We start from the raw sequence: 144,179 nt of genomic DNA, 5'->3' as shown, positions 1-144,179 counted from the left end.
ATATTTTTTGAAGACAATTATATGTTCTGCAAAGTGGTAGTACATTGTTTTGTTCTATAATCAATAGGTTTCGCAGTGCACGCCGTGTAATGATTTTTTCGGGTATTTTTTACACTTTGGGTTACCTTATTGGACTTTTAGTAAGGATCCCTAATGTTATTGACAATATAATATACCCTATAGCCTTCCTCGATAAATGTACTATCCAACACTGAAAGAATTTTTCACCAGTGGTTCCTGAGATTAGCGCGTTCAAACAAACAAACAAACAAACAAACTCTTCAGCTTTATAATATTAGTATATATACTAGCTGCCCGACCCGGCTTCGGACGGCTATACTAATGGAAAAAAAAATTAAGCCACATCTCCCATTTAGAGTAATGGTATATAAAAAAAATTCAGTGAAAATTTATTATAATGCTGTATAATGTACCGGAGAGAAAATGAATAGCACCGATGGTTTCCCAACTCGTGCACGCAACGTACAACTAATGTACCCGTACTTCGCTACGGCAGTCTACAGGCAGATCACTCTTGCGCCACTCATTATACATGCCCCTCCTTGTGGGTACGCCACTGCCGCGCGATGCCCGTTGCCATGGAGACGCAGAAGGCATGAACAATGCAAAATCCTGTTCTCATGCAGACAAAGTACCCACTGTTGCCTGGTTTTAACCACCCATGGGATCTAATTTTCGGAAAATGTCATCCTGCGTAACATAAGGAACATTACTGTGAAGTTTCAAGTCTGTAAAATATATATACTTGAAAAAAAGGGCAATAAAAATCAAACTAAACACAGAGAGAGGGAAAAAAACAATAGTTTAGGTTTGCGATTTAAAGTGATAAAAAGTTTTTAAATACTAATTGAACTCTTATGAGGGTACTGATTGCTTCGTTGTTAATATCACACGGGTGTTTTTTACTTGTATGGGAAAATTAAGAATGATAAGGCATCTAGTGCGTGGCAACAATGTTAATAGGCAATAGGAAATAAACTTCTATAGCCCGTCCCACTCTTAGATTGCAGTACACGGCTTATGGCGCGCGCTGTTGCCAAATCTCTAACACATTACGAATTTCAGGAGATGCGTGTATTTGTAATTTGGATCGAACAAGAAGCATTTTAAAAAATCATATCGTAATTTATAATATTTTATACTATTACACATATAAAATTGTAATAATACCACTTTTATGTAAATTTCAAATAAAAACTACCTATTGTAGACGAAAGCTCTTATAGTTTGCTTTTCTGTTCTAAAAATCCCATATATATATATATCACATTTTCATGGGCCCGATAAATGCCGTATTTTTGGACAAGTCATGTCCAAAATGATAAATAAAATACAGTAATGGAAATTCTCGGTCGAGTAAGTTATGGGAAAAATCCGAACAATTGGTTCGAAATGGGGAAGATTTTTTGAAAAACAGGAAAATCGCAACAACTCCCATAATATGAATAATATCGAATCCGTTTTAACGTATGTTAACTCGGATTACCTAATGCCGAAAAATGTTTTCTAAATACATTTTTGATACGACCAGCCATAACTGCATGGGTTCGAAAAAAATTTTCACCGGACAAAAATACGTAACTGCCTTAGTAGACACCTTATCAAATCTGTTTAAATTGTTTGTAATAATATCATAGTTATTTTCCAAAACTTTGTCTAAAACAATGTTTGATAAGATGCTTGGTGTTAAGAAGGATAGAAAAGTAATTCAAAATTTTGTACCATGATCGCTATTGAATTCCTTCGTATTTATTACATACATTTTACATATTATGTTCAAGAATCGATTATAATATTTTTTGTTGACTAAGGAAGCCATGTATTTGAAATTGCTTGTAGGACAGAACCCCACTTATCTAAACACACGACCCTGTTTCCTCTTACGATGGTAGCGCGCGCTCTTGTACTGATAAGACACATCTTTAACAGCTATTTCCACGGAAAATGTAGAAGCAATTGAGATGGGGCTGCATTTAAAAACTAATTCAATTCATTGTGAACATTTTTCTCGCTTTCGTCCCCCATCTATCTTTAATAGAAAAAATATTTTCCGCGGGTCAACTTTTTGATGTTTCAGTTTGTGAGAAAATGCATTTCAATATATTAAAACAATTATTTAAGTGAAACCTGTACAGTTTTTGTCTTAACATTTGTTCGGTGGCGTCCTAAGGCATTAATTTACTAATAAAAAAAATCTGAATGAAATACACATGTAGGTTTTCTTTTTTTGATGTGAAACATATCGGAATACTTCAAAACAGTTCGCAGCGAATAAGTTATGTTTTTTAATTTTTTCGGACACTTAAAATATTGTTAAGTATTCAAAATAAGCATTGCCTGATGCGTATTTTGATTCTATACAATATAAAAAAAAGCTTGGTCCAAAAATTAAAATTTTAAATTTCGGTTGATATTTGGCAACAACGCACGAAGAAACAAGGACAGTGCTAACGGCAATCGGCGTGTGTTAGAGAGAGAGAGAATGCGCCCATTTACTTCCACACTGCAATCTAAGAGTGGGATGCTCTATAGCGCCTGCGGCATTGTCAACACACTTCGTACGTGTACTGCATGTTGTATATAACCCCCTCCAAAGCATTTAATTCTAAATTGGACTTTTATTAAGGATCCCTAATGTTATTGTTAATATAATATAGCCTCTAGCCTTCCTCGATAAATGTACTATCCAACACTGAAAGAATTTTTCAAATCGGACCAGTGGTTCCTGAGATTAGCGCGTTCAAACAAACAAACAATCAAACTCTTCAGCTTTATAATATTAGTATAGATTAATACGGCCTTGTATAACAATGTAGAAATATAATTCTTAAATGGTTTCGTTGTGAATGAAATATTTGATTTTAATTGAGAGTTTATTGTGCATCTTTCCTTTTGTAAATACATTTGGACAAACATACTTTTCTTTCAATGGTAAGATATCAGCTTTACCCTGAAATTGCGTAACCGGATGCTAGTTGTTATTATACATTTTCCACATTCGGTAACAATTCAATTTTGAAGATTCGTGTTTTCATTAAAATATTTACTTCATAACTATTTTAATCACATTAATGTATCACTTGTATTTATTTTTGAAAATAATTTTTCTAATAATATAACTTGTGCCATTAGTCAATTTACATATAGTAATAAAACATTTATTCTCATTATTTATTTGTTTTAAATTTAATTTCAATTTAATTTCAAAACTATTCACAAAAAAAACATAAATGGCATCCAGAATTTATTCATCTGGTTATCAGGAAGGTCAGTGAATCGAACCCGGGTTCCATTTAATGCGTCTTTAACTTTAAACGTTACCCAACCACAACATGTAGTCGATGAAAACGCATTCAACTTCTTGGTACAGCAGCAATTTTCATTATTAAAAAAAGGCAAGGTCTTGTCATCTGGCATCTCAGGTCACCACAATTTTACATAAGTAACATTTAAAATAGTTTTTTATTGTGTTTTCTTAGTTATATAATTTTGTAATACTCTATCCAGACATACTTCGAAATGATGAAGCAGGTTAAGCAGCAAAACGAAATGTATTTATTTTTACATCATACATTTGAAATAACTTGCAACATTTCTCAAGCTCACTCGGTGACATGGATTTTTAAATTTACAACATTACGAAGAAAACATTTTCAAACATCTGAAATAAATGCACAACTCTGTTACCTTATATATTTACCAGACTTAATTTCTCTATAGTAGGAATTCATACGTACTAAATAGATTATATACATATACAATAAGTTTCACAGTCTATAAATTACTAACAATCAAATGAAATAAGCAACTTATTGTTATTGAGTAAGCATTCAAACAGCTGTTAACAACATACGAAAAATTATTTTTAAATCTTCTATACAATATTGTATATGTACCAAATGGACAAAATCGAATATGTATTTTGATACACAAATATTAAACACACAGTTTTGCTTTCATACTAACAATAAGTATAATACACTTGGAACAATTTTCGGTCAATTATTTTTTTTATTAGTTAAACTTGAGCCGAATATAACAGTAATTCCGGGCGGTGTTGGGGTTGCGTGGTGTCGGCTTCAGGGTCCACCATCTTGGATTTTTGAATTCAATGCCACCAATTTGGCAACCTTGACCTATTATAAATCTCCCAAAAGCCTAAAAATTCCTTAAAATATTTTAAATCTTCCCTATTTCGAAGGGCAAAATCCAATTTTGAAGAAAAAATTTAATATTCCAGAGTCGCTTAGTATTTATATTAGCATATAATTCCTAATGAAGCATAACATCCCCTTTGCCAGACGTCAATAAGAAGCCAAAAATATTTTGGCCACCGTCAGAAGAAAAATTTAAAAAAAAAAAATATAGATTCTTTTCCATTTTTGTAAATTGAGATAAAATGTCCCTACATCATCTAGTTCAGTGCTCCGTATTAAACTAATACAATGTCAAAAAGAAGTTTATTTATTGAAATAAAAATATATAAAAAGGCACCTACATGTTACCAGCTACACTGCCCTACTGTGAATCACCTGTAGTCTTACCTATCGACAAATTTTTGGCCTATTTAGCCACCGTTTTTAAAATCTGTGTTCGTAAAAAAATTCTGACAGTCTTTTTAAATAACATTTAAATTAATGTTTTTAAATTTATTGCATAATTTAATAAGATCGCTAGTTATTTAAATTTGAATTTTTTATTTCAATTTGAACATTTTCATTTAAATGTACTTATCATCTATAGGTAATAATAATATAACTGCTAAAGGCAAGAAATCTATACATTGGATGAAATGATAAAAAAATGTTTTAAATACTATATAAAATATTGAGAATTCAAAAATAATCTTTTTGAAATTTCTGTCTGTTTGTTTCTCTATTTGTTCGACAATAAATAGAAAATTACTTGGATTTTGATGAACTTTTTTATTTGCAATGTCTTGGACTAACTATAAACTATAATACTATACTATAATAACAGAGTTATACCCCAAGGGGGTGAAAATGTGTATATATGATTTTAAGATAATTAATTATATCTCTCAAACTAATAAAGCTAAAGAAAATATATTTGGTATAAATAATAAACATAACAAATCATACAAACAAAAATTTTTAATTTAGTGTTAAATAAACTCTAGGTCCTGTCAAGGGGTGAAGTATGTTTTTAAGAGGAATATTAACAGCACCGAATATAATTAAGCGTAATAAATGATATTGAGTACCAAATAAAAAAAAACAATTCAAATACTACAATTTTTATATTTCGCGAAATTCGGGCCACAATGGATGGAAAAGGGGTATATGTTTTTAAAATTAATTATTATATTTTCGAATTTAATTAAGGTTAGTTAGTGATTATGTCTACCAATAATAACAATATGAAAACTTATCACCTATTTTATATTTTGTGTAATTTGACACCTAAGTGGGATAAAGGGGTAAATATTATCTTAAGATTAATAATAACTGAAAACTTAAGTAAAGATATTAAATTATATTGGATTCCAATAATAATTTGTAAACAACACACCACAATTTTTTTTTAGTTTGCAAAATCTACTTCTGAGAAGTAAAAAAGGGTAAGTATAATTGTAAGATAAATAATATAGCCTTGTATTTAATTAAGATTAAAAAAAAAGTATTAGGTATGAATTAATACATAAGAAAACAACCAACCACAAATTTTACATTTTTTGAAATATTTCCCCATGGGAATGAAAAACGTTAAGTACGATTTTAAGATTATTAATTATATATCCGAATTAAATTAGGCTTAGTAAATTATTTTTGGTACCAATAATAATCATGTAAAAACTATCAAACACAATTTTAATATTTTCAAAATTCAATCCCTAAGATGTTAAAAAGAGGTAAATATGATTTGAAGATAATTTATTATATCTATGAATAAAACCAAGCATAACAAAGATATGACAAAAAATAACCAAAATATACCAACTAAAATATAACCATTTTGCAAAATTCCAAACCAAAAGTGGTTAAAATGTGTAAATAGGGTTTTTATTTAAAAAAAATTTATCTTCAAATTTTATCAAAAAAAAATGTTGAATATTAATAAAGATATCAAAATAACCAACCACAATTCTACTATTTTGGGAAATTAAAACCCTAATAATCGTTTAAGGGGCAGGTGTGTTTTCAAAACAAAATATACTTGCAATTAAATTATAACTATAAGTAGAAACTTAAACAAAAACTTACATTTAGTTTTAATTATTGTTAATTTTTTGCGTTTATTAAAATTCTTCGTTTAAAGGAGATGAAAATAGGTATATTTTAAATTTAATTAAATATCTAATGCCCAAAAGTAATTAAGTAAGACGAAAATTAAATGGTAAAAATAAGAAACAAAACAAATATTATTTTACTTTTTGACGTGACAACGTCTAATAAATCGATGAACGCCGGCTGCACGCACGAAAAAGTGTCCCACTACGGATGTTCCACTACGGATGTGTCCTGTTTGCTCATTGTACACATGCGTTGCATCTCTCTTCATGCTCATTGTATGCATGCGTGGCATCTCTCTTCCACTCGATTAGAACAACCATCGATTTGACTTTTCAATCATATTTTCGTCGTTTGAATTATTATTATTATGTAATTTAACGATCGTCCACCGATTTTCAGCATAATCGGTAAGGTTATTTAAAAGTAATGTTGAATATTCAAATACGTTTTGCACCAACAATGGTGTCTTACAGTTCCACATAATAATTCAAATTACACCCGGGATCTTTTGCACAATGTTTTAAAAAATATTGTAACACATTATAAATAAGTTTGGTGTATTTGAGATGCGTATTTGTTATAAAATCGTGTTATAAAAACGAAATAATATTATTCCCCTACCGTGTACAAAATTTTTGTAAATATTATATAACATCTGAATCTAATAATTATATGGTCTTGTGGTCGTGCGGTTAGTATCGCTAACTTCCAATCGAAAGGTTGTCGGTTCGTATTTCGGCAGCTGCGATTTTTTTTGTACTTGTAAAAATAAATACGGCGCACGCAACATTTCAAAAGTAATAAATATATTTGAATTAATGAATGCAAATAAAAGTAAATTTATTAATTAAATTGTACATTTCATTTCACTCCTTCTTAGTATCCATACAAAATAGTGATAATTCAATGAAAATGATTCAATTTTATTCATAAAAGTATGCAGAGGTAGATTTTATCACACATTAAGATAGAAAAATTAAAAAAAAAAAAAAATCTTCCTCAAAGAATATAATACATATTTTTAATGCCTAAATGGTTTGGTTGCAAAAACCTATTACGGCTCAGTCTCAGGCCGAATATATTTCCTTTTCTTCTGGATCAATCATTTCATCAATGTTTTGTTATGACGTTGTCACGTTAAACTATCGTCCGTAAACCGACTTTACAGACAAACAATTTTTTTTGACGATTCTGCTTCTAATTGCTGTAATTTTGTTTACAGAAAAAATGCATATTTCCGAATCTACTAAATCTAATGGTAAATAATTAAGAATAAACATCAAACATGTAGTTTTAAGACTTTTTTTCTCGTATTTATGAATTTAAGTCTTTTAGGGAGTGAAAAGCAATTACGATTTTTAAACATAAAAAATCATCTCTCCATATTAAATTAAGCTGGATATAAGACTCGTAGCATGGGCACCGTAAATAATTATTTGTTGTTGAGTAATGTTACCATTTTTAAAAATTCTACTCCCAAAGCAGTGAAACCGGGTACGTTGGTTTTTATAGTATTTAATCATACTTCCAAGAAAATTAAGAAGACGAACTGAGCAATAATAACGTAAAAAGATATTATTTTACAGAATGATTTAACATTGAGCATTTTTCAATATTCAACCGCAAGAGGGGTTAAAAGGCGGACTTTTTTACTATACAAGTCATATATCTGAAGCTGATCAAGTGGAATGTAAGTTATTATTTATAAACATGCAACATCTATCAACTTTTTTTTTTACAATTTGCGGAAGTTCTACTTTTTAAATATAATTAACATGGTATTAAAATTAAAAAATTATATCTTCTGATCAAATAAAACATTTAAATATATTGGAAATGCTAAATGAAAATCCGTTAAGCTACCATATCTTATTCCATGTTCTCCGAAATATCACCTATAAATTGTAACCGGCGTAAATTTTATTTATAAATTTAAAATGTAATGGTAGTTAATGGTTCTGGTACGATAAATTTTAACTCAATATAAATATGAGTTTATTATTATTAATTTGGAAGCATGGCTCGGACATGCATTTGTACACTACTTATAATTTACTTTTAATAAGTCTACTACTTCATATAACATATTTAATGCACAATTTGACCACTACAAATTCAATTACAAGAATTTCAACACAGCAATTTCAACAACGAGGCCTTCAGTACCGATATGTTCTTAGTATGTCTGACACCTAAGTAGAAACCAATTACAAGCCCGTCGGCTGAGTCTCTCCTAAAAAAATGCCTACTGTGTGGATTTAATCAACATCCTTTAAAAATACTAAAATGTGTATTTAAATATATATGTTTGAAATTTGATGCCTATGTCGGCCATGCAATAGTTATTATTCTTTACGTTGACTATAATACTAAGGGTTTCTAACATTTTCATATTTATGAACCGGCATTCAACTTACGCTATACATACAGAATGTGATCGTATACTAGGCTAGAAATTATCAAAACTTAAAACGTAATTCTAAATTTCCAAAATCAGGGCACATTTTGAAACACATTTCACAGCAAATTTACCATCACCGGCGCAAATTTATCGCAAAGAAGTCCGATAACAACGCATATTAGAGAGTAGTAGGGAATAAATACTTCTAGTGTAGGCTGGTAGGAAAACGTTCTGAAGCGTGGTTCAATGACCTACCACCATCTTGGTTCGTGACGTCACTTTCAGCCATCTTGGCGACCATAAACATTGAAATATGATTTCCTAAAATGTAATTTGTTGCCCAGATTTTATTTGAACCTAAAACTAATTAAAAATATATATTTCGATTTATTAATTGCAAATTTTTAAAAGTATATTTCATTCGCTATGGACTTTGGAAGCAATGTGTTCGATCTCTGCAAGGAAAATTCAATACTATATTTAAAAAATAAATATTAAATATTAACCGAACTTACATCATTCAATATGGAGTCCTTGGTTCGATTCTCGGTGCATGCACGTGTAAAAATAAACATAGCAGCTTTCCACACACAATTCCAATAAACAGACTTCTACTACCAAAGCACGTATAACGTCTGCTAGCATGCCGTCACGGCCGTCAAATATGATCCGCCATTTTGTTTTCGTCTGTTAAAGTGCACATTCACAATTTTGGATTGGTTCTTAATAGCTATACTGAGCACTATCAATCGAAAGACAACCATCTTGTCGGACATCTCGGCCAACTTGAGTCTGTAATACCCAATAAAAAATCTTAAAGTCATTTAAAAAAAACAGATATCATTAAGATTGATTCAATCGATTAACGAGTTCAATCCAATCAGGGCAGTACGAAGTTATATAAATTAACTCAATTAACAACAGTCAAAGTTCTAGGTGCAGTAAATAAAAATCATGACTATTACATTAAATAGTAGGACATAGGATAAAGGAAATATGACTCACAATGTGGAAGTCACTTAAATTGTGAAGATCATGTGTGTTTGATTTCTACCTCAGGTATAACAGCAACTTTGTTCATGAATCGAAAAATGTACTATTTACAAATACATGAAGTTAAAATAAAATAATACAAATAGTCAAACTACTTAAATTCAAATATGCTTGCCATAAAATAAAATAAAAACTTCTCAAGGCTGAACGAAGCCTGCCTGTCGCTGAGGATGGGGAGAATTATCCCCGCGCTCAGAGATGCAAGATTGCAGAGAAGTCGGGCAAGCATTTGTCGCACAGGCACGCAGCAGCATTTGCCCGGCCAATTCGCCGGCACGTAAAAAATTGTTTTAATTATACATTTTACATAGTTACATGTTAAGTACGTTTTGGAGTAACTTTAAAGAACAAAAAAAAAAGAATTGAAATTAAAAACTACCCTAAAAATATACAAGTTTCATTAGAATAATGTCGTTGTGCATATACCAGAGACAACTCCATGCCGGGGTCTAAACTTAGAAACACACAAAGCACAAATTTCAAAGTTTTTACATTTATAGGTTATGACGGTCTGAATTAAGACATTTTTATGGCGTGTGTTTCTATGTTTAGTGTTTATAAGTTACTTGTTTCTAAGTTATGGCAGTTATAAGCTGTGTATTTTTAAGTTGTGATAGTTTTAAATTGTGTATTTCAAATTTTTGATGATTCTAAGTTACGTTTGTCCAAGTTATGATGTTTCTAAGTTGTGCGTTTAAAAATTGTGATAATTCTATATATAACTTTCAAAGTTATGCCGTTTCTAAGTTTAGTGTTTCGGTTTTGTGTGTTTCTAATTTAAGTGTTTTTAAGTTAGTATGCTTGTTCTAAGTTTTGTGTTTATAATTTATAATCTTTCTAAATAATGACAGTTCTAATTAATGTGGTATTATTCAAGAATTCTAAGTTATTACTGTTATAAAATGTGACTATCTAAGTTATTGGGGATTTCCCCCAGGCTATATGTCACTGACTGTATAGCGATTGATAGTGCTGCAGTATAGTAAATAAGAACCAAACCAATATAGTGGATGTGCACTTTAGCAGACGAAAACATAATGTCGGATTATATATGCCTGCCATGACGTCATAATGGCAGAATTTATACATGCTTTTGTAGTAGTCAGTGTGTTAAGAGAAATTGTTTGTAAAAGAAATGGTGTTTACTTTTAATAGTACATTCGCCGAGAATTGAACCGAGAACATCAAGATCTGTAACCTAAGTGCAATTTTTATTTAATTATTTTAATATATTTTTATTTCATCAACTTGTAGCGTCCCGAAACTACTCAAATCCCGACAGACTACAATACTGCGAGGAAGTCAAAACAATTTTTATAAACCAGGGTGGGTTCTAGTACCACAGTGCAGAGCACCAATAAAAGTGTGTTACAAAGAAATAGCAAAAACTTGTTAGTTAACTTTCGGTTGTGTTTATTCAAAAGCACAAAAAGGCAAACAATAAAACAAATGCACAACGTGATTCAAGTTATACAAAAATTTAAACAGCTTAGGGAATTTACAAGTAATGGTTATTAAACTGGCATTGGCAAGATTAGGCCAGTAAAAAGCTGCAAAATAAAAATATTCAATGCAAATACAAAACAGTGCGAATTTCAAACACATTAATATACATCGTGGCTGTAGCCATTAATGAATTTATGAATCATCCAGTCATGAGCAAGCGTTGACACGCAGCACGCACAAGAAAATCATGACAGGCACAAGAAAACTTGCATGACATTATAGTGAACGGAGCAAAAACTGAAAAGAAACAGAAATAAGTTAAACATGCCGAAAATCTGGCGTCCGGGACACAGACACTTCCTCGTGGTCGTTCGTCGACTTCAGGGCACAATAATAACATTAATTTTTCAAAACACATAACTTATACAAATAAATTTAGATAATGGTGATCCAAATAAAATAAATAATAAAGCACAAAGCACTTGAAGTAAATTTACGTTACTTTACTGCAGCCATCGTGCAACACACACTTACGACGACCCATGGAAAATATTAAGAAATGACCACGACTCGGCCATGCAAGGGTGAGGCTCCCGTCGCACAGTTAAACTGCAAATGCATTGCTCAAAATTCAAGCTCGATAGAAGGCGGAGGCCTCGCCGACACCCGTACTTATGCCTTACGCATGCATCACAGCGCATGTGCCAAACATAAGAGGGGTGGTGCACAATGTGACGTCACAGCACTGGGCGGGGAAGGAGAGGGAAAGTAGGGGAGGTGGCCGTCGCACGATAACAGATCTTCGTGGTGAGGACTTCTTCAAATGTATTATATTTTTTGCTGGGTTTGAACCCAGGTACTTCCAAAGTCCATAGTGAAGGAATTAATTTTTTAAAAATTTTAAATATAAATTTTCAAATATAAACTAATAATTTGTTTTTAGTTTTTCGGTAAAAATTTAACATGGTTGTCGCATTACACCTCATGTACTATATTTAAATCATATTTCCAGGTCATGGTCATCCAAGATGGCCACCGTAACGTCACAATCCAAGATGGCGGTCTTTCATTGACGTGCAACACAGCACCCTATCCTAGATTCCTGCGCCAGAAGTATCTATTCCATACTACTTTATGCTTTGGAGTAAGCATCATGCAAACCGTTAAGTGAGTTAAATATTCTGCCGTTTGGGAACTGTTGGGCCTGTAGACGCAAATCGAACCGCGTATGGTTCTTTAGCATGCGTAATGCATACCTAGATAGTTTGTAAAGTATTCCGCGTGGCTGCGAGTCTCATATCAATTAATAATGTCATAATATAAGAATTAAGCATGTCGGCCTTATGGTTCGGAGACTCTTGTCCTATGCGTTTTGTCATTGGTTTATGCATACGAATTATCAGTTCTGAAGGCTTTTGTGGTTTGGAAATGCGTTTTTCAAATGCTTCTCTTTGACACTGTACTTGTTATGAGGTGCATCAAATTATAAAAAGGTAATTGTGGATGCAATGAAAATAAGCTACATATTTACTTATTCTAACTGTTTTCTTCTATGGCATCATTGTTTGTAGAGAAGATGGTTAGTATGCTCGTTGGAAGAAAAAGAGTTGTTAATTTGTTTTATTGAACATTACTCTTCATGCACCAACCAGTGATTATGTTGAAGAACTAAATCGATCAAATTATTCAGTATATGAAAAAATATATTTAAATAAATTTTAGAAATTTTTAAATTATTGTAGAATAATTATGGATTTTAGAGATGGCCGTCAAGACTGCAACAGTATTCGCCCGGTAAGTTAACAGGTAAGTTACTCTACTGCACTCTATCAGATAAAAGAAAATCAATGCGGTTGCAGTACATTCTAGAAGACGAGAATATCAAACTTGGTGTCGAATATGGCTGCTGTGACTTGTGAGAATTATGTATGTCCATATTTCCATAATTATTTTTGTCCATTTATACTTGATGGTGTTTGAGTCATAAAGAATGGTTATATAGTAGGAGGGGGAGTCAATTATGGCAAAAAACACTTTGGAAAAGAATATAAATTTATCAATTGCCCTCGTAGGTGATTTTAGGTTAAAATAATTTTGTTTTTCACAAATTTTTAAAATTTCTAATAAATAATTAATTTTACCCTTCGTCAAGTCTCAAACCGGGAAATTTTTATAAGTTAATTTTTTTTAATTTTACTAAAATAATTGTTTATTTATGTATAATATTATTGATTAGTTTTAATCCAATTGGATGGTCAATATGAATTCACAGGCTTACATGTAGGTGACAGGGACATACTGTACAGTTTTGAGGAAAATTAAGCCCCTTTAAAAAATATGAAACCACTTAGGGCATTTTGAATTTTTCAATGTTTTTTGGTGGGAGATTGCATTTCCAATAGTCAAAATATTTTTCGATAATTTAAAAAACCAGATTTTATAATGAATAATAAGGACGGCATACACTGAAAACTGTGTGACTGTCTAGATTTGCCACAAGAGCTTAAAATTATCACTAAACAGATACCAATTTTGTAGCAGTATGTGTTTGATTCTAAAAGATCATTGTTTGTAACGTTTAAATTTAACAAAATATAAAAATCTCAATTAAATAATGAATTTAATAATTTCTGTTCATTTAAAATTTACAGTAGAGAATGCTGTAATAACATCAGCACCAGATATAATTTAAAACATACAACTTCCCGAATTACCTAGTTTTGTTGCCGCAGCATTCATTATAAAAGTAATTATTATTTTTAAGTTCCAAAGACCTTTTAAAGAACACAAACAAATGTAGGCTAAGACTTTTCTATGGAATTCATTCATAGATTATCGTTTATTTTATGATTATTTTAATAAGCGAAAATAATAAAAAAATTCTTGAAAGAAAAAAGCTACAAATTTATACAAAATGTTTGTGGTCATTAAGAGATAAATTGTTATTTAGCAACAAATAAATACAATTGTTAGATTTTTAAAATGTTTTATAACTAAAAACATTTAAAATAATTAACTGTATTCTGCTTAAGCTCTAGTATCATTCTGTTCAATGAAAATAGTATTGCCAACCTTTCTGAAACAAATACAATGGTAAATGTAAATCTCATTCATATAGTATAGCCCAATCATTCAATCATTTTTTAGAACATTTTCTATTGCTATTTAAATTACCATAACATATAACTATAAACTAACAGCAAGTCTTTCAGTTTAAACGACTACGTTTATTCGACGAAAAATAATGGTTACCACTAAGAAATGCATAGTTTCCCCAAAATTGAAGGAATAATTACACTACATAAAAATTAACATATTTGTTACATTTTACTTACAGTACATAGAAAATATGTAGAAAATACTGTATAACTAGATTTGCACCTACAGTATAAACTTATAACAAACACGTAGTATTGAGTTATATGCAAAATACAGTATATTTAGATTGTTTTATAAATACATTACATGATAATGTTGTACTATAGACAGCACTATAAGTGCTAAAATTATTTTGAGCTTTTTAAAGGCATAGCAATAATAAATTTAGTAAATGTTAATTGCTGAAACATATTTCCATCACATTATAAATTTTCATTTGTACTAACCATTTTAAAATGTTCAGCCATTGGGATGAAAAAATAAATGACACTGGAAAGACAAGTTTTCAATAAAAGTAAATGCAAACAATTTTGTGTGAAGAAAGTTAGGTTGCTATTTAGGCAGCATTTATTTTTCAGTGAAATACAAACTCTGCAAGCGAATAATGAAGTTGGCTGTCGCTACCACCAGTACAGAACATTTAACACTTAAAATGCCTGTAGGAGTTGAGTCCTTGTTCCTTAAGTGGTTTGACAATATGAGATTCTTTTAGTGTCAACTTTGGGCTAATGCAGGATGTTTCAGAACAATTCACTTCTGTAATAGTGTGGCACTCCAATGTGACCCTAATGAATGACATCTTAGGAGCAAAATAGTTTTTTATGCTTTTATTTTAAACATAATATTAGCTCGTTGTCCATTATTTATCTTCGTACAATGGTTGCATTAACATTTAGAGCTTGTTTTAAATGATTGTGCTTTATAATATATTATATATTATATTATATCGCAAAAGTAAGAGCTCGTACGTTGACAGACCTAATCATCACCCAATATACGGTATGTCCGCAAAAGAATATCCCAGTTTCCATTTAATATTATAACAGTTTACTTTAGAATATTTACAACAAATCAAACATAAAATATAAGGTAAACTAACCAAGTTTTTCTTACAAATTTTCAATATGTGCACTTTTTGTTATACTACACACATCCAAACTAAAGTCCAATTCTTCCCACATTTTGGTTAACACGTCCGGAATAATGGAAGCAATAGCCCCTTCAATTCTGTGTCTCAGCTCTGGCAATTCATTAGGTAGCGGCGGAACGTAGACGCGATCTTTTATAAGCTCCCAAAGGAAAAAAAAATGGCATGGCGTCATGTTAGGTGTTCGTGGAGGCCAGCGAAAAAGATCTCTTTCGTCTCGACCATTAAGACCAATCCAACGGTCAGAGACCTGAACAGTTAAACTTTAAACGTAACGCAAGTTGAACTGAAATTATATATTCTCTCTTAGCAAATTGCAGAACACAAAAAGCATAACGCTGAAGAGTCGCCATTCTGCGCAGGTGGCGCTGTGAGCGAGTAAACAATAAAGCAGTTCTCGCGCACGCGCTTATATAAAACTGTTTAAATCTTTAAAAAAAACTCTACAACGCTTACAGTTATTACTATTAAAAAATATAACTGGGACATTATTTTATGGACATTCTGTATTTGTTGACATTACAAGCATTTCATTATTTCAACTGAAAAAAAAATGTACACATTTTTAGCAAGATATATTTACTATGAGCAGAAAAATAACGTTTGTTTAATGTATAGTATACTATCTGCAAAAAATTTATATGATTAAAGCATAAGATATAAGAGGCAATGCACTGCCAGGAAGTACTTCGCAAGTAACTATAAGGTGGAATTCCATGGGAGGTTAAACAAAAAAGCCATGAACCCTACTGAAACTAACTGCAGTCTTAAAACCTGAAGTAATGTCGCTATGTCAGTACTTTGGAAACTTAATATTATATGAGTTCCATTACAATAGGCGATAAAGTACTATTATAATTCGCAGTCTGATGAGTGGACTTTTTTCTAACACTGTGCTCCACAAAGCCGCACCCTGCTAACTGCACACGAGTCTTCGACTGGCAACAGTAAATAACAGCGACAAGTAAAAACAGGGTTGTACATGATGCAGTCACGTACAGATATGGGACAACCCTGTACATAGTGTTACAAGTACGGCCGGTCCTGCCGGGGTAGGGATCTAGCCCGAGGTCATAACCACACGACTAGGACGCGCATGACGCTGTCAATTACATCTGGCTTAACTTTAAGGATCACTGACAATTTTCAGTGGACCAGATGGGGGTCAAAATTCATTCGGATAAAATACCACTGGATGACCTACAATGGGCTCAGCAAATCACCACCAAGAACAACAAGTTTATAAACATAACTCTTTTAATCTTAATATATCTTACGAATTACCATCAAATAACATTTCCAAAATTACAGTCAAAACTAAAGATTTTTTTAATTTTACGCAAAATGTATGTGGCAACAATGTCACCACCGATGAAAGTGTAATTTTACACCTAAAAAAATTAATGTATTTTAACTGAAACACAAAAGTAAAAATACACCACAATGTGTAAGAGTGAAATTACACTATCATTGGTGGAGTCTGTGATGATACATATATGCTCTAATTTGGTAAATTTGCCTTTTCTGTTGGTGTATTATAAATGTACAAATGCATGCATCTAAAAATTTACTAACACTGTCAGTTAATTTTACTGCAACTTATACTTATTTTACACTAGCAATGAAAATGTTAATTTGTACTACTTTCCAAAATAATCTTTTTTAGCTTGTAACTGCAATTTAACAATACATTCTTTAAATTTATTTAATACATTAAAACCATTTTATGTTCAATTAATTACTTCATTTAATCTGAGTGACCTAGCAGGGAAAATAATTATCAACCTTCTGATTACTAGAATATCTTAACCCCACGACCATTGTGCACAACAACAGTAATCAAGAAATGGGATAGTATCATTAGTAACATAATTTAAGTGCAATGGGTCTTTGTTGGTAAGTATAGTAAAAAAATATGTTATTTTGGTTATTCTTTGGTCGTTGTAAATTCACTCTGACAAATTTTATACACTTTTACAAATACATAAGTTTAGGATACTGACAAATTAAGAGGACATTAATTAATTTGTTGTATGTTAAATAACACATATATATCCAAATGTGTTATTTAACATATATGCTATTGAAATAAAATATAAACATTCGTGTATTTTACAAAAGCCTATAGCACAACTTATTTATTCTGAAGCATTTGTGGAATTAATTTTTTAATTACACTACAAATAGTAACACACTAAACCGATTTAAATGTAATTTCAGGAAATATTCTTTCCGTGCGGTAGTAATATTTCTAAAAAAAATTGCTAAATACTAAGTTTTTAGAATATTAACTTCAATTTGGTGTAAAACTACACAAAGTTGGGGTGATTTTGCGCAAGATATGATGCCTCATAGGCACAAAAAGTTAAAATAAAGTGTAAATAAAGTGTAAATATAAATTGGTTATAAGTGTTGTAAATGAATACAGATTGTGTAAAACTTCACAAACTAGGTTGGTTAATTATTTTCACAGGATAACGTGTTTTTTTTAAATATTTATCCAATTTTACAAGGACATTCTGGGTGTAAAACTATCAGAAGAATCTTTAATTGACACCGCAACTGTGTATTAAAACAACACTGTCTAGAGTTTAGAATATTACCCTACATTTAGTGTAAAATTTGAGGATGTGTTAGATATTTTGACAAAGGAATGTGTAAAAATAGAAAAAAAATTACGCCTTAAACAATATAAAAATACACTAACACCGAATGGGAATATTTACACATTTTACAGCGTATTTAACCACCTTCTCGCCATTTTTTTTGACAAGTCAGTTGGGTGCTGTAGAAAACTGAGCAAAGTCAGCTCAGGCACCTAAGGCGTGTTTGGTTCAAGTCCTGAAATCCAAGTCCAGACCAACTAGAGTCCTCAATGCTGACCGCTGATGTGTGTTCTACTGAGCACTTTAGGAAGCCATTCGACTTTCCTCCTTTTCATTTGCTAAGCACTGTTAAATCTTCCTCTAACTGCCACATTCATATTTCTTTCCAACACAGTCAAACAGCGTACCATATTGAGGATTATTATGATACTGCTTAAATGAAATAATACGGTAATTTTTCCATTATTCTTGTGATTGCATTATATTCGGCCGTTCAACTATGTATAGCAAAGGACAACAAATTTATTCTTGAAATGTTTGTGTAGTTAAACCTTATAAATACGACTATCCCTTTCAACAGTGTCTAATGAAGAATTTTATACAATTACATTATGTTGAAACAAGGTAAAGCTACGGTTATTAGCCATTATGCTAATGTTTATGTAAGTACCTGCATTATGCCAATAATTTTTAACCATAAAAACTGCATAAACTATTTCAAGTTTTGAGAACAAACTAAAAAAAACGTATCCTGGATTAGAATTTTAAAAATGTTTTGGGGGAAATATTCATTGTAAGAATTACCAATACCAATTTAAGAAAAAATCTATCAAGAATGGTTTTAAATTATTTCGCAAGAATTCATTACATTTTATAGATAAGGTTTCGTCAATATTGAGGTTTATGAATACTCAATAACTTCATAACCCAAACTACATAAAATCTTAGAGAGATGTTTGCATTTTGTCCGGTTTTTTCTGTAGTAAAAATTTGGGTTATTACTAGTGCTGGTATTCTTATGTAGCTCTGTTTAGCCTGCCACGTGACTTCAGTGAATCTATACTTATAACAAAACTGTTCAAAGTACAATTCAGTGTATTGTATAAATGATGGGAAAACTATTGGAAATTGCTAATAACTTTATTTAGAAATAAAAAAAATATATAGTTCTTTTATATTCGTATGTTGGTCTGTTTTTTTGTTCGTTAGTTTATCTGTTTGATCAGGCATGACTAGAAATCAACTTAACTGATTTTTATGAAAACTTTATTATTACTAAGGACTTTGGTTAACTTAAACTCTAGACTTTATATAATAAAATACTTTCACTTCTAAGGGAGTGTAAAAGTCGTAAAATGGATATTAAATACTTAATAATATCTCCGAATATATTTAAGCACAAGAAAAAAATTTGGGTACCATTAATAAACATACCAAAACTATTAACAACATTTTACAATTTTTTGTAATTCAACTCCAGGGGTGCGTAAAAGTGGTTAGTATGGTTTTAAAAATTAAATCCATATTTCCTTAAAAATTATAACTAGAGGTAAGAAACTAAGAATGAACAACATTAATATAGTTTTAAGGATGGTTTCTTATTAATAATTTATAATTTGACCTTTAAGGGAATAAGAGAGGGTAGGTTTTGATATACTTAATAAAACATACCTCCCAAATTAATAAAGTATGACAAAATATTTGGTAAGAATAGTTGATATATATAAAGGTATATCATATATAAATATATATAAATATCTTTATATAATTTTTTACCATATCCTTAAAGGGTGTAAACGGGTTAACTTTGGTTTAAAGCAAATAAAATATATACTTCCAAATCTACTAGTTCTATAGGTAAGAAAAATAGAATGAACAACATAGATATAGAGTTACAAATTGTAATTTATTGATCTTTCTAAAGTAAACTTTTAAAGAGGTGTGAAATAAGTAAACAGATTTTCCAAATACTTTATTATGTTTATATATTTTAGATAGTTTATTATATTTCTGAAGCTAATCAAGCATAGGAAAGATTTTTGGTATAAATAATAAACATTCTAAAGAAACACAACCTCAATGCTACAATTTTGCGAAATTCAAACCTTAAGTGGTGTAAAAAGGAGGAAATAGGTTTGAAGAAAATAATGTTCTTACTTACAAATCTACTTTACATAAAGAAAAAAACTAAAAAAGTACAATATGAATTAAGATTTACGAATTGTAACATTTCGATTTTTCGAAATTATGCCTTTAAGGTGGGAAAATGGTGTAAAATGTTTTGCCGATTAATAACTATATCTCCTAAGATAATCAATAATTTTGAATAATATTGGGTATCAATAATAAATAAATTATATTATGTGTCGATAGTAAACATACAAATAATGAAGCTCCCAGCCATAATTTTACCTTTGTGCAAAATTAAATCCCTAAAGCTAGTAAATGGGTAGGTATGGTTTTAAAAAGAAAATAGTATGCTTCCAAATCTATAAGAATAAGAGATGAGAAACTTAAGATGAAAAAACATGTTTGTAAAGTTACGTGTGTGTATGTATGGATAAATATTATTTAAATTTTGGGAATGCATCTTTTAAGGGAGTAAAAAATTGGTTAGTTTTTTATTTTAAAAAATCGTATCTACGAAACTAAAAACGTAAGACAACTCGTTTACTTTTTATACATTTATCTAAAACCGCCAGTATAGCGTTGCATATAAGGTAGGTGTCAAATACCTAACCTTATAAGCAGGGGCGTAACAACTAAATTTCCAAAGGGGGGGCAATATATCTTTTTATAAAGAATCATCGATCCCGCCTACTGAAGCGGGGTTTCCGGGGGTCCTCCCCCGGTAAAATTTGTATTTCAAGGTGGAAAATGGTGCTATTTAAGCAGTTTTATTATCTAAAAATTGATTACACAGCACTTTCTTTGCCCCCGTTTGCCCCCACTTCAAGGTTTCAGAGGGGGGGCAAAATACCCTTGCCCCCCTGTTGTTGCGCCCCTGCCTATAAGCCATTACTATAAAGACATGATGTAGGAAAAAACGTTTGGCTGAGTAAGTATTAAAAAAAATCTGGTTTTTCTATTTAGTTAAACATTGTTTAAACTCTTGCGTTCCTGGTCTAATATAGGTAATTATTCATAAAAATATCTCTGACTAAAACATAAATTGAACGATCTAAGTTAATGGCTGTCAAAAATGCTAGTGGCTAACACATGGCAGCGTGCAAAATAACGATCCTTATTAAAGGTGTTTATTTATCTCTTTTTCTTGTACAATTTCAGTTAAAAAAATATAGACGAATTAAATCACTTAAAAAAATGTCTTTAAAATATATTTACTATTTGTTGAAACTGGCTGTTGCTGACTAAGATATGTAAATTCGTTCACAGCAATGTGCTTGGCGACTGTGACTGTGAATAAGTCACGCTCACGTTGTTAGAGTTGCAGGTTTGATCACAACGTTCAAAATGACCCACATTGAAGAACTTCAAAAGCTACTTCAATCTGAAAAGTCTCGTAAGTTTAAACTTCTATTTATAGTCATATAATATAAAATTCACCATTAAGATTTTATTTTTTATCTGAATTTGTGAAGCAATAATAATTTTTTGAGGTTAAAAACCAGGTTTAATTTACACTCCAAACGTGCTTACAGAAATAAATAATTCAACATACTTATCTTTACAATAAAAAAAATGTTATTTACGTGAGTCTAAAAAAATATTGCAAAAAGTTTAACCAATATTTGGCATAAGCATTAAGTATGCCCTTCAGTAAGTATACGAATAAGGTAAAAGAGTGGTTTCTACGGCTAACTAATGATCTTTTGACTAGAGTGTCCTAGTTTAAAAGTTTGCTAAATCTCGAGGAGTCACACCCTTAAAACAATGTGGTATCATAAGAGCTTAACGTTCGTACGAAGTGAAGGCTTATAGCTGCGGTCACGGTGAGTGGCTAGGCTTTGTGGAGCACTAACGTCACGATACATCTAAAAGGTGGCTACAAGCGCTACGCAGAGAACTAGCTTAGTTGATCCCTTGTTTGGTTCACACTCGACAGGAGAGTTTGTACTGTAGTTAAGGGAAGACGCAGAACACATGGGGGTGCTGGCAGGCAGTTGTTAATGTGACAGTATCTCTGGTTTATAGTTCATTATAAATTATGTTCATAGCCTCACAAGTATTATTCACAAATACATTATAATAATTATTTAGCATTAAATACCAGCGAACCATATGCTGCTGTATTTTACAAACATATATTGAAGTGTGTATAGTTTTTGATTCACCGTTTATTAATATAGTACAAGTACTATTAAAATACTACTTAAAATTATTCTTATTATAGTCCTATATATCAGAAAACTTTTGCAACCATCTTAAAACATTTAAAAAAAATTAAGTTTTAAATTACCAATGCCGTATGCAGTATTTTCAGATAGAGGCGAGATAGCGGTTGAATCATATCCGTACCCTTGTAGAATTTAGGACACCATTTCATTTGTGCTTTTTAAGTTTAAGAAATGTTAATATTCAAGCACATTATCGCTCATGCCTTTTAAAAGAATAACTTTTTTATAATTACGCTACCCTAATTTTGGGTTAAAAATTTTACTCTCAAGTTTTTTGCACTTTACTCTGAGGCTCTGACTTGTTTATAGCAACAGTTAGGTAACTGCCACAGTTAGGTAACTGCCACAGTTAGGTAACTGCCATTTAAAATAAAAATTTAGATTTATAAAATTAAAAAAAAAATTACCTGCGTATTTTATTATTCTATATAAAAATGTTTGAACAAACTAACATTTTTTTATAAAGACCTATCTTGTATTATACACATGAGGTTTCATGTAAACTATCTTAAAGTTTGGCGTTGCTTTTATTTATGATTAATTTATTCAATTTATTGATTAGTGAGCCACATAATAAAATCCGTTATAATTTTCTTGTATTTTTATTCTTGATTCTTATTTTTACAGTCGTACCAGTTGAGTAAACTTTATGTAAACACGAGTTTAACTATAAAGTGTTGCTTGTACACAAATTTCTTTTCACTCCAAAGTTGTTACACGTTAGGAAGCCGACATCAATAATCCTAGTTATTGTTTGGTTTATTTTCAAGAAATAAGGGTGTTGTGAGTTGTGATGTGGGTCAGTCTCCCGGTCTGTGGTATACCCCGTGTTTTAAATATATAAAAAAAATCTGAGTGTAGTAAAAGTTACAACAAAATCAAAACCTCCCTTCTTACGTCCTCGTGCGTGGTATCCTTAGAAACCTCTAAGTACCTTTAGGCTTGGATCTTCTTCTAGCTTCCTACATTCCTACTGGGTGCTGTAGTTTCATAGATTTTTCTATAGACATAGTGTTTAATTGCCAAATTAAACACTGATAATTTATACAGTTATGTCAGTGCTTTTACGTCAGAATATACGTTTTCTGAATACCAATTCTAAATAATAAATGTACACCACCAAATTTTATCGTTTCGCTGTAGACAAAAACCAGCCTACAACTTGGATATATAAAACTGATAACCAAGAACAAATGAAGTACTCGTGAAAACACGCATTCCGGTACAGATGGTTCAAGAGTTATAGCAGGTACCTCAATGCTAACTTTAGGGTCGTAAGTTGCAAACACAAATTTGGCGACATTGTTTTTATAATTAAATACATTTTACTAATGGTAACAACATAAGGACAGATAAATCTTAAAAAGTATATTTTAATAGACACGCATGTATAGAGAAAACTCATATGAAATTGTGAAAATTACTTTGTTTTTTGTTCCAATTTTTATTGCCAATTGAATTGTTCTCTGCATATCAAATAATTATGATCATTCGACTTTGGATTACTTATAATTTTAATCATTCTTAAAGCACCGTGAGCTTTATTCGTTATCAAGAAGAAAATTAATTAATATTTTTAAATGGTCGAAAATATTTCAAGTCATTCTCTGTAATGGTACGTTGATTGGACTAGAGCTACAAGTATTGTGCCAGCGCTCTTATGAAATATCGTTATGCAATAAATTCAAAAGCAGTTTGTAAGGGCTCGTTTAGATACGTATGTGAATAGCAACTGCCTACCAGCTTTAAGTCATATATTTTTCTGTCATAGCAGAGGTTAGTTTGTCAATTTACAAACGATGACGCATCCACATTTTTTTGGTTAACTGGGGCATAGTACCCGTGTCTATTAGAAAGTTTCCCACTAAAAACCTACACAAAGGTATAATATTACAGTCAAGCACAATTGAATGCTAGTTTAATTTAACTATATCGTATAAAAACATACATAATATATTAAACACATATCATTCATTAAAACTTTAAAATTCGCATATATTAAAAATTATATTATAAAACTTATTCACGTTTCATGATATATTTAAATGAAGTTATTAATATAATTTCACTGCATGCCAGCGTAAAATAAAGTGAAATTAACGAAGTATGCTACATTAATTACTAGACATAAATCTAATCATTAACTTTAGCAAGATATGCAAAATGGCACAACAGCTATTTGGACACAAATACAGTCACCACTGTTATTTGAGCTGATTTCTTACAACCTTTTATTGGAGCGAGCGAACTACGTATTCATCGCACACGAATATTTTCAAACGATAATTATAACGACTTAAATACACTAATGTAAAACACTTTATATTAAGAATAATTATCTCTAAAATATTTATAAAACTATTTTTACAAACATTATTTCGTTATGAACACTAGAGATTGACGATTTCAAACATAAAAACTAATTAAAATATTATTTCCTAGAATAGTTTTATACAAGCCGACTAAATAAAATTAACATGTTATAGGGTGCATATTATTACATTACCCTACAAAGTGTATTAATTTTTTTTTTGCAAATACATTAATTTATGAATAGTGCCAAACCTATTGATACAACAATAATGACAATTTATATTGGCTATTCAAACAAATTAATATTACCATTGTAAATAACACAGTATTATTAATAAAATTACTTTGTAATCACATTTCGTAAAACTTTTTTTTAATTGGTAGAATTATGAAGAAAAAAACACACTGCCAATTAATTATGTGGAACTGATATATACTTATTCTGTGTATTGGACAAAAATTATTGCAGACAAGAAAAATTAAAATATATGAATATAATATCACTTTGTAAATATTTGAAATCTACAAGTACCAACGTGATATGCTAATGTTTATAATATTTATTTTTAAAGAAACTAATATACTATTAAGTTTTAATACCCTTAGACTACATAATTTGTTTGTCTGAATCAAATTCAAAAAGCAGGCACATCACATTATAATCATAGACACAAAAATATAATACAAACAAAAAAACTCCTTTTACAAGTTCCTGTAAAAAATGTGTTATAATAAATCGCCACAAACATTATTTCGATAAATGCTGTTTTTAAATGTTTTGTCATGAAGTGTAGAGAGCATACCAAAGTGATATATAAAATCAATTATAAAAGAAGAAACATTTCAAATACGATTTTCAAGCAAAGCCTACCCAAAAAATGTAAGCCCTCGCTGACACATTCTAAAAAAAAGAGCACTATTGATTATTCTCAGGCATAACACGCAATAAATAGTATACAAAACCTTTTATAATGATGGGAACGGCTTCATTTGCAAAGAAAAGTGTCGCTCTTAGTTGTGTTGGAAAACGTGTAACAAAAACATTGGTATTGCTAGTGGCCCGAATATAGCTTATTGCACGAAGTGAGTATTTGTGGGGTGGGGTGCTACATGTAGGTGGGCTTCATCTTGTAGGCCCGCTTCCAGATCTCGCAGAGGCACACGGTGGAGTGGAAGCGGTAGAAGATGGCCAGCGGCATGGACACGTGCGTGATGATGGTCCAGGCCCACAGGCCGTAGAAGTGCAGCTGGATGGGGTGCGACTCGGCGCGTGACTTCTCCAGGGTGTTGATGGCCCACATGGCCAGGTTGGTGACCAGCAGGAAGGTCACCAGCTCGCGCCCCGGCTTGCGCCGGATCTGCTCGGGCGTGACGCACGAGCGCCGGGAGGCGTCCAGCACGAACATGGTCTGGCACGTGGTCTGCACGAGCGAGGACAGCGCGGTGATCAGCACCAGCACCGTGTTCTTCTCGATGGTGAAGTGGCCTCCGATGATGGTGAACGTGCCGTAGATGAACATGCCGGTCTGTGCCCCGACCAGCAAGATGTTGTCCAGCTCCATGTTGCGGCCGCCGTCGTACTTGAGCTGGCGCACCTGCGACAAGCCAGCGTTGTCCACTTTACAGTATTGGCCACTCTTTCGTTACCTCTTTAGTTAAGTATCCACATCCACTGCATTGTAAACAGACAAAAAACAATTAGTCCTGTGTATTTATTGTCTACCCAACCCTTGAATTCATTTATTTTTCTGCCTGATCTGGTACTGTCTAGGCCCAAAAATAATTATTCTTAACAGGGTTCTATGGGAAACTTAGAATTTGATTTTGAAAAAATTGCCAAGTTTGTTATGCCCTGTGGTAAAGTGAAAATGACCATTGAATACATTTCAGTTCGTATATCTTGGGCAAGATCTGATTTTATATTACTTGTTTCTTAGTATGTGAGGTAAAGTGAATGTCTGGAGGGAGTTGTATGTTATAGTAGGTACTGGCCTTGGAGTCGGAGTGTGAAGCCGGAAGCAAGTGTTCTCTATCTTATTGTGACATTACTATCAGCATAATTTATGCCCTTGACCTTTGAAATTGACCTCAGGCACTATCTTGTATGACAATGACTATACTGGCATCTTAAATTCAATAAAATTCTGCCTTATTAGTTTCAAGAAAATTCTGCCATTTTGTTGATTAATTGCCCTTGGACCTTGAATTTGAACCATTCGCTTTATGTCTTATGTCTTAGACCTTAAAAATTAAAGCAAAACTGCTTCATTAAAAGAATTACGTAAACTGTAGCAAAATCCCCCAAAACGACTCAAAATGACCGAAACTGACACACAAATTACCAAAAATTGCAAATGGCTTAGCTAATATTAAAAAATTAAAAAAAATAAATACCATCCTCTGAGATTCACTTCAAACAGGCTATCTTGGGTTCTAAGTCATTCCACTATCTTAGATGATATCATCATTATCTAGGACGCCAATTTGAAAACCCGTGATTATTTGGCCTATTAAAACATCTGGAACTTTTTTAATTTTTTATTAAAATTATCATAAAAATTCATTTAAGCCATAAAACATGGAGTCATTGGTTCAAACCGGGCGAATGTAACTAAATTTATCACAATCTATGTCCGATGGTGCCTTTCAGCACATTGACAACAGAATACCACAGCAGCATTTTTGGCTCCAACATTTGGGATTCTCTTGTCGTCTGCTAGAGTGTGCTCCTGCCCAATTGCTTCATTTGTTGCCCGCTAAAGTGCACTAGTGTCAATCACCAGATAGCTATCATAGCATCAGTAACATAGTCAGCCATCTTAGCCTTAGTGTTGTATTTTCTACATGCTAATATCCCCCCTCCCACTTAAAAAAAAAAAGGAAAAATTTAGTATAAGAGAAAAATTAATCTATTAAAATATTCCTGTCTTTGCATCATCTTAGTTAGGAGAAACAAAATTAGTTTTGATTACAAATAATATTGAATAATATTGTTATTTGCATAAATCGAGAATCGTTTAAAGGCCATTAATTTTTTTTTACTTTTAGACTTTAATTTTTTTATAAAATAAGTTTGTAAAAAATTGTGTGTTCTTAAATTTCTTGTTATTTTAAATTGGATTGATCTCATTACTTCAGTGTTTAAAAAAAACATTTAATTAAAAAATTATGTTATTTTTAATTAAATGAACTAAAAATAATTACATTTTGATCTGAAATTACTTTTCTTACCGATCAAATATCCAACCAAAATTGTCAATTTATTTATCTATAGATCAACTAAAATTATTATATTGTTGGATCATTTCTAAAATAATCTTTAATAATTTTTATGTTTTTTTTTATTTGTAAGTAGTTTCAAGTTGGCGGCCAATATGGTGTCCATTATGCCATCGAAGATGGAGGATGCTATGAATGTTGTTTGACACTTGTGTACTTTAGCAGATAAAAAGTACACCAATTTGATCTGCATTCAAGCAGACGACAAGATTAGCTAACATAGCTGCATCTAGTAGATGGCTCCTGTGATATACCACTGGTAGGAGTAATGAATGATCTGCTCTAAGTCACCATAGAGAATAGATATTTTTTCTAATTACTCTCGTCAGGGTAATATAAAAACAATACATTTTTCAGTTTATGTTATCAAACGAGATTGAAAAGAACTTGCGAAATATGATACTCACACAACAATAATTATAATGTAATTGTGCTTATGTTAGCACGAGAATTGTAGCATTTGTAAGTATAACACTGCCCTGCAGTGAGAGAAGCACTTATTGTAGAAACATTTACAGTTCCCAACTGTCGAAGTCGTCAAATAACATATTAACTTAACTATTTTGCAAGAAAATTGAGGTAAATCTACAACTTGTAGAACATTAGAACCATCTGTTTCAAGATAAATTGAAAAGCAATATAAATGGTGTTTATAGCTGAGTAAGTCGAGTTCGGGAGAAAAGTCAAACGACTACAAACCTTAAAAAATCAAAGGAATCAATAGATCTTCAGTGCGATGACAAGAATAACTATTAGGAAAACAGTTGTCAAGATAAGGTTTCAGAAAATGATAAATTTACTATTCATTGAAGAAATAAAATAAAGTTAGAAGTATATAATAGGGTATCCTGCGCCTGGCTTCTGGCTGAAGAGTCGGTAGCCGACTGGGTAGCCGACTGCCATCTTGGATTGAGACGTTACGGCAGCCATCTTGGATTGTGACGTCACGGTGGCCATCTTGAATGACCTTGACCTTAAAAATTTGCCAAAATGAACTAAAAACCACCAAAATCTCCAGTTTTTTTAAACAAATGCCTACAAAATCTCAAAAAATTTGAAAAATAAAACTATTTCTCTATTTCAAAGGTAAAGTTCTCATTTAGAGGGGAAATTCCCTTTTTATTCCTCCAAAATTAAAAAATTCGAAATTAAAAAAAAATACAAAGAGATTTGCCGTAGAAATAACAAAAATTCCTCAAAGAAGCTTAAATTCCCCGATGACAAGCCGCCCCTAAGCCTCTGGCGGCCATCCTGGATGACCTTGACTTTGAACAAAAACTTCAAATCCTAACTTTTTAATCAAATAATTTCGAAAAAAAATTATTACTACAAATGTTAAGTTACTTAATTCGATTCCCAGCGAGAAAAAAATGTAAATTATTAATAATATATTACAAAATAATTAATAAAAAAATAAAAATTACTTAATCACATACGTCATCTTGAATTATAATGTAACCATTGCAATTTTAGTTACGAAAATCCTCTTGAAAATCCGTAATTTTAATGCTGGAAATACGGAAAAAAAATTAAAATTAAAAAATTTTATTAATAAAATTGTATTAACAATTCCAACATATTGAACTAAAACACCACCGTTGCTTATTTCGTTAAGGTCAGCACTCTGGATTCTATAAACGTAGCCCTCCATCTTGACTGTCTATGACGACATCGCTGCACGTTACTTTACGGTCACCGTCTTGGATTATAATAATTTTTTAACATGGTGGCAGTGCACTCGTTCAGACTAAAACAAGATGGTGACCACCAGTAGATGAAATCTAGATGGCGGACGTGACGTCATACTAGCTGGTGAAATATATACCTTGTCATTAGTGGTGGGAGGCCAGTCTGTCGGTGGCTTTCGTGGAAGAAGGATCTGTCATTTTTTATTTGGCCCGCACCGGGTTCGAACCGGGGACTCCATGATGTAAGTGTGTTTTACATAATATTATTTAAAATTTATTAATGTTTAATAAATTTTAATTTTTTTCCAAATTTATCTGATAATAATTATATATTTTCAATTTGGTAGCTGTGACATCATAATCCAGGCTGTCGTAGTGTTTCTATTAAAATTTTTATTTATTAACTTTGTTATTAATTGTATTTTTTTCTCGATGTTCTAACATAAATATACATATTTTCAAGATGGCGGCCATAACGATACATGCACCGATTACGTCATAGTTCAAGATGGTGAGTGTAACGTAAGAAATTTTTATAAATATTTAAAAAATTTATTAAGAACTTTTCAAAAATATTATTAATGAAATACATGTTTAATCTCTCTCTCTGGGAATCGAACCAAGGACCGAAATCGATTCAGTAACTAAACATTTTAAGTAAGCAAATTCGTAAACTATTTTTGGCAAATTTTTCGGAATTTTTTGGTCAAGAATTAAAAAATCTGAATTTTATAGTCAAGGTCAAGGTCATTCAAGATGGACATCGGAGGTTTAGAGTGGTTTAACGTTGGGGAATTTAAGCTTATTTGGGGAATTTTGGTTCTTTCTAAGGCAAAAGTCTTTTAAGGTTTTTCGAATTCCGAATTTTTTAATTTTTGAGGAATAAAACGGGAAACATTCCCTCAAAACGGGAATTTTTCCCTCAAAATAGGCAGTTATTTAATTTGTTAGATTTTTTGGCTGAATCTTTTCCAAAAAAAAAAAAAAAAACTGGAAAATTTGACTGTTTTTGGCGAATTTTTGGCACATTTGAGAATTTTTTGAACGTAAAGGTCAAGGACAATGTATTGAATATGACCGCCATGACGTCACAATCCACATCCTGAACCCCGGCACCTGGCACCTCAGCCTTGAAGCCTGTCCCAGTACCCACATTTGTATACTACTTAGGACTCGTGTGATAGATGCTCCTTGTTCGCAGCAATCTAGCAGTTGCTGAGTCGGTTCGTAGGACACCAAAAAGTGAATGCTACGCTCCTCCATCGCAGGTTTCCATATATGTGCGCAGATATCCAGCATCAAAGTGGATGTACTCGACACTACTTAAGCTGGGTCTTATGCTCACGTACACGTTGGCAGGATAAAACGAAAACATTTTCTTGCTGGTCAGAGGGCAAATGAAGGAAGGTACTCACCGTTTCACACCTTTTAAATTGAAGCTCTACTTACATTGCGATTACAGCTTTCCATATTAGTTGTACAGGCATAAACTCGTTCAAACTTGTCGTGGGGCTACCCGCAATACATTGCACTAAGCTTTCTCAGGGAAGGACAGCAGTCGTATGTCTGCAGGTATAAAATTTTGGTGACTACAGCGTAATATTTTCCCAGCCATTTTTCTGCTCAGGTCCGGCAACATAAATGAAGTGATTGTGTTTCCATGCAATTGAAGGTCCCCATCCTTTGTTAACTTTTTCTTGAAGTAATTTTCAATAAATCAATTTCTTATGCACCAACAGGTAAGTGATTTTCTTCAGCAGTGCCATCAGTTTTCAGGAAGCGTATTTTGCAGTTATCTTCTTCGATATACGGTATGGCATTGTTCGTTTTTAAAAACGCGAGTCCAATATACCATTCTCCTTCCAACTACAGAGGCTGGAAATGGACCGTCAGTAGTTTCGAAGTGTGACCTATCACCAAGGGCACAAGTCACACTGTTCATCTGCTTAAGAATCTATTTAGTTTCGTAATATTTGTACAGCCTTGTCCCATGCAAGTACTGTCTAAATTCCGGAGGTAGTCTCAAATTATCGAAACTGTCAAAGAACTCGGCCTTTTTTCCAGACTTTACGTATGCTACCCATAGCGTGTTACGGCTTGTCGACGCATCTTAATTAATAATGGCACACTCGCGAGTCTTTGGCTTGATAGGTAAAGTTTCACGTATTAACACGCCTTGGAAATTACGGTTTTTTTCAGGTTTCAAACGTATTTAATTGGATCTAATCGGTGAGCAAACATTTCAGCAGAGAACTTACAATTATGTCACAAGCTTCTTTCTCATGCATTGACCTAATTTGTGGGGTCGTACACTAGGCGCAATATAACTCCGAGCTTGAGCTACGTCACACATGAGGAGTAGGGACTGCAACACGTATGAAGGGTCGGGTTGATGAGGAGGGGGTATAAGCAGTGTGCCAAAAATTCCCTCGGATTAGCATTTCCAAAACCTTTTGCTTCAATTTAAATTTACTTTGTTTTTCATAAATATTTGTCATATTTAAACTTTTCCCTTCTAAGGCTCACTCCCATTTAAACTTTGCCAAGCTGCTGGCAGTCCTTTCCCAGGCTCCCTCAGCACAGGATAACTGTGTCCAGCCGACTCTGCTGGACAGACTTTAGTTCCCACCGGCCAGAACATGCCCTGCCATGTTATCTAGTACCTCCTTGTCCATTCTGTCAAGAACTCACGTTTTGTTCTGTGCTTCGGCAAGCTTCTCAGGGTCGGCTTCCGACCTGAGACTCAGCTGCGGTAGGCGAGTTAGGTCAGGCCTCTCGGCCCAAGTTACACCCCGGCCAGGCACGTAGCCTCGGGCCGGAGCCCCGCTTTCCCACTGACTGTGCAACACCCACCCCCTCCTTACACCCCCCATCACTGTTCCGAGAAGTGCTCCTACCAAGGTCTTCCTTTTCGCAGCTATACCGCAAACGGTACCTCTCGGTGGTATCGTGAACTAAAGTTTAAATCTCAATTCTGTCTTTACCCGCCTGAGCGGGCACATTCGCGCTCCCTGCGACCTATGTCTCGACCACGAGCCCATCTACTTCCCCAGCCTCTCATCTCGGAGCGCCAGTGTCGCCCCTTTGGTCCTAGCTTATGTGCAGTGCCTCCACCGCGATATCTCGTGGCGGCCTCGGCAACCAACTGCACTTAGTTCCGTAACTCGCCACGAGAGTGCCCCTCGTCCCAGCCTGTTACATCCCTCTACGAGTTGCCCCTTGACTGCCGTCCACCTGCAATACACACATACCCCCCTTCCCCCGGTTGATGCATAGGCCCCTAACTGACAGGGTACCAGCCAATCAGAGTCCTGGATCCCCCTCGTCTTTGCCCCCAGGCGCCTTTCGGCATTTTAATGTACTGTGCTTCCCATGATGAGAGCAAGTCGTCCTTCTATCTCGACCGAGCCCAGATCGTGTCCTGGAACGTCGTCCGCGAATTATTTCGCTAGTTAAATTTTGTTCGAGTGATCTCTCCAGTTGGCTACTTAGTATGTAGTCGCTTTTGACCCAGGAGTGTTCCCGAAATATTGTATTTTCATTATTGATTTTAAGCAGTATTCGGTAGTGCCGGAAGTGTATCGTAGTTTTGCTCGACACCCGCGGTCGTGTCACATTTCCTGCATGGATTAATCTGCGAGTTGCAACCCACGATGGTGAGTAATAATTTACGCCTCATTCCTCAATAGTAAGTCTGACGTTCCCCTTTTGTTTTTATATAGTTGATAACTTCCAATATCCTAATTTTACACCGTGCTTCTGTGCAGTGGGTTTAAGTACCACCCCGGGCGTCTCCCGAGTTCCAAATTCCACTACAGATTCAACCCTTGCTTCCAGCGACCCTGCAGCGGGCTTCTCGTTCTTCTCGGCCACCATTGTTCTCCTTCTTGACGACATGCGCCAGCCAACAGGACTATGAAATTAGTCTGTAATCACTGTTAAGGACAATAACATTGTTTTGTTACAACAACAATTGTAAATGACAGCAGTATCGAAATTGATCTGGTTTAGCATGATTAAATAATAGTGTTATTTCAGAAATAATTTAATATAAGGGTACAAGTGGAGTTGGTATGGTTATAGTTCGATATTGTATCCTACTTTTTATAATGTATGTTAACTTCCGTTGGATCCCTGGCCGGGCTAGGATAAGTTGCAACATTTGGTAACTTAACGAGAGAGTAACTTCGTAATCACACGATTTCACTTATATTCAAATGAGGTATAAACATGTGTAAATTAAGACTGCATTGTAATAATGAAAATTTCTGGGAAACATTAAGAGGGAGAAATAATTGGATCTAATATATATAATCCTATGTCAACAATAAAATGAATATGCTTATAAACAAACACCGTAGTCTTTAAGATTTTTTGCCTTGTCGATCCTCAAACACTCAACCTGTTCTCCAGTGAGTGCTCTAAATTCATCTTGTTTCCACTCGTGTCACCTCTGGGAGATGCTATGGTATTAGGGCTCGCTCCCAACTTTTGCTCAGTGCTTCCAAGCTTTTGTATTTAAGTACTTATAGAAACATGTAAGACACGAGTTGGTAACAGCAGATACGGCGACCTTTCACAGCAGGTAGAGAAACGCAGAAAACATTTACCACTTACCACTGACATTCCAAGCACTACCTCAGTTTTTCAACGCCACTGACTGTTCCATCCAAAGAGTCTGATGTGTAAACGTCATTGCTGTCACTGTTTGCATCACCTAACTGAACAATCACTTTATCAATTTCAATGTCAAAACTCACATCCTTATCCCAGTATTCGTTCTCGAGTGTCTTTACGTGATTGCAAATCGGTATCCAATCTTCTGGACCCATTCGGTTAAATATCTCCTCGCAAAGTTTTTTTACATTTGCCAAATTGCAAGTAACATTTCTTGAAGCGACTTCTCCTTTCACTTTAGCCCATATGCTTTCTATCGGATTCAAATCAGGATGATAAGGGGGCAGACGAAGTAATGTGTGGCCACTATTTACCAAAAGTCTGTCTGCCGAGTACTGCACTTGCGAAGGTATGTGCTTCTTCATGAGGTTGTACAAGTTTGGTTTGAGCATGTCGCTAGTAAAGGAAATATTCTTCTTACTTAACCACAGCTGAATTTCCAATTTTGTCGAGCTGGAGGTAGGCGTTTTATTAATTTTTACATTATGATAGGGAGAATTATCTATCACAACAACACTGTTTGGTGGAAGATTTGGTATTAATTGTTCGGTGAGCCATTTTTCATAATTATCTTTATTCATGTTTTTGTGATAATACCCGGGTGGCCTGGTGCAACTTCCACATTGCAAGAGCATTTGGGATAAAACCTTTTTCGCCACCTGCGTGAATCATTATTAATCTTTGACCATTCGCGACAGGCACTAGTAAACCATTTGAGGACATGTCACTCCACATTTTATTTTTACATGAGACGACAGTATGTACGACACATCCATGTATATAATTGTGCGTTCATCGTATATTGACGCATACTCTTGAGATATTCTATACGTTTTTGCCAAAAATCTGATTTTTCTATTAAAAGTAAGCACTGCGATTTGGTTTTCTGCCACCTGAATCCTAGCTTCTTCAAAGTCGTCCTTAAGGTTGTATTGCTACCTTGGTAATTTATGTCATTCTTTAATTTACGTCATACAGTTTCGACAGTGAGCACACGTTTTTCAAGTAAGTAAAAAATTGTACACAGTACGTCGTACCACAGCTTCATCAAGGTGTCAAGTTCGTGTTTACATGTTTTCTTTCGCTTCTTGTTGTGCGTCTCAAAAGATGTTCCTTCACCAGCTTCATTCCCCTTAGCCTCCCTTTTAATTGTTTGTACAGTCGTGCGAGACACACCCGTTGCCTTAGCTGTTCTCAGATGTGCTTTCTCTAGTGAAATGGAGGGTTCCTGCAATCGCGCTTCATTTTTCATAAACTGCAGAACGTTAGAGACGATTTCCCGCGCCTGCGAGTGCAGTTTTTTATTCTTAACTTTTGACAACACTGGAGGCATTTTATGTATAAAGTTGTACTTTACTGAAGTACTGCACTATATATGTAACACTGGCTCTAAACAAAAGTGATACACTACATGCACACAAACCTCAGATCCAAACTGTAAACGAAAACGTTTAGTAAGTACCACGGATGTGTTAACGAACGTATTCGTCGGATTTCACCGAAGGACTACGTTTTCACTCTGTGCAGTAGCGTGTAGCCCCTGTAATCAAGTTACGCATTATCTCTCACTGCCGCGCCACGTCTGCCTTCTCCAATATCGTGACTCACATACACACATCCATTTTCTAACCGTCACCCACGCTCGGAGTTATGTTGCGTCTACTGGAAGTAGAGTCGTGCGCCTTTTGTTTTTACCCATGGCAATGACTTTCATGATGGCATTATGTCTTAGAGATTCCTCTAACTGCTTGCGCGTGTTCTTTGAAGTGTTGACTGTCCGCACTATACCACTCGTAGCACCGATGAGGCCGCCGAGAATGCCTAATGCAGGTTAAAGTAGCGGTATAAATCTGGCAGTAATCTTTTATTCGAGAATCTGTATATTTTGCTTGGCTTTTTGCACACCTTCACCAGTCTCGCGCTCTTTCTTGAGGGCCTGGTACAACGAGCACCCATTACTAATTTGGTCTTGGCCTTCATGCTATTGAATACGCCCAGTACCGCGATTTTCTCTCCAAGTCCTGCATCTGGTGATTTACTTACATCTTCGGCTTCCTGTGCCAGTATATCGTCAGCATATTGATTCCAGATTCTTGATAAGGAAATAGGCAATATCGTGCTGCCTGCACTTCTTGTAAAGAAAATTAATGCCCCGTCAACGCAAGCTAGTCGTTTGGCTAGTTTTGTTCCTGGACCACAGAATCTGTAGCCTGGAATGTATAGCTCAAAATGTGGATTATTAATCAGAAAGTTTACAAGCCTTGCACTGATGTATTTTTTGTTCTTACCACTTCGAGTCATTCATTACACACAAATGAACTAAAAACTATAAATGCATGTATTTCATACTGTTACGATCTATGTGGGGAGAACTGAGTTCGTATGGGATAGCCAAATTAAGTTTTATTACAGTTTTATTAATTACAAGTATTTACATTACCAATAAATAATTGTGTTTCAGAAATGTCCGATCACCAATCATTGGAATTTAAAAAAATGTTTATTCGCACGTCACTCAATGTCTGTCAAGTTCCACAGTTTGCACTCCTCGCTGGAGCTAGACTCAACAGTGGTTCACCCCTTACCACGCGCCTACCCACTCACAGTCTCGCAACACTCGGTCGCACTCTCTCGGTCCCGTCGCTGCACTATCTAGGGGGGTTTCTCACCCTCTTCACCGATGTCGCACTTCCCTTCACTCCCGGAACTCTCCGAACATTTGGAACTCACTTGGAACTCACTCAAAACTCTTTAGAATGGACGGGAGCGACTTCAAAATTTCGCATCATCCCGGGCTGACCCGACGCACGAAAAGTCGAGAAGGCGGTGTTTATTCATGCCACACCACTTGGTGGCCCACGGAATTCCCAAGGCCCAGCGTCGAGGAATGAAGGCAATGAGAAAGTGGGGAGGGGTGACAAGGTCGTGCCGCGCTAATACGCGCGAGATATCAGTGGCCGTGTGAGATACCCCGGGCCAGACCACCGCTGGAGAGCCCCCTCAGGTATGTGGCACGCGCCGCGGCTCTGCTTCCCAGTTCCTAACAATACAATATCGCCACTACAATGCAAGTCGTCAAGCAGGAAGTGTGCTTGCTTGTGCGCCTTACGCAAGATGACGAAGCCAGTGCTCGCGAAACGCGACATGACTCGTTATTGCCATCTACCATATGATGCATTATGCAGGTCTGTCCAACTGCGGCAAAACGAGCATTCTACTGAGTCTGCTGTAGAAACCAAACGGTCCTTGGTTTGAAATTGCGTACCTCTATTCCAAAACGTTTTAACAGCTCAAGTACATTGCCAGGCAATGGTACTACGATACATAAAAGGCATGGAGTATTTTCAGTTTAATGATCTTGCAAATGTGTTGCTTTCTAGTGAAGCTCCTGCAAGACGAAATACTTTCGGCACAAAGTCTTTGTGCGTTTACTTGATGATGTATTCCAGGCGGAACTTGTTGAGATGATACCATATTTCTGAATGAATAATGGTTTCAAGTAAATTTTGACGGTCATCATTGTGTATAGCAAGTTCACTTATACTAGATCTGTGAAATCTAAGAATGCAATCAGCGTAACCAAGGCCATGACCTACATTTTGCGTGATGGACATATACTGTCGCACTTGCGAAAAAATCTCGGCAAATAATTCTACAATGCTACCTTCAAGTTTTGATGAAGTAGTTAGGTATTAAACACTATTCTACATTTATTAATGTCAAAGTTTCTGTTTTCAAAACGTTTAACAGAACTTCATGCACCAAACTGTGGCGACAGTCAACTGCTAACAGAAATTACAAGTAGCCGGATATCTTGCGAAATAAATAAGCGAATACAATTCAAATGTTTACTATACGACAAAAAAGAAGCCAAAAGACACAAAGGACGATCACTTTCTTCGAGAAGTATTTTCCAACACGAAACAGACAGATCCACGGAAGCGTAAAGATAACGTCGGTGACATTGTGCGAATCTCCAAGCAAAAAGGCGTCTTCATGAATGATTTCACTGCAAATTGGAAGCCTGAACTTTTCAGTGAGACACTCATTCGCGAATCGGAGCCTAGGATCAACTACCAAAAAGATTTAGACCACTATTCGTGGTGGCTTCTATGCCGAAGAGATTCAGTCTACGGCGTATCCCGATACGTACTTGATTGAGAAGATTTTTAAACGAAAAAATAATAGATCATTCAGAAAGTGGTGGGGTTTCCCACCTCGCTTTAATTCGTGAGTAGCAGTTGCAGGAATCGAGAAATTTTTGATTTGTTTTTGTAGTAGAGTAGATATTAAAAAAATATTTGTTATTTTTATTGTTTGTTTTTTTCACGAACCCGTGATTTCTATGTAGTAATGAGCTCTCATGAAAGTGTGTCCAATGTGTAAATTGTGTGTTACGTGTGTGTATTGTGTGTCCAATATTTGTATGGTGTGTTCACTGCATGTCATTTGCCTGTCATGTGTGTTTATTCGTGTCCAGTGTGTGTATTGCGTGTTTTCTTTTGTTGAAAGCGAGTCATTTCGTTAATTTTGCGTAGTTAAGACTGAAGTCAGGTCGTGATTGGCCTCATGATTCGGAGATGTTTGGCCTATACGGATAGCATTGTACTTGAATTGGTTGGAATATATGCAGTGCATCGAAAAATAAGACTTCCATGGTAGGCACCGTAAAATTATATTTATTTCTTCGGACAGGTATCTTGTATTAAGTGTTTTCTTTTATTGAGATTGATTAATAAACTCCACAAAATGTAATAAAATATTTTATTTTAATTTTAATTACTCTTATCACTGTTCCATAATAAAGTCGAGATGATATAATCTATATTTATTATAACAAGTAATTTTTTTGATGATATTTAGAATTTTTTCCTTATTTTGTGCTTAAAAATTACAGACTTTTAATATGGCAGACAGAATTCAAGATGGCGGAGCATCCGGGCAAAAATTATTCCTGCACTTCAGCAAGTAAAAATTAAACTACTATGATGTGGCAGTGACCTCCAGAAGACAAAAACAAAATGTCAAATTCACGTTTGAGGCCTCTAGCCAACGAAAACAAGATGGTCAGCATAACTTCATACCGACTAAAGCAATATCTGCCTTGGTATGAGTGGTGTGGAGTCAGTCTGCCGGAGTAGTATGTAATAGCCGGTCTGGCGCCAGGCGCAGGTGTGTGGTGCTGATGGTAAGCAACATCTCTGAATGCGACGTCACGGCGGCCATCTTGGATAAGTATGACCTTGACCTTGTCCTTTGACCTTGACCCTTACGACCATATTGGATCCGCCATCTTGGTTCCACCATCTTTAAATCGAGCGCCCCACTCACTCTTGATGAAATTTTCGTCATTGCCGCCATATTGATTTTTTTTCTGTTCCACTGGAGGCAGCCATCTTGGATACCATCAAATAAGTTTCTGTTATTTGTTCCTAGAGAGCACCAGCATCGCTCTTGATTTTTTCTGTTCCACTGGAGGCCGCCATATTGGATACCGTCGACTTTTTTTCTGCTGTTTGTTCCTAGAGAGCGCCAGCGTCGCTCTGTCTCATCATATAAGGTTAATGTTTCATTACTTACCATAGCTATTATGGTCCTTATCGATATATTAAATTTATTTTTTTATGCAAAATACATTGGAAGCGCTGTGATTCGAACAATCGCAGCTCTGATCTCTATGTTGGAAAACATACGCCTTTATCCGCACAGCCATCGAGACGATTACCAGACTGAGAATTAAAAAAGGTATATATAAAAATAATATGCATATTTGGAATTGAATTTTTTATTTTATTTGAAGTAATAATAGCACCACTTGTTCGAAACAAAACCACCATCTTGTATTATGATGTAACAGTTGCAATTATCATTACGGCCGCCATCTTGAAAAATCTGTAATTTTTATGTTATAAATTCCGAAAAAATTCCAAAAAATATTTTTTAAATTCCTACGTCTAAGTTTAGATACTTAATCGTTTTCGGTAAACGGTTCGATTCCCGGCGAGAGTAAACCAGTAATTTATTAATATATTTAAATATATCTAATTAAAAAATAATAAAAATGTTTTACACCACACACGACAATCTGAATTATGTCACCACTTGTATCAATTATCGTGAAAGGCGCCATCTTGAAAATCTTTATTTATTATCCTATTTAAATTAAAAATTGCAAAAATTACAAAAAATTCTGGCTTGGACTAGAACTCTATCTTTGCTCAACAATGAGAAGTTCACAAGATAGCAGAATCGGTTTTTTTTTTTTGTAATTTTTAACTTTTAACTTTTAAAATTTATTTTGTAATTTTATGATATCAAAGTATATGTGTAGCAGTTTTCTCCGTGTTCTCGTGATTATTCTTGAACGTGTGGCAGTTTTCTCAGTGAGCTCCCGATTATCCATGTAAATATTATGATGGTTTTCTCCGTGTGTTCCCAATTATTCTTGGCAATATTATGTTGGTTTTATCCGTGTGCTCCTGAATATTCTTGTCAATATTTTGATGGTTTTTTCCGTGTGCTTGTGATCATTCCTGTGGTTTCTCCAAGTGCTTCTGGTTATTTCTGAGAAACCGATCTCTCCATGAAGGAGTTTTACTTTTAATGAGTAATATCATTTTATTCTTGGTTACATTTAATTATTGAATTTCTGCTACTAAATCAACACTTGCAATATTTTTATCAGGTGGAATTTAAAAAAAAAATTACATTTCTCAGTCAAATAATAATATGCTCTGAGAAATCTGAGAAACACTGACTGCAAGAACAAACTTCCTTCTCCTTGGAGTCTAGCGAAGCCATCCTTCTTTTGCGATCGTTAGTGAGCATCCCGCATCCCGCATAAAATAAATAAATATTATTTACCTGCAAGCACCACGTGACGTCATCTGTTGATAAGCAGAACTACTTACAACAAGTACCTTTGCATGAGATAACTCTCGCTGACAAAATATTTAAAAAATTCTATTTAAGTAATGGTTTCAATTTAAAACTCTTAGTTTGCATCTGCCATTAGTCGCAGAAGCTAACATGTACCCTGGTACGTTATCTGTAGCTGTATCAAAACGACATCACTGTAGATACTGCAGCAAGGTTTTCACCTTGAGAATGAATGCTAAACGGCATGAGAGAAGCGAGTGTAATTTGGGTCCTTGTCAAATACCATTTAATTGCAGTCAGTGTCATAAATCCTTTGGTAGAAGATATTACTTGGATAGACATTGCAAGAACTGTACAACTAAGATGAATAAAGATAACGAAGACTGTGCTCCAACATCGCGTAACAGGAACGAAGGCGGAATATTAGACGACAATAATGATTACGAAGAATGTAAAAAAAATAATGCTAAAAATACTGATATAGATCAAGACAATAATTTAAAATTTAAAACATACGAAGAAAGTATCAACCTCATTAGAAATGAAAATATATTTATACCAATATCTAGTCGTCTCCATGAAAATGTGAAAGATGGAGAACCACTTGAAGCTGACAAGACCGAAGACTGTGATGAATCATCTGAAGCTGACATGATTGAAGATTGTGGTGACACATATGAGGCTGACATGATCGATGACTTAGCTGACACATATAAGGCTTACATGATTGAGTACTGTGCTGAAGCACCTAAAGCAGTCAAGAGCGATGACTGTGATGGTGGCTTGAGAGAAAAACGATGGAAACGACATAATAAAATAAATTATCCTAATCAAGCTTGTGATAATCACTGGCTCGATGACGAAAGTGACCTTGTTGTTGGTGTTAAAACGGAAGACACCAGACATAATAATATTTATTATAAACATGCAAGGAGGATGAACGTAGCAGAAGAGATTGATTATACCTCATGGTATGATCCTAACATATTGGTTGACAGGCTAAGACTTCTACATGGTTCGCTTTGTGCAGGAAAATATTCGTGCATCAAAGAAATATCCTTCATACTCAAATAACTGAGGGAAGCTGGCTACATACAATAATGGCTTAAATTAAATGCATGTGTATAAACTTGAAGAAAAATTAATATATTTTTTTTTTCAAAATGGATTTTATCATTTCTCGAAATCCCATTTCTAAATAAAATTAATAACTTAAAGGTGTAAAAAATATCACAACTGACAGCCAAAATATATACTAATAAAGTCATGCAAGTAATCATGTTAAGTTCGATAAAAAATTGTAATTGAAATCAGTTGGAGCCAAATGAAGATCGAGCAGATGGAGCTGTTGAAGCATTTGGAGCTGATGGAGCTGTTGGAGCTGTTGGAGCTGTTAAAGCATTTGGAGCTGTTGGAGCATTAGGAGCTGTTGGAGTATTTGGAGCTGTTGGAGCATTTGTAGCTTTTGGCACATTTGGAGCTGTTGGAGCATTTGGAGCTTTGGAGCTGTTGGAGCTTTGGAGCTGTTGGAGCTGATGGAGCTGTTGGAGCTGTTGGAGCTGTTGGAGCATTTGGAGCTGTTGGAGCATTTATAGCTGTTGGCGCATTTAGAGATGTTGGAGCTGTTGGAGCTGTTGGAGCTTTAGAGCTGTTGGAGCTGTTGGAGCATTTGGAGCTTTTGGAGCATTTGGAGCTGTTGGAGCTGATGGAGCTGATGGAGCTGTTGGAAAATTTGGAGCTATTTGAGCTGTTTCAGCTATGGAGCATTTGGAGCTGTTGGAGCATTTGGAGCTGTTGGAGCTGATTGAGCTGTTGGAGCTGTTGGAGCTGTTCAGCATTTGGAGCTGTTGGAGCATTAGGAGCTGTTGGAGCATTGGGAGCTGTTGGGGCATTTGGAGCTTTTGGCACATTTGGAGCTGTTGGAGCATTTGGAGCTTTGGAGCTGTTGGAGCTTTGGAGCTGTTGGAGCTGATGGAGCTGTTGGAGCTGTTGGAGCTGTTGGAGCATTTGGAGCTGTTGGAGCATTTAGAGCTGTTGGCGCATTTAGAGATGTTGGAGCTGTTGGAGCTGTTGGAGTATTTGGAGCTGTTGGAGCATTTGTAGCTTTTGGCACATTTGGAGCTGTTGGAGCATTTGGAGCTGTTGGAGCTGATGGAGCTGATGGAGTTGTTGGAGCTGTTAAAGCATTTGGAGCTGTTGGAGCATTAGGAGCTGTTGGAGTATTTGGAGCTGTTGGAGCATTTGTAGCTTTTGGCACATTTGGAGCTGTTGGAGCATTTGGAGCTGTTGGAGCTGATGGAGCTGATGGAGTTGTTGGAACATTTGGAGCTATTTGAGCTGTTTCAGCTATGGAGCATTTGGAGCTGTTGGAGCATTTGGAGCTGTTGGAGCTTTGAAACTGTTGGAGCTTTTCGAGCATTTGGAGCTTTTGTTGCATTTGGAGCTGTTCGAGTGGTTGGAGGTAATGGGGCTTTAGAGCTTTTGGAGCTGTTGGAGCTGTTGGAGCTGTTGGAGCATTTGGTGATGTTGGGGCATTGATTGGAGCTAAGAATTAGTCTTTCCACACCTATGTAGGGCTAAATGTTTAGAAGATTGCTGGCGTTCGCATGTGATCCTGTAGTAGAATATAAATTATGTAATAAATATTATGTTTGTTAAAGAACTTGCGGTGTTTTATTTCTCGAACCTGACACCTTTCTGGTATTTAAATTAAATTTATTTTTAACTTCGTCCATAGATCGAACCAAGGATCGATTTAATATGTAAAGTAATGTGTGATTTTTTCGGTGAATTTTGGAATTTTACCCGAACTAATTAGTCAATAATTATAAATATCTAATATGGTGGTCGTAATGGTTTGAAGGATGATGTTGGAAGATGATATTAAGTCTATTTTAGGACTTTGATAATGATTTATTAATTTTTTTCATAACATTAAATTTTTTTGCATCCTCCAAGGAACGAACCAAGAACCGGAATCGATATAATCATTCATTACTTTAATGAGTAAATTTTGTGATGAATTTTGGATTTTTTTCCCGAATTTATAGCTAAATAATTACATGATTCCAATATGGCGCCCAAATTCCAAGATGGCGGACACCTTAGTATCAATAAATGATAACTGCACTCTAGCGGGTAAAACTTAAAAAAAGTATGATGGTAATGTACTCTATAAGATGAGTACACACAAGATGGAGTCCTCCAGCAGACGAAAACAAGATGGTGGCAATGACCTCTAGCAGATGGTAGCTCCTGGTAGCATGTACTGAACACAAAATATTTGATGCATGATGGACAAGGTCAAAATCATATTTCAAGGTCAAGGTAAATTTCAAGGTCATGGTAAATTTTCAAGGACAAAGTTCAAGGTCAATGTCAAAGTTCCAGTTCAAGGTCAAGGGTAGTTGTCTTCTGTGGAGGAAGGATCTGTCTTTTTTATTATTACTCTTACTGGTTTAGAACAAGGATGGGAATCGATCTAATCAATCAGTATTTTAATCAGTTAATTTTTTGGTGAATCTTGAACTTCTTTTTCATTAAAATCGGATAATAAATAAATATTTTCAAGATGGCAGCTTTCTAGATAATTGATACAAGTGGTGACATACTTCAGAATGTCGCGTGTGGTGTAAAACATTTTAATTACTTTTTATTTAGAATTTTTAATTACATTAATTAATTACTGGTTTACTCTCGCCGGGAATAAAACCGAGGACCGAAATCGATTAAACAACTATACATTGAAGTAGTCAATTTTTAAAATTTTTTTTGGAATTTTTTCGGAATTTCTAACATAAAAATTACAGATTTTCAAGATGGCGGCCGTAAAGATAATTGCAAGTTACATCTTAATACAAGATGGTGGTTCTGTCTCGAACAAGTGGTGCTATTATTACTTTAATTTAAAAAAAATTACAATTTCAATTATGCATGTTATTTTTATACATACCTTATTTATTTCTCAATCTGGTAAATCTCTCGATGGCTGTGCGGATAAAGGCGTATGTTTTTTTTAATATAGAGATCAGAGCTGCGATGGTTCGAATCACAGCGCATCCAATGTATTTTGGATAAAAATTTAAATTTAATATGTCGATAAGGACCATAATAGCTATGGTAGGTAATGGAACATCGACCTTATATGATGAGACAGAGCTACGCTTTTGCTCTCTAGGTACAAACAGCCGAAACAAAATCGATGGTATCCAAGATGGCGACCTCCAGTGGAACAGAAAAAAAACAATATGGCGGCCATGACGAAAATTTCATCAAGAGTGATTGGGGCGCTCGATTTAAAGATGGTAGAACCAAGATGGCGGATCCAATATGGTCGCCGGAATCAAGGTCAAGGTTAAAGGTCAAGGTCACAGGTCAAGGTCACAGTTCAAGGTCACACTCATCCAAGATGGCTGCCGTGACGTCACATTCAGAGACGTGGCTCGGCACCAGCACCTCGCGCCAGCACCTGGTGGTGAACCGGCTATTACATACTACTTGCCGTTGGCTTCCATGGAGTAAGGATCCATCACCATTTTTATTTGGCCTCGATCGCTTTATACCGAGGACTCAAATATTCATGATATAAGAGCAATTTTTAAATAAAATTGGTATTAAATTTTTAATATATTTTTTTCAATTTTTAAATTGTTTTCATAAAAATCAGATAATAATAACAATGGTTTTTCAATAAATCGACAAATGGTAGAACATTAAAAAAATTAATAATTTCATTTTTATACAAAAATTTAATGTTTTTCTGTGCGTACTGTGCTATCAAAAACTTGTAATTACGTAATTATGTAATACATAATTATTTTAATAATAACTCTCAACCCATTAAATATCAGTGCAACAAATGTTGTAGACAGTACACTATGGGAAATTGAAAAGGCACTTGTGGTTTTTTAAAGGATGGGTTGAACATTCATCAGAATCAAGCTGTATCTTCTGTGGCAAAACATTAGCAAATATTCCAAGTACAAAACGTCATTATATATCTGACCTTATAATAAAATCGATTATTCTTCTCTATGTGAAAATTGTGGTGTACCAATGAATCGACCTGATAAACTAAAAAAAATATTTAAAGATATGCAAATGACTCGTTTTTATTCGTGGGTAGCGGATGCAGAAATCAAATAAATACTCAAGACTTTAGTAATTTGTTTGTGTTTTTTGTACTTAGAAGTGTAGAATTTATGTAACAAATTTTATGTTTGTGAAAGAACTTGTGGTGTGGTATTTCTAGAACCTGTTACTTTGTGATATTTTTAATTCAATTATTTTTTTTTGCATTGACCAAGTATCGAATCAACAACATTAACTGATCGATTCAATGAGTAAATAATATGTGATTTTTTAAATGAATTTTGGAATAATGCCCGAATTTCCAACTAAATAATTACGAATTTCCAAAATGGTTTTGAAATATCACGATGGCGGGCGCCACAGTAATAATAAAAGAATACTGCACTCTGGCAGGTAAAAATTAAACTAGCATGGTGGTATCGCACTCTAGCAGACGAAAACAAGATGGTGGCCTCCAGCAGACGAAAAAAAAGATGGTAGACATGACGTCATACTAGCTTGCGATTTATATACCTTGGCATTAGTGGTGGAAGATCAGTTGGTCAGTGGCTTCCATGGAGTAAAGATCTATCATTTTTTTTGACCTCACCAGGTTCGAACCAAGGACATAAGTCCATGCTTTGAAGAATGTATTATTAAAATTTAATTAACTATTTTTATGAATTTTAAATTTTTTCCAAATTTTTAGCATAAAAATTACGGATTTTCAAGATGACAGCCATAACGAAAAGTGCAACGATCTAGAATCCAAGATGGTGTCCGTAACGAAACGTGCTACGATTATGTCAAACATGTCCATGATGGAAGGCGTAACGAAATGTGCATCATTTCTAGAATCCAAGATAGCAACCATAACGATACATGGAACAGTGTTTTTTAAATAATATTTTATTAAATTTAGAATATTATTTTTTATTTAGAATTTTTTTATTTAAACGAATAGTAAATAGAGATTTTGGAGATGGTGGACATGACAGCACAATAATTGGCAATATACAGTAGCTATACTTGGGCAAAAGTGTTATTTGGATTGAGAAAGCTTATAACTTGATATTTTTCATTAAAACGGAAAAAAAAAAATATTTTTTTCATGCATTGTGAAAAACGAATGATATGCTACAGTTATAAAACATAGTTACAACAACTGTTTTTCTACTCCAACCAACACTCTGGATTTAGACACAATAAGGTAAAAAAAAAATAAATAAATAAATAAATTGTTTCGGTTCTGCAATACTGAAATAGCAAAACAAATACTACAGGAAAAGTATATCGTGTGTATTTCTGTGTTTTCTTTTGCGGATCTAGCGAATGCAATATATATATATTTATAGCACAATATTAAAATGTATATATTGTAAATAGTGTTGTTTACGAAGCAAGAGAATATTTATTTCCCTCTGCCGCCTTGCCAGAGCTGCAGCATGGGGAGATTATTTGACAATTAACACTATTGAGATTCTGACGGGGACGAACCGAAGACCTGCGAACCTCTAAACTACACTGACTTTGTTGCGAGGAGGAGGAGAGGGGCTACACACGTCGAAGCTAAGGAATTTTTTTAGTCGACTGGAAGCTTCGCTGGACCACCGTTGTTGGACGGTGGGGGATACGTGCGAGCACTAAGAAAACTATTCAGCTTGTCGGTGGCTTTGCCATGCTTGGCGTCTTGGCGAGGGCGGTAACCTGTGGCGGCTCCTTGGTTCGTGTGTGTTTCTTCCTCCACGCACTATGCCATTCGTACCTTTCTGCATACCACACAAGTCCCGACTAATCACACCGTCTCTACAGAATCATCCTCGTCGAGGTGGCAGATGACCAATGGTAGTGGACATATGTTTTAACGGCCTTGCAACATGGTCTTTTAGTCAGGGGAGGGGAAGCATATTCTTTATGCACAAAATTCCCTTAGGTCTCTTTTATGTATAGGGTGGGATCATACTTTCCAGATACACTACTTTCGAATGAAGTATATTACATAAATATAATATCCTCAAAAGGACATAAAATTAGTTGATTCGATGTCATGGACCAATTTTGAAATGCTTTTGTGGAATCTTCATGAAAAGTTCAACAGAAAATCAGCATTTTGAACTACATGCAAAAGTATAACCAAACTTACTGACGATTACGCAGTTAAATAATCATTTTAAAATATTGACAATGTATGGAATATTCAAAGAAAACACCTCAAAATTAGAAAAGTTCTTAAAATTGTCTAAGATTATATAATTTTTTTCAGAAAATTAGCGTTTTCCCAAATTCAGAGTTAGGTGTTCGCTTGTATACAGTTCAATGATGCACGTGTAAGATAGAATACTATGAATATACGGGTTTAACTATTTTATGAGGATTTTGTTAGCAAAAAAAAGTAAATATTAAAAGTTTATATTGTAAGTATTATAAATGAAACCTAGTTAGTTAAGAAGAGGGTTGGAAGCTCACCTGCAGCATGCCCACGAGCGTGGCCATGGTCGTCATGGCGTACAGCGTCAGCTCGCATATGTTCACCTCCATGACGGCCAGGCTGACGAACTCGGGCCTGGAGATGAGCACGAAGAACAGGATGAGCGAGATGATGGTGAGCACCAGCACCAGGATGCCGACGAACAGGCCCTTGTGCGCGCCGGCGCAGTCGACGGAGTAGAGGTGCGGGGACTTCTTGTAGGCGGCGCGCGGGGGCACCACGGGGTCTGCCAGGCCGCGGGGACCAGCCGCCAGCGCCAGGCGGCTGATGTTCTTCCACATGACGTAGAGGATGGCGGCGCAGATGAGGCTGTACTCGATGGTGCAGGGGAACAGGAAGGGACTGGCGTCCTGCACCAGCGTGCCCATGATGTTGGTGCGCCGGCACTCGTATATGAGGTGCGGGCCCTTCAGCCCTCGGGCCACTCTCTGGTGGAAGTGCGAGGCCGCAGGCAGCACCGTCGCCGCTATTTTGAAGGCTGAAACCACATGTCATTTCTCTGCACACCACATCCATTGCACGGGTGCCATCAGGGTATCATGCTGTTAGACATAACAATAATTTCATGAATTTTTTAAAATATTTTTTGGAGAAAACATGTTTTATATTAATTCTGCTATAATTAGACTTGTTGATGATAGCAATAAAAATGTAAAACTAACCCAGAAAATTTTTATCCTAAGCATATGCGATATCTCAAATAACATCGTTTTATTCTTGTCCGAAATCTATGATTATTTCTTCAATCATTATTCAAAAATTTATATTATGTCTGAGAAAAAAAGACCTTGCCATCTTATAACGAAATAATAACCTGTTTCTTTTTTTTTTGGCACCCTTTAAATTGGATGTGAGGCCACAGCTGATCAGTATAGTGTCACTCGAGCTATTCGAACTACTCCGTTTCGCAATGACATGCCGCAAAAGTACATTCGGTGTAATTATATTTAGCCGAATTACACAAGCACTAGTCCAAAACGTTGCAATGAGTTGGGCATATCAAGCTGTGTATCTCAATACTTCCCCTTCTACATAATCTATAATATAAAAATTAATCGCAAAATGTGTTGGTAAGCGCATAACTCAACAACGCCTGGACCAATTTGGCCAATTTTTTTTTTAATGTTCGTTGAAGTTCAAAGATGGTTTTTACGGCGAGAAAAATTCGAATAATTGCCGGAAAAACCCTAAAATCAGCCCTTTTCTTTTTCCCATACATAAGTTTTCTAATTAAAACGAGCACTCATTGTTGTTAAAACAATGTAGGTATGTTCCTAACGTCAAAGAGTCAATTTGCACTTTATTACCTCTGTACAAAGTTCAATCATATCTATCAAAATAGTGTGCGTTGGAGCACAGATAAAAAAAAAAAAACCGAAATCGTATAGTTCAATTTGGACGGCTTCACGATATTATTTCATTTGTTTTACTTTAAAATGCATCAGTTTTCAAGTCATTACATCAGTCAAACAAAACCAGCGTTACCAAAAGTATTTCATAAATTTAATTTTATTATTATTATTTCATTTCCCTATTTTAAATACGGCTTGAAGGATTTGACTCCAAGTCATATCAAATTTAAAAAAAGTTGAAACAACAACAAACTGTCAATGTCAGTGTTTTTTTTTCTTGGATTTTAGGTTACCTACCCTAATGAGTTTGCTTTTGTCAACTTATACACGAAACAAATTCTTACCTATATAGTGTTTTGTGCAGTGTTTATTTACCTATGATCGCTAATTATTGCATGTGACAAAATAATCTATAATATAGATATGCCTCCTATTAAACGAATCAATTTAGGTAGAATAACCCGAAATGCTACAAACCAAGCTAATTACCGATCTAATGATGCACTACAATGAAAATAAAATTTATAATGTTTCACATGATTAACAATAAAGAGATTATTTTTTTTTATTTATATGTTTTATTTAATTATATTTCTTATTCACAACACCCTATCACCAGGGTGACGGTTCTGTTCAGGAGAATTTTTTGCTCCGACTATAAAATATATAGGAACAAAACAATGTCACATTACAAATCATTTTGACAGGACTTTATTGCAATTTAATTAGGCAGTACGAAGTCTGCCGGGTCAGCTAGTGTTATAATAAAGAATTGTTGTCCATACAGTGGTGCCTAAAAATGTAAGACAGTTGGAATCAGCGCGGGCTAGAAACAAGTATCAGTTGCTTTACAACGAAGCGGAACTATTATAGACCCGAATATTTGTACCATGTTAATAATTTTTAGTGAATTACCAGGTTAAGTTATTTTGCTTGTTTGAATGTATAGGGAATGGGAGATGAGAAGCGACGAAGTTTATTTTTGAATAGACAATTTTTAGATTTGTTCCAGGCATGTGGTTCGCGACAATGCTGCAGAGTGACGAGGTGCTACTAGCGGTAGGTGGCTGAACGACAGGGGGCGAGCTACAGCTGGTATACATGGAGGCCTAGGACGTCATGCAGAGACAACCTGGATTGTCGTTACGTCATGCCCTTGCTCACAGCTGATTTAGCTGTGCTATTAGTATACTCGAATCAAGAAACTAGGTAATTTTTGCCAATGTACTTTAAACTTTGTTTAAGAAAATTGGAGATGGTTCAATTAAGTTTTAATTATTATTAAATGTTTTAAATGTGTTTTAAGTAAGTAAGGTGTCATTTTCTTATGTTTTAAGATCTTAAGTAGGGGAGGACGGGGCAAGTTGGCGATGTTAAGAGTTCGCCATTTTTTATAATTTTAATTTTGGAAATACGATTTCCTTCTTTCCATACACGATTAGAATAGTCTTTTGTCGTGGTGTAACTACGTGGAAAAATCTATATTTCTATATTATCTCAAAAATTCTGCCCTTTTAAAAATATAATGCAAATGTGTCATCTTGCCCCGTTACCGGGGCAAGATGACTTTGACTACGGGGTAAGATGACATTTTTGACACAAGTTTAAACATATTTATTCTTAGAATGTAAACTAACTAATTTAACATTGTTACATGCTTTTTTTACATATATGGCATGTTATTAAAGGCTTGGTTTGTTGAAAATTACAATTAATAGTTAACTTACATAACTAATTCAGAGTTGGTGTTTTTATAAACAATAATCGCAAACAAATGTTCCTCCTTCAAAGTTCGAGCAGTCCTCGTTCCACCATGTGTGGCATTTGCAACACTCGATCCAGTCTTCTGATGGAGGGTCGACATAAATCTCATCACACACAGGACACTGCACTTCGGATATTTGAGCTGAAGTCATGCCTGGCGAAAGTTGGAGCTTCTTGGATTTTTCTCAAGAATCGAACTTCAGTTTCTTAATAACAGTTCCTTTTTTGGCATCTCGAGACTCATGTCTTTGTTGCTTCAAACGTTCTTGTTCTATCCTCTGAGATTTTCTCTGAACCAGCATCGGTTTTAATGGGTGAGCTTGTGATGACACTTGCACATTGCTTATGACTTCTCCTTTTTCTCACATATGGTCTTTCTTTAGGCAATGGTTTGAAATCGAAAACACTTCGGCACAGTTTTGGCTCAACAGGAGTAGCATTTCTTATAGGCCCTATCTTAATGAGAGTAGCATTTCTTGAAAGTCCTGGCTCAACGGGAGTAGAATTTCTTGAAGGTCCTGGCTCAATGTAAGTAGCATTTCTTGAAGGTCCTGGTTCTTCAGTTTTCTCTGCCTGATGTTCATTTACTGCTTTTTCCATCGCAAGATCATGATCGGTGGGGTTCGCTGCAGCTAAATCATGCTCAGCAAACTCAAGGGGATCACAAGGCTCGATTCCACATTCTCGGAACCCATTGACTGCATTACCGACTGTAGCTGCTTTTAAATAAGCAGTGCTCAGTAGCTCACCAATTTTTTTGTCAGTTATGGCTTGCCCTGGATCAGTGACCATAAAGTTGTCACAAGCTTGACTGTAATAGGTTTTTAATGGCCCAAAAAAGGAAACATCCAGCAGTTGAAGACGATGGGTAGTGTGGGGTGGGAATCCGACCATAACGATGTGATTTTCCCGGCATATTTTATAGCCTCCGGTGTTACGTGTGTTTTATGGTTGTCAAAAAGCAACAGCACATGAAATTCACTGGTTGCTTTGACATGTAGTTTGAAATGTTTCAAAAACAACACAAATATTTCTCCATTGCTCCAACTATTATCACTGCAATGCCCAACGGTTCCCGGAGGGGCTCTTTCCACAAGTTCAGGTCGCATCCGATTTCTTGCGAAAACCAAAAAAGGGGGCAGGTAATATCCGCAAGCATTAATGCAACAAATAATAGTAACATTTCTTCCTCTCTCTGCCGAAACGATCTTGGAAACTCTCTTACTTCCTGTGGGTGAAATAACCTTTGGTAGCCTATTAGGTACAGTGGAAAGTGCAGATTCATCTCCATTGTAAATGGCAGAAGCTGGAAATCTATGTTTTTCCCGCACTTCTTTCAAAATTAAGAAAAACTTGTCAACATTTGGCTTGTTAAAGCCCATTGCTCTGGCAATGGATGTTTCCTCTGGTCTCCGAAAACTGAACTTACATTTTTTCAGAAAACTAGCCAACCAATCCTCACCTGCCATCCTGGTCTCCACATTGAACGGATGCGAAATTCCACTATATTCTGCAAAGTAAAACACAAGTCTTCTACATTGCTGCTTTGTCATCCCAAAAAACAATTTATCCGTTGCTGTCGAGTAGTTCCTTAAATCTTCTAGCTGCTCTTCAGTGAAAACTTCTCGAAATCTTCCACCATGAATAGGCATTTCCTAGAAGAAAAAAAATACAATTAGGTAGGCTAAATACTTTTTAATTAGAATTTTTGTTTAATGAAAGCCTGTAGGGCATGAACAATTAAGACACAACTGAGACACAACTGTAAAAAGCACTTGGGGCAAGATGACGAGTCGTCATCTTGCCCCAGTCAACTTGCCCCGATCAGCAATGTTATTAGTATTGGATTTTTTCGCTAGGAAAAAAAATAAAAGGTTAACAATATATAGTGGTTAAGAAAAGTATATTGTCTAAGGTAATAATTTGTGGCATTGAATAACCAAATATCTTACCTGTTTGTCCATGAGATATTACTTAGAAGTTCTTGAAAATTACAATACGTCAGACCAAAAGTATGAACATCATCTAACAAACAACTAAATGGTGGCAGCGGCTTCATTGTGTGATTCTTTAGTGCCCAACAGTGTGGAGCGCTAGTAGTGTCTGTTAGATGGTGCTATCTAGTAACATGATGTGGAACTAAGTCATTCGTCATCTTGCCCCGCTCGTCAACTTGCCCCGTCCTCCCCTACATTAATTGCCATCCATTCGACTTGAGAATGAGAAGAATGTAAAATTAATGAGAAAACTCAAGTAAATAGAAAAGATACAATTTTATGGGATTATGAAATAAAAGATAAACAAAATTGTTTTTTGGTGTTATAGAATTAAATGAAAAATTGTTGTACAGATCCGTGGAGGGCTGGCTGTAGTGTTGGGGCATATGACCCCCAGTCCTAAGCTTGAGGGCAAAGAATTGTTTTGTATGAAGTATGTTGGGAGGCAGTAGGCTTTTTTTATGTGGATGACTTACAATGATATTTTTTGGTTTTAATGAGAAAAAGGGAAAGTTTTGCCCTGTTGCCTAGCATATGCCTACCAACATAAGAGGACTGAAAGGAATTTGTGGATAGCCTAAATATAGTTAGGCCCTCCAGGTATATGTCAAGGATGAGTATTATTGCAGGATAATTAAGATAAGGGGTTGATTATAGGTTCGAGGCCTTTAAGTTAAGTAAAGTAATTCTAATTTCCCGGTGATGTCAGTAAGAGAGTTAAATGAAGTGGCACAAGCAGGTTGATAGTATGTTTATCGCTCTTTTTGAGTCAAGATATCTATGGTCGTGAAAAAACACTATTGCCTTGGGTTTAAGTTTGTATTTATCTACATACCTCGTGTTTTTATTAATAAAAGAGGTCTTAAAAAGGTATTGAAAAATCTGATGTTATTAAATAAATAAGGTTAAATTAAGTGATGAAAATAAATAAGTAAAAGGGAAAAAGAGTTCTGATAGATAAGTTAAAGAAAAAGTTTAGGAGAAATTTTTCAGTAAATTGTGGACATACAGGAAATGCAACAAATTTATGGTATGGATTAAATTGAACTGATTTTGAGAAATAAGTAAATTTAAAAGAATTATTTTGGTTTAGTTAAGAGAATGTTTATTGTTTACATATGACTGATAAAGGTTTAAATCATGATGAGTAAAGTTGTATAATGTTTTGTGAAGAAAACAACATAGCAGCTAGTAAAATTATAAATTAAAGGACAGAGCAGAACATTTTGTTTAAGTTAATGACATACTAATGGTATTTCTTACAGGAATAATTGAAACAAAGAGTATGTGAGTTGAGAAACTAAAGTTTAGTGTTCGAGTGTTATAGATACTTTAAAAATTAGTAGTGCAATACGCAAGTTAAAAGAGCAAGACTCAAGAAAAGAAGATAATAATACATGCAGTTATCCATCCAACTAATATTCGACATTTATTATAAGGTCCAATAACGTTTTTACTATAGTAGTATAAATTGGTTCCTCGGGGCACATGAGTACTGGGTGAGGATTGAGGATGGGGTCCGCCATCTTGGATTGCGACGTCACAGCAGTTATTTTGGAAGACCTTAACTTTTACAATTGACCTTTTACCTTTTACCTTGACCCCATCAGCTAATTTGGATACTCCATTTTGTGTTTTTTGGTTTCTAAAACTTTAAGCCATATTATACATCATTGTTGCAAATAATGTTACGGTCGCCATTATAGATTCTAGAAATGTTGCAATTTTCGTTACAGCCGCTATATTGAAATCTGTATTTATTATCCTACATTATTGGAAAATGTTTTTAAACTACCTACTAAAACATTTAGTATATAAAATTTTAATTCATAATCGTTCCGCTGTTTCTAAAACTGTCCTCCCTCTTGAAAATCCGTAAATACTATCCCATTTTAATTTGAAAATTTAAAAATATATTAACAAATTTTAACAATAAAATTTTCTAAAAAAAATTAAAAAAGATATACTGGTTTCAAACCCGGCGAGGTCAAGTCATGGAAACCAACAGCACACTGACCTTCCACCACTAATTCCAAGACAAATGTTATGTCAGCCAGCATTATGTCATAGTGGCCATTTTGGTTACGTCTACGGTCTACCAGAGGACACTATCTTTGATACAACATATAGTTTTCGTCTGCTAGAGGGTGCTATCACCATATTAGTTTAATGTTTAACAGCTAGAGTGCATTAATAATTTATTGCCAGGGTACCCGCCATATTAAAATTATGTAATTATTTAGAAAGAAATTCTGGAAAAAAAGACTAACTTAAATCGTCAAAAAATTCTCTTGTTAAATAATAATTGATTCAATCACTTCAGTTTGATCCTTGACTGATTCAAAAAGTTAATTTTAGGTAAAACATTATTATTTAATTAAAATTACTAAAGGAATGACAGGTTCGAGAAATGAAACCACAAATTTTAAAATTTAAAATTGTTACATAATTTATGCAAGGACAAAAAAAAGCCATAGCTCGATTTTTGCAAGTGCTACCCACAAATTAAATCGAAGTGGAAAGCACCACCACTTGATGCAGGATCGACAAGTTTTTCGTTTGAGAATCTTCTCCACCAAGTACGTATCGGGATACATGGTAGGCTGAATCTCTTCGTCATAGAAGACACCACAAATAGGTTTTTGGTTCAAATCTTCTAGGTAGTAGGTCCTAGGCTCCGATTCGCGAACATGGGTCACACGGAAAAGTTTGGGACTACAAAATGCAGTGAAACCTTTCTCAAAGACACCTTTTCCTTGGAGATACACACAATGTCACCGATTTTGGCTATAGGCTTTCATGCACCTTCGTGTTGAAAAACATTGTTCGAAGCAAATTGATCATCCTTTATGTCTTTGGGCTTCATTTTCGTAGTAGAATGCACCATGGAATTGTATGGCTAGATAACCAACCACTTGTAATTTCTATTGATTGTGACCTGTCGCAACATCTTTGTGCGCAAAGTTATGTTAAACATTTCGACAATGGTGTATTTGACATAACTAAATGTTGAAGAGTGTTTGATGCCAAACTTCTTCATGAAAGCCTTGAAGGTCGCGTGGGGAATTATTTGCCGAGATCGTTTGCAGGTGCGACCGTACACGTGCATCACCCAAAATGTGTGTCGTGGCCTTGGTTACGTTAATAGCATTCTTAGATTTCACAGTCTGGCACAGGCATGCTTGCTATACACATCGATGATCGTCAACCTGTACTTGAAACCTTTATTCATGTTCCAATCAGGCTTTCAAGCAGAAAAACTTGATTGCCACACAAAAATGACTTGCTGCAAATTTTTTTTGTAGATATCAAAAACATTTTCCAATACAAAGTCAGTAATTGTAGCCAACTTTTTTCCAAGTGAGATGCACCAACTTGTAAAAAAAAACTTTCACTCATCCAGAATTTGTTTGTGCATTTCAATTTTTCGTCATACTAAGTGCATGCACTATTTGCTTAACTCGACAAATTATTTAACACGTAAATGGGAAACAATTGTGACATGGAGAACAAACTGGCGCTACTTTCTAAGCGACACATAGGTTTCATCAGTAGCGGTTGTTAAAATACATGTTGCCATTATCAACTGTAGGGCACAGAAAATATATCTTGTTACTCTATGTCGGTAATCCAAATGTTCTGTTGTGCTCACGCTGTAACAGAAATAATTGGAAGAATAAAAGACAACAGATAAGCGTAATAAAAGTCTCATCTAAATGACAGTACAATAATTAACTACAAACATTACCAGCTATAATTTAACCCAAAGCATCTCAAAAATAATTTCTTGTAGATTTATTGGAAATGTATTTTATTCACGCACTAGTAATTTCACATTAATTTGTGTTTTCTTGTAACCAAAACAATAATAATCTATATAAACACAGTGTAGGATAGTACTTAAAAATAACAAAGAATTTGTGCAAAAAATGGCCTTCCGAAAACTGACTCAACTGTTTGTTAAATAAATTGCTTTTTGTTTAATTTATTGTTTAGTATAATAAATAATAGTAGTTTACATATATTCTTTAATTCAAAACATAATGCTATGAGTCTGATTTATAAATGCTATTTTCCATCATCTCTACCATTATGCTATCACTTACATTGTTTTTTTTTTTTTTTTTACAAACGCAAAACAAATTTTATATTAGTGAGCAAATTTGCAATTTACAGCGATAATAATCTTGTAAACTGCAATTCTGTGTGCATTTTAGAAATTTTTGTATGTCTAAATAAATGGTTGTAGATTATTGCTCTATAAACGCTACAGCTCAACATATACCATAGCTGGAAGTAACTAAAACATTCTACTATTTGCTAGAAGTACCTGTTAAAAGATCAGAGTGAATTATTTTAGAAACAGTTTTAGGCCAAATACCTTCAAGCTAAATTATCCAAACGTCTTTAGGCCAAATAATTTTAGGCCTAATGACTTTACGTAAAAAAAAGTTTAGGCCAAATGAATGTTTTGAAACAGTTTTAGCCCAAATATTTTAGGCCAAACGACGCGCTCCCGATTAATCAACGCAGACGCCCAAATGGTGTGCGTCTCGTCGTAGTTCAATGATCTTGTCTCAACAAGCACCAAGGCAAAGTCAAATCGCAGTCGTGGTCGCACATGTCGTCGTCCATGTCTTACCGACACAGTCGTCGCCGAAGATGACCAGACGGATACCTGTGTTCCCGAGCCCAAGACCCGCGAACCAGTTGGAACCGGAATCGATGATGCAGTACCCAGAGTTAACGAGACAGATCGTGGAGTGTTAAAGACTTTGTTTACATACGAAAATGCTTACTTCCCTTGTGTATTTTTCTAAATAAATTTGTGAAACTTGAACTTGTGTGTTTTTATTTATAGAGTTTTTATAACCGGTTTTTTAGTCATATTAAAAATTAATTTTTATGTAGCCATTGTTTTGACTCCGTAGTATACCAACAGCTACGGGTTTATAAGTTGGATATAGCCTACGAGTCCTCAGTCCTTCTCTGAGTGTGGTGCAGTGCAGATCGCCTAGTTCGAATAGACTGGTGCATAAGTCTCACAATCGTCTATTCTTGATAACTCGATGGCACCATTACCATATTTAATAATAGCCTTGCTAGAAGTTGTACCGTAGTTCATTCGGCTCCATTAAGAGCAGAGCCATCAGCTGCAGCGATCCCAATGGAAGATGTGCAATCGACTTCGGGGCCACAGATGGCTGCATCACTAACGACAGCGGTGACCTTGATGGTAGTGGAGACCTCAATGGTAGAGATGCTGACGATATCAAGAGGCATACAAACTGTTCCAGCTTTGCAGGAGATGTGTGTGCCACTAAATGCAGAGGAGACATCAGAGACTTCAACAGTTAAAGTTTCGCCAGAAACCTCAGAGACTTCAACGACCGAATGACGTTCATCACACCAATGCATGTTCTGTGGTAAATATTTTATCACAATTTCAAGTGGTTGCCGACATGAATGGAGAAGATGTAAATAATGAAAAACGAAAACTGTTTCAGTGCTACAAGTGTAATAAACAATTTTGATATCATGATAACTTGAAAAGGCGTCTTATAACCTGCGTGGTCTGTGATATTGTCTCGAAAGACATTTAAGTGTGATAAATGCGATAAGGTATTTTAACATTGAAACAGTCTGGGTAGTCACCAGAAGATGTGCACAGGAATACAAAAGAAGTGCTAGTGTGCCTCAATACCATCAGGCATCATCGTTTATTGCATTGCCTGAACCGATCGTCAGAAAAAAAATCAGTAGTTAACTGTCAGTATCTGAAAGAAAAGTTTAGTTTTAAAATGGAGTATTTTGGCAGTATTTGTTGAGTATGTCAGCAAAATCGTGTTGATAAGACGTATTATGCTTTGGAGAATAAGAACAACTTTAGTTGACTGGACTATTCACCACCATTACATAAGATTAAAAATTTTAGAAAAACAATCCTGAAATGTCAGTTAATGTGTATGTGCTAAATGAAGATAATAAGGTGTACCCAGTTCGTGTAAATAAACAAGAAAGAAAAGATCATTTCGATTTGTTTATTGTGACAAATGAAATTAATGCTGCAAACTATTGTTACATCCAAAACTTTTTCAGATTTGTGAGACCTCAGGTTATAAAACCAAATGTATGCGTGTAACATATAATTTAATATTTCCCTGATCAACTTCTAAAATCGGGCATTACAGCTATACAGTGTCTTGAACTGTACAAAATTAAATGTGGAAATAAATGTTGAACAGATTTGGTTTAAGGTAGAATTTAATTATTAAATAAATTGTTTGTTCTTATTTTTTATTTGCACTTATTATGTAATATATTTTTTATTTGTAATTTTTTGTTTTATTTTTCTAACCTATCTCTTTTTAAGTTATTTTAATTCAATAAATATTTTTTACCTGAAATTAACTTTTTTGAATCATTCAAGGATCGAACTGAGTAAATCGAATTAATTATTATTTTAACAAAGCGATTTTTTGATGAATTTTGGATTTTACCCTAATTTCTAGCTCAATAAATACATAAATTCAATATGGTGGGCGCCCTGGCAATAAATCATATTTGCACTTTAGTTGGTAAGCAATAAACTAATATGGTGGTAGCACACTCTAGCAGACGAAAACAATAGGTATATCGGATCTCAGATGGTGGATCCCAGTAGACAAAATACGAAAACAAGATTGCCGCTATGAAATCATACTGGCTGACATAAAATCTGCCTTGGAATTAGTGGCGGGAGGACAGTCTGCCGGTGGCTTCCATGGAGGAAGTATCAATCGCCATTTTAATCGCGTGACCTCGCCAGGTTTGAACCCAGTTCCTTTTTATACTTTTATAATAACATTTTATTAAATTAATTTTTATATATATTTTTCTTTTTTTATTAAAATCGTATGATATTTAAATGATTTTAAATTTGGCAAATAATTAAAAAAAAACCTGAAATGGTTTTATTAAAATATGTTTATTAATTTTAAAATTATTTCGATTAAATCGGATAATAATAACTGATTTTCAAGATGGCAACCATTATGATATTTACAGTGATGAAATCATAATATGGCGGAAAGTTCTAGAAACCAATGAAAAAATGGTGAATTCAAAATGACCCCTGGGATCAAGGTCAAAGGTCAAGGTCAAATTCATACAAGACGGCAGCCGTGACGTCACAATCCGAGATGGCGGACCTATCTTCAATCCTCACCCAAAACCAATGTGCCAAGAGTAACCAAACTATTCCACGAACTATTTTATTAAGTTCTCCTTTAAAAACCTGTTGGAAGCTTTGACAATTATCTAACTGCGATTTTGTATTTATGACTTTTACTTTAAGAACTGGAGGGGAGGAGCTGTAGGTGACATGTACCACATGCATGCTGCTCTGCGAAACAAACACATTAAAATATTAGACCTTACAATTCAGGTTCTCTATTTTTTATTACATATATTACTACTTTATTGTTTTTACTGCATATGTATATAATTTCGTTTTATTAACATGGTCATAGGATCCTATGAAGAGAATTCAGATTTCTGTGGTCTTAAAAATTATTCACTGTGAGCAAACTCTTGGTGTATCTGAGCCACAACAGATTACTGGTGTTGCATCTCCTTTGTCTTTTTCATTGTTGGAGACACAACATTTGGTCTAACTTTTCGCTCACGCCTTACGCAGGCATTTACATATTAGGCAGAAAAAATATATTTTATCCATTGCCTAAAATTTGTATGCAGGTACGTATAATGTACTTTTGAGTTCCTGACTAATCGTAGCGGCCCGGTGTTCAGTAGCGGCCCGGTGTTCACAAATAGTGGCTCGGTGTTCACGAGTAGCAACATGGTGTTCACGAGAAACCTTTCTGGTTTTTACGAGTATCAACAGAACTGCCATTATCCTGAATCCAGATAGAGAACATGATGCAGGTCTACGATTTCTGGCAAGACTGGCGACTTCGCCATAAAACACCTGATACATAGAACGTGCAGAGTACCATTAGCCCTGTCATTATCCTGACTGTGGGTTGAGTTTATGATGAAGTACTACATTATTATGCTATACTGCATCCCGGACGTGAAACGCTCGATTGCATGGAATGGCACGGGTACTAGTAGCCCTGTTATTATCATAACTGTATATTTATTACATCACATAGTGCTACATTACCAGGCAAGCTTAATAGCCGGTTTTTAAACACCTGTCTGCATGAAACAACATGAGTACAAATAGTCCTCTTTTCAATCTGACTACAATTTCAAACAAGCCTATGACCTGGCAGTAAAACAAAAAAAAAAATACATGGAACGACCAGAGTGCCACTATCCCTATAATGAATCTGACAGCAGCTAGTATACATAACACAGTGCTACACTAACAAGCAATACTCGACGACCCAACCGTAAAACATCTGACTACGTGGAACGACATGAGTACCACTTACAACTGTCATTATCCTGACTGCAGATATAGTACAAAATGCGTGTCTTCAAATTAATGCAAGCCAGCCGTAAAAACGCCTGATTAAGATAAATAATCAGAGTACTATACTAGTCCTATCACTATCCTGACTGTAGTTTTAGTAAAATATGAAGTGCTACATTACCAAGCAAGCCAAATAGCCTGCGTTAAACATATGTGTGAAACTACACTAACCCCACTAGTCCTGATATTATCCTGACAGTAATTATAGTGCATGACATAGTGGTACAGTATAAGGGAAGCTGACTGACAATATGATACTATTGACTTACTGACAACTAGTAGATGGAGAACTTAAGCTGCTTTTTGGCATTTTAACCATATATTATTGAATAATTATTGTTAGTCTAAAATAACATTTTTTTAAACCAAGGATGGAACCGAGAACAGGAATCGATCAAATTTATCGTTACATTAATAGGTGATATTTTGATAATATTTGGAATTTTTCCGTGTCTCTAGGTTAATAGTTCGGGATTTTTAAGATAGCGGCCAAGATGTCTGACAGTCTGGTGTAAATAATATTGCTCTATAGCGGGTAAAAAGTAAATCAAGACGGAGGCAGTACACTGTAGAATATGGTGCGTGCACTACGCGATGTTAGCTTTGTTAGTAACAAGTACTAAAAACGGAGATGATAGGTAGCGCTCTCTACCAGATGATCTGTGCACGACATGACACTAGCACTCTTAGTATCAGGTACTGAAAACAAAGATCGCTACTCGACTTCCAACAAATGCTGTTATTATTACTTTATAATTGAAAAATTACAAGTCCGAATGTGTTTTTTTTTAAATTTAAAACTTATATAATTCTCAGACTGGTAAAAGTCTCGATGACCGTGTGATCAAAGGTGTTTTTTTTTCTGAACCAGAGGTCCGAGCTGTCATGGTTTGAAATTACTACGAGTATACACAAATAAAGATACTTGAATCCAAGTTTATCTTGGTAGCCGATCAGTCAAAGCCACACACCATGCTGGTAAGCTGCAGATCTGTGGGTTCTAATGCGCCCTCTTCCAAAATATTTTAAACTAATTTTAAAATGTTAAAGAAAAAACGTACGTTCTAACGTAAATTTGGCTTTCCAAAACTATAGTGCACCTCGCAAAACATTAGCACAACTAGCGAACTATCGTGCAGGATTGTGGTTGCAGAAGACGAATGTTACCAAAGTAGGTCAACGAATTCCCGATCATATATAGGCATCGAAAATGTGCGAATCCTTACGATTGGCAAACCACAACTGAATAAGCCACCAAGCCATGAACCCATAATAAATACATTGTACTATAATGCCATAGTATACACTACTTATATTTATGTATTATATATATTATGTTAAAGGATATAAATATTTTTGAAGTTTTACTTCTTTAGGCGCGTTATGAAAAAATTGATGAGAGTAAAATTTTAAGTTGCGCGTGCATCACTGTAACACATAATTAACAGGTTGAAGCTGCCCACTAAATCGTTCATTAATCGAAAAAAAGGTACCAACAAAATAGAAATAGAACCTCTATTTGTCGCGCATGTTGGCACGCTCGTCGCTTCTGATCACTGTTTTCATATTTATAATATTTATCCTCATGTTTCTAGTTTCTACATTCACAACACGTGTTTTAGTTTCATACAAGTGCGAATCATATATGTACTAATAAATTATATTCAGTAGCGATTTAAATTGAATATTTTGATTAATGTTATTTACTATTCGTAAATATTAGTAAAAACGATTGTGCTTATAGGTATACTTTTTCAAGTACTCCAATATAATTGAGGTTAACTATCCGTATGTATTATTTATTGATATAAATTAAAATATTATTATTTAATATAATTAATACTAAACATTATTAAATTATTAATGTTAAATATTTGTTATTGGTTATTTACTATTTACAAAATAGAGAAATAAATGTAATAAAACATTTAATAAAAAACTTGTGATAAAAATTAAAATCTAACATCATATTAAAAAATTAATAAACTTAAAATAAATTTTTGAATTGATTATAAACTTTATTTATTTTCTTTTAAAATATTAAATAATCAATAATAAATATTTAAAACTAAGAATATTATAATATTTAGTACAAATTATGTCATATATTTATTATACTCTAAATTTTATTTATTTAACTTTTAAAATTTAAACTGAAATTTATTGACTGTGTTGACTATCTTCTTCCAGCCCTATTATTATTTTATTTTTATTAATTATTTTCACGCAATTAAAAACTATTTTTTAATGATGCCAAAGAACTATAACTTCTCACGCGCGTAAATAAGTACACGCACTCATTTTTTTAAAAATATTTTTACTAACTTGTAATTTTAAAAATTGATGTGAAATTATTATTGCATAAATATTATTAATACTGTCATATGTTAAATATAAAACACCATTAAATTTTTCAAAGTCATAAAGAATAATGTCAAGTAGAATGTGCCAAACTCGCACATTTAGTAATTGATTCACTATTTGGATAAACATATTTCCTTTCAAAAGGTGAATCAATTTTTTTGCACTAATTATTTATCGTGTGTTTATTTCTTCTTTTAAATTTTTGGGAATTTTTTTATTTATTTATTTATTTATTTTTTTGTGCTTTGGTTTGTGTACGGTTCTCCTCTTTAGCATAATTCCATTCAATGTTAAATTTGATTAGAATTTTTTTTTCTCTCTTTCTGATTATGTGTGTCAATGTGTAGGTTTGTTAGTGCTTTATATTTTCTTTGGGGTGTTTTAGTGTTTGCAGTAGGGGTTATATTTTCTGAATATTTTCCCTCTTTGTGTTCTTCTGGTTTGTGTGAGGCTGTCTGGTGTCTCACCTCAAAATACCATAATTGTGGTACGATGTGCCATAATCATCTCATTGTGAGGAAAAGTGAGTAATGAGCCTTTCACTTCCTCTAGTCACTTTTCGTTTTCTTTTTTTGTGTGTGTTGTGTACAAGTGTAAAGATACAGCAGATTATGGCGAATTTGAACAAATTATGAAATTAAAGTTGCTCCAGTAGGTTAACTTTTACTGCTTATGAATCACAGGACTTGCAGCCTGAGCAAAAGCCGACAATCTGACAGGCGAGTCAAGAGCAGCCAGGAGACATTCAGTCCAGCAGCTAGTGCGCCCATTTGGTACATGTAAACACTGCTCATGAATATTCACGAGCATAACATATGAGTTATCACAGCACCTTACTACTTACCAACCTGGTGAGTAGCATGAGAGTACTAATTAATATAGCATTCGGGTAGTCATCAATATGGCTCATTAGTATTTACTTACCATCATTATACAATAGTGCTTACAAACATGGTATGTAATTACACATAACCATGGCACATTAGTACCCACCAACACGGCTCATTAGTATTCACCAAGTTGATAACTAATACTCACCGACACGGTGTGTCCCAAGTGTGTTGTTCTCCGGGTCGTAGAATGTGAGTATCTCGTGCTTGGTCTCCTGTATCAGCACGTTCAGCCACACAGACAGGTTGGTGCCGATCATGTGCATGAGGCCGAAACGGGCAAGAGCCCGGTGTTTGTGCACCTTCATTTGCTGCGGACAACAGAATACCAACTGCCGCACTTTTAACAAACTGGCACATTTGTAAATATCTACAAGTGAAATTAATTTTAATATTTACCGACAAATACACATCCTTAATTATTGCCTCTTATTTTCAGTATTAACAAGCCAGTATTACTTAACATTATTGCATTTATAGCAGAGTTAGTATTAAATACGCATGTGTAGCAGGAGAACGATTAATTCTATGGTAAAAATAATGTCCCCTGCCGGAAGTACCAAAAACCTTCTAATAATGTTTTATTTTGTCCCCTTCCTAATAATTAACTATAATGCTGCATTATATTAATATACAAAATTTAGTGAAATTAAGATAAATGAAATAAACCAAATGACATATATAACCAATATTTCTGCTTTAAACCTTGAGCTAAACATCTAACCAATTTTAATTTAAAAATAGCTAAAATTATGTTTATTAGAACAATGCTATAATTGTTTTAATAATTTACTGATAAACTAATTAAATCAATAGAGTCTCCCTTTAAGTTATCCCAATTACATAAATTTGTTATGACTTTTAATACGCTCAGACGGAAAATTTTAATTTGAAATAAAAGTACACAAGATATGCGGTGTGTTTCTGATATATTTGAAATACTGTCACAGTGAGGCTTCAGCGGCGAACTCCCCACACGCGGGCCCGTGCAAGCGCGACGCGGCTGGTCCAGTCGGGACGGAGGCAGTTATTGTAGATGCCACAGAAGGGTTGAGGAAGGCAGTTGGAAAGAGTGGATGCGAATGGCAGTAAAGATAGGAGAGACAGGAGAATTGTGTATGTTTTACAGGCGGTTTGCGGGATAAAGATAGGGAGTTTGGGGCAGTTGAGTAGCGGAAGGCAGATAGGGTAGGTAGTAGAGGAGGGTCGCTGAAGAAAGTTAGGACAGGTGAGAAAAGAGAATTGTGGATGGCAGCTAGAAAGGGTGGAACAGGAGGGCTGTAGAATGCAGTTAGGGAGGGTGGGAGAGGGGGGTTCTAAAAATTATTTATTAAGGGTGGGTAGGAGGGCTGTGGATGGTAGTAAGGAAGGGGAGTACCTAAGGGTTGCAGAAGGCAGTAAAGGATAGAAGGGTTTCGAAAGGCATTTAGAAAGGGTGTGACAGGAGGGATGCGAAAGAAGTAACGGTAGGAGGGTTGCGGAAGGCAGATAAGAAGGGCGTGACAGTAGGTTTGTGGAAGGCATTGAGGAAGGGTTGGACAGGAGGGTTGAAATAGGCAGTAAGTGAAGTTAGGAAATAAGAGTTGCAAATGTCAGACTAGGTGGGACAGGAGTGTTGTGGAAGGCAGTTAGGGTAGGTTTCACAGGAGGGTTACGGAAAGAAGTTATGATGGGGAAATATAGGTTTGTGGAAGACAAGAAGGGTGTGACAGGAAAGATGCGAAAGGCAGTAAGCATAGGGGGAGAAAGGATGGTTGCGGAAGGCAGTTAGGGTGGTCGTAACTGGAGGGTTGTAGTAGGCAGTTAAGACGAGTGGTACAGAAGTGATGGGAACAGCAGTAAAGGGACAGAACGGTTGCGAAATGCATTTACGGATGTTGTGACAAAAGTATGCGGAAGTCAGTAAGGATATGTGGGATAGTTCTGTTGTAGAAGGCATTTAGGGTTGGATGAAACAGGGGGGGTGGCGAAAGGCAGTTAAGAAAGGTGGGATGTGAAGGTTAAGAAAGACATCGAGAGAGGGACAGCAGGGCTGTGGAAGTCTACTAGGCAAGTTGGGACAGAAGAGTTGCGGATGACAGTGAGGGTGGGACAGGAATGTTTTGGAATGCAGTCAGAATAGTATGACAGAAGTGTTGCGGAAAAAAGTAAAAATAGGTGTGACAGGAGTGTTGTGAAAAGAATTAAGAGTACCTGGGACATGAGGTTGGTGGAAGGCAATGAGGTCAGTTGTAACAGGAGGATTGTGTTAGGCAGTTAAGAAGGGTGGGTCAGCAGGGTATGCAGACAAAAACAGTTTAGAAAGTTGGGACAGGGGTGATCAATAAAGTATTTAACGGGGTGGGAAAAGAGAAATGAGAAGGCAGCTAGGAAAGATAGAACAGAAGGATTGCGGAAGGCAGATAGGGCGAATGATAGAGAAATGTTGCGGAAGGCAGTAAGGATAGGTGGAATAAAAGAGTTGAGGACGGCATTTTGGATAGGTGGGAAAGGAGGGTTGTTAAAGTCAACAAGGGATTAAGGCAGGGGTCGGCAAGTAGTTTTAGGTGGGGTCCGGATACTGTAGAAAAATTTAAACGAGGTCCAGAAAAATACAACTGATAAAAATAAGTGCTACCTTTTTATTGTATGGTTTCAAATAAAATTCTAAGTTATAAAACACAAGAACCAAAATTAATGTGAGAAACTACACCGACGGTCTTCAGCCAGTTTTTCATATTTAGGTTCTCGAGAAGAACAGCAAATTCTAAGTGTGTCTTCTAGGTGGGCGTCCGTTAATCACGAACGATATTTGTTTTTCAAAAAATTCAAATTTGAGAAAGATGATTCACATACGTATGTCGAGCCAAACATAGTGGCCAAATTGATAGCTAGTTTTTTGCAATTTTTATATTTTTCTGGGACATGTTAGAATCAAAATTCTTCAGTGGATACAGTTTTATATATTTGCAAAGACACATCTACTGGCACATCAATTATTTCAATTTAAAGTGATGGATTTGACATATTAAACAACTTGGCTGCCACATCGGTCCATTCTGCCGCTACATCAATTTCAAATGGCGATTAAAAAACGGAGATAGCTTGCCCATCTCTGCAAAGTCTTGGAATCTTGTAGTAAATTCGTTCCTAAGATCGGCCAAAAATTTTACAAACACTGCAATGTCTTCTTCAGATTTCTCCTTTCTATATTCAAGAATTGTCGGAAAATGAATAAATTCTTGTCTTGCAATATCCTTTTCAAAGATATCCAGCTTACGACGAAAAGCAGACACGCTTTTTATCAGATCACATATCAATTTTCCATTTCTTTGTAACTCTGTGTTGAGCGCATTTAAATATTTCAAAATATATTTTAGAAAAGCCACAACCAGCATATTGCGCTTATTTGTTACGAACTCAAAGTGCTTCCTGGCTCCCTGCGTATCTAAGTTTTGCAAGAAGGAGGTTACTTGTTCTTTTATTAGCCAGAAACGTTGAATAACTTGACCTTACTTAGCCAACGAACATTGTTGTGTTGCAGTAAGTCAGAATACGTTGAATCACATTCAGGAACTGCTTGAAACGTCGGTGCTGAAGAGAATGAGATATCATAAAATTAATTAACTTGACCAAGCTGTCCATCACTTCTTTCAGTGTAGCACTAAGTTTTCCACAAAGGTCTGCCTGGTGAATTATGCACTGATACGATATTAGACCTGAATTTTTATCCCTGATTATCTTTAGTACACCTTTAAATTTGCCAATCATTGCTGGGGCCCCGTCAGTTGTCAGCTGAAAGCGACACCATTTTATCGTAACTGATGTTAGATTTAGTAATAAATTCATCAATGACCTTGAATAAATCTTCTCCTCGAGTGTTACCTTTCAACGGCAATATTGCTAGCAACTCTTCCCTAAAAATTTGACACTCAATGTCAAGAAATCTTACAAAAATAGACATTTGTTCATCATCAACAATGTCACATGATTCATCAAGTGCTATGGCGTAGCAAGGTGCCTTTTGCAGAAGTTTGAGAAGAGTTTTTTTTTAATATCAGCAGCTAAAATTTTAGTTCTTCGTGTATTACTTCTCACTGGCAATGGAATACTTTGAGTTGCAGCTACGTCTTTTTATTTCTTCAAAAAGTGCCGTGACTACTGCCAACACACATTCCTTCACTATCTCAGAATCTGAAAATGGTTTCTGGTGTTTATTAAGCGTCCAGCACACATGTAACGCTGCTTCTGCGGATTTTTCTTGCTCGCTCATGCAACGAACTAGTAATTTTGTGCTTTTATTGTAAGAACTGAGATACACCTGAAGTTTTTCTTTACGAGCCTCACTGCCAAGAGGAAAGTTTTTGTGGAATTGCTGATGAGTTGTTTAATAGTGTCGCTTCAAATTTCCACTTTTAACAATAGCGACAGTTTTATTGCATATAATGCACACTGGAACCGCTTGAGGCTTATCAGGCAGCGTAAAACAATACTGTTCAGTCCATTCTGCCAAAAACCTCCTATTTTCACTGCCCACTTTTCGCTTTTTAGGATCCATATTAACGTAGGTACAAAAATAATTGTTATTAAATGAATGAAAACGCGACAAATCACAAAACAAATGAACGGTTGCTCCGCGGTTTGCGCTGCGACTGGCCGACTGGCAGTCTGCTTTCCCCTGCCCACAAGCCTGCACCCCCGATTTTGATACCAACGCGCGCTTCTTTCAACAAAACAAAACAGTCGCAAGCGCGCCGCAGTAAGCTAAGTACGCGGGGCGCTGTGAAATGCTTCCGCACATACAGGTATTTCCATAAAAATGGTACGTAGTTCAATCTATGGATGTTTCGTGTGCATAACAAAGATTTAAAATAAAAATAAAATAAAGCGGAGCAAATGCAAAAAGAATCCTTCTCGTATAAAGATTCGATGTGATTATTGTCATGAATGGTTTACTCGAATTGATAGTTTGCGACGACATGCGAAAATATGTAAAAGTGAAGTCCGTGTGCCTACTGCTGAACTACCTGCAGACATTTCGACTCCTCGCTTTAGATTGGAGACCCGGGCTCGTACAATAAAAAAAACAGATGCGCAGCAACCGATTGTCATGACGTCTGAACATGGAACTAAACCTAAGACTGTGTTCGGAGCATTACAAGTGAACGATAATGGCTTCTACTTGGCGCAGTCTGCATTTCGTGGAACGTTGAAAGACTACTTTTATCTAAATACGTTTGGTGAGTCGAAAGACATTTGTACTTTTCTTGATGATATCAGACAGAACATAATCAATCAGCTTACTGATGATGTAGCAACAAACGGACCATTAAAATATAACTTGTTGTTGGATTGTATATATGGAAAGCCATATCCGTTAGATGACAAAGTGAAGAAGTGTGCATTCAAGACTTCGGCTGCAGTAATTTACAGTTCTGACGATGTGAAGCAAACTGTTAAATATGGAATCAAGAAACTCTGCCAAGAAGAAGAGGACTATGTCAGCAAAGGTTCTGGTTGGTCTCTGTCTAGTATAAACCGATTGGAGCTAAAAATTAGTCATTTCACACCGATGCGTAACTAAATGATTATAAGGTTGTTGACTTTCGCAAGTGATCCTGTAGTAGAATAGAAATTATGTAATAAATATTATGTTTGTAAAAGAACTTGTGGTGTTTATTTCCTGGAACCTGACACTATTCTGGTATTTAAATTAAATTAATTTTTAGCATCGTCCAGGGTCGAACCAAGTATAGATTCGATATGTAAAAAATGATTTTATCGGTAAATTTTGGAATTTTTCCCGAATTTCTAGCTAAATAATTACACGATTCCAAGATGGCTGCCGTAACGAAACATGCAAGAGTAATAGGATCCAATATGGCGGTGATAACATAAAGTTTAACGACGACATCGTACTCAACCAAGATGGCGGGCGTAACGAAACATGCTACAATTATATAATCCAAGATGGCGACCATAACGATACGTGCAACAGTGGTTTTAAGTACTGTTTTATTTAATTTTTATTATTTAATTCGATTAATTAATTTTTTTAATGATTTTTAAAATTTTTCCCGTTTTTCTAACATAAAAAGTACGGATTTTCAAGATGGCGGTCATGACGTCATACTAGGTGAAGATATATATATACTTTGACATAAGTGGTGGGGGTCAGTATGCCAGCAGCCACTGTGAGGGAAGGATCGGTCGTTATTTTAATTTTTCTGCCCTAGTCGGGTTCGAACCAAGGACTCCGAGCTCTGTGTCGTAAATGTATGTTTTTAAAATAGTTTTATTAAAATTTTATTAAGTGAATTTTTTTATAAATTTTAAATTTTTTTCATTGAAATCGGATAATAAATAAAGATTTTAAAGATGGCGGCCGTAACGGAAATTGCAACTATGACATCATATTTCAAAATGGCTGCCGTGACATCCTTATTTTCAAGGTTGGCGGCTTAAAGCGGCTAGCTCTTAGGAGTTTTAAGCCGTTTTTAGGCATTTGGGTTCTTTCTAAGACAAATTAACATTTGAGGATTTTCGAAATCCTAATTTTTGAATTGAGGAATTTTTTGAGATTTTTTGGCGGAATTTTTTTCCACAGAAATGGAAATTTTGGCGAATTTTGAGGAATTTTGGGCAAATTTTGCCCAATTTTGGTCATTTTTGGCACGTTTTGAGGGTCAAATGTCAAGGTCAAGGTCACAATCATCCAAGATGGCCGCCGTGACGTCACAATCCAATATGGCGGACCGACAAACACAATCCAGCGCCTGGCGCCTGTCCCCGGAGCCCCCAAACTATACTACTAATATGTATCGACATTTGTCTAAAAACTACAAGCCACCGACAAGCGCGTTTCTCTTCTGAGAAAGTAAATACCTATTATTAGTTTGCATTACTACAGTAGAAAGTTTATGCGCTACGGAGTCGGATTTGAAAAACTCAATTCGAGATAATATATCTATGATTATTCCTAATTCTAAGAGGCAGTATTTAAAAATGCTGTTAATTAATAAAGAAGATGCCAGAATTTCAACAAATGGTACGTCGAATACTCCATATTGGTTATGTTGAACGATATAAAAAGTTTTAAATGCGCGAGTATTTTTTTGTGTGTTGCCCTGGCAGCAGGAAATTCCCCTAATTATGAATAAGTTTTATAGTGTGTTTTCAACTTATTTTTCATATTTGAATCTGCCGCCAAAGTTAGACGGTCTAATCCAGCCTCATCTTGTTGCAGTCATTGAAATTTCCTCTTTATTTTATAGTTAAGGTGGTCTCATAATCATCCGCACATCCATCATTATATTTTTATACTCGGATGGTGTCAACAACTATTAAGGCTCATATTTTTGTGAAAACTTTTCGAGTAAAGTTTTAACAGTCTGGCAATCATTTACACTAAGCACTTATAAATGGTTAAGCAAACCCTAAAATATTTTTTAAAATATATTTTGAGTAACTGCGCATTATTAAACATATTCTTGTCTGAGAAAATTTTTTGTTTGAAGTATTGAACTTAAAACATGTCCAAAGGTAAATCAAAAACATAATACGGAAGCATCCAAACAAAAGAAAAACTTGAAAACATTTTAAATTAAAGACAAAATGACTTTCAGACATTTTTGAAGTTATAATTTCATCAGTCCGTTGAAAGGTTTTGACGTACGGACGGATGGAATCTATCAGGCCATCTGATTGGCTGAATTTCATGTGATCGACGGAAAGACGGGTGACGGACGGATTAGATGGATCATTGTAAGTCTAGTTTAATTTTGAAATAGGAGCAAACCACGGATAATTAAATAACTATAAATATATAATAAATATGTGTGAATAATATATATATAAATTATAAATTATATGATGAATGCAACGCTACTACACATGTAAATGAATCCTCAATATCGTTTCAGCGTCGGGAACACCGATCATTAGTTGAAGGACATTCAAATGAATTTGCCTCAGTGGCTTTGGGTCGCATTTACACTGTGCCTCCAAATAACGACGAATTTTCCTATCTTTGATTGGTGTTGGTGAATGTTCGTTGTCCGATGTAATTTCAATAACTGAGAACGTTAATGGGCAAATGTGTGCGACTTACCGTGAGGCAACTTACAGTTACTCGAGAATGATTCGCATTGGGACAATACGCGTAAGGATTCCGTTATATCTTCATCACCGCTTCAAATTCGCACATTGGCAACATGTTTCCCTTCGAATACAAATGATTTGTTGGTCAAATATAAGGATGACATGTCTGCAGATGTTTTGCATCGAGAACATCGCCAAACTTTAAATCCTACATTGCAAATGACTGCAGAAATTCACAATTGAGATATTGATCATGATAGAAGACATGTGTTTATTGATGGCGAGTAAAGTGTTGCCATATTTGGACATGATATCACCCAATTGTCCAATGCACGTTGCATTTAACGACGAGTTACAAAAAGAACAACAATACTACACTGAAGCATTAGCAGAGATAGTTCGTACAAATTTTTTGCAATTCAATCAACAACAGACGACTGCGCACGACTCTTTGATAGAAGCTGGAACTGGTGAAATTTGCTAACTGGCAAAAATGTCTTAATTGCATTGCTCTTTGCGATGATTCGATTCCATTATGAAGATGACCTAGCATTGGCTTCATCTGGAATAGCAGCGACTTTGTTAGAAGGCGGATTAACTGCACATTCTGCCTTAAATTTGCCACTGAATATGCAAATCAACAAGACACCAGCTAGCAACATCGGTAAAAACAGTGCAGTGACGAAGATTCCACATGTCCGGTGATTTTCGTGAGACTCTTCCAGTTATTCCATGGTCAAATATAGTTGACGAACTAAACGTGAGTTTAAAATCATCAAATTTGTGGTGTCATGTGAAGACACTCTCATTGACGATTAACATGTGAGGGTTTTTGCAATAAGATCGAAATGCAGATGTGTTTTCGAAGCAATTGTTGGACACTGGTAATGGAAAAATCGCAGTTTACGTCTCGACTGGATTCATTACATTACCCACGGATTTCGGTCAGTAGACCGTGGAATAACTGGAAGAGTCTGACAGAAAGTTTTCCGAAGATAGCTTCCAACTTATAAAACAATAATTTTCTTAGCGAATGAGCCTTTTTGGTGTCGAAAAACAAAGATGTTGATCTCAATGCATCCATTCAAAATTTCATTCTGGGAAATTTGTTTTCCTTCAAGTCTGTTGATAAAGTTATCAACCAGGATGAGGTAGTCAACAATCCCACATAATTTTTTAATTCGCTGGAACTGCCTGGATTACATCTCAGAATTGGCAATTGAAAGTAGGCTCAGTCATCATCATGTTGCATAAAATCAGTCAACTTCGACTATGCAATGGAAAGAGACTGGCTGTGAAAAAGCTTATATACAACGTCGTCAAGGTGACGATTATTAAGGGAAAGTACAAAGGAGAAGCTGTTTTGATTCCGCGCATCCCGATGATACCAACGGACTTGCCATTCGATTTTAAACGGCTGCAATTGTAAATCACAAACTGTTGACCAGGTTCAACGCTCTACTTGTTTAGCATCACTAATATCTATCTCACTGCCCTCTTGCCAAGGTAGAGCCCAGTACCAGCTTGCCGTGGGTCGTGGTCATGACTTGCATAATCTTTTATTTAGAACAGCTGCGGTGCTGCCACTAATGATATGGCCACTGTGTTATTGTCATGGTATAATTAAGTGTTCTAGACGAGGCAATTTTATTACACATGAGAAATCCCAAACCTGGCTTGGACTTGAAGGAGGACTACTGCATCACCAAACATAAGCGCTGTTCACAATGCTATACGTCTGATGTAAGCTATTACAAATGCTTTATTGTTGAATAATAACCGCTAATACATCAACATGAAAGTGTAAAAATATTGATTGAATTTGTTACACTAATGTCACATTTTAACTTTATGTAAATGTATTCTTACATTTTTTTAGCTTTATATGTGTTTAAGTTGGCACAAGTTGTAAGCCACTACTGCATTTTTTGCGAGGCCGCAATGTGCGTGTGGAGGCGGACCCACCTCATTGTTGAGGAAGATGAAGTACATCTGTATGAAGATGAAGGCCATGCGTGTGGCCGGAGTCAGTGCCAGCAGCACGTTGTGGCACTTGGTGTCTCTCTCCAGCTCGAAGTACTGGCCAAACTCCAGTCCCGAGTAGATCATGCTTCCGATGCCGAATGCTGTCCAACAGTGTCACATATTAACATGCGTCCTTCCAGCATGTTTCTGTTGCAGACTAACAACGTGGACTAAGATTCCGCAAAAGCACATTTTTACTATTTCTCATATAAATATATACTACAGACGTCTTCTAGTTTATATACTTTCTCAATTTCATAATAACCTTTATTTAAAATGGCTGCAAATATTCTTTCTATTGCAACATATTACAGGCCATAAATAATACTCACTATCAATCATATAACATATTTGAGTGCATTGTCTTTTTATTCTTATATGAAATATAACATGAATCCTTACAATAAATACATCTTTTTTTGAAAAGTTTGAATGGATTCTATCGTATCTGACTGGATGTGTATTGTTTTACTTACGAATAAATGTTACATGTAATTGCATGACATAATCTTCAGAGAATCCGAGTACTAATTGAATATTTGTGACACTTTTGTAAACTTAATATTTATCACTTCCAAAGAGTTGCAATCAGAAGCTTACAAAAATACAAACATGGCGTAAGGTTCTCACGGCACGATACAAGTGCTATTATTGTAATCTGAATTTTTTCCGTAGTATGATTGGTTACCTAGTTAACTAATAGATAGAGTGGTTCAGAACTAATAATTGTCGTTTTGAACGGGCACCAGGGTACGAGTGGAGCGGTTTTGAAGAGCGCGCCTAGCGTTCTTCTTTTCCGCCTGACCTAGACTCACCCTCCCTTCCGCTTAGCCCCTCCCCCTACAGGGGCGTGGTAACCAACTATGTTAGTGCCCAAGCGTGGGTGATTTTGTGGACTACTTTATTATGTTAGGTGTTAGAGGCTAGAGCCCTCTTATTTTAGATGCAGAGAAGGAGCAGCGGCATATGCTTATTGCATTAGGCTTTGATTTAGACCCTTGGGACTGTTGTGCACTCGATGCTAATCTGTAGACCTGGTATAATGTTATAAAAACTGTCATAATACTAGTCAGTTTGTTTCTGACATAACGTATACGACCCAGTTTGTCCTACCAACTTGTGTAGCTTAACAAATTAACTCGTAAATATGTTAACATGAACACGTCTGGGAAATAGGTTTTTTGCAGCTTCTGCACATTCTTAGCTTAACCTATTTGTGTGGACGGGCATTTCAGCAACGAAACTAGGACACTTTTTATTCGCTTGTTTCTCATAACACTTACTGCTTTGTGTGACCGTAAGTGAAGTCCTGCGCCGTTTTTTACCCATGGCAATGGCTTCCATATTGGCATTGTGTCGTCATGCTACCTCCAACAGCTTGTGTTCGTTATTTGTAGTTTGAAATACCCGCAACATACTGCCCGTTGCAACATGAGGCCGCCAAGAGCATCAAATGTAAGCAAAGGTAATGCAAGAAATCCAACAGTCAAGTTGTTATTAAGACTGTGTGGTTTTTTCGTGATATTTCATACAAGTACACCAGTATTGCGTGAGATAGCTGCCTTAGTGTTGCGGGTTCGGCTATATTCCAGTGAGTACCCATTCTTAACTTAGTCTTGGGATTTATCACCTTTGATACACCCCTGGTCGTGATATTTTCTGAGTCCTGTGTTTTGGCCATTTGCATATAGTCTTGACTTTCTGTATCAATATGTCGTCTACTCAATAATCTGATTCCAATTTGTTGTCGAAAGAGTATTCTAAATCGGGTTGGTTGCTACCTCATGTTAGTGCTAGTTGTTTGACTAAATTCGTTTCCACACATCTCGTTGAACCTTAAAAGTAAAATATATTCCAAGATGCATTATAATACGAAAATAAAGTTCTATGATGTAAAGGATGACCACCTGCTTCGGACAGTAATTCCTAACATAAAATAAGAATGATCCACGAAAGCTAAAAGCTAACATCGGCAAAATTGTGTGGATATATAGGCAGAAATGCATCTGTCAGAAAAATTTAAACGTGATTTGGAGTCCCGAACTTTTCAGTGTGACTTATGTTAGCGAATCGAAGCCCAAGACCCACTACCTTGAATTTTCTGGCCACGTGTCTATTCGCGGAGGCTTCTTTGCAGAAGAGTTTCAGCCTACAGTGTATCCAGGCATGTATTTAGTGGAGCAGATTCTCAAAAGAGGAAATCGACGATTCATTGTCAAAGGGTGAGATTCCTAATCATGCTTTAATTTGCAGGTATCAAATGCGGAATTCTAGAAAAAATAATGATTAATAATTTATTTTGTATATCCTTGTAGTAGAGTACAATTCCAATAAATACATTATGTTTGTTGTTTCAAAAATTGGGTTGGTTAAATTCAATGTAATTTCACGTAGAATCAATCCCAGGGATTCGGGTTTTTACAGTAAAATATGAAGTGAGGTCATACTAAAAAATAATGAAAAAACTGGACTAAATTTTATTTCTTGCACATAAGAAGTATCGAACCAAAGAAGGAACTCAATCGAGTTGATCAATATAGTAATCAAGCTTTTATTGAGTTTTGGAATATTTTCCTAAAGTTTTATGGTAAAAAAAATAAATGTTTAATATGGTAGCCAATATGGCCTAAAACATAACATGTGCTGGTAACTGGCACGAGTGCGCTCTAGCATGTAACAAATAAATCATTATGGCAGTATGCACTCTAACAGACAAAAATCGAATCCAACATGATATCCAACATTCCTACCGTGACAAACAATGTTGGCAGTCATACATACATGCCTTGGTATAGTAGGTGGGATTCAGTCTGCTGGTAGTCACATGGAGGAAGGATATGTAGACAATTTTGCACAAATGTACCCACCGGTAATCGAATCCAGTACCTCCAAAATACGCGATAGATTTGTGTTTTTATTATTTTTTACTTTTTTAATTTATATTATTTTAAATTGTTCAATTAAAAATTGACTGATACTATAGTCAATGGCTTAGAAAATTATTTCTTTTTAAATCTGTTAAATTATTACATTAGTTTTTAAATAAAATACATTATGTTTTATATTTTTTGTCAAATGGAACTGGGGTGTCAAATTTCACTCAGAGTATCGTCTTTTAGTCTTGGTATCACATGTTATGGTCACTGGAGGACAAAAGTCGAGGTCGAGGTCACACAGAAAGTGATCTCGTAATCCGCTTATTGTCCCACAGCTTCACCTGAAAACTACACTAGACTCGGTCAAACCCTACTACTAGGTGCAGTTGGAGGAGCAGGAATATTGGCAAGTGATGAGGTAAAAGGTGTACTAAAGAATATGCAGGATTAGTTATGAGAAAAGTGGAGGCAGGTGTGGCAAGGCAAGTAGCGAAAGACTTGTCTGGATGAGTGGAAGGAGAAGAAGTGAGGGAGTAGACAGGAGTTGTGGTGGGAAAAGGAGGGAAAAAGTAGCATAAGATTATGATGGAGAAGTGGCGCGATAAATAGTAGAGAAGTAAAATGAGGAGTAACAGGAAAATCGGTTGCACAATTGGCGAGAGAAGTGACGGAGATTTGGTGATAAAAGAATTAGGAGGATTTGAAAGAAATGAAACGAAAATATGGTAGGAGAAGTATTGGAGGAAATATGGGAGGAGTGGCAGGAAAAGTGGCTTGCAAAATGGCGAAAGATAATGGAAGTTGTCGTAAGAGAAGTAGCGAAAAAAGAGTTGTCAGAAGTGAAAATATAAGTGGTGAAAGAAGTAGCAAAAGAAGTAATTGTTTTAATGACTGGACAAGTGGTTTTGTTAGTGGCAAGAGCAATGCAGGGAGACGTGGCAAGTACAATGGTGGGATGTTTGGCAAGAAAAAACGTTAGATTGAATAATCGGAGAAGTGGCGAGGAAAGATGCGGGAGGAGTGGAACCAGCAGAAGCGGGAAACTGCAAGTTCAGTAGTTAAATAATTGGAGTGGCAATAATTTAAGATGCGGGAGGAGTGGTAGGAGAAGCGGTAATAAAAATGACAGTAAAAGTGATAAGTGGAATTTTTATTTAAGTTTTGAAAAAGAGGTGGGAGACATGGATGAAAAAAGGCAAAACGAGGCGATGAATAAAGCAGGAGATTTAGAGAAAGGCGTGGTGAGTAAAGAAAAGGAAGTAGTGGAATGATAAGTGACAGAATGCGTGGTGAAAGAATTAGTGGAAAAGAAGGTGTGAGAAGAGGAAGTAGAAGTGGCGAGAGAATTGGCTGGCGAAAAGATAAGAGAGTGACAGGAGAAGAGATGAGGGAGTGACAGTATAAGTGAACAGGATGAGAAATGAAAGAAGTATCTACCTACCAAGAGAAGTGAATGATGAAGGGTTAAAAGAAATGGTGGGAGGAATATTAAGATAAGTCGTGAGAGATGCGATAGTTAAGATTTAAGAGAAATTGTGAAAGAATTGGTGACTGAAGAGGATTGAGAAAGGTTGGAAGAGTAAAGAGTTGAATTATGGGATAAGTGACGAGATAAAATGTGAGGTTATTTGACAAGAGAAGTGACGGGAAGTATTGAGGATGAAGTGATGGGAATAGTAATGAGAAAAATGTCCGACAAAGTGACGGTGGACTGAGAGATTAAAAGTCAAGGGGAAGTGGCAAGAAAATAGGCAGGAAAATAAGAGGAAGAAGTAGTAAGTAGAGAGGGGTGGGAGGAGGGGCAGAATAATTGCCGGGAGAAGTTGTAGAAGAAGTGATGAGAAAAGTGGCGAGTGAAGTAGAAAACGAATAGGTGGCAGCAGTGTTAGGAAACGAAGAAGAGTCGAGAGGTGAGTATTTTAACCAGAGAAATGTGAAGAAGTGGAGTAAAATAGGCCAGAGGAGAGTTTTTTGAGAAGTTACAGAAAAAGTAGCGAGAAAAAAATGTGAGAGGATAGTTGTAAGAAGTGTTAGCAGAAGTGGCTTGTGCAGTGGCGTGAGGTTTGGCGAGAAATTTGCAAGAGGTGTGGTGAGGAAGAGGCAGAAGGAGAGGTAAGAGAAGTGTCGAGAAAAGAGGCAGGGTATGTGGAGGTTAAATAATGTAAAAGAAGTAGTAAAATAATTGGCGGGAGAGGTGGTGAGGTAAGTAGTGAGTTTGTGGCTATATAACATGCGGGAGAAGGGTCTAAGAAATTATGTGAAAGAGTGACACGAAAACAGGCCATAGGCTTTTTGGAAGAATTGGTGAAAGAAAGGTTAAAATTAGAAGCAAGAAATCTGGCAGTAGAAGTCACGGGAGAATTAGTGAGATAAATGTTCTAAATATTATCGATATGAGTGATGGGATAGCAAGCAAGATGAGTGATGTAAATATTTGTGACAGAAAGTTTAGGATAATGGGAGAAAGGAATCTTTGAAAAAATTAACAATATAAATGGCAGAAAATTTACCAAATATATGTGGGAGCACAACGAAAAGAACCGGCAAAAATTGGTTTGAGAAGTTGCGAGATAATAGGCGAATGAAGAGGCGGGAAGAATGTTAAGAAAAATTAAAACAATGAATAAATGGCAAAAATTGTTGGATAAGTTGTCAGATAAGAGTTAGGAAGTTATGATGCGGGAGGAGTAGTATGAAAAATGACAGGGAAAGTGATGAGTGGAATTTTGATATAATTTTCAGAAGTGGTGGGAGACATTGAAAAGAATATATGCGATTGAAGTGGTGATGAAAAAGGGAGGAGATTTAGTGGGAAGCATGGTGGATAAAAATATGAAGGTGTGGAATGAGAAGTGACAGAAGGTGTGGTGAGAGAAATAGTGGGAAAAAAAGTGTGAGAAAAGGAGTTAGAAGTTTGAATGACAGGGCAAGTGAAGTGGTAAGTGAGTGGTAGAAGAATGGCACGAGGAGCGGAGGACAGGTGAGAAAAGAGGTGGCCAGTTTGGGGGGGGGGGGGGGTGAATCTACGCCTGGAGAGTTGTGAGATGAAATGTAACACATAGTGTAAAACTAGAAACAATTTGTGGTAGAAAGGGAAATAGGATATTAGGGGTATTAGGATTTGGGGAGAAGTGGAGGGGAGAGACTGAGAAAAATGACTAAAAGAAGTGACGAAAATAAACAAGAGTTAATTTATTTAAAGTGGCCAGCTAAAGGGCGGGAGGAGAGGAGGCCGAAGAAATGGGGTTATAATTGTTGGGAGGAGGGAATATAGAAGAAGGGATAGTGTTGGGAGGGGATATTGGTGTAGTGGTGGGAGAAATTTCAAGAAAAGTGGTGAGAGACCTGGCTACAAAAGAGGTGGAAATACATGTTGGAGAGAGGTATGGTTATTGGCCAAAGAAGTGGCGAGATAAATGGTAGAAGGGAGAGGCAAAATTGAGGCAAAAGACGAGCTAAGAGAAATGACGGAAAAAGTGGTGAATCCAGTAATAATATAAGTTGTGCGAGAAGTGGCGTGAATATAGTTGGAATAATTTGCGAGTTAAATGGGGAGAGTAGTAGCAGACAAGTGACTGATGAAGTGATGGAAGGAAAGTTGAGAAATGTAATGTGAGATATGGCAAAAGAAGTAATAGGATGTATGGCCAGAGAAGTAGTTAGAGAAGAGGCATGTGGAGTAGCAAGATAAAAGGAGAAGGGTTGGCATGCGAAGTGATGAAGAAGTGTTGAAAGACGTGCATAAGATGTGGCTTGAGAAGTGATGAAATAAGTAGCAAGAGAAGTAATGGGAGGGGTGGTAAGAAACTTTGCGAGAATTGTGACGCAAAAAGTGACAGGATAAGTGGTGAGATAATTAGTGAGTGACATGGCAAGAGTGGGAGACTCACCAACCGCTCCCATGCGCAGGTAGAAGCTGCCGAAGTGCTGCTGCTGACTCGTCAGCTCCGCCACTTGCGCCCTGTGCGACACGCGACAGTTGCTGTCCGTGCCTGTGCTGGTGTCCAGGTCTGTGTGGTTGTTGCCGTCCACGCTCTCCGAGGACTCGGCCGAGTCGGACCGTTCTGCGGGCACACGCCCTCCCTCGCTCGCCGCTTGCCTCGACACACACAGCTCTTTGCTAGTCACGCGCACTTCCTTCTAATACCACACACAATGTTTCGCAAGCATTTGGAAATGTAACATCACCTACTGTGACTTTATTTTTTTTTCTGCTACACTATGGAAATGTGTCCAAAACTTTAAGTGCTGTATGAACTCATCCCATAAATTGGTACTTTTAAGAAATAAAACATTTGTAGGCAGCTGTGACTTCCATCCATGTGCTGATAACAAGTTACATTGAATTAGGAAGGAATGAATCAAAACTCTATTTTTTATTTTTTTATTTTTTTTAATGCAAATGCAACATAAGTGAAGGTAACTTTTAATATTAGACAACATAAATATACATTTCGATTCATCCATCCAGATACATGAAAATTAAGGGTACCGACACTGTCTTGCCATAGGCTAATGCCGATTCAGTGCACCTCGATATAGGAAGTTTTTTTTATAGTACTGGGAATAATAAGAACTTGACATAAATTATTAAAATATTATATCTTCATACATAAAAAAGTCAGTCTCCCCAATATTCAGGAGCCTCCACAGCCAATAAAATGTTTTATGACAAATAATCATTCACTATCTAGACATTTTTTAACCAACATACGTAGGTACAATAGTCTATTTCAAATGACTTCGTTTGGCGCGAAAGAAATTAGAGAACATAATTTTATGCCCAATTTAAAATAGAGGGCCAAGTTCATCATCTTATAAGTAGATTTATTTCATTTCAGATGCAGAACTGTCGATATGATGGCAAAAATGATTTTGAGACTATAGTCGATAGTGTGAATAATAATAACAAAGGAAAAATTTTCTTTTTGGATGCCCCAGGTGGCAATGGAAAAACGTTTTTTTTGCAAATTTGATACTTGCGAAGATAAGACAATCAGGTAAGATAGCAGTAGTATGTTTTGGCCGGTCCTGCGCCAGGGTCCTGGGTGTGGAGCTGTGTGTCCGATCCGCCATATTGGATTGTGACGTCACGGCGGCCATCTTGGATGATTGTGACCTTGACCTTTGACCTTGACCTTGACATTTGACCTTCAAAACGTGCCAAAATTGCCCAAAATGCCTCAAAAATCCCCAAAATTTCAATTTTTCTGAAAAAAAATTCCGTCAAAAAATCTCAAAAAATTCCACAAAATAAAAATTTCTCTTTTCGAGGGAAAAATTCCCGTTTCGAGGGAAAATTTCCCGTTTTTAGTCCTTAAAAATCCCAGCGGCTAGAAATGTCCATATGTAGGCTTAAGCATCCATGTTGACAGCCTCCGATAAGCCTCTGACGTCATCATGGATTATGACGTCACCGTTGCAATTTTCGTTATGGTCGCCATTTTTAACTTTTTTATTTATTATCCGATTTTAATGAAATTTTTTTAAAATTTATAAAAAATACAATTAATAAAATTTTAATAAATTTCCTATAAAAACAAACATTTACGACACGGAGTTCGGAGTCCTCGGTTCGAACCCGGCGAGTGCAAAAAAAAATTCAAAATGGCGACAGGCTCCTTCCTCAATGGTGGATGCAGGCAGACTGACTCCCACCACTTTTTTTTCAAAGCATATATATCGTCACCTAGTATGATGTCATGACCGCCATCTTGTCTTCGTCTGCTGGAAGCCATCATCATCATTGTATCGTCGGCTAGAGTGCGCTGACGCCATGTTAGTTTAATTCGTATCCGCTAGAGTTCAGTAATCATTTATTATTACTGTGACACCCACCATATTGTCATTTGGCAGCCATCTTGGAAATCCATAATTATTTAGCTAGAAATTCGGGAAAAGTTCCAAAATTCAATAAATAAATCACTCATTAATTTACATATTGATTCGATCGATTCCCGTCCTCGGTTCGATACCCGATCGATGCAATAATGTTTTAATTTCATGTAAAAAATAATAATTTCAATAAACCATGTTCAACATTCGTAAAGAGACTTTAAATACTCTACTACCGTCATCCTATCAGACATCAAGACCACCATATTGAAAATGCGTAATTTTAATGCTAGAGATTCGGGAAAAAGTTCAAAATTCATTAACTTAATTTGCAAACAATATACTGATATTTTAGGTCGACTAAGGTCCTTGGTTCGATCCCCGGCCGATACAAAACAACTTTAATATTTTAAAAAAGTACCACTAAAGTGACAGGTTTGAGAAAATAAAAACACCGCAAGTTCTGCTAAAAAAACTTTTATTACATACATACTACACTACTACAAGTAAAAAAAAATACAAATTACTAAAGCCTTTTGGATTCCTTGATTCAAACCGTCTTCTTAATGGACGAAGTAAGCCCTTTACATGACTTGAAATGTCTATTCAGTCTTTCAGGTCTACATATTGGTACACCGCAATTTTCACACAAAGCCGAATTATCGACTTCATTAAATAGACAGTGATATGTTTCGTGTTGTTTTGCACCTCGAATAGTTGCTAATGTTTTGTTACAAAATATACAGCTTGAATCTGATGAATGTACACCCAGTCTATGACAATTCCTGAGGTGTCGTTTTAATCTTCCATAGTGTATAAACTTGCCGGAACACCTGTTGCACTGATATTTAATGCGCTCAGAGTTATTATTAAAATCGTGTATTACATAATCACGTAATTTCAGGTTTTTGATCTTCTCGCAGTACGTACAGTCGGGCGATGGAACACCGTTGGATGCACCTTCCTATATCAATGGCACTGGAACTGTTGACAACCATTGTAACACTGCTGACATGTTAACTTCTGAAGCCTTTGAGGTCTGCTCTGCGGAAGATGTTGCACACGTCGAAATCTCCAGCTGTGCTGAGAGAGCAGGTGTAGCTGTAGACGAAGTTGTCATCGGTCTCTGCACTGATGATGGTAGACCTTCGATACAAGTTAGTGTTGATACTGGTAATGATGCCATCGAGTTCTCAAGAATAGCTAGATACTGGTCCATTATGTTATACAAGTCTAACTATCCGAGCCGTTCATCACCGCAGCCAGAGACAGACTGAAGTTCATATCACCAGGGTCTCACTTATATATTCTCATTAGCTTGTTCAACACATGAGTCAAAACAATAACCATGTTCATTATACTCGCAATTAGCTTTCTCAGAGCAATTTTTATAATGACAATGTAAGATGTCGAGACGTGAAATTAGTTTACAGCACTTATTGCACTGAAATTGTGTTCTTTTCAGTAAATTATTCGGACAACTGCTTCTTTCATGTCTGCGTGCATTCGTAGGTTTTGTAAAAGATGTGTTACAATATTCGCATTGATGCGCTGTACGCTCTTCATTAATTGAAGTCTGGAAATGCACATGGTGAAACTTGGGCTGATGGTGGAACAGCACGTATCGTTGTCTCCTCTGCAGCAGGTATCTGGATCTTCACAGCTGTCGACACCTCAGCCATTGAGCTCTCCGCTGCCGTGGTCTCCTCTGCAAATGGTATCGGGATCTCCGACTCCATCATCGTTGCTGCCATCGAGGTCCCCGCTGCTGTCGGTAAACATTCTATTCCGGTCGACATAACTAAATCTCACGAAACTTAGTGGAGAGAGCATGTCCGTACTGCACCGCGGTCAGAGGTGAACTGCGGATCCAGTCGTCGTAACCTCGCTTATATACCCGTGGTCTACTGGTATACTACAAGAGTCAAAATATTGTCTGTATTTAAAAGTTTTTTATTAGGTACCTAAAAATTGTAGAAATAAAAAACACACGAGTTAAAGTTTTACACATTTTTTTATAAAGAGTACACAAATACATATTAGGTTAAGGAATCAAGCATTTTCACAAGCAAAGTCTTTAATGCCGCACGAACTGACTCGTCGACTCCGGTTCCAACTGGTTCATTGACTCCGGTTCCAACTGGTTAACCGGTCACGCGATCAGGAACACAGGTTTCCAGCTGGTCATCTTCTGCGACGTCGACAACTCCAACAAGACATGGTCGGTGACGTCTGTGACGACGTCTACGCCTGGGCTTAGGCTCAGTGCTAGTTGGGACAGATTCACTGCCTGAACTGCGACGACGAGATGCACGCCGTTTGGAAATCTGCGTAGAAGAATCACAGGTTGCAACATGTTGCAACACGTCCATGTTTGGTGTTGCACGTGCAGACGAGGCGACTACCTCAGCGATGCTAGCAGGAAGGATTGTGTGTGGTCTCATGTAATAGACGGCACAGTTTTCAGGTTCGCAACAATCTACCAGCTGCTGAGTCAGTTCGTAGGACACAGGAAAGTGCGCAAACCGCCAAAGCTGAGCGCCTCCGTCACAGGTTTCTGTATATGTACGTAGATACCCTGAATCCCAGTAGCTGTACTCTACACTGCTGAAGCTAGGTCTTGCGCTCACATACACGTTAGCAGGATGAAACGTAGACATCTTCTTACAGGTCGAACGTCGACTGAAAGTGCGTACGGATGTACACCATTTATATATGCAGGCTCCTACTAACACTGTGTGTGCCATTTCTGCATTAAATGCGAGTTTGTACAGGCACAGACACATTAAAACTTGTCACATGGCTGCATGTCGTATATTGCACTAAGCTTGTGCAGGGAAGGACAGCCGTAGTCGGTCTGTAAGTCTACAATTACAACTGACGCATCACACAACTTGCTCAGCCATTTCTTCTGTTCAGGTCCGGCAACGTAGATTATTTCGTTTTGCAGTAGTAAATCCTCGATAGTGTTTTTCACTAGGTGGTACGGAATCTTTCCTTCGTCCCACTCTAGTCCGTGATAATATTTACATAGCCATTTATTCGACCGTTTACTTTTTTCGTCTAGTAGTTTCAACGGATACGGAGGTCGGAAGCTGCGGGTTCGAGTCTTGTCTGCGGAGGTGACGCTAATTTCCTTGAGCACGAATCCATTTTGACTCTGGAACCCTTGCAGGTTGCAGTACATCTTTTCGCTAGCAATGCTCGGTCGTAACTAAATTTTTATCGAAAACGAAACAGTATTTATGACAGAAATTTCACAAGTTTGTCTCGACAATTGTACGATGCAAGCCGATCGTGAAGGATCAGAAAAATAGCATAGGTGTTTGGTGGAATATTTCTGCTAGTCGTTATCTCGATCCTACAGTTGATGATGTTTGAATTTATTCGATCATCCTGTTTGGAAACGTCAAACACCATTAACGGAGCCTTGTTCTTGAAAATGTCGGGACTCAGTATCGGTGACTGTCTCCGCCCATAGTAAGCTTGCTGAAACTTGGCATACATTTGATATGCTAGAAGAAATCTTCCACTTTCAAAGTCTATGTTCATGTCAACATACGGATAACTTTCGCTGTTTAAAAATATTTTTACATTGCGTATTTGACAGTTATCGAATACAGAGCGACTTACTCCTGCATTGAGCTGTCTTCTGGTCTGAAGCCCGACGACGATGTATCTTGGTTTTTCTGTAGCGAAGCTGGACTTTACTATCCAATTGATACGCTGACTATGAGGCAAGCCAGGATAAGTTTCCAGGCTCCAGGATCGGAATGGCACATCTAAGTTCTTGCCATTTTCTATGTTCTTCAACATCTTGACTCGTTCAACGGTGCTCACTTGGATGTGGGGCAGAATCCACTCGATAGACTGTAGTGTTAGCGAGACATCTTGAGGGTTTTCTGCAGCAGCGACAATTGCATTAATGTGCGTGTTGGCTAGAAGCAGTATGGGCTCTTGTTTCGAATTAATGATAATATGCTTGTAGTCCTCAGCGAATCCTAGAAGCATGGACAGAGGAACACAAACTTCGAACTTCCCTTCGGCATAAACCGGAAGCTTATATTCATCCTCGAGAGCCAACCGGCCATCTTTGCAGCAGACAGTTCATTTGGCGTGAGCGAAAGGTAATTTTTCATAGCAGATGTTATGCCAACATCTCTTGTCTGGTCTACCTCGACGCCATTGAGTACATAAGTAATGCGCTCGATCAGGTGAAGAATACCATTGCAGGATATTGACGTCGTTGTCGGATGCGTACCATCCGCTTTTGTAAGCGTGCCTCTTATACGTAGAAATGACTGCGAAGGTAAAGTACACATATCTTGGTGCTGTAAAGCAATGCGTACTTCCGATGGTAGTGCGTACGGTCCGAGCAGGAAAGGCTGGTACTCGTGCAATTCCATTTTCGTAATGCTGTCATCAAAAATGACCGGATATTCCACGTTGAGGATTTCGTCTTCCATATTTATTCGGCACTTGTCCAATACTGAGAAGATACTTTATGTTGTCAGGTGTTAACGCACCGATGTCTGGTAGAGAACTGTTCTTATTCACGACAATACGATTTCTTTTATAACTGTTCGGTGTTACGAACTTTATGCCCATCGCTTCAAGTGCAGACGTAGTTTAATTTCTTCGTCTTGAAAATTCACCAATCGTCCTCGCTGGTCAACGATTCGGACGACGACTTCGTGTGCACACTTCACGACGACTGGAACTTAAATGATACTTTGCGTTACTTCGACCAGTTTATATCCTGACGGGACCATCGGCGAAAACTCGTGCAGCATGTTGCTTAGTCTTCCGTTGAGATACGTTCCACTTGCCAAATTACAGTTTATTCTTATGACATTCACAGGCAAAATGTTTACTGCGCGCGTAGATTCGTACGTTCTTCCTGTACCATACACCTTTGATTCGAATCCGAGCATCGTACCTATGGTGCCAGGTTTCGTAAAGTCGACATTTTCACTACATGTTAGAATACTTTTTTGAGTGTTTGGATTTCCACGCAGTTGAAAGTCTACATCCTGTGGTAACATATCCCTGATGTAATTTGCAATGTTGTCAATTTCATAAGAGCCAACAGGTAACCGTATTTCATGAGCGGTCCCATCGCTTTTCAGTAAGCAGATCTTGCAATTTTCTTCGTCGATATTCGGTATGGCATTATAGGTTTGAAAATTTACGAGTCCGATACACCATTCACCGTCTAAATCCAGAGGCGGGAAATGAACCGCCCGCAGCTCAGATGCGTGACCGGTCAAGGTAAGTGTTATCGACATGACTAATATATTATCGTCACTGCACAACCTTTAAGTAGCAATTTTTATTTGTCAGCTAATTTTTGTTTGTTAGAAAGCGAAGACACAAGTGTCCGCAATTTGTTTGATTAGGCCTCTGTTCCGTTTTGTAATTGTAAAACAACGTAGTGGACCGGCCCAGGTACTGTCGCAGTTCGGGCGGAAGTCTCAAATTACCGAAACTGTCGTAGTAAGTAGATTTTTTTCCAGACTTTATGTACGCTACCCAGTGCGTGCCGCGACCCGACGATGTGTCAAAATTAATTATGGCGCGCTCACATGTCTTTGGTTTGCTGGGCAAAGTGTCTCGCATAAACACGCCACGGAAATTTGGTATGTTCAGTTTGCGTGCGTACTTTATTAAATCTACGTTGGTGAGCGGTCGTTTCGGTAGGGAACTTAGGATTTTCTCTTTACACGTTTTTTTTCATGCCACGACCTGTCTTGTGAGGTTGCAAGTACAGTCCTGCGCCGTTTTTTTTTACCGATGGCAATGGCTTCCATGCTGGCATTGTGTCGCTGTGCTTCTTTTAACTGCATGCGCTCGTTCTTCGAAGTGTTGACTGCCCGCACTATACCGCTCGTTGCACCGATGAGTCTGCCGAGTGCACCCAATGCTGGCAAAAGCAAAGGAAGAAATCCTCCTATAATCTTCTTGTCGAGAGCCTGTAATTATTGCTTGGCTTTTTGCACGCCTGCACCAGTCTTGCGTTTGGTCTTGCAAGAGTTAGTCTTTGACTTTATGGAGCTGGCTCGACGAGCACCCAGTCCTAATTTCGTCTTTGCCTTCATGATCTTAGATAGGCCCCACGCTGCGATTTTCTCTCCGAGGCCCGCGTTCGACGATTTGCTTATTTCCTCGGCTTCCTGTGCCAATATCTGATCTGCTCTGTGCCTGGATTCCAGATCCTTGCTTAATGAATATGCGATATCGTGCTGCTTGCACTTTTCGTCGAGAGAATTAATGCCCACGTCACCGCGAGCTAACCTTTTGGCTAGTTTAGTGCCGGGGCCAAAGAATCTGTAGCCGGAAATGTGTAGCTCGAATGGTAGATTGTTTATCAGCGAGTTCACGAGTCCTGCACCGATGTGTTTTTTGTTCTTACCTCTTCGAGTCATTACGCACAACTGACCAGAAAGTATAAATGTGTTTAATTTTATACAATTACTTTAGTCCAATGCAGGTCGTCAAGCAAGACGTGTGTTTGCCCGTACGCATTACGCAAGACGATGTATTTAGTGCGCGTGAATCACAACATGGCTTACTGTTGCCTTCTGCCATATGTTGCATAATGGCGGGTCCGTCAAACTGCGGCAAGACGTGTGTTTTACTGAGTTTACTGGAGGAGCCAAACGGTCTTCGGTTCGAGAACGTTTACTTGTATTCCAAGTCGTTGCAACAGCCAAAGTACCAGCGCTTAGCAACTGTTCTATGCTCGGTGGATGGTCTGGAGTATTTTCCGTTTAGCGATTATACCGATGTTGTACCTCCAAGCGAATCAAAAGCCAATTCCGTGTTTGTTTTCGACGATGTAATGTACAAGAAACAAGGCATAATACAAGAGTACTTTTCCATGGGCAGACACGCCAAGGTAGACTGCGTTTACCTGTGTCAGAGGTACAGTCGTATTTCAAAACATCTCCTACGAGACAACGCGAATGTCATAGTACTTTTTCGCATGGACGAACTTAATTTACGCCACGCTTATGATGATCACGTAAACACCGACATGACATTCCAGGAATTCAAAGACATGTGCTCCTTGTGTTGGAAAGAAGAACACGGATTCCTAGTTATAGTCAAAGACTGGCCTCTATATAAGGGCAGGTACAGACGAGGTTTCGATCAGTTTATCGTCAAACATGAGTCATAGCATTTCGAAATTCGGTCGTAGCAGACGAGACTTACGTACTGCTCTCAAGTCTCATGACGGCGATATCCGCAAATACATTTCGCTACTGGCTCAAAAAGTAGACAGTGTGAAAAAGGAATTACTTGAGTATCTCGTTGCCATCGACCAGCGTGTGGAAGCCTCGGATTCTCGCATTCGCGACATGATCGAAGTATCGAATGCACAAAGACGTGACAATCTGAGAACTTTTCAAAGTAGTCTAAAAGCATCACTATCTCACTTGTCAACAAATTCAGATTTGGCCAAACACAAGAAAGAAGTTTCTGCGAACGAATAAAAAAGTATAAAAGGAGGTCTTGCAATAAGTTTTCAGCCAGTACAATGTCGGACCTGGCCAGTGACCTTCATCGAGCTATACAGTCTGTTCGTGAAAAATATTTACTTGCTAGACGAACCAGACTTGCACATGAGATGGAATAATGAGCAGATATTTAAACCAATCACTAGTCGCCTCGACGAACTTAAAAACAAGGATGAACCAGCCATCATTGTGAAGACAGAAGTTGAAGATGAAATGCCAACTGTAAAGAAGAGAAAGTATGAACCGGATCGAGAAGAAGAGGACTTAACAAGTACAGAGTCCATGCACAAGAAAAAAATACCGAAAAAGGGACATCAAGTTAATGCAATGGTCCGACCATACCTGATATCGTTTACGAGCCGGAATAATGACACGACCTACGGAGTGTAAAGAAAACATAATAAGTGGTTCCTCGGTGCTAAAGAAAAAGACTTTGTACCAGGAAATGTCGAGCGCGTAGAAGCGTTCAAAACACGCGGGACTCCGGGTCTGTACGAATTGCTGTTTCGCAGGGAGCCTAAAGGATATTCTCACAAAGACTTACAAGAGTACAAAAAACTGCTAGAGCTAACCAATGCACATTTTCGCGATAACGATCCAGATAGTGGTGTATATAAAGACGTAGATCATGAAAAAATCGACATTCTCGCTAATCTCTTCAGTGAACTAACAATACATGGCGAAGGTTTAAAAAAGCTAGAAAGTGGTCAGATATTTGACTGTGTATATTGGGACGACCCTAATGAATTAGTTGATCGCCTTAGAATTCTACATGCTTCGCTTAGCGTAGGAAACTATTCGCACATTAACGAAATAGTCTCCATACTTGAAGAACTGAGGGAAGCCGGCTACATACAATGAGTCGAACCGGAATCGCTCGCGAACTTCATGCTCCTGCTAGACGGAAATACCTTCGTCGCAAAGTCATAGATCGTGGAATTGACGATTTATTCCAGGCGGACCTTGTTGAGATGATACCGTATTCCCGATTGAATAAAGGTTTTAAGTACATGTTGACAGTCATCGATGTTTATAGCAAGTTGGCTTGGGCTAGACCTGTCAAATCAAAGTCTGCAACTGAAGTAGCCAAGTCCATGAACAATATTTTGCGTGATGGACGTGTACCATCGCACCTGCAAACGGACCTCGGGAAAGAATTCTACAATGCAACCTTCAAGGCTTTGATGAAGAAGTATGGCATCAAACACTACTCTACATTTAGTAACGTCAAAGCTTCTGTTGTCGAAAGGTTTAACAGAACTTTTCGTTCCAAGATGTGGCGGCAGTTCACGGCTAACGGAAATTACAAGTGGCTTGACATCTTGCCGAAACTTATAAGCGAGTATAATTCCACGGTGCATTCTACCACGAAAATGAAGCCAAAGGATGTAAAGGACAATCGCCTGCTTCAAAGAGTGTTTTCCAACACGAAGAAGAAAGATCCACGAAAGCGTAAAGCTAACGTCGGTGACATTGTGCGAATCTCCAAGCAGAAAGATATCTTCGAGAAAGGTTTCACTGCGAACTGGAGTCCTGAACTTTTCTGTGTGACACATGTTCGTGAATCAGAACCTAGGACCTACTACCTCGAAGATTTGGACCACAAACCTATCCATGGCGGCTACTATGCCGAAGAGATTCAGCCTACGTTGTATCCCGATACATACTTGGTGGAGAAGATTATAAAACGAAGAAATGGACGGTCCTACGTCAAGTGGTGGGGCTTTCCACCTCGCTTTAATTCGTGGGTGGCAGATGCGGAAATCGAGAAATCCAAAAGGCTTTAGTTATTTGTTGAATTTTTTTTGTACTTGTAGCAGTGTAGTATGTATGTAATAAAAGTTTTTTTTAGCAGAACTTGCGGAGTTTTTATTTTCTCAAACCTGTCACTTCAGTGGTACTTTTTAAAAACATTTAAAGTTGTTTTGTATCGGCCGGGGATCGAACCAAGGACCTTAGTCGACCTAATTAATCAGTTTATTGTTTGCAAATTAAGTTAATGAGTTTTGAACTTTTTCCCGAATCCCTAGCATTAAAATTACGCATTTCCAATATGGTGGTCTTGATGTCTGATAGGATGATGGTAGTAGAGGATTTAAAGTCTCTTTACGAATGTTGAAAATGGTTTATTGAAATTATTATTTTTTATATGAAAATAAAACATTATTGCATTGATCGGGTATCGAACCGAGGACGGGAATCGATCGAATCAATATGTAAATTAATGAGTGATTTATTTCTACACTCTAGCGGATACGAATTAAACTAACATGGCGTCAGCGCACTCTAGCCGACGATACAATGATGATGATGATGGCTTCCAGCAGACGAAGACAAGATGGCGGTCATGACGTCATACTAGGTGACGATATATATGCTTTGAAAAAAAAGTGGTGGGAGTCAGTCTGCCTGCATCCACCATTGTGGAAGGAGCCTGTCGCCATTTTGAATTTTTTTTTTGCACTCGCCGGGTTCGAACCGAGGACTCTGAACTCCGTGTCGTAAATGTTTGTTTTTATAGGAAATTTATTAAAATTTTATTAATTGAATTTTTTATAAATTTTAAAAAAATTTCATTAAAATCGGATAATAAATAAAAAAGTTAAAGATGGCGACCGTAACGGAAATTGCAACGGTGACATCATAATCCATGATGACGTCAGAGGCTTATCGGAGGCTGTCGACATGGATGCTTAAGCCTACATATGGACATTTTTAGCCGCTGGTATTTTTAAGGACTAAAAACGGGAAATTTTCCCTCGAAACGGGAATTTTTCCCTCGAAAAGAGAAATTTTTATTTTGTGGAATTTTTTGAGATATTTGATGGAATTTTTTTCCAGAAAAATTGAAATTTTGGCGATTTTTGAGGAATTTTGGGCAATTTTTGCCCGATTTTGGGCAATTTTGGCACGTTTTGAAGGTCAAATGTCAAGGTCAAGGTCAAAGGTCACAACCATCCAAGATGGCCGCCGTGACGTCACAATCCAATATGGCGGATCGGACACACAGCTCCACACCCAGGACCCTGGCGCAGGACCGGCCAAAACATACTACTGATAGCAATAGCCGTTGCTTCGTCAGGAATTGCTGCAAAGCTCCTAAAGGATGGAAAAACTGCTCATTCTGCTTTTAAACTTCCGTTATCAGTAAATCTTGAGCAAAAATCTACATGTTCTATCCGCAAAAATGGACAAAAAACACTAAGAGAATAAAAATAGGTGTATAGAATAGTAGCTGGATACAAAAAATAAAATAATCATCAAATTTATTAAATGGAAACCTTCTAATATACTCTTTTTTAGTAACCTCCAGTGCAAAAAGAAGGGTGTATGTATTATGTAAATAATTAAAAAAAACAACGAAATAATACGTAAAACAACAAAAAAAAATACAAAATATACGTAGAGAATGAAAAAAGGTGTAAGTATATAATAGTATCTATAGGTAAGCACAAAAAAATTACAAATATCACAAAAATATATGTACTGTAGATACGCGCATAACTCTGAACGACTGCAACAAATGTCTTATTTTTTTAAATGGGTACACCAACCGTGCGAAGCCAGGCCGGGCAGCTATATTCAATAAGTTAAGTGTTTCCGACGCGGACGAAGTCGCGGGTTTCAGCTATGTATCATTTATAATTTTAATTTTTGCGAATAAATTTTAACAATGAAGTACTATTTGTAACAATTGAATAAATCCCACGCGGACGAAGACGCGGGCCACTTTAGCATCGAACCGGGATTCATTTTAGCTTCTGTGTCCAATACCAGATTCTTACTGAGAGTTTTAGTTGGAACAATTACTTAAGTATAATTTTTAATATTTCATTATTGAGAGTTAATTTATCTCATACAAGAAACTTGTCGCAAGTAGTTACTATTCTTTCCAACATATGTCGCTACTTGTCGTGTTGAAAAAAATATTATATAACTAGCTGCCCGATCCGGCTTCGCACGGTTGTATTAATTGGGGGGGGGGGGGGGGGGAAATGAGACCAAATCTCTAGTTTACAGTTATAATAAATGAAATAAAATGAAAATTAATTAATTTTGACAAAAATTTAATACAATGCTTTGTAATGTACCGAAGAAAAAACGAATAGCACCGATGGTTTCCCGACTCTCGAGCACGCAACGTTGTCATGGAGACGAAGTGCCCACTGTTTCCCGGGCTTAAGCACCAATCAACATTGATAATCAGTTTATTATTAATTATAAATTATTAAGACTATTAATCGAAATAAAAACTACCCTATCTCTCAAGTTGGAAACAATTACACATAAATGCCAATTTTCATCGAAATCGGTTGACTTGGTAAAGAGTTCACTGGACCTTTTTAGAAATCAGATGTAGTTAGTAATTGTCTTCTTAATTTGAATAATTTATATCACTTTCAAATCCCGACCGACTTTGTTCTACCAGTGTATAGTTATTTACCTGTATATATCTAAAAATTGGTGGTCTGTATTTAATGAGTGATGAGGACTACACTAACAATGAAATAGTCGTTGCCATGGAGACGAATGAAGCATCAACAATGCTACAGCCGTTGCCGTGGTGATTTTCTGCCAACTCATACATACATCACATTAGAAAACTCTAAAATTATAAGATTAAGACCATTAATCGAAATAAAAACTATCCTATCTCTCAAGTTGGAAAATATTACACCTAAATGCCAATTTTCATCGAAATCGGTTAAGTGGTTTAGGAGTCCATTGAGGACAAACATTGTGACACGAGATTGATATATATTAAGATTATTTAATGTGAGATGCGGGATGCTCACTAACGATCGCTAGACCTCAAGGAGGAGGAAACTCAACTTGCATGATTGTGTTTCCCAGCCATATAAATGCACAGTAATCGACATAGTAATGAATCTCTTTTGCCTGAATACCTAAAATAAAATAAATATATTGTAAATAATTTGGTAACAGGAATAAAACCAATTAAACTAAACTCTGAATACTATTGCATGTCTCATTTAAAAAAAAAACCATTGCATGCAGTTAAATTTTTCTAGGAATAACCAGGAGCACATGGAGAACCCCAACAACAATCTTGTCAGAAATAACCTGAAGAACAGGAATAAACTCAACAAAATATTGTTACGAATTTTCAGGAGATTTCTGACAAAACTAACCTAATTATTGAAAATACAGTAATTATTGAATTCATTTAGACTTATAGGTACTTGCATATTTAATATAATAATAGCCTTAGCATAGATATAAACATTTTATGCATATGTATATTTGTTACAAATATATGCATATATGCTAGGCATATTATTTTACAAGACATACGTACAATATATAAATTGTCTGAAATGTAACATTCACTTGGCTGTATGATGGCGGACAGTGTCTCCTCGCTCCTCACTCCTACTCCTGTCTTAGGGCGCGATTACACGGGAGTCTGAACTACTTCAGGTGAACTTGTTCAGCTGTTGAGTGCGGTTACACACAGTCTGAACATGTTTCGTTCGAGGCCATTTCCCATTAAACTTAAACAGGTTGGCAAAGTAGTTCAGATCGACATATCTTCTACATTAGCCTCTGATTGGCTGTTTAGAATATAAATAGTCTTTTGCAGAAATTCAAGATGGAAAGTGTTTCTGGCACAAGTTCGAGTAATATTTTACCGAATGCAACAAAAAAAATCAACAGATATTATATATATATTTTTTAATTGATCCTGAACTTAATTTTCTTAAAACTGAGATAGGTACTCTCGCTCAAAAAATAATAAAAAATAAGTTAAAATATTTTACTGTGCATGTTGTTTGAATTCCCGATATGTAAAAAAATATTCAGCAATGTGTAAACACATTCCATTTCTGCTGATAATGCTGTATAAACAAGTGAGAAAATCCCGCGTTTTCTGGATACAATTACAAAATAGAGATCAACAACACAGTCATTCGTTGATAGTAGACAATCGGTATTAGAGCTAAACACACTTTTCAGCAACTACAGTGTAACCGTACACTTTCGCGTTTGTAAACGTGTTTACTTAAACATGTTCACCTGAAGTAGTTCAGGGTCCCGTGTAACCGCGCCCTTAGTGAATACTTGCATATATTACTGAGTTTTAATTTAGTGTTTCGTCTTTGAAGGCTTTGGGTTGTGAAATTGTCGCTGCAGCATCCTGCTCACTGCCCTCCAAGATCCCCCCTCCCTTTTCAAGCATTGCCTCGCGAAGCGTTAGAGTGTCGCTCTGACGACTAGTTTTGTGCAGCGAATTCCGAGGTTTTCAGAGAGCTTTTAGCCAGCTGTGTGGCTGGTTTTAACAGGCCGATATTGGGTCAGTAATAAGTATCTACGCAGAGAGGATGTTTATTCGCTAATATACTAGCGTTACCAGAGTACAGCAGGTCACAAGTCACACTCAGACATGCGTCGGGTGGAGGGTACTCGCGATCGAGGTCCTAGGTTCGAATCCCTGCTAGAGTAGCAGCTCCCAGCGACCCTATATTATACAGGGAAGATCAGAGATAATAGGATAAACGGCATAACTGAAATGTCAAGTGCGAGAATCTTGAACTCAAAGCCAAAACCCATCCCGAACCCTTCCCCTAACTACCATATCCCAACTCCAGCCCTATCCCTTCCCTTCCAGAGGAAACCCTGTCTGTGACAAAACCTTAAATCAAGTCATTAATATTAAAATTGGTGTTATAAGCTCGAGTAGTTACCCTTGACTAATTAAACCATAAATAACGTGAAAATTACCTGCCAATTACAGTCTGTGAAAGTGGTATTTTTTAACGTCACCTACGATACTTTGTTCCATCTAAAGACTGTTAGGTATAGGTATGTGTCCATGTTGCGTGAGACTTACAACGTTGGGCATTCAATTATTAAGGATGCATTAATCTTGCGTGCGAAAACAAGTTAAAAATATTACAGTTTACCCATCTAAAATACATTAAAATTATTTATAGCGAAAAATTTACATCATAATGCTGCTGTGCATAAGGCAAAGAGTTCTGTCCCTCAAATATTAAACAAATATATATTTATATAATTAAAGCATATTTGATAAATCCCTAACGCTTAAGAAGTCGGCAAGCTTCACTTTCGCATTCCATTATTTTCCAGTACACATACTTCGGCACAACACAAATTATTCACTCGCCAAGCGAAGAACTTCTCACTCTGAAAAAAGGTGTACAAACTCTAACATTAACCAATCTTCCCATTCCAGGGTTTGTAGAATGTATTATGTAATAGATAGGCTACTGTTCATTTGGCTCTGACTAAAAATGTAAATTATAAAGTTAAATAAAGTTAAACTTATTCTCTGGGAGACATTATATTACCCACTTCACATACGTTTATGTTTTGAATTGATTTTTGAATTTCTTGGTAATATTTTTAATAAATAACAAGATTACTTCAAAAATGATTAAAAAATATAGTATTTATTAATATTGTAGATGGTTAAACTGGTAATATGGCAGCATGCATATTTACGAATCACACATATCTTTTTCTGCACCCACCGCTAGAATTAACTACCTGAATAATAAACGTTTCTTGATAACATCCACAGCATACAGCAATTAGAAGCACGATGCAACTAGACAATTAAAATTTTTAGGAATGGCTACAATAAAACTCTTACGTTATACTTGATTTTCGAGAGGAAATATATAAAAATATCACCATTTTGTTATAATTCAATAAACGAAAAATGCTATAAAGTTTCCACATATTATTTAAGTTAAACTTTCATGGTATTACTAAAATATTAACCTGAAACATTTATAAACACATATCATAACACTAAGTAAATGGTTCATTATTTGTTTTTACTTAAACGACTGCACTCAGTATGTAAACAATTCCTACAAAGAAATATTATCTATTGAGCTGATTAATAATACTATATTATTAAGAAAATAAAAACTAATTACACTGACGAAATATGAACATCGCCCCCTGCGGTTACCAAGCATGCACTCTCCCGCTGTGTAAGAAGGAGGATATGTATTGTAATCATTGCAATGCCAGTTTTCTTAGGTATTTTAAAACTAATGCATTTTTTTTATGAATATTTTAGTTTACCAAACATATATTCCATTACCAAAAAGTTTCATTTCGAATACCAGTACGTTTGGTATATCCCATAATGAATGCGAAAGTGACTTTATATGTTTTAATGTTACTACACGTGGGCCCGTCATCTTTGTGACATATATCCTTCATCGACTTCCGTTCTATTTTCACGAAATTATTCCTACCAAATACTATATATATATATAAACATATATGTGTGTGTGTGTGTGTGTGTGTGTGTATAACAAAAAATCATAAGAAACTGATTTTCCACAAAAACTCATTTAAATGTCAGTAAAAGCTTTCGAGACGTACTCACTGAAGGACTCGGTGAGAGCTAGGTTGGCTCGATCCCGGAGAAGCATCCCGTACATGTACACTAGGAAGACCATGCTGCCTATGTACAGGTAGAGGTAGAAGCCCTGCACACAAACAGACGCCATTGCACTCTGTGCATGCAAACTAGGAACAACATTATTCCTATGTAGAGGTATAGGTAAAAGCCTTGCACATAGACAGATACCATTGCACACTGTACATGCACACTAGGAACACCATGATTCCCATGTACAAGCAGACGTAGAAGCCCTGAACAAAGACAGATGCAAATACACACTGTTTATGCACACTACCTATATACCATACTGCTTATGTTCAAGTAGAGGTAGAAGCTCTGCACACAGACGCCATTACACACTGTTCATGCACACTAGGAACGTAATGTACAAATAGAAATGGAAGGTCCGTACATAGACAGACATCACACTGTACATGCTTACCAGTAAGACCATGCTGCCAATTTACAGGTAGAGGTAGAAGCCCTGAACATAGACAGACGCCATTACAAGCTGTAGAGGCACACCAAGCTGCATATGTACATGAACAGGTAACAGCTCAAACGAAATTCCGTTAATTCACTGTAAATGTACACAAGGAACACAATGATGTCGATATAGAGGTCAGAGAGCACCCGCACTAATACACATGTGCTGTTACATAGTAAACATGTACATTAGAACCACCATGCTGCCGCATACCTAGCCACACATACGTTGTGCAGAGCTCCAGAAAAAAACCTTGTGATTTTAAAATTGCTCTTAATATTCAAGTGTGTTCGTTTACGAAAATAATTATTAGAATAAGTTTATGTTGGATAAGTAGTTTTGTTTACAGATTGCGTTTCTGAACTTTTATTGTTACAACTGTTGTTAAAAATCACGTATCGAAGCTGAAATCAAACTCCGTAAAATTCAACCCGGTGGGTATCTTTAGTCACAACTTAAGCAAAAAAATAAATAAAAAGTTATGGTTTTTCAGTTTAAATAAATTAAGTTATTATTCTGTAAATGCAGAATTTTTATATTCAAAAAATTATATTACCTACGCTTAAAATGAATGGATGGTACGTTTAAAAACTGTAAAACATTTGGACAGTTTGTTAGGTTAAGAAAATATTTTAAAATGCTGTATAAATTAGTTGAATAGTTTGAGGTAACGGTTTATTGAATAGTAAAATTAATATGGCTGTAAAACATACCATTTTAGTATTATCCATGGAATAGGCTTCACTCTGGGAAATTACTTTTACGCCAGAATTCACAAAACTATATTTACGACCCAAGTCGTAGTGCAATAGGTCCATTTTAATAGGCTACTAAATTGTGATTCCAGGCATGTTACTTAGCTTTTCAGGGATGGAGACCCACCACACCTACCTTCATTCAATAATGTTAATCTAATTTTATTCGTGGAAAGTTAACATTTTTCCTATCACGCATATACATAGAACAACCGTGCACCTAGAAATTAAAAAGTCCCTTTGTCGAACTTTTCCATGACGAAATCAATTTAATTTCCTACCAGTACTAGAAAAAATATGAATTCAGGTTAATATTTTAAAATCTACTGACATATAATGTAATAGATATGCGAACAAAAATAGGGCTTTTCCTTCCAAGAAGCATAATTTTTGTAAGCATTACGATAGCTACATTAAAAATATTGTAAATATGTTAAACCTATTAACTTGGGACAAAAATCCCAGAATCATAAAAAAACATGGTCACATCTTGAAATGCTAATTAACACATCTTGGAATTCTGTGAAAATTCTTTTAATGCTAATTAAGTTTGTATAACTAAGAAAAAATGCTATAAAGTACATTCATGAATGGTATTTTACATCATATCATACAAATGATACAATTAAAAATGGCAAAAACTGAAAAAAAATATTAATAAGGATTAATAGGAAGGACTTTTATACTTGTTTTGCCGTCACCCGGCCTCTGTAGAGGGCCCGGGAAGTACCTGACGGGCGCTACGGGTGTCGCGGTGCTGTTGTTGTCTGGGGGGCGCCAGACTAGTGAGACACTAGGCCGTTGGTGGTGGGTCGTGGGTACTCTGGCCCCGCGTGCCCCACCAGGTATGTGGCTTGAAATCTACCCTGAAATCCTCTGAGGCCGCTCGGCCGTATGGAGGACGGGATGGCGCGAAATAATTGTAAGCGACACTGGTTCTGTTAATTTACGTTTAATTAACAGACTTCTACGGTGGTACGCATGGGTACGCGGTACTCCCTTTGCGTAGTCTACGCGGTGGCAGAACCACTACAAACACTACGCGAAACAGTTACATGAACATACATTACTTACAGAACAAAACACGACACTAATATCACACTATGAATTCGCCACGGCAGTCTCGCAGGACGCGGTTGCGAGTGTTCTGGAGACGGCCAGTGCCGAGAGTCTTAGGGTGGCTCAGTGAGCGTGGCCTTAAATTACACTTACTTGTGGTTGCAGCTGGCAGGCGTATGTGCAGCGGTTTATCGAAAGCGTGTTGGCTGGAGTCGGCCAGTGCCGTACGTAGCATGGTCCGCGACGCGGTGCGGAACCACTAACGAAGGCGGTCGGGATAAGCCCGGATCCGAAAAATACACACCGAGTCGACGTAAGTAGTTATGAAATAAAAGAAAAGGTTTAAGTATTAAAATAACTGCAGAATGACAGATCGGTGAAACAAAGTGAAGGGCTGCTCACGGACACACGTCTTGACCCGGCGCGGAGTGGTTGGAGACTGCCGAACATGGCCGCCTCGCAAGGGAGGGAAAGTTTTACCTCCTTTGTGAGCCGGTGCCAAAAACTTACATTAACATAATTTGCTCTATTATAAGCTAAAAACACGTTCCAGGTGCCCAATTAAAAGGTAGCATCTGGTAATTGGGTGTTTTGTGTCTTAATAATTGTTTTAGAGTATTTAATTATTCGAACAGTGGCATCAAGTTGGCGACTGTAAATTTACTAACATATTGTCTCACTGTGAATTGTTTTAGTGGGATTTCTCCTAACCCGACTCGATCATTGTCACGAACACTTTAATTAAGGCCAGTGGCCGCGGTGAATGTTAATGAGGTTCGTTGTCTGCTCCGTGAGTGCGGTGCTCGCACGGAGTGGGTACGACGCACTTGTCTAATGTCTGGTAATTAGTAATTTTGTCCTAATGGCTTTTCCCTTAATTGTTTTATGGGTTCGAGCCCCCGGGGTTCCGTGCCCTTAAGTTTCTTTACGTCTATTGGGGTCACACCCTAGGTGCTCGCCTGACTCACTCCCGCTGGCCTGGGGGTGCGCTCCGAAAATGAGATCGGGTATTAGCATTGCAGAGCACGGGCTTACAGGCCATGGTCGGTACGAAATCAACCCCCCCCCAGCGGAAGCCCGTCACAGCCGCATGCTCCCGATGCTGTGGCTCGCTGACCCCCTAGAGCAGCCAGCACCCTTTGATGCGCGATCCCGTGGCCCGCGGCGTGTTTACGCAGGCGAGCTCCGCCTCGGTTGCTGCGGGGGCAGCTGGGCCGGGAGGCGGCGCCGTGGCACGTGAAGAGGTGGCGCTGGCAGATGCCGCCTCGGTAGCTGCTGGGGCAGCTGGGCCGGAAGGGGGCGCAGCGGTGTGTGATGTGTAGGGCGACACGACGAGACTGTCCAGGACATACTCGGCCAGGTGGGTTGGGGGTCGACGCTCCCGTCGGGGGCGCTCTCGCTGACTACTCCCTTCGGGGCTCGTCGGACTTGGCCCCCATAGGGCTGGCGTTCTCGCTCGGGTATCAGCGCTGGGCTGGGTGAGCTCCGCCCCGGGGTGGTGTCGAGGACGAACTCCCTGAACCTCGCTGGTCTGTACCGCGTCCATCGTGGATGGCCCATCCCTTCCTCGCGCGGGTGTGTTACGGTGACGCAGAAAGTGGCCTCGGCGAGGGAGGCTGCGTGTCCCCAACCGCCTCTCATCGGGTTCGGGGGCGGCTCCGCCTCAGCCTCATTCGGGTCGGAGATGATGGGCTCCGTACTAGGTGGCGCTCCAGCAGGGTCCTCCGAGTACTCCCTTGTGACCTCCATTACCCGGCATCGGACATGGCGGGACCGGCCCCTTCTCCACTGGTGTGGCATGGTGTATGTCCCCGTGGGCTCCTCTTGCCTCGGGGGGGGGGGGGGAGGGGCTCGCTCTCGGGGGCCACCCCCCGTGTTGGGGCTGCTGTGGAGCAGGGGGCCTTGCGGGGGTCATGTGGGGTGTCTGTTTCCGGTCCTCTGTCAGCGAGACGTTCCTGCTATTCTGGAGTGGCATCCTCGGCTGTCTCTTGCGTTTGCCCGAGTCCTCCAGGATGGCGCGCATCGGGAGGAGTGTCTGGCCCGTCGGCCGAGCCCTGTTTTTTGGGTTCGATCGGGAGTAGTTCCCCAGGAGTCGCTGCCACTCGTAGGTGATCTCGGTGGATCTTCTGTACGCGGCGGGCTGCCTATGTCCATCATGTAGAATGTTGTTTCTAGGCACAGTGTCACGGTCTAGGGGCCCTCCCAGAGGGGGGACGAGTCTGGCGCAGTAGTTGTGCAGCACTGCCGACAGGGGGTATGCCCGGGCGTACACACTGTTGCCGGCCCATAGTTGTGCCGGTGGTCGTGCAGACTGTGGTGTTATGTCTTGGCTGTAGTGCACTTGTCGCGCTCAGGCCGCGTTGTGTTCGTGGGTGCATTGTTGGTCGCGCTCCTCCTGGTGCTCTCCCAGGTGCGGAATGCCACGTGTTGCCAACTCGCCGGGTAGCGGCAGGTTGCACCCCTGGGTCATTTCCGTGGAAGTCATCCCAGTGGCCTTATTCACGCACTGTCGGATGAAGAATAGTGCGTCAGCGATGTGGCGGTCCCACTGGGCGTGGTCCTCCCCCAGGCACAGCCGCAGTTGGACCTTCAGGTCCTGGTTCCTGCTTTCGGTCGGGTTGGCCCAGGGGTGGTAGGAGTGTGTGGTGTGGTGGATGATTTGTGGCTCCTGGCACCACCCTCTCCACCGGGCCCCCAGTAACTGGCTGCCGTTGTCCGTCAGGACGGACTCCAGGTAGCCGCACCTAGTTGGGAACTCGCGCGTCAGGACATCGATGATGGTGGCTGCTCATGTTTTGCCGCAGGGGTAGGCTTTGGTCCAGCAGGTGAAAATGTCAGTCACCACCACCAGGAAGCACATACCCTGCGGCGAGCGGGGTTACAGCCCCATTACGTCCAGCATTAGTGTATGGAACGGCGCTGACAGAAGGCAAGTCTGCTGCTGCTGGGTGCCCTCGCCTCAACAGGCCTTGCGGTGCTGGCAGGTCTCGCACTCATGGACGTAGATCCGGACATCCCGGTTCACCCCCGGCCAGTGGTAGTACTGGCAGAAAGCTCTTTGGGTCTGGTCCGAGCCCGGGTGTCCAGCAGGGTCATGGTCGTGGTAGAAACGCAGCGCTGCCTCACGCACCTCTGGCGGAATGTATATCTTCCACCCGTCTGTCTCCCCCGGTGACCTGTTCAGGACTTGGTCGTCCCGGAGCTGCCAGGAGGGGTGGTCTCTTCTGCGCGCTTGCTCGCAGCTTCGGTTGGTGTCCGGCGATCGGCGCTAGGCCGCGTGAACATGCCGCTCTAGGTCAACTTCGGTGCTGGGCAATTGTTTGGCCCCCTCCACATCGATCATGAGGCGGGTACTGTTAGGCAACCCGTCGGCAGTTGTGCTGGCATGGGTGGGGGGCAGGATCTCATCCCACTCCTCCTCGTCCAGTACCTCCCGACTGCCATCTGGTTCGCGCGAGAGCAGGTCAGGGAGCTGGTTTTCCGCACCTGGCACGTGCTCTTCTGCGAAGTCAAATGACTGCAGGAGCAACGCCCAACAGATCAGCTTCCTCTTCCTCCCCTGCATTGTGTGGAGCCAGGTGAGGCAGCGGTTGTTGGTGTGGAGGGTGAAATACCTGCCCTCCAGGTGTGGACAATATTTCTTCATGGCCCACACCACCGCTCAGCACTCCTGCTCCGAATACACGATGATGTCGTCCAGGTACACTAGGGCGAACTGCCCTATGTAGCCCTCTAGCACTCGGGTCATCATGCACTGTAAGGTGGAAGGGGTGCACTTCAGGCCGAACAGAATGGCACGGAACTGGAACCGCCGCCCGTATGGCACCGTGAACGCCGTCTTCTCTTGGTCCCCGCACCATATGGGCACCTGCCAGTAGCCGGACTTCAGGTCCAGAGTGCTGAAGACCTGGGCCCTTCCTAAGCCGGCCATGGCTGCCTCAACGCTAATCTGGGTGGGCGGGGCGCTGACGGTCATGGCGTTTAACGAACGGAAGTCCACGCAGAATCGGTTGGCCCATCTTTTTTGGTGCACATTACAATGCATGCATTGTACCGGCTGCATGACGGCTCGATGACCCCGCTGTGCAGCATCTCGTTCACCTGCTCGCGGAACACGTAGCTGCGAGGTGGGTCAAACACTCGGTCATTGGTCAAAGTGGGGATGCGGTGTTTTGCGACGGTGGTCCACCTTAAGGGCCCGTTAATAGCATACACTTCGGTTCGGGCGGCAAGGACTTTGTTTACCTCAGCCTGGTATGCAGATGGGACGTCCTGAATCATGTCCGCTAGGGTCAGTATTGTGTCCTGTTGGAGGGGAGTCTGTCCTAGGGTGTACACCACATATCTCTCTGCCAGTCCCAGGTTGAGGTGGGGAGGTCCCAGCTCCAAGACTGCATGTTGCTGGGCTAGCCAGAGGAGTCTCAGCACCACCTCCTCGCACAAATCCTGCACTACCACTGTGGACACACAACTATTCAATTACTGGGTACTCAATACGATCTCAGCGTGTCCCAGCATCTGCCCGGCGTGTGTGGTGGTGGCCAGGCGTAGCTCGCCGCCGCCCAGGCGCAATGCACTGGCGGGCACGAACGAGGGGTCCACGAGCGCGGCAGCTTGCCGCCCGTTGACCTCCACGGGAATGCGGAACAAGTTGTCCAGCGGGCGGCCTAGCTGTCCCAAGGTCGGGAGGGCGTCTCACTCCCAGAGCGCGGGGCTGTGGGCCGGTGCGGGGGGGAGCCCTAATCCCGGTCCCACCCTACGCTGGTAGGTTGGTGCATTGCGGCGGAGGTTGTCTCCCGTGTGCTTCCTGGTGCGGCGGCGTGGCTGGTAATGCTGCCCGGAATCCCCGTGGACATTCGCTGTGCCAGTGGCGTTCGCCGCGCGGTCACCCCAAGTGACACAGCTGGACTTATTCCCGTGCCCCGGCGTCCCACAGGCGGTCGCTCCGCCCGCCAAGATGGCGGCACCTCAATGGCTTGTGGTCCCCTTGGTTGGTATGGGAGCGTGTCCCGTGGTGCTGTGTTCCGCCGGGCTCCCGGTGGGCTGTCATTTCCCTGGGCATTCGCGGCTCGGCCACGCCTGCAGGCTTGCTGAAAGTTGTGCTCTGTTTGGCGCGCCTCCTGCACATAATCCGCTACGCAACTGGCATTACAGCAGAGCAGGAAGGGCTGCAGCTCGTTCCTCACCAAGCCTGTGATGACGGGCAATTCCCCTGACTGGTAAGTGCGGGGTGAGATGCGGCGGAACAGCTGAAGTTTCGTGGCTATGAACGCCTCGACTGCTTTGGCGTCCTTCTGCCGGGTCCCATAGAAGTGGGCGGAACACTCGACAAGGGGCAACCCGGTGTCGAATCGGTGGTTGAACGTCGCGGCGAATTCGCTCCACCGCATCGCGAATCTGCCCCACATGCTCCACCAGCTCCGAGCGGTCCCTCGCAGCTGTTCGCCCACCCGCTCCATCCATTTGGACTGGTGCGTCCTGCACCCGATTAGGCATGCCTCACACAGCCTCAGGAACTCCCTCGGGTCCTCATGCGGGGCTTCAGCGAACTCCGCCCAAAACATCGATAAAGGTGGTGTTTATTCATACCACTCCACACGGTGGCCCAAATAATTCCCAAGGTCGCTGAGCGATAGATAACAGTGCCGAAGGACGATTCGGAGCGGAGTGGTGAAGGTGGTAGCGACGACTATTGTAATCCGGCCAGACGTGCGTGGCATGACTTACGTCAGTGAATGGCACGTAACATGTCGCGTAACACCAGTGGCCATGCAGGGCCGCCAGCCAGCTCCGAACCTGGCATCGTGGTCAGGTCCCTCGCGTTCGTAACATTGCCCCCTCCTTAAACCTGTTCGTCCCGAACAGTTAATGCATCTCCTCCTGGGTGTTCCCATACTACTCTATGGTTAGGCTGCTGGCTTTTTCTCCATCGCGGGCTGTACAGTCTCACCAGATATCCCTTTCTCGCAGCAAATGCAGGGTCTCTTGTTACCCGGTGACACTTCTGGGTCACAGATGCTGCATGTCATTCGGCCTTGGATGGGCCCGATACTCTTGAGAGTATTGCTAATAACCCTACAACGGTTTGCTTGATTCTTTCCTTTCCCTCTCTATTCCTTCTTTCGAAGCTTCTTTTACGTCTCTTCTTGGTTCCACAATTCTTCATAGTTCTTCTTAATCTCTTCTGAACTGAACTTAGTTTCTCCTTGTAACATCTTCATGACTCATTGTGTTCTAATTGTCTCTTCTTGGTCTTTCTTCATCTCTTCTTTGCATTTCCTCATCTCTTATTGACTCATGTTCATTACGTCTCAGGCTTTATTCTGCTCTTCTTGGAATTTTTTCCTCTCTCTTTGGTCTATTTTTATTTCTTCTTGTTCAATCTTCATCACTTTGTAACCCAACTTCATCACTTCTGTGCTCTTCTTTAGTTCTTCTTTGATATTATTTTCCTGGCTGTTCTCTTGGCTGTTCTTCTCTTCTTTGCTGCTATTCTCCTCTTGGCTTATCTTCACTTCATCAATTTCGAGCATCATGGCATTCTCCATTTCCTTTTGTCAGTTTTCTGTTTCATTATTTCCTTCTATTTGGTTAAAATTACTCTTCATGGCCATACTAGCTTCTTCTTGGTGGTCCTTAATTTCAATATTAATTTCAATCTGAATGGCCTCCTGGTTACTCTTCGTCTTTTTTGACCAACCTTCGTTTCCTCTAGCCCATTATATTCCTCACTCTTCATTCCTTCATGGTGGTTCTTACTTTCCTTCATTTCACTCTCCACTTAGTTTACGAAGTTCTTCATACTGATTCTCCTTTCCCTTATGCTATTCAAAATTTCTTCAAGGGAAACCCTTATCTTCTTTATATCCTCAACACTTACCTCTTCAGCAGCCAACTATCTAAAACATTCACTAATTTAATAACCTAAATAATTTTTTATTACTAAAACTGTTCATAGTTTTTAATGACCTAGTCTAAACTTCTAATTCAAAATAACAATAACTCTATTACTTTCAAAACATACAATAACTATATAACACTCAAACTAACTTTAAAACATTCGGAAGTAACTAAAGTTCTTAACGCTAAATTTACTCTGGAAAAAGTAATTCAACTTTTTTACTTTTAAATTTTATGTAACTGAATCCTTAATATTAATTAGGGCTATCCCACTTATGACACAAAAATGTTATGAACTAAGGAGGGAATAACTGGGTTCATAAGAAATACCACAAAGAGGTTTTCCAATTAAACATTTATTAATTACTCTATTTACTTAACTAATAAAAATTTCTACTTAAAAAATGTCCTATCAACAATTACTGGCACTTAAAAATGTTTATTTGAAAGTCACTTAGTGTCTGTCAAGTTTCACTGTTCGCATTCCACACTGGAGCTAGGCTGAAAAGTGGTTTGCCACTTACCACGTGCCTGTCCACACTCACAGTCTCAAGCCACTCAGTCGCACTCTCCAGATCCAGTAGAACGCCACATCGCGCCACTCTCGAGGGGGTCTCTCACCCCCAGATGTCACACTTCCCTTCACTCGCGGTGGCTCTCCGAACTCTCGGAAATCGCATCAGAACTCACTCGGAACTCATCGCGGAACCCGCTCGGAATTCTCGCGGCAATCACGCAGCACTGGCATCGCTGTTTAAGTACCTGGGGCGCCCTTCTCGAACCGACGAGACCTGCCGTGTCGAGTCGCGTCATCCCGAGACAACCCTATGGCCGAAACATCGAGAAAGGCTGTATTTATTCGTGCCACTTCGCGCGGTAGCCCACGTAATTTCAAGGCCGCTCAACGATAAATAGCACCGAAGAAGGACGTTGCGCGGGGCCCTGGAAGTGGGGGAGTAACGACGACCCTTGTAATCCGGCCAAACGCGTTTGGCATCCCTTACGCCAGTGGATGCCACGTGATGCCAGTGGCCGTGCAGGGCGACCAGCCAACACCGAACCTGATTGCGTGGTCTGGTCTCTCGCGTTCGTAAAAATATTAAAAGTTAAAAAAAAATTATATTTTCAGAGTAAGAAACATGTATTTTAAGTTTATGGTTTTTGCTTGGAAACAAACATAAGGGTTTGAGTATTTTTGGAACAGAAAAAATCATTTTTTAATATTAATTTAAAGGTTTTATTCACATTATAATAACATGTAGTTTAGAACCAAATTATCATTGGACATTAAAGCGATAAAGAACATTATACTCTTCATGGAATGAATATATTTTATTTTGAATCCACATGTGAAAAAAAAAAGTACGCATTTTACGAGTTGGCTCACAAGAAGTCATTAAAAGTATTAGACGATACTTTGGAAGACTTTAGAAAATTTTCAGGTTCATTTAATAGAGCATTGGTGTTAATACCCTGTGATTTTAGGCAAAAGCTTCCAGATATACATCGCTCAACACCAGTTTATGAATTGAATGCCTGTTTCAAATATTCAACATTTTGGAGCACAGAAAAAAAATCATTTTAACAACAAATATGAGAGCATAGCTTCAAACCGATCCAACAGCTTACATATTTTAATGAAAATTTCACAAGGTTGGTAACGGCACTGGTACCTATAAATCCAGAATCAGGAAAAATAACTTTTCCAGTTTTTTAATTATTGTTGATTCAAAAGAAGAATTAGAAGACAAGGTTACCAAAAGCTTAAAAAAAAATTATCGTGATCACGCATGGTTAAATGAAAGAGCCATTCTAGCAGCTAAAAATGATGACGTAAAAGAAATGAACAATATTATATTAAACAGGATCGCAGGTGAAACAGTGACATAAAAATCCATTGACATTGTGATAAACCAAAGTGAAGTAATGAATTTTACAACGGAATTTTTCAGTTCACTCGATGTTACCGCATTATCTTCGCACATTCTGGATTTGAACATTTTCTTGCCAATTATATTACTCCGAAACATCAATCTGCCACAGTTATGCAATGCCATAAGATTGTATTATAAAAAAATGAATCTAATAAAAGCAACATTTCTGATTGGCCCTCTCATTCCGACAGACATAGCGTTCGAGTTTGTGCCGGAAATTAGGCATTTCAGCCAGTTTTTTTAAATTGTTATTATAATTTTTGGAAATTTTTCTTTATAATTCGGTTACAAAAGAATGATTTACATTTTGTTAGGCTGGTGTACTCTAAGTAGTTAAACTTTGTGCCAGTAACCTGAAGCACCTTTTCTCAGGGACCAATCTGAGAGCTTTTGCAGTCTAATGAAGTCGTTGACAGCATGGTTGAAATTTATCTCGCTTGCTGTCACGTTCTCGGCCTGTAACATTATTTCCCTGCGGGACCAAAACTGCATATAGCAGCTCTGGACAAGTTGTTACCATTTCTCAGAGACGAGCTTACCACTGCCTTTCCCGTCATGCATACGTCTTAGGTTCACTCCTCGAAAGTCACGGCTAGGAGGCTCGTTCCCAGCCTGGTTGCATTTTCTGCCCCCCTTACTCCACCTTCCCCTCCCTTGATTCTAAGAATTTATCCCAGGACCATTGACCTGACGTGAACTCGCCAAGGGAGTGGCCTACTCCAAGGACATTCGCCCTTGCCCTACAGAGCCCTCCACGACACCTAGTGACAAAAAAGTAACTTCGGCCCTGGTCGCCAGTGTGCAGAACCCACGCCAGTGACACCTGGTGGCGATTCAGCTCATCTCCTCCATTATTTCCCCTTTACGCCGCTAGAGAGCAGCTCCGCGGCGCCATATGGCCCTATGCTTCCTCCTCGCGGCCTGTAGAAGTCGATTGTTTGTTGCTTTCTGTGCCCGCCGGTAGAGAGAGCGGCAGTCACTCTTCGGCGCATACAACTGAAGTCGTGCTTACGACCACTCGGTCACCTCCGGATGTCTTCGGCCTAGAGCCGAACCTTCCCCCTCTTTTTCCTTAGGGCCCTACCGCCCGTTTCAATTAGGAGCTTTGTCCGCCATCGCGGCACTTAGGACTCTGACTTCGGCTACTTACCGTGTCATCTCGGTGTCCTCTGTGTTAAGAACCTTTTCGCGGCAACTGCGAAATCGTGTGAATAAGATATGTAGTCAGCAGTCTTAAGGGATGTGATCCCAGCTAAATTAAATAGTAGCCAGTCAGTAGGAACAATTAGAACACAAATCATGTCATAGTTTAAGTTTTATTGTTTTTTTATTTTTACTTATTGATTATTTCTGCCGCATCATCTGCGCAATTCACGGTCCGCGCCATTCTGATGTCGGCGCGAGACATCTCCTGAGCCCTGGAGCTAAACCGAGTTTGGTGAGTTACTTCGGTCTATTTTTTTCTCCCCGAATTCCCGTTTGTTGGCCTTTTCGCGCCGACTGTGTTTGACTGTCTGGAAGCAGGTCTAATTCGTTTGGAATTTGGCTTATGTTTCAGACAGGGTCCAACATTTGGGCGCCAAAATTGCACCCAGCATGTTGTCCAGGACCTCCTGCTTCATTTCTCCCTAAGAAGAGCTTCCTCACGGCCAGATGTCCAACTTGAAGCCTCGGGTGATATTTAACATATAACTTCCCCCTACCGGCAACGAAACAAATTATTTAAACGAAGACCAGCGAGCAGTGCCATAGCGAACTCATCAAATAAAAATATGTGAAATTGTAATAGTAATGAGTGAACGAACCTAACCTGCTATAAAATGTCATTTTTTTATTGTTAAATGTATAGTATAACGTGTTTTAATAATTTTGGGCCGGCCCTCCTTTTTGTTACTTGCTAATGTCATTTATTGCGAAATCAAAACAAAGCCAAAACAAAGGATTTAATTTACCTATTTAAATAAACCAGGGAAACCTATAGATCAAGCTACTTATGAAGTGTTTATTTATTTATCATATACCTTAATCTATTTAATCGATCCACTAGCTCCTAAGTTGCCTGTGTGCAGGGAGTATAAAATTGTCTTGTTCACCACCTCGTGCCCCCTCTGGTAATACTTGTATTTTTCTCTATAATTTAGCCCAACTGTTTCCTAGGCCTTTTTTATTAAATTAAAATAATATAATTTTAGGGCACGAGGGGCGTATCAAGTTCAAACGCCTTCAATTTCCAATACGATTTGAGTTCGTTATGACTATCAATAAACCGCAAGAGCAATCTTTGCAAGTGTGAGGTTTTAATTTAGAAAACGAGTGCTTCTCTTAGTGCAATTATACATCGCATGCTCAAGAGTTGGTAAACCATATGATTTTTATGTTCATGCAGAAAATGGACAAAAAAATGTAGTCAGTATATAGAAAGGGGGCTACTGCGCCAGGCTTCTAGACTGAAGATTGAGGATGGGTTCAATGACCAACCTCTCTGACATCACGGCGGCCATCTTGTATGGCCTTGACCATGACCTTTGACCTTGATCTTTGACCCGGCTGCCTTTTTGGGCCCGCCATTTTGCTTCCACCATTTTGATTTCGAGAAAATTCTGCTTTTTTACCGCCATTTTGTTTTTTCGAAACTTCCGATATTTAAAATGATGACGTCACCGTAGCAATTTCCGTTACACCCGCCATCTTGGAAATGCGTAATTTTTATGCTAGAAATTCGGAAAAACATTAAAAATTAAGTAATCAAATTTTAATTACAAGTTTTAATAATAAAATAATTTAATAAAACTATTTAATAAATGCATTTATGTCCTTGCTTTAAGCCCGGTGAGGTCAAAAATAAAAAATGGCGACCGATCCTTACCCTATGGTGGCTGTTGGCAGACTGACCCCCAACACTAATGCCGAGGTATATATATATCAGCCAGTATGATGTAATGTCCGCCATCTTGTTTTCGTCTGCTAGAGTATGCTACCATCATGCTAATTTAAGTTTTGTCCGATAGAGTGTAGTAGTTATTTATTATTACTGAGGCGCCCGCCATCTTCAAATTGGGATGCCAACTTGGAAATTTATATTTATTGATCTAGAAATTCGGGAACAATTCCAAAATTCATTAAATAAATTTGCAATTAATATACGGATTGATTCAATTAGTTCCTGGCATTGGTTCGATCCTTGTCCGATGCAAATATTTTAACTTTATGTACAAAAATACTTATTTAATAAATCATGTTCAAAATCCTAAAAGTAGTTTAGGTTCCACATAAACCAGCCTTAAATATGTCTTTATGTTGGCCTTGGAAGTTTGTATTTAGTGACCTAGAAAATTCGGGAAAATTCCATAATTCATCAAAAATGCAATTATTAAAATAATGATTGACATGATAGATTTATTTCCATGGTTTGATTATCGGCCAGTGATAAGTATAACTAAAGCTTAAAATAAACGTAATATTCTGTTTTCCATTGCCTTTCGTGGAATTTATTAATCATTCACTCTAAAAAATCATCACTCGACAAAATACACGTCCAACGAATTAAATACGTTGTCGCTATGCCTAACATGGAAGTCTAATTTTTTTTTAGATACGTAGCATACATTCCGAATAGTTAATGTAAAATGCTATACGTATAGGCCAAGTGTCGTCAGACCACGAGACCAGGTCATTATCAATGTCAGTTGGATAGACCAAACATTTCCAAACCATGAGACCAATCGTGTCCTGAGTACAGACTTAACGATCGACAATCAACGAAAAGGAAGCACATTTGGAAGTACCATCAACGAAAAGGAAGCACAATAAACGGAAAGTAAGCAAAATGAACGGAAATGAAGTACAATCAACGAAAAGGAAGCACTTTTGAAAGCACAATCAACAAATAGGATGCACAATCAACTATTAGGAAGCACAATAAGAAGAACAATCAACGAAAAGGAAGCACAATCGGAAGCACATTTGACAAAGAGGAAGCACAATTGGAAGCACAATAAACGAAGAGGTAGCAGTATTACGAGATCTCAGTCTTAATTAGAAATCAGTTTACAAGAAAAAAAACTTTCTTTTTTAAAATCTACATAATTGAGTTATTATTCAAAATTACACACACGACAGTTAAACAAGTGATTATTGTATGTAGCCAGCTTCCCGCATTTCTTTAAGAATGGACGATACTTCGTCGATATGTGAGTAGTTTTTTCTACGAACAGATGCCATCAACAGTCTCAGGTGATCAACTAATATGTTAGGATCTTCACATGACATATAATCAATCTCTTCTGCAATCACAATCGTCCTGGAAGTCGGTTCTTAATTTTTTTTAAGATCACTATCTTCCCAGTGTTCATCATAAGCTTGATCAGAATTATTTACTTTATCACGATGTTTCCGCCGTTTATGTCTCAGGGCTTCATCACAGCTTTTGATCCTGACAGCTTTAGGTGGTTCTTCACAGTCGTTGGTTTTGACACCAGCCTCAGAGTCACTGTCGACACCATCGTAGGAGTCAATGTCTTCACCCGGATTACTATAAGAATTCATGCCGTGGGTATTTCAACAGTAAATAATATGTATTGTGTACTAACCAATCCTGAGCTGTTATTTTTAAGTAAGTAATAATTCTGTTGATAATTGTTGTTTAAAAATTGTATTGTTTTAAACTTAATTTTCTAATTAATTTTTGAAAAATAAATTAAAGCAAAAAATTTCGCAATGTAATTTTTTTTATTAAATCGTTAAATGGTTTTGCTGAGTAATACTATGTAATATTATAAATGTGGTTGAAGATTAAATTAATCGAATTTGATATAATTTTTAAAATTTTAATCTACGTTTTAATTAGAATTGTTTTCAAGCTATAATTGGGGTCCTGAAAACCTTTACCTATATATCATTATTTTTATGGTGTGATTATTTCAACAGTGAGTAATATTTATAGTTGAATAAACATTATTGATTGATCAATAATTAGTGATCACGTGAGCAGTTAATTTGAAGTGAGTAATATTTTTTTTATAATTCATGTTTATTTACATTTTTTATTCTTTTCATCTTTCTCTCTCTTTGTCATTTTACCCGTTAAGATATTCTTACCAGTCGGATTGCCAAAGAAGTTTCACTTCTATATCGTATACTGAGTTATAAGCTCTCCTTGTTTGTTTATATAGACGTACATATTTCACTATACATAGTTGATTATAGTATTTAGTACATATTGAATGTAATGATATATACGGTTTCCATCGCAGGCCTGGATATGTTTAAGATAGAAATGCGAAGTTAAGTGGAAAAAAAGCTATGAGTTTGGTAATGGCTAAGTTGAGTGCGTGCTAATTGTTTTAATATTTAGTGCAAATAGGTTTCTTAGATAATAATATTTGAGTCATTTATTTTGTGTATCCATTAGTATTTCTGGGATTGTAGGAAATTAAAAATTTTACTTTTTGTTGTACCCTTGAGTTTTATTTGTTCTAAGTAAGTGAGAAAACAAAATTCTTAATTTCATGACCAATAAGTTTGTTCAGTTAAATTAATAACTAACGGAGAAAATAATACTTAAATTGATTGGTGAATAGAGGGATGCCTTAGATTATAATTTCAATTAGGAGTTTTAATTTACTGTTGTGTTCTGAAGGATAATATTAATTTTGGAAGAATTTGATTTTTATGGAATAATTTATTTGTTAAAGATTTCTTGGCTAGGCATAGTCTAAGCTGGTGATGGGACAGGAGGGTTTTTTTTTTACCCCATAAGTTTCTTAACATGACCTACTAATACTAATAAACTTAACATTTTTTAAGAAGTAGGAGAAGACTGGAAGATTCACATTAATGTTATTATGAACTGAACTTGGTAATGATAAGCAGCAATGTGCTAGGATGGACCTATGCTGTCAACTCTTGGTTAGCTGTTTGAACGCTTTGTTTTCAAGAAGTACTGATGACAAACATTTCATTGTTGTTTGGAAGGGGTGGATTACTGTTGGTGAGGTTTTCAGTGCTGAAGGAGCGGGATATGAATTTTTTTGTTAGAGAATCCAGAGAGTGGTGTTTCTCCCTGAGCTTATATTAACTTGGTTGTTTCCTCTGATGGGATAGCTGGGTCAGCACCACGGAGAGATGATGGTGGGCAGTGTGGCTGCCACCAGAACAAAAATAAAGTTAGTTGAGTTAATTGGTGGGTTGTGTGTAGTGATCTTCAACTCAGTGTCTTTGCAACGACGTTTTGTTGGTGGTGTATCGAATAATTTAGGAATTAAACATGACCTCCGATGAAGTTTCCTAACACTTTATAATTATCGGAGGTCATGTTTAATTCCTAAATTATTTTCCTGTGTTATACATTACTAATGTTGTTTCACTGTTTGTTTTGAGGGTGGGAGATTTAATTGATAATTTACAGTGTTTACTTTATTATTTTTGTTTTGTTTTGTGTGTAGACATCCTGTTTTGTGATTATCACTTTCAGTTGAGTGGTTGGCAAAGCTATATTATCTATAGTCAAATAAATTTTTATTAACTGAATCATTTTCTCTAAAAATGTAAAAGTAATAACAGAAAAGGTCAATAACCAAGAATAGGAGCATTATCTGTTTGTTATGCTTGTTGGTAATGCCAGTTAATGATGTTTCAGTATAATAAGTAGATGTTGTGGGGCAGATCAACTTCCGAAGTGGATGTTGGAGAAGAGGTGAGCTTCTGTGGAAGCCAGTCCAGTTGCTGTTTCAGTTTGCAATCCTGGTGGTTTTTCGTTCTTTGTCAGCCCAGTGAGCTGTCTTCTCGACAACTCTGATTTCGAGAGGTTTCACCGGATTTAATTTTTTTTGAGACGCTGATTAAAAAATTGAAAGAAATTATATTTAAATCTTAGAGTATGGAATTGTTTTGTAATAGACTGCATCTCAAAAGATAATTTTCATGAACAATAACATTTAATTTTTTTTTAGAAACCATTGACATAATGTAACTAAATTATACCTGCAGAAATACCGAGAGACAAAATTTTTAAATATTGATGAAATTTTCTTTTTTAATCTAAGGAGAGCTCCACAAACATAATATATATATTTTTTTGTTTGAACCTCAAGCCTTATCTTAACCTCTGAATTTACATACCAGAACAATCCAGATAAACATTTAATAAGAATAATATGAAATTCGTTGTAAGTTATTCAATGCTGAATAAATTAAGTGAAAAATATTCGAAAAGTTTTCCCTCCATGAAATAGTAAAAATGGTTTTATTGATCATTTTGGAATATTGGAGAACATGAAGTAGCCTATGTCATATACATTAAATTTTAAAATAGTCCAGATATTTATAGAATTTTCAAGGACATTTACAGAAGTAAAATGTACTTTGTAATCTACTTACACCTGTAGGCTGTGCCCAAAGGGATATTTTTAATATGATGGTATCCGTGTGTTAGGATTAAAAATGAGTATAAATAATTAACACTGAATAAATAAACGATACACAACAATATCACATCTATAAATCTTATAATTTTCTGATATCACGCACTGGCACAAACAGCAATGATTTGACACAACATACAGAAGAAAGCAGGTTCTGATATTCTCAGGCTCCAATAGCCAGTGATAATGCTGCCAAGCAAATTGTTTTGTTTATGATATTCTATCAATGTTCTCAGTGCTTATCAGCATTGGAACCCGTTGTAAATATCGCTTTTTGACCGATAAATTTCATAATATAGTATAAGGCTATTAGGAGCAGAGAAGAGGTGTACTTCTTTAGCACTGATTATGAAACACAATGCCACCACCACCTTGCGACTTGTAAATTCTAACTATCATACTGATAGATAACTGCAATTAATGAGGTACTTTAGAGGCTACTTACTTATAAACAACTTTATATTTTAAATACTAGGCTATTAGAACTAGAGAGGAGGTATCGAATTAATAGGTCAGCCCGCTACCACTAAGAGAGTCCCTTAAAACTAATTATGCACCGCAATGCCACCACCTTGTTACTTATAATCTAATATCATGCTGAAAGATAGCTGAAATTAATTATTCTTAAACAGGTTTGTGATTGAAATAATAGGCTGTTAGGACCAGAGCTATTAGGACCAGTCAGCCCAATGTCAATACAAGTTAAAATGTCAATACTCCTTATCTGTCGGCTTGTTGGTCTGATTATAACTGTATTACGGAAAAACTCATGCGCGAGTTTTTATATCTATACAAATAAAAAATAGTTATAAGTTAAATTATGTACATTGAATAAAAAGATGAAAAAATATCATAAATAATATTTACATTATTTATAATTCAAAAATATATATTTTTTAATAACGGTCTGTTTGTCTGTTTGTTCTAGCATCAATTAAAAATACTTGACGGATTTCGATTGATTTTTATTAGTAAGATCTTTGGCTATCTTAAATACTGGGCTATAAATATAAACAGAATTCCACCCCTTAAGTGGTAAAAATGGGGTAAATATGGTTTTAATTTGATTAATTATACCTCAGAATCTAATGAACCATAAGAAATTATATTATGTACCAATAATAATCATAAGAATAATAACAACAAATATTTTACCATCACCCCTAAGGGTTGAAAAAGGGTATAATTGGTTTTAATATTAATAATCATATCTGCGAATCTAATCAAGTATTCTAGCATATTAGGTAGGTACTTATAACAAACATATGAATACTAACAACTGAAATTTTACCATTTCGCGAAATTTAACCACTAAGAGGTGAAAAGGGAGTAAATTTTGTATCAATAGAAATAATTATATATCAGATTCTAATCAAGCATAAGAAATAAATATGGGGTACCAATAATAAACATACGAAAACTGCTAACCGTTATTCAACCCCTAAATGAAGAAAAGTGCATAAAATTTGTGTAAGATAAATAATTATATCTCCAAATATAATCAAGCCAAAGGATATATATTTGATACAAATAATAAAAATACAAGTAATACCAACCCCAATTATACCACTAGGCGAAACTAAAACCCTAAAGTGTTAAAAAGGAGTAAATACAGTTTTAAGATGAATAATATCTCCTAGTACTTGTATGTCCAAGAATAAGTAAAGGTATTTGATACCAATAAGAAAAATACTAAACCTAAAAACTAAATTTTTACAATTTAACGAAATTCAACCCCCTAAGGGGAGTTAAAAGTATAGGTATTGTTTTCAAAATGATCACTTCTGATTGTGTTAAAACTCGTGGTTAAAAACTAAGAAAGAACCACTTGTATGTAGTTTGACATTTCTTTATTTATCAAAATTCATCTTTCAAGGGAGGAAAATGTGGGTAAGATATGATTTGTTTGAAAAAAAAATATATATATAATAACTGGAACAAATTAAGTAAGATGTACGTGATTTGTTCAAAATATTAAAAATAATACAAAATCATTTCAACCACTTTGCTAAATTCCGGCCCAAAGGGGCGTAAAAGGAGTAAATTTTGTTTGAAAAAGAATGCATACTTTCAAATTTACTAGATCAAAAGAATAAATAAATAAAGAATAAAAAACAAGCCGTTACGAAATGTATATTTCCAATTTTCTGGAATTTTACTTTTCAGCGGGTGAAAAGGGGAGTATGTTTACTTTTATACTAAAAAAATATATATTTATCCATAGCAAATAATGTTGTTTTAAGAAACTGAGCATTAATAACTTAAATCATTTAACCGTAGGTTTTTTTTTTATCGTTTTTCGAATGTCGACCCCAAATGCAGTAAATAGTATGTTAGTTTTTGTAGAAATAATTCCTAAATTCATGTAAATTAAGGTGATTAAGTATCCCGTCAATTATATGATTTAATACCATGTTTTTTTTAACTTTACCATTTTTATGCACTAAACCGCAAAAGTTATGCAAAGGCAGTCACTTTGGTTTCATTAAAAAACTATCTTCGAAGCTTATCAAGCAGAATGTAAGTTATGCAGTATTATTTATAAACATAGATAATCTACCAAATTTTTTTTAATACTTTCTGAAATTTAAGTTTTTAAGGGAATGACATTGTAAATATAGTTACAATAACTTCTGGTCCAATAAAATTCAATTAAATTAATTGTCAATGATTGATCTACATACCTTAACTATCTTCTCTTATTCAACGTTCTGCGAAACAACACATTTAAGTTATAAAGGGGTTTGACATTGTTATTAAAAAATAAAAAGGTAATTAATACCTTTAAATCAGTATTAGCAATATAAATTTAAATGTTATATGATTGTAAGATTTTTATAAATATATTGGATTTCATATCTGGTTTTAAAAAAAGGGATGAGTTTGGTTTTAATAAGTTAACGGATATTGTTGTATTTACCAAATCTGTTGTCCTGATTTTTCTTATAGGTATACCTGTAGACAAAAGGAGAGGGGTAAAAAAAAAGGAAAATTCGTTTAAGAAATACTAAGCCTAAATAAGAATCACCTTATTAGTGAGATACTAAATTAGATAACTGTACTCTACATTTAAAATAGGGAGAGTTTCAAAAATTTAAAAGAATGTATCTGTAATAAGTACTAATTATTATTTAAACATTCTAAACATAGCCATAACTAAAATAATCCAATTTTAAGTGTAAACGATGGCAAAAATTAATTAAAATGAAATAGGTACGTGTTTATAAATTTTTTAAACTGGCTACCTCATCAAATGGAAAGTAGGTGAAATTTTATCAAGATAAAATATATCGTCAAACACAGTAAAATGGGAATTAGAAAAACATAAAAGTTAATTATATTGGTATGTCCAGCACCTGGTGCCGGTGCATAGATGGTGGATAGGGTCGATTAGATTGGATTGTTATGTCACGGTGGCCATATTGGATAATCTTTATCTTGACATTTTAAATCAACCTTTAACTTCGAATTAACCTTTTACCTTGACCTTGAACTTTGACCTTAACATTTGTACTTGATATTAAACTTTACCTTGACTTTGAACCTTGACCTTGAACCTGGACCATTGACCTCAATCGCCATCTAGGATTACATCATTTCGACACCCAGCGCTCCAATACCCGAATGTTGCAATTTTCGTTATGGCTGCCATTTTGAAAATCCGTAATTTTAAACCAGAAAAACCGAAAAAAATTTAATTATAATTATAATTCGAACCTGGTGAGGTCATTCGATTAAAAGTGGCAATGGATACATCTTCGACAGAAGCCACTGAATGACCTCCCACCACTAATGCCAAGAAATATATATTAAATCAGGCATTAAACATTATGGCGGCCAACTTCTTTCGTCTTCTGGAAGCCAACATCTTGGATACGACATATAGTTTTCGTCTGCTAGAAAGCGCTGCCATCAAATTAGTTTAATCTTAGCCAGAGTGCAGTATAATTTATTAACTGTCAGTCAACTGTCACGAGATCTGACATCTTGTCGGCCATCGTGGCCACCATCTTGAAAATATGTAATTTTTATGCTAGAATTTCAAGAAAAAAATCCAAAAATCATGTTAAACATTACTTGTTAAAACTATGATTGATTCGATCACGTCGGTTCGATCCATGGCGGATGCAAACAAGTTAATCTAATTAATATTTTCTTTAAAGTGACAGGTTCGAGAAATAAAACAACATTAATACAAATGAAAATAATATTATGTAATTTCTACCATTTCAAAGAAAGGAAACAAATAACAAGCATTTCTCATTTTATACATTCTTCTTTCAATAAATAGGCATTTTTGTAATTTCATATAGAGATTTTAAGAGCCAAATATCGTTAAGTATTGTAAAACCACATTCTTAGTTTAAGACCTTCAAATAACAAAGTCTTAGTCTCTAATAAAACCGTATAAAAATCCCTAATAAACATGGAAGTACTAAAAACTTCATTAAAAAGTATAAATAAGTACATATATTAAAAGCGCCCTAGATCCTAAAACTAAGAAATTCTGTGAAATACCTATACACTGGTATCGTATAGGGCAAAACAAAATTGACTTCAGTGTCATAATCGTTTGTGGCGTTTTCAAATACTAAATAATAATAAATAATGTTTAACCTGTGAAGTGAAATAACGGTTCACTTCCATGCACCTTGGTCGTGCCCTGGGGCTCTATTCTGAAATGCACACTGCGAGTAGGCGAGGCGTGAGTGTTGTCGGGTTTCCCGCCTGCAGGGCAGGTCGTGGTATTATCTGATACTAACAAGCCACGGGCACTCTCTAAACCCAGAGTGTCATTGTACAAGCTCCCCAGTTGCGAGGCTATGCCCATTAATGGCAGTGCCTGCGGTCTGACTAGTTCATTCATGTGGCCAGTGATTGTAGCCTCGTGCACAGGGGCTTGTGAATTGATGAACTGTTGTAATGAGCGACGAGCTGCAGTCGAACACCCGCCTGTGGCTTGTCAGTACTTGAGAAGACCACAATGAGGTCCACAGGCGGGAGAACCCGTCATCGCTACCGCAGAACCGAAGTCGTCAACATGGTGGTCCCACGTGTTGCAGTATAAACCATTATAGATCCCAGTTCATAAACATTGGGGGGTGAACCAATCGTATTTGTGTGTCAAATTAAAATTTTTGTAGCAAAACTATTCTCGAATTAAAACTACAAACTTAAAAAGACATAGATAGGAGAAATCGAAACTTCAAAAATACATTAGATATTTCACATTACTCTATTAATTATTAACAATTTCTTTTTTTGAATTTGTATTGTGCTTTAAAAACGCATTGGTAAAGCGTGTTTCTCCAAATCAGATGGGGTTATTTTTGATTCGATTCAAATCCCATCACCGGAAAAACTTATTCCATTACATTATAGAACTTGTATTTTCGCAATTTTTTTATTTTTTTTCTGTCTGTTATAACTTTTATTGCACAAATAAGTCTTTTGGTTCAGTTATTTCATACTAAGTAGTCTTTATTTTTTACATAGAGTAAAAATCAATACTATAAGCATAGCATTGAACAAAAAAGTTAACGATAATTTAAAACGCCTATGTTTGTAAGTAAAAATGTTTCATATATAATGCAATTATTGATAAACGAATTATTTATAGTTACTGCACCCCTGTTAGATGGAAAAATCGAGCCGGTTTTACTTCACTACGAATTTAAGAATGACGGGTATTACTGTTACGTTAAAATGTGCTCCTTCCTTCGTCTCAGTTAGTAAGATAATATTTAAACAATTTTTCAAATTTATGTAATAATTTTAATAACTAATAATCTTTTAAAAACAAATAAATTCGGTAGCATTTTAAAATCATAAAGTTAAATATGAAAATAATTCTTGCGAATTATCTCCATTAAGTGATTATTTGCATGTAATGTTATAGTTATATCATAAAAACCTACATTAAATCAGACCCCATTTCTATTATTTTGTAGAATTAATATTACTGGATTTTCACAATAACATAAGAAGGAAAATAATTTTTACTAAGTTAAAAATTGCACATGGTATATTTATATATGCAGTATATTAAGACACTTTGTTGCATTTTAGGAAAAATGAGGTATAAAAAAATAACAAATATCAATTCCCCAGGTTTCATAATTTTAGATTCCACTGTTAAAATGTTCATGTCATTCCAGTATTTGGTCAGATTATAGCGATGTGTTTATTTCTACTATATATATATAAATATAATAGCTGCTTTGATCGGCAACTATACAGAGGCTAGTTTTCTGTTGGTACATTATGTATCGCGTGTGTGAAGAACCGGATTCAATATTCTCTACTGATATACCAATCACCATGCCCACTTTTTATACCTATTGGGATCACAGACGCTATGGCAGAAAATAATAATCGTGTAAAGTGGACTTAGTCGAAACCTAATGTGTCTATGCTGGTCGTTATGTCACAAAATTTATTTAAATACAAATATTATTCTGTAAACTGTGCTTATGAAATATGGTTGGTTATTCCTTTATTAGCCTATTTTTACTTTTTAATAGGATATTTTGTGTTAGTTTATTACTCTTTTATATAACCTTTTAACCTTTGAGTAATATATTTTTTGAAGTAATAACCTAGAAACAAGCATATTTAAAGATAAGTGATGTCAGAATCATAAACTAAATCCCTAAGTAAAATAAAACCACTTCGCATTCTTATCATTGCATGTTTAAATATCGATAATATACGGACTTTCACTTACTTGTAAATTTATTTCAGTTAAAAACTTAATATAAATATATATTTAAAATTATTTTATTTTTATTGATTATTTGAAAATATTTAATTTAATTTATGCCCAAATAGTAGATATGAAAAATTTAAACATTTGGGCAGAAATATGTAGGTATTAAAAGTTATTATAGCAATTAGATAAATAAATACTCTTAATAATAGCATCTTTGCATAAGGTATATTCTGTTTAATGTTAAATGAAACATATACATGATGAAAATATAATATCCATTAATAGAGTCAAAACCATGTCTTGGTCTTCATTTTTCGTTCATTGGCCCCATGCACTTTACCTTTGTGCTACAGACACACATAGCCTACAACCTTGATACGTTACGTCATAAATATAATGGAGCTATTTTAAACACGTATGCTTTATTATGTGTTTATTTCATATTAAAACAATTTAAGTTTACAAAATTTATGCATAAGACATTCCAATATTTATGGTACGTTTCTCGAACATATACAGGTGCATGCTGCCACAGGCGCGAGTTCGCCATCTTGCCAGCTTCGGCTCGTGGGTACATTAGCATTCCACACTAGTGGTACCCCCAGTAGTCCGCAGTGCTAAGAGGTTACTGCAAGTAGGCAGGAGTCTTGAAGCGCCTACCCGTGTTTTGGCAGCTTCAGAATACGGATACTCGCTGAAGGCGGGTTGTCGTGAGCGAGAGTCACGACATTACAGAATCGAGACCCTGTATACGGGTGCTGCAGTGACAGCTGTCAAGCTGGAGCCTGCTGCCACTCAAAGGTTTATAACTCGTTCCCCCCATCCGTTAGCTGAGTTTCTTGTCTTGTCTCTCCCCCACCACAACCAACCAGGTGTCTAATTGTTCCCAGATTCGCTGTAAACCTGTGGAGTGCCTATTTTAACATCTCTCTCTCTCTCTCTCCACTCTTTCTTTCTGTCTATTTCTGTCTCTCCTTCTTATCGTAACCCTCCTGACGGAAACCTATCCCACCTCAAAATGGCTTTGAGCTCTAGCCTCGGCGAGGCTTCGTGGCATCGCCGTCGTGCGAGGCACATCTCCGTTAGTCCCACCTCACCCCCTGCCCAGCAGTCCCTTGGCGACAGCTTGCCAACTACCACATACACAATTAACACTTTAGGCTCTCACTAGGATGTTTCCCGATTTGTTTCCATTTGCAGAGATCCTTTTTTGGTTGAAGTCGAGAGGCTTGTTCGTCTGGTCAAAATTTTCATCATGCTCACGGCCTCGTTTGTCAAGAACACACGATGACGTCCCTGCCAGTACACCTTTAACTTTTCTTCAAAGGCAATTTCTCTGCTTCTCACGAAAACTCCAACCCAGATCTACGACTCCATATTAGTTTACATTGGACACGTGGATGACTTTGATTTAAACGGTTCTGGTGTGGCTCTGAATTGAGTCTATAACTATTGTAACACAGAGAGAAAAAATGAGTGGAAACTGATAAAAGAAAAAATATTAAATATGGAAAATAAAATTTTCTTTATCTAATTGCAGCAAAAAAAATTATGTTAAATATTCTCATGGGCTACAGCTAGAAAAACAAAGTTTTCATTCTTGAGACAGTGCTGGAGAGTGCTGGACAGTGCTGCTAGTCCTTGAACTGAAGAACTGCTGCCCTTGAAGCTGCGACGCTACTGGGAGACTAAGGGCTCTTTCACACGGAGAGCCGTGCGGCTCGCACTCGCGAGCGGGAGCTTTTTCCGCTTCTACCTTCCACTCTTTCACACGGAGAGCCTTTTTGGCTAGGGCGCTAGCCATTGCGTAGTCGCAAGTAAGCATTGGAATGGATCGTACACGTGGCGTGGCCATGTATCTTCTTTACCGTAGGCGACGTCTTCGACGACAAAAACGCCGATGTACCAAAACGTATTGGGTACATCCTATTAATCAAAGGCGCGATGAAACAGGTGTTTTTGCCACGCTTTATCAAGAACTTCGACGAGATGGCAACAAGTTTTACAACTACTTTAGAATGTCATTGGCCTCATTTGATGAGCTCCTTGGGAAGATCAATAATAGTATCCAGCTCGAAAATACTAACATGAGGAACTGCATTCAGCCTGAACTGAGGCTGGCTGCAACATTAAGGTAAGTAAATCGCACTGTCTAAACAAAAAAATTTATGTAAACCATGGCCACCAACTCCTACACAAACTAAAATTCAATTTAATTGAACTAAAAAATCTTGAGAGAGAATAATTATAATAAACTCATATGTACTTTAATTTGCAGCATTCTTTATTGCGAATAAATTTAGCAATATATATATTAAGCTTAAATAATGCACACTGGAACCTCAAAGTTTGTATAGAAGTAATACAAAAGTTATTTCTAAAAATAATAATTAAAAAATAGAAAAATTTAAGGTATTAAAAAAAGACTACAGACAATGAAAGAATAATTAGGTAGGCAAACATACATACTATTGAAACAAGACAATTGCACTATCGTCCCATATCCTGTGGAAATGGAGTCTGTGTTGGAGACGTGGTTGTGGTATTGCTTGGGCTGGGAGAGGGCACACATGAGGTGGGCATTATATGCGAGAAGTTATAGCAACAATGATTGGATTGCTGAGGAGTGCTTGGTTGTCCCCATGCAAAAGGCTGATTTGTCTGGTTTGGATCGATAACAAATGTCACAGCGGAGTGAGGTGGATTATTCCTTGCAGATTTTATTTTCTGAATAAAATTCAGTGCACCAGCTTGGAATTCGAGTACTCATCAGTGAAGGTTTCCAGTGTTGGCACTAGTCCTTGCATGAAACAAATGTGTATGTTTGGGGTTTCGAGTAAATGCAGCATTTTCTGCTCAAATTCGTCAGGGTGGCTTCTGGGTGTTTCTTTTCGTCCCTTCTTGTTTGTTGAAAGAACCTCCCTTTGTTGGGTACGGCTTTCCGGATTCGAGGGTACCGCACCTACGGTAAACTGTTGTTGATCCTCAGCTTCACCTTCTACACTTCTGAGGCAACTTCCTGGGTCACTGTTGTCACTGGCAAGAGAATCTTCAGTCACCCTCCGTTCAAAAACTTTCCTTAAGAAATCCATTTGGTCGTGGTAAACATACGTCTTGATTTTTGAAGCGGGGGCTCCTGATTTCCTCGCATTTTTTGCTCTGTCGAGTGCTTTTCTGTATCCATTTCTGATAGTTTTCCATTTAGTCGTTAAGTCCTTTTCTGCGACAATAAAGAACTGTTTCGTGTGACAACATAGTGAATTACCACTAGTATTTTCACAATTTTGTTGTTTATTTTCATGTTAACTTGTTTAAGTTTATTATATTTACAGAATGAAATAATTAAAATTATGTCAAACAACTAACTCGACAGTAACTGCAATTGATAAATAGAGAATTCGTATTTTGCATAACCGTATGGCCAATTTTCGTCCTTATTGTGTTAATAGGCTAAAGTTTTTTTTACCAATCAACTGATAAATGATCTTGCACTATTACTATCTTTTCAGGTACCTTGCAAGTGGTTGCACATTCACCGAGCTACATTACATGTTCAGAATCGGAATATCAACTGCATCCATGATTGTGAGAAGCGTTTGCGAAGCCATTTGGTCAACAATGAAAGCGGAAGTGCTCCCAGTCCCGACAAAAGAACAGTGGGAAAGCATTGCAGCAGGTTTTGAAAAAAAAAGCTAACTTCCCACATGGTCTTGGTGCTGTTGATGGGAAACATATACGTTTGGTATGCCCTTTCAAAAGTGGATCCATGTACTACAATTACAAGGCATATTTTTCTGTGGTCCTCATGGCCATAGTGGATTCTGAGTACCGCTTTGTGTACGTGTATATTGGCAGCTACGGAAAGGATTGCGACTCTTCGGTTTTTCAACGTTCGAGACTTTGGAGTTCAATCGAAAATGGAACTCTTGAACTTCCGACCGAGAAATGTCTTCCTGGTGCAATGGGACTTCAAATACCTCATGTTTTCATCGCTGATGAAGCTTTCGGGTTGCACAGAAACTTGTTGAGACACTTTGGAGGACGACATCTTTCAGTTAAAAAGAGAGTATTCAACTACCGTTTAAGTAGGGCAAGACGTTTTGCAGAATGCGGATTTGGAATTTTATCAAACAAATGGCGAATCCTTCATCGGGCAATCAATGTGCAGCCAGATTTCGCTGTAGACATTGTTAAATGTTGTATTGTACTCCATAATTTCGTTCGTGACAGAGATGGTTTTGCATTCGAAGACACTATGACTATACAGGACTGGAGGATGTACAACAGCAACAAGGAGTGCGAGGAACTTTGTCCGCCAACAATGTCAGAAATGCGTTCTGCAATTATTTCATGTCACCTGTTGGTGCTGTACCATGGCAGATGAATGCAATTTAATTATGTAATGCAACAATGTCAAAAATGTCTTCTGTAATTGTTTTAAGTTACTTGTTGTTGCTGTAACATTGCATATTAATTTAATTTAACACTGTAATGCAACAATGTCAGAAATAATTTCTGTGGTACTTTGCAGCGCCGCGTTTTTATTATTTTTTTATTTTATTTGTAGGTACCTGCCCAGTAACAAGATATGTAAAATGAACAGAAAAAAACAGCACATTAAATAAAAAGAAACACAAAAATTGATGTAGCTTCATATTTGAGTACTTATTTTACTTGGCTGGTGCACTGCCGTGCATTCAGACTCCAAATTATTTTATAAATATGTGAATACTAAAATATACGTATTGACATAAATACGTAAATACAATTTCAATTAATATGTGTTTTCCTTTCACCTTGCCGTATTTCTTTTTCTCAGGCCCGGACAATGTTTCAAATTCACCGTTGATTTCTTCACACACTTCCCTCCAATTTCTAGCCACTTCATTCCGGTCCTTGTATAACTCGGTACTTTTGTCCCAAAGGGTGGGCCGGATACGCACTGAATTAATTAAGAACTCGACATCAACATCCATCTTGAAAGCGAGAGACTGAGGAGCGAGAGCTATTGTCGCCCTTCGTGTGAATGCCCCCACTCCTCCCTTTGCATTTCGAGGATGAAGCGCGACCCCCGTCCACAGCGCACGGCTCGCGATGCGCGAATCCGGCTCGAGATGCACGAGCCTTGCCGGCCCTCGCTCGCGCGCCCTGAAGGCCCGCGCTCCCCGTGTGAAAGCTCCAGTTGCACTCTCTGCATTTCAGCCTCGCGCGCCTCGCTCCAGCACGGCTCTCCGTGTGAAAGAGGCCTTGAAGGGCGGAGAGGAGGGAGGACTTCAGGCAACAAACAGCAGAGCTGACCGTTACCGCAGAGCTCTCGACTGGACCACTTCCGCTCTCCCGCGACCTTGAATCATGCGGTACTCTAAGCAGAGGCCGGTCACTTCTGTCGGCTTTTAAAGGTTTCTACCCACCCATTTCTGCATATCTCACTACTCCCGACCTAGCACAGCCACCTAAAAAAACTCTTCCTCCCTAAGGTGAGAGGTGACAAACAGAAGTGGTCCTAAACTGCTCCAGGTGGCTAGGGGAGGAGAGGGGTAGCATAGTCTTTCGGCACAAATGGTTGTTGGGATTTTTTACGTATTATCGTGGAGTCATTCCCTCCAGCTCATTCTACTACTCTCGGAATCATAATATTTTTGTTAGTTCTATCAAAGGGTAAGATTGATAAAAATATGTTTTGGATATACTCTATTGCTGTTTACACTATATGTCATAGAGAATCCTTAAAAATTTACAAAAACATTATACGCAAACACACAGAAAACCTGAGGTGTGTTATTGTAAATGAGCCGTGTTTTGACTTGTATATTATTATTCAACTGGTTGCGTGTATATAATCGAGTCACCAGACGGCGGAGGTTTCAGTTTTTTACTGGCTGCGGTGGTGTAAGGATCGCCTAGTTTGTATCATCTGGAGCATAAGTCATGTAATTTCCTGTTCTTGTGAACTCTATAGCATATTTACCGTCTTTACCGTCAAACACGATGGAGGATGTACCATCGTCTAAGGGAATCCTGACGTCAGTGACGAACAACGGTGACGCATATCACGTTGTCAACTTCGACAACACTAGAGGAGACTTCAACAGTCGTGGTACAACCAGCAGAAGAAAGCTTAATGGCTACAGTGTAGGCTGCGGAGGAAACCATGATGAAAGACATTTCGTCGTGGATGGAAACTTCAATGTTTGGTGATTCGTCAGCAACTATCGTGCATCTATGCCGTTACAATGACAAAAATGTCTCAAACATCAGTAATGCTCGTCGACACGAGAAGAAACAATGTGCTAAGAATCTTCGCAATAAGTTTACATGTAACTAATGTCGCAAGCAATTTGCAAGGCATTATCATTTTAAATAAAAAAAACATTTGAATACATGTAAAGGTCCTGCTGCGCGGCATAAAATAAAGGTTTCTCTGCAACAGCAATTAATTGATTTGATTATGAGTACATCGGTAATTGGTGCAACTGCGGCAAAACCATCTATTTCGAGTCTGAAAGGATCTTCTTCGTCATCTAGGCATCTTTGCGGCTACTGCGATATGACGGTCGCATTTTCCGATGATGCACGAAGACATGAGAGAAACAAATGTGAAAAAAGTCATTCTCACACGAAGTTTCGCTGCAATGAGAGCCACATTTGGTTGATTAACCAGGCACATAAAATCAGTGACCAGTCACATCCAGTTGTTGCGCAGGTATATCCAGTAGGTGGACATCCACATTCAGTTGGTTTTCTAAGAACTTCAGATAGGTTGGCCAGATACACACGTCCAGTCGGTTAGTCAGACTAACACCTTAAATCAGTGGCAAGATACGTCCAGTCAGTGGCTAGGCATGTATGTAGTGGCCAGGCACACATGTACTGTCTGTTTGTCATGTTAATGGCAAGGTACATCCAGTCGGTAGCAAGGCACGTCTATTCATACGCCAGGAAAGCCTATCTAGTAGATGGCAAGCCACATCCAGTTAGTAACAAGACGCATTCAGTAGGTGGTCAAACACACCCAGTCAGTAGCCAAGAGGTTTTTTTTTTGTTAATACTCGGTGAACATTTTAAACATTTCATGTACCAAATCATGCAATTAGGGAAAGCATTTTCTAACCACGAGCCCTGGTCATGTTCTAAGTACAGACTTAATAATCCACAATCAAACAAAAGAAAGCACAATAAAAAAGAGGCATAATCGAAAGCATATTCAAGAAAAGGAAGTACAATAGTAGTGTGTAAATGGGGCCCCTGAAACAGGCTTCAGGCTGTGGAGCCGGGAACCGATTCACATCTCTGATTGTGACTTCACGGCGGCGCAAGCGTACAATAAGCGTAACATAAAAAATTGAAAATAAAAAATTACAAAATACATAAAATTCTGGCATGAACTAGAACTCTATCTTTGCTCATCAAGGAGAAGTTCACAAGCAGTAAATGTATGTATTTTTGTATTTTTTTATTTTAAATTTAATTTTTTTTTTTAATTTTATGTTATCAAAGAAAATGTGTGGCGGATTTCTCCGTGTGCTCCCGATTATCCAGGTCAATATTATGATGTTTTTCTCCGTGTGCTCCTGATTATTCTTGCCAATATTATGATGGTTTTCTCCGTGTGCTCCTGATTATTCTTATCAATATTTTGATGGGTTTTTTTGTGTGCTTGCGATCATTCCTATGGTTTCGGTCAAAGTTCAAGGTCACGCCCATCCTAAATGGCCGCCGTGACGTCACAATCCAAGATGGCGGACCGTGAGATATCTGAGAAGCACTAACAGGAAGGACGAACTTCCTTCTCCTTGGAGACTAGCGAAGCCATCCTTCTTTTGCGATCGATAGTGAGCATCCCGCATTCCGCATAAAAGAAATAAATATTATTTATCTGCAAGCAACACGTGGCGTCATCTGTTGTTGAAAAGCGGAACTACTTGCAACAAGTACCTTTGCATGATATAAATTAACTCTCACAGTTGGAGCTTTATACACTCGAAGGTAGTTGGTGGAGTCTTAGACACGTAGAATTGAAGCTTTGTATCCAAGTGGTCTTGTAGCCATGTTGTCTTGCAGACATTTGGAGCCGAGTAGACTTGTATCCTTGTAGCTTTAAAGACATGTAGTTTCGTAGCACGCAGTCTTTTAGCCATGCAGTCTCGCAGCCGTGTATAACTCGTAACCAGCTAGATCCTTTTAGACTCGTAGCCGTGTGGCCTCAAAGTCTCTTAGACTCGTAGCCGTGTGGCCTCAAAGTCTCTTAGACTCGTAGAATTCTAGCCAAATATATTTGGAGCTGATGAGACAAAAGGCTGTTGGAGCCAATGTCTGTAGGTGCCAATGACTGATGGAGTCACTAGACTGTTGGAATCAATAGACTGATGGAGCCAACGAATATTGGAGCCAATGAATATTGGACCCAATGAATATTGGAGACAATAAATATTAGAGCCAATAAATATTGGAGCCAATGACTATTGGAGCCAATAACTATTGGAGCAAATGAATATTGGAGCCAAAAGACTGTTGGAGCCAAATGACTAATGGAGCCAAAAGACTGTTGGAGTCAAAAGACTGTTGGAGCCTTTTGGAGCCTGTTGGAGCATTTTGAGCATTTTGAGCATTTGGAGCCTTTTGGAGCATTTGCAGCATTTTGGAGCGGTTGGAGCCTTTTGGAGCAGTTGGAGCATTTTGAGTCTTTTGGAGCATTTTGGAGCAGTTGGAGCATTTTGAGCTGTTGGAGCATTTGGAGCATTTAAAGCATTTGGAGCCTTTTGGAGCATTTGGAGCAATAGTAGCCAATGAATATTGGAGCCGATGAATATTGGAGCCAATGAATATTGGAGCCAATGAATATTGGAGCCGATGAATATTGAAGCCAATGAATATTGGAGCCAATGACAAATGTGCTACCTTTTCGTTAATGATGCTTTCCCGTCGTTGACGGTGCTTCCAAGTGTGCTGCCTTTTCGTTGGCGGTGCTTCCAAATGTGCTGCCTTTTCGTTGACGGTGCTTCCAAAATGAGCTTCTTTTTTGTTGACGGTGCTTCCAAATGTGCTGCCTTTTCGTTGACGGTGCTTCCGTTTTGTTGATTGCGCATAGTACAAAACGTAGTGACTGAATATTTACTAGTTCAAAACCTCTTGACGTGTCTAAAATATTTTTCAAGGTCACTTGGTCCTTTAGTATGTATAAAAATGTCACGATTGACTAATTGCATATAATCAGCTAACGAGGAGACGGTCATGCGGCCCTGAAATGAATAGCCTATACATCTGATATTGTCATGACTCGGTCTCATGGTCCGAAGACAATTGGCCTGTATGTGTGGCTTTGTACATGAACGATTTGTAGGTTATTCAGATTATCGAAAAATTAGACTTTCATGTTAGGCTAATCGACACTGTATTTAATTCGATGGTCAGGATATTGTCTTGAGTTTTATTTCGTAGAGTGAATGATTAATAAATTCCACGAAAGGTAATGAAAAACAGAATCTAAAATTTATTTAATATTTAGTTACACCTGTCACTGGTCAAGAATCGAACCAAGGACAGGAACTGATCTAATCAATTTGTATATTAATAATTGATTTTTCGGTCAATTTTGGATTTTTTTCCGCATTTCTAGCTAAATAATTACATTATTTTAAGATGGTGCCCAAATTTTAAGATGGCGGGCACCTCAGTAATAATAAATGATTACTGCACAGTAGCAGGTTAGAATAAAACTAGCAGAGGGTAAGACGAGTACACACACAAGATGGTGTCCTCAAGCAGACGAAAACAAGATGGTGGAAATGACCACTAGCAGGCAGTAGCTCCTGGTAGCATGCACAGAACATAAAATGTCGGATCCATGAGGGTCGTCAAGGTCAAAGTCAAAGATCAAGGTCAAAGTTAAATTTCAGGGTCAAGGTCGAATTTCAAGGTCAAGGTCAAAATTTCAATGTCAAGGTCGAATTTCAAGGTCAAGTTCAAAGTTCAAGGTCAATGTCATAGTTCAATGACAACAGTCGAGGTTAAAGGTATGGTGAACATAAAATTATACTGACATGATTCCAGCATACTCTAGCAGACGAAAACAAGATGACAGTCTCCAGCGGACGAAGACAAGATGGCTGACATGATGTCATACCAGCTGACGATATATACCTTGGTATTGGTGGTAGGTTAGTCTGTAGGTGGCTTCTGTGGAGGAAGGATCAGATTTTGTTTGCTCTTAGCGGTTTCGAACCAAGGATGAAAATCGATCTAATCAATCAGAATTGTAATAAATTAATTGTTTGATGAATTTTGGAATTTTTTTCATTAAAATCGGATAATAAATAGAGATTTCCAAGATGGCATCCAAATTTCAAGTTGGCGGATCTGACGTCATACTAGGTAATATATGCTATGAAACAAGTGGCGGGGGTCAGTCTGCCAGCAGACACAGTGAGGGAAGGATTGGATGCTATTTTTTTGCCCTCGCCAGGTTCGAACCGAGGACTCCAAGCTCCGTGCCGTAAATGTTTATTTTTATAAACTTTTTAAATAAAATTTTAATTATAATTTTTTTTTATTATTTTTTTAATTTTTTTTTTCAATTAAATCGGATGATAAATAAATAAAGTTAAATATGGCGGCCGTAACAGAAATTGCAACGGTGACGTCATAATTCAAAATGGCGGAAAACAAAATGTCGGAATGTACGAGAAAGCAAAATGACATCAACCAAAATTGTGGATCCTAAATTGCGGATCCAAAATGGCCACCGAGGTCAAGGTCAAGGTAAAAGGTCAAGGTCACGGTACTACTTTTCCCGTTACTATGTGTCCCGTTACGATGTGTCCCGTTACGCTCATTGTACGCTTGCGCCGCCGTGACGTCACAATCAGAGATGTGGCTCGGCTCCCGGCTCCGCATCCTGCATCCTGGCGCAGGAGCCCCATTTACACACTACTCACAATCGTCAAAGAAAGGAAGCACATTTAGATGCACATTCTAAATAATAAAGCCCATTAAAAGAGGTAGCACATTAACGAAAAGTAGAGACACTTGTACTAAATTCAACTTCGTAGGATACCATTTCGCTACAAAGATACGATCTCGCCATAGGAATAGGATCTTGTCACAAGGATATATTCTCATCGCAGGTATATGATCTCATCGCAGGGATACGATCTGATCGCAAGATGCAGTAGGATACAATGCCTCTAACAGTCTTTGACTTTACCAGTTTTGACTCTTACAGTTTTTGGCTCTAAAAGATTTTCGCATCATTAGTCTACGACTCCAACAGTCTTTGACTCAAAAAGTCATTGGCTCCCAAAGTCATCAGCTCCAGCTATCGTATTCCGAACTGTCCAGCATAATTTGGCTACAAAAAGACTTGGCTACGAAGCTAAAAAGACAACGACTACGAGACTACAAGGCAACATTGCGACAGGCTACATGGCTACGAGTTTACAATGCTATGAGGCTACAAGGCTAAGAAGCTACAAGACAGCAACAGGCTCCAATGGCTCCATTGAGCAGCGAAAGTAAATCAAATTCATACAAATAATTTGTAGTCCTGTTTCTTGCCACAGATGTCGCCTTGTGTTGAATGGAGGTAAATATTATTTATTTTTATGTGGAATGCAGGATGAACACTCACGATCTCAAGAGAAGGAGAGGCTCGCAAGTCATCAAGGAGAAGGCAATATGTTTCACATGTCAATATTTCTCAGCTGGAGAAAATGACTTTCGGATTCAAAGACTTTTGGAGCCAATGACTGTTGTAGCCAATGACGTTTGTAGCAAAGAATTTTAGAGACACATATTGATGGAGCCAAGGACTTTTGGAGTCAAAAACTGGTGGTTTCAAAGATTGTTGGAGGCATTGTATCATACCGCAACTTGCGATCAGATCGTATCTCTGCGATGAGATCGTATCCCTGGATGTGACCGTATCCTAGTGACCAGATCGTCCCCTTTGGCTAAATCGCATCCCTGTGGCGAGATCGTTTCCTGTGCTGAGATCGCATCCTAACATGTTGAATTTTTGTACAATGTATGTATGCCCACGTCGTTAAATGTGCCCTTCTTTTTAAAAGTGCTTCATTATTTTGAATGTTGTTCCAAAATGTGCTTCCATTTTTGGCGAATGTGCTTTCTTTGCTTGAATGTGCTTCTAAATGTGCTGCCTTTTTGATAAATGTACTTCCAAATGTGCTTTTGACAAATTGCTTCCTTTACATTGATTTTGGTTACTTTTTTTGGTATTTTCAAATGTCCTTCCTTTTAACGAACGTGCCTCCGATTGAGCTTAATTTACTTTTATTATGCTTCCGATTGTGCTTCCTTTCTAAGTGGGCTTCCAATTGCAAATCCTTTTTTTTATTGTGCTTCCTATTGTGTTAATTTAAAAATGGCAGAATATTTTCAAAAAAAATGAATTAATTCTTTATTAATTTCAAAGTTTTTCCTGATTATCTAGAATAAAAATTTATGATTCCAAGATGAAGGGCATAAAACAAATTGCAGCTTTCTAAAATACAAGATGAAGGCCGTAACGCAAAGTGCAACCATGATTCTTATACATATCCAAGATGGCGACCATGACGAAAAGGGCCGCTTTCTAGAATTCAAGATTGTTGGCGTAACGAAAAGTGCAACCGTGATGGTCCAGGTCAAGGTCAATGTCAAAGCTCCCCTCCAAAGGATTATTGGAGACTTGCCCATGGGGAATTTAAACCTCTGTATTAAAAACGAGAAAATTTTCCTCAAATGGCAATTTTTTCCTTCGAAATAGGGAAATGTCTAGGAATTTTGAGAAATTTTTATTAATTTTTTAGGAATTTAAAGTTCAATATTGCCTTTAGACGTCAGAGATTGGTTGCTCATTGACCCCATACACATCGGCTCCAGCACCTCACTCCTACTCCTGCGCCAGTACCAGCCAATACATGCTACTAGTTCCTCAGTATGAAGTAGTTTATGTGAATGTTTCTTTCGAACACTAATATTAAAATGGTTACACTGAATATGTTATTGCATACTAGCCCAAAATATGGATAAAATAAAAATTAATAATACAAAATGTGTTTTTAATACCTAATAGATTATGGTTTAAATTTTTTGCTCTTTTACAATAGAATACAGATTAATTTTGATTGATGGATTTGTTTAATATATATCAATGTTCCATATATTTGTTAGCTCACGACTGTTCTTTACTTAATCGTCAAATTGTAGACTCCACATACTTTACTTTAGTTTTAACTTATTAGATTATTTCCACATAAGAATATATATTTTTAAATATGTATATAAAAATAATTTCAGGCATATCTTAAACATTTTTTCAATTTTGAGAATTCGCTATCAAATTTGAGATTTCAGTGAATCAGTGCTAAAAATTGTGGATTAAGTTCAGAGTCGCATTCTTAGCTAACAGTTCACCTGTGGACATCACGGAAATACGTTATAAGATGAAAAATTACTTAGGTAGAAAAGTGTAATAAACTTACCGAAATATTCGCCAGACAATATTCACTTACGAAAGATTTTAAGTTGATTTAACTACTAAAGTGAAATCGAAAATTATTTCTTAATGTACTGTTGCATAATCAAAATTTTTATATTTCTTTCAAGATTAATTTGAGGCTACAATGGTTATTTTAATTTTGCTGAGTATTTTAGGTTCATTAGGTTAAATAGAATTAACTTTACTATGAATATGAATTTTTTTTATAAAAAAATACAATGGGTGAAAGCCTAGGAACAGAGATTGATGTTGCATTTTAAAATATATAATTTAATACTTTTGTCATATATGCCTGTATTTTTTTTAAATAAAAAGAATAAATAATAGATGGAACACCTAGAATTATGATAAGCATGCTCTTCGAGCTGAAGTGGGCAGCGAGTAGAGGCTACAGGGAAGGGTGATCGCATGTATGAGTGTGCATGTGGAGGAACCCAGTCAGATGGAGTGGCGCTCACCTCGTAGAAAGAGGGTGGAATGTAGGTAGAGATGACCTCGGCCATAGGGAAGGCGATGCCCATTACGACAAGCAGTTTTCCATAGAGCGCCGACAGTGTCGTGGTGAGGGCATCCCTGAAACACCACAAACACACATGGTCGCACAAACCTATGGTCAGCTGGACACTTTTCAAGGCCATGATCATTTTCTGTTACATTTAGGCTTCAGTAAACAGTCGCTCAGTTAAAAACCTTTATTGCATTAACTTTAATTCATTTCACCTTAAAATAATATAGGTTTCGTAAATTAACTACTGAAAGGAAATATAATTTTAGAGGATTTGTTTAGCCTTTTCCTCTGTGAAGACACCAAACTTGTGCAGTTGTCGAGTCAGCAAGGCTGGGTTCGTTGACTGCACTTCGGACTCACCGTTTTCGGGATTGGTTTGTCCCGTGACGCATTGCGTTTGATAACGCTGATACGTCGCTTGCCGGTGCTGCAGAGTTCGAGTTAGTTAAGAGAGTGCGTTATGTGAGGACACAAGATGGTTTTGTTTGGCCCATGCAATAGTGTTGTGAGGTAAATAAGACTTAAAGCAGAGTCTGTAAGGCACCACGAGCCTTCCTGCAGTCCACAGTGTGGCGGGTTCTCGCCAACACTGTCTTAAGCTCGACCCTCGGGTAAAGTAATACTTTAAGCGACTACCCTTCTTGTACTGGGCTTAGCGTGCAGAGAAGGCACATAAATAGAAAGATCTTTGGAAATACCTGTCATTGCATTAATTGAAGGCAACTCTTATTTACCCCAAAAATCCTCATAGGAAGGCTACACGTAAAAAGAACACGAATCGAGCAAACTCCTTTCCATATCCCCTCTTTACCATCTCTACCCAAAATATATTCCCTCATGCCTTTTCAGTCAAGTTTAACACTGGTGTTGTAAAAACTTTCGCTACCTTATACATTTATGTCAGATCATCAAGTCACCCTACAATTAGTGTCAGAAGTGTTATGTACTCCGCCTTATTGTCTATGTATGCCTAAAATGGATCGTTTTTCGTCTAGTACTGCATAAAGATATCAGTCAAGTGTTTGTGTCCATACTATGAAATCTGTCATCCGAATGATTTCTTAAGAGATATTTTCGCCTCGTGTAAATTGGTCCCAACTATCCGAACAGATTGTATAAATTATACATGTGTTCTTGAAATCTGGTCTCTGGTACATACGCCAGCCTGCCAGTGTTTTCTGTGTTCGGGTTTTGTTATTTTATGGTTTGTCTTCATGTTTCGTTCTTACCAGGCGTATTCCACTCAACCACGATGTATCCTGTCTCGTCGTGTCGGTTTCAGAGTTTCTTCGGTTTCGCGCCTGGAAACGCCTTTCAAGAAGAACAAACTTTCCTGTCCAGCCACTTGTTCACATCCACGTCGTATTATCATGGTACAGGTTTCATCCATATTGTAGAGTAGTTCGATGACTTTCCTCATGTCGTGTTGTCCTCAAGTATATTTGGTACCAATATCTACCAGCCATTTATCTCAGATTATTGCATGAATGATTTGAATCACTTAAAAGAGAAGTAGGGTAGGGCGGGGCTAGTTGAGCATAGGGGCAAGTTGGGCAATTGAAATATCTCGAAAACTATTCACCGCACGAGAAGGCATCAAATAGCGAAGAGAAGGTGTCGCGGGAGGGGAACTCATCACGAGACCGCCAGTGGCGACTAGTCGATCGAGTGAAGTACACGCGCGCATTGTTTATTTTGTAACCAAAAAGTAAAATAATTATAAAGCGGAATATTTCGTCTGTAATAGTAAAATGTTATCCGATTTTAATCAGGTAAGTGTTAAACTTCCATAAATTTATAGTACTTTTGATATGTATAAATAATTTGGGGTATAATTCTAACCGGTTTTAAAATTTCTGATTGGGGTTAGTTGAGCTATGGTTGCTCAACTAACCCGCACGACTTAGAACTAAAGTAATATATGCTTTTTATTTTTTTTAGGATGCGGGCTTATAAAAGAAAGACTACTCAAAATTAAATTATGCTGCAAATGCGGTCAACGATGAGGGAAAAAGCGTGAATGCCGCCGCAAAAGAAATCGGTATCAAACGGATGACTTTGACCAGATTTTTTAAGAAATTAAACGAAGGTGGTGATTCATCCATGGGTTATGCAACACTGAGGCAAGTATTTTCTCCCACGCAAGAGGACTCTTTAAAGAAATACTTGTTACAATTGCAACAGTGACAACGACGATTAAGTTTCCTATATCTCATTAATATTTACTTTGATATACTAATATTTTCTTATTAAGATAAGCTTTATGGATAATTATATTATTATTCAAGTCTGAATTTGATCAAAAAGACTGAAACTAATTCGAAAGTTAAGCTTAAGATACGTTGATGCTTTGTTGATTCTATTTTCAGTTTATTAATCAAAGAAAATTACTTTTTATTTAGTTATTTTGTCACTAAAAGACTTTAAATAAAAAGTTGATTATCAAACAGAAATTTTATTTCATGTCCAGTTAACATTCAACCCATCATTTGGCTGGACATTCTAAGTGCTCAATTTTCCCCATACCCTTGCTCAACTTACCTCACCTATGGGGTACGTTGAGCATACTTGACTTTCTGCATTTAAACAGCTGTAGCTCTTAAATTCAAATTGTAAGAAATAAATTACCTTGGACACTTTTGCAAACGGATAAATTCGTAATCCTTCAGTATGCTTAACAAGCCATTAATACTTATCGTTGAGGAGCTACAACCACTCAAGTGAAAAAGTGCTCAACTAGCCCCGCCCTACCCTAACTCTAGAAGTATACTCCTGGTGTTATAAGTTAAGAATAGTGTTCTATTTTGTTTGTTGGAAAACATGTGTTGTACATATAGCTTTTGTGTCCCAACAATCTGAGGCAAGTATGTGTCATTGTAGCCATACTAAATGCCAATAAATGATCCTTAGAGATCTTTGTTGGAGTATTAATGGATATGCCTAAGTTAGTGAAGTTTATATTTTTAGTTACAAGTTTTACGTTGGAATACTTTAAGAAAAGCATGAGTGTACAGATTGTAAAGAATGATGTATCTAGATTTCCTGAAGATATAACTGTATACATAAAAATATTTACAAACAGAGCTTGTGCCTTTGAAACAATGTGTACTTCTTAGGACAGTGATTTGATGGGCAGACAGAACGAGTAAAATATTGCCGAATGTGATTATGTAAAACAGCTCATCCATTCGATTAACTAAATCCCAATACATTGAGTAGCAGTTAAAAAATTAATATTCTGCAGGAAAAATAGTCTTGCTATTGTCCTCCTAGATAAGTTATAGCTGCTACACAACGGAGAAACCTTTTTAAGATTTTATGTACATGAATCCATTGACAGAGAAATTCCAAATGTAGTTAAACTCTTGGCCTCCCATCAATCAGTGTGGTCGAGTAAGAAGTAAAGTTAACTTTTTTTTTGGTTAGTGGTCATTAGTTAATACACAATAATAATCTAGAATAACACAGGCCTGCGATGAAAAAATTGTTTGGAATTTAAAGGGTGATTCTTAAGTATTTTAGTGAGCTCAATTCAGGAAAAATATTTTAAAAAGTCCATCACGTACAGTTTTTTTACAAAATATACTTACCGTACAATTGTTATATTACAATTTTCCCCTCAGGAGTAAATGCATACACTAATGTTTTCTGATTTTGTATATTTATAATTATAATTGCGGGGTCTAATTAGTTTTAATTGTTTTAAAGATTTCTGGTATAAAAGCATTAAAGTTCAAGAGCAGGTGATAAAGATGACTTTCGGTAGAGGAATGAGAGCAGCCAGGGTGAAGAGGTTCTTGGCCGCCAGACAGCCAAGAACATGTTCAATCAGGTTCTAACAGGATTTTTCATGTTCTGTCCTTCTCGTTCATAGCACTTCTTACTTTCCTTCTATCATTCTTCCCTTGGTGTGCCGACCTCCGTAGCGTAGTCGGATGCACACCGGCTTACGGTGCGAGGGGTTCTGGGTTCGAGTCCCGGGTAAGGCATGGGTGTTATTTACAAGCTACAAATTGATTGATTAGGGCATGATAATGATTCGAATATGGACGAATTGTACAGAGATTTTATTGATAAGATATGATAAAAGAAAAAAAAGCTTCGTATAAGGACACGCTCATTTCTGGCTGAACGGGTACCCCCCAAGGCCATAACTATCAAGGTAGAAGAAGAAGGTTCCCTTGGTGTTGACACAGTTAACGTGGTCTTACAGTCGTATAAAATCTAATTTGCTCTTGGTTTTGTTTGTGTGTGTTTTTTGTTTTTTTGACCACTGACTTATTTATTTATTTATAAAATGACCTCCAGAGGATGTCGTGTTTCTCCTGATAAGTTTTGTTATATTTGTGGAAGTTTTATTGTGAAAAAACAACAGAGAAATATTACTGATTTTGTGAAAACAGCGTATTTTGCCTATTTTGGTATGAAGCTAGGGGACCAAGACAAATCGTGGGCACCACATAAAGTGTGTT

The 144,179-nt window shown here is 37.2% G+C and overlaps 1 protein-coding gene across 1 annotated transcript; it reads right to left on the bottom strand.

The window, feature by feature from the left end:
* Positions 1-25,237: 25,237 nt before the first annotated feature.
* On the bottom strand, positions 25,238-86,875 carry LOC134532215 (proton channel OtopLc-like). The gene is made up of 6 exons (XM_063368636.1): positions 86,791-86,875; positions 82,559-82,732; positions 75,733-75,893; positions 65,837-65,999; positions 48,818-49,317; positions 25,238-26,353 (listed from the first exon to the last, which is right to left on the bottom strand). Exons 1-6 carry the CDS (start codon positions 86,873-86,875, stop codon positions 25,865-25,867), a joined length of 1,572 nt encoding a protein of 523 aa, XP_063224706.1. The 3' UTR covers positions 25,238-25,864.
* Positions 86,876-144,179: the final 57,304 nt, after the last annotated feature.

This window comes from Bacillus rossius, chromosome 5, assembly GCF_032445375.1.
Source record: "Bacillus rossius redtenbacheri isolate Brsri chromosome 5, Brsri_v3, whole genome shotgun sequence".
NCBI lineage: Eukaryota > Metazoa > Arthropoda > Insecta > Phasmatodea > Bacillidae > Bacillus > Bacillus rossius.
Note: the sequence above shows the minus strand (reverse complement) of the source record. Positions and strands in the feature narration are given on the sequence as shown.

What these genes read in the sequence shown, in the direction of transcription:
- LOC134532215 (XM_063368636.1), bottom strand. Translation starts at nt 86,875, where the DNA reads ATGGACGTGTTGCAACATGTTGCAACCTGTGATTCTTCTACGCAGATT. An exon ending in CCTGCGCATGGGAGCGGTTG is followed by an intron (nt 75,894 to 82,558) that starts GTGAGTCTCCCA and finishes ACTGTTGGACAG; the next exon opens with CATTCGGCATCGGAAGCATG. An exon ending in CGCTCGTGGGCATGCTGCAG is followed by an intron (nt 26,354 to 48,817) that starts GTGAGCTTCCAA and finishes GGCTTGTCGCAG; the next exon opens with GTGCGCCAGCTCAAGTACGA.